The sequence below is a fragment of the Castanea sativa genome, chromosome 5 (assembly GCF_040712315.1).
Source record: "Castanea sativa cultivar Marrone di Chiusa Pesio chromosome 5, ASM4071231v1".
NCBI classification, from domain to species: domain Eukaryota; kingdom Viridiplantae; phylum Streptophyta; class Magnoliopsida; order Fagales; family Fagaceae; genus Castanea; species Castanea sativa.
Window position 1 is genome coordinate 59,534,251 of NC_134017.1, and position 144,179 is coordinate 59,678,429.

The 144,179-nt window shown below is 37.0% G+C and overlaps 6 protein-coding genes, 1 long non-coding RNA gene and 1 pseudogene across 10 annotated transcripts in view; 7 read left to right on the forward strand and 1 right to left on the reverse strand.

Annotated features, from left to right (window-relative positions):
* LOC142633605 (berberine bridge enzyme-like 17) overlaps positions 1-1,457 on the forward strand; it is a 1,650-nt gene extending 193 nt beyond the window's left edge. The window contains exon 1 of the mRNA XM_075807848.1: positions 1-1,457. This exon is cut by the window's left edge and continues 193 nt beyond it. Within this exon, the coding sequence (XP_075663963.1) occupies positions 1-1,418 (1,418 nt within the window). The 3' untranslated portion in view covers positions 1,419-1,457.
* A 4,187-nt stretch (positions 1,458-5,644) lies between these two features.
* Positions 5,645-7,408, reverse strand: LOC142637280 (uncharacterized). Of its 2 annotated transcripts, none has more exons than XR_012844591.1 (3): positions 7,242-7,408; positions 6,594-6,641; positions 5,645-6,067 (listed from the first exon to the last, which is right to left on the reverse strand). It is a non-coding gene; the product is annotated as an uncharacterized LOC142637280 (long non-coding RNA). The 2 variants fall into 2 exon arrangements; XR_012844590.1 differs by having other exon boundaries at positions 6,594-6,648.
* Positions 7,409-43,876: 36,468 nt separating this feature from the next.
* On the forward strand, positions 43,877-45,481 carry LOC142633762 (berberine bridge enzyme-like 17). Its single transcript, XM_075808013.1, has one exon. It carries the CDS (start codon positions 43,877-43,879, stop codon positions 45,479-45,481), a length of 1,605 nt encoding a protein of 534 aa, XP_075664128.1.
* Positions 45,482-50,091: 4,610 nt separating this feature from the next.
* Positions 50,092-51,482, forward strand: LOC142635529 (uncharacterized). Its single transcript, XM_075809668.1, has 4 exons — positions 50,092-50,163; positions 50,352-50,472; positions 50,532-50,666; positions 50,878-51,482. Exons 1-4 carry the CDS (start codon positions 50,092-50,094, stop codon positions 51,480-51,482), a joined length of 933 nt encoding a protein of 310 aa, XP_075665783.1.
* Positions 51,483-65,654: 14,172 nt separating this feature from the next.
* LOC142636336 (putative LRR receptor-like serine/threonine-protein kinase At1g56130) lies at positions 65,655-94,141 on the forward strand. Of its 3 annotated transcripts, XM_075810523.1 has the most exons (24): positions 65,655-65,873; positions 67,747-67,930; positions 69,031-69,102; positions 69,270-69,341; positions 70,251-70,322; positions 71,283-71,354; positions 71,438-71,509; positions 71,604-71,675; positions 71,828-71,899; positions 71,979-72,050; positions 72,168-72,239; positions 72,338-72,409; positions 72,677-72,742; positions 76,917-76,985; positions 77,671-77,715; positions 77,869-77,930; positions 79,226-79,608; positions 79,773-79,968; positions 80,059-80,220; positions 80,595-80,713; positions 81,154-81,364; positions 92,773-93,004; positions 93,326-93,476; positions 93,572-94,141. In XM_075810523.1, the coding sequence occupies exons 1-24, from the start codon at positions 65,750-65,752 to the stop codon at positions 93,941-93,943; spliced, it is 3,096 nt and encodes a 1,031-aa protein (XP_075666638.1). In that variant the 5' UTR covers positions 65,655-65,749; the 3' UTR covers positions 93,944-94,141. The 3 variants fall into 3 exon arrangements, with proteins under 3 accessions (XP_075666638.1, XP_075666639.1, XP_075666640.1); XM_075810524.1 differs by lacking the exon at positions 67,747-67,930 and having other exon boundaries at positions 65,755-65,873; XM_075810525.1 differs by lacking the exon at positions 67,747-67,930 and having other exon boundaries at positions 65,755-65,873; positions 69,274-69,341.
* An 8,026-nt stretch (positions 94,142-102,167) lies between these two features.
* LOC142635530 (putative LRR receptor-like serine/threonine-protein kinase At1g56140) lies at positions 102,168-103,291 on the forward strand. The gene is made up of 3 exons (XM_075809669.1): positions 102,168-102,421; positions 102,708-102,858; positions 102,954-103,291. Exons 1-3 carry the CDS (start codon positions 102,168-102,170, stop codon positions 103,209-103,211), a joined length of 663 nt encoding a protein of 220 aa, XP_075665784.1. The 3' UTR covers positions 103,212-103,291.
* Positions 103,292-107,125: 3,834 nt separating this feature from the next.
* LOC142635531 (uncharacterized) lies at positions 107,126-107,563 on the forward strand. The gene has a single exon (XM_075809670.1). The coding sequence runs from the start codon at positions 107,126-107,128 to the stop codon at positions 107,561-107,563; it is 438 nt and encodes a 145-aa protein (XP_075665785.1).
* A 27,365-nt stretch (positions 107,564-134,928) lies between these two features.
* Positions 134,929-138,971, forward strand: LOC142636337 (putative LRR receptor-like serine/threonine-protein kinase At1g56130; annotated as a pseudogene).
* The last annotated feature ends 5,208 nt before the right edge of the window (positions 138,972-144,179 follow it).

The window sequence follows — 144,179 nt, forward strand, 5'->3', positions numbered from 1 at the left end:
ATATCAGAAACAAAAGATTTATAACGCAATTTAACCCAAAACCTTTGGCAATTGTAACAGCCTTGCATGAATCCCATGTCCAAGGAACTGTTCTATGTGCAAAGAATCATGGGTTGGTGATTACAATACGAAGTGGTGGCCATGACTACGAGGGCCTTTCATACACCTCATATCTTTTATTTGTTATTCTTGACCTGTTCAATCTAAGATCCATCAATATAAATTTGGCAGATGAGACCGCCTGGGTTCAGGCTGGTGCAACTGTTGGCGAACTTTATTACAGAATCGCTGAGAAAAGCAAGGAACATGGATTCTCTGCTGCGGCATGTCCTAGCGTCGGCACAGGTGGGCACTTTTCCGGAGGTGGGTATGGAAACATGATGAGAAAATATGGTCTTACAGTGGATAATATCATTGATGCACAAATTGTCAATGTCGATGGTACAATCCTTGATAGAAAGTCTATGGGTGAAGATCTGTTTTGGGCCATTAGAGGGGGTGGCGGAGCAAGCTTTGGGGTTATTCTTTCATGGAAGATCAAGTTGCTTCGTGTTCCGCCTATTGTGACAGTGTTCAATGCTAATAGGACCCTGGAACAAGGTGCAACGGATATTGCTTATCAGTGGCAACATGTTGGTCACAAACTACCTGAAGACTTATTCATAAGAGTGATGCCCCAAGTGTTCAATGCACGTCAAGAATCCCAAGAGGGCAAGAAGACAGTTGTAATTGCATTTATTGGCCTCTTCCTAGGGCAAACACAGGGACTACTTTCGTTGTTGAATGAGAGCTTTCCACAACTAGGCCTACAACAAAATGAGTGCAATGAGATGAGTTGGGTTGAATCTACAGTATTTTGGGCTGGCTATCCTATTGGAACATCCATAAATGTTTTACTAGAAAGGCCAAAGCAGCCTGTGGTATATTACAAGGGTAGGTCTGACTATGTAAAAGAAGTCATTCCAAAGGAAGCGTTGGAATCCATATGGAAGCTAATGATCAAAGGAGGGCTGGGATGGATGCAATGGAATCCTTATGGGGGAAGAATGCAAGAGATTTCTGAATCAGAGACTCCATTCCCACATCGAGCTGGAAATTTATTTTTGATTCAGTACGGTTTCCTCTGGACGGAGGACGGAGTTAACATCACCGAACACAATGAAGATTTATCACTAGCCTTATATGATGCGATGACTCCATATGTCTCCAAGTCTCCAAGAGAAGCATTCTTCTGCTACAGGGACCTTGACGTTGGTGCCGCCACAACTAATTTTACAGCCTTTCAGGCTGCTCAAGAATATGGACCTAGTTATTTTAAGGGTAATTTCGAGAGATTGATTCGTGTGAAAACCGCGGTAGACCCAAATAATTTCTTCAGAAATGAACAAAGTATTCCAACTCTTCCGAAATACATGTAGAAAAAGAAGGGATCGAAACTTACAATGCCCCCACCACTTGGTGGTGATTATTGTTAGCTGGCCAAAACAATACAAATATAACAATAACAAAATTTTAGTCCCAAAAATTTGAGGTTAGCTATGAATCCTCAATAAATTAGTTAAGGTCAACTATATGGATTATTTTCCTTCATTCTATTTTATCTTGGGTAATATTCTATATTGCTTACTAAATTGATTTTTTGAAAACAATATCAATTAAAAATATTCTCTTTACTAAACAATCATGGATTCTAAATCGAACACATTTCGTACCTTTTTATCAACCCGAAAGCATGTTCCCTTCCAAGTTATTCATCTCTCTCTCTCTCTCTCTCTCTCTCTCTCATTTAGAACTGACTTCCTACCCTTCTAGTCTAATAAAGCCAATCTAGAGTCTTCCTATCCCTAAAGACTTGGAATAATTTTCTACTAGCTCCTAGAAACAAAACTCGCTGATAACGATGGTTTTTTGCTCTAATCCCAACATCTACCACAACATCCAACATTGCTCTACAAGTTGTCCTAGCTGCACTACTAGTTACACCATAGAAAATGCTATCTCCCTACATGTTAATAGCTTCATAGGCAGAAGACCATCCCTTGGACTTCCTGCTCCTAGCTCCTGCTATTTTAACAATCAGCTGCCACTGTCTTGAAGGTGGATATTGGTCTGAGTTAGTCCTTCTTGGCTGACTAGTGTGTCTTGGTTGTTCAAAGAAAGCTTCCTTGTACTTGCAAGACATAGATTGAGATGTTAAGATTACACATAGGATTAGGAGTTAATCCTTCATTTATCACTCTGTTTTTATGAGTCCAAATATTCCACAGGGTATGAAAATGGCTTGTAAGTAAGCCATTGATGTTAGGTCTCTGGTTTTGAACTTGATGAGTAGGGAAGTTAGCCATTACTAGACACTTGAACTGCTATAATCAGTGAGTGGATGGCCAGAGTTGATCCATGCCAGAGAGATCTAGAGAATGGACAGAGCAGAAAGAGGTGAGTTGAGGATTCTTCCTCAGAGTTGCATAGGGGGCACGTATTCTGATTTGTTGTACCTCTGTTACTCAGATTAAGAAGGGTAGGAAGTTTGTTCTAACCTATGAAGCACGGGTGCATTTCGGGATTCGGGTGCGGGTGGGGGACTCGGCAATTTCTGAAAAAGTAAGGTATGGGTGTGGCAGAGTGCGGCGATTAAAAAATTATTAAAAATATTTTTATTTATATTTTTAATATATTGCTAAACATACTTTTTTCACATTATATAAACATATACCAAATTTAAGAACAATAGTAAATAATAACTAGAATACAACTCCATTATATAAACATTCCATGATGTTCGAAAATTAAAATACAACTCACAAGTTTGAAACTAAAACAAAATAAAAGATACATCAACAAAACAGTGAGGGCTATAAGCATCTAAGGGTTTTTGATTTTTTTCCCAAAACGCAACGTTTGTTTGTTTTTTTTTTTTTTTTTGGGCCAAGTAAAATGGTGCGTTGCGCACTTGGGTTTTTTTTTTTTTTTTTTTGAATTTCGGCCGATTTCGGCCAGTATCGGCCGGTATCGATTTTCTCGATACGGACTGATTCAGGCCGGTATCGGTTTTCCCGATACGGACCGATTCAGGCCGATTTGGCATGCGTCGGCCTGAATCGGCGTCGTATCAGCGCAAATCGCGCCGAAAAAATTAATTTTTTATTACCCGACGCGGCACGGACACGCAGGCAGCGGCGTCGCCGTGTCGGGCCGCGTCCAACGCGGGTGCGGCGGCCCAAACGCCGCACCCGTGCTTCATAGGTTCTGACTGAGCTTCCAAATGAATGTGTAAATTTTCAATGGACCTTTAACTCCCAAAATCAGATTCCACACTCCTTCCTAAAGATGAGCAGTCCAAGGAGGAGATGAGTCTTGTGCTAGCATCTCATAAGTTTTTTTTTTTTTTTTTTAAACTTTGTAATCCATCACCCGAAACCTTCCGTAGGAGTTTGTCCTGCATAGCACCTGTTTTGGATAAGGGAATCTGTAAAATTTCTTTGCTCAAGGGAAAAGGCTAGAGTGCTCAAACCAAATTAGCTCTCCATGATGTGGAATTCTGGTCAATCAGATCTCCCACTGTGCCTGTGGGTAGTCTAGGGTGGTCTAGATTTTAAGTGGAAGCTTGGGAACTAGTTTTGATGGTTAAGAGGAACATTAAACCCATTACCAATTCTCTATTTTCCTTCTCTTAACTTAGTGTTATCCTGTTTAATGACATTCTTCCAAAACCAAGAATGATGAGGTTTTCGGGTATGCTCTTGTAAAGCACAATTAGGAAAATACTTAGCCTTATAGGTTCTTGCTAGCAGAGAATTAGGATTTTGGCTAATCTTCCAATATTGCTTTGCAAGCATGGCTTGGTTCATGAGGCTAAATTTCTTGAGACCAAGACCTCCCTTTCTCTTAGGTTGACAAATCCTCTCCCAGTTAATCAGATGAAGCTTTTTCTCTCCTTGCCCATGTCCCCACCAAAAAACTCTAACAATGGCATCCATCTTGTTGCATACCTGCTCAGGAACTCTAAAACATGAGAAAGTATATGGGGGTAAGGATTGAAGGACAGAAGAAATAAGAGTTGTTCTTCTTGCTTGTGACAGTAACCTAGCCTTCCATTCTTGTAATTTGGATTGAATTTTTTCAATCAAAAATTGAAAATCAGCTACTTTGTTGCCCCTTAACTTGAAATTGAGTCCAAGGTACTTGCTAGGAGTTTGCACCAAATTAACTTTTAAATCTCTAGCTAGAGCTTTCTAATCTTCCAAAGGCATATTTGGGGAGCAAAATAAATCAGATTTGGATAAGTTGATGCATTGTTGACACCTCATTTTGTAACCCGCATTTAACCTCACATGGAGGGTAAAAGGGTAATTTCGCCTTGGAAATATGCATCTTGATTTTGGTCATTAGATCCTTAATTTCATTTCATGAAAACGATCTTAATATTGTAACGATCAAATCAACTAGTCATAAGCCCTAATCGAACCATCAGATTGAAAGTTATCATCAAATCAAGTTTTAATGGCCGAGGTGCACTATCACAAATTGAGTCTAACTATATGTGATTATCAACAATTGATACCAATTGGTTATAGTTATAATCAATTTGAGATTAATGATGTGTCATAATTTGATTGGTTAGGACTACATTTTATGGTAAGGTTGCACACACCTAATTAATTAGATAGTTAAACATTAATTATTCAATGAATAATTTGTAAAATAATCTTTTAATTAGAGTAAATTTGGAACCAATTAAATCTGAAATGGGAGTGATTGGAGCCATTTAATGTTAATTGGGAGCTAATTTGGGACCTATTAAGGTTAATTGTTCTGAAACCACTTTCTAACATATGATCTCTGCTCACCATTTCATAGATATCTCTCAGAATATTTTGAATCTGTGAATGAGATTAATTTTCCCACAAACTAGACATTTGGGGCTTCAATTTGAGCACAAGAACGAGATAATTCTGATCAAAATTCAGTCAGATATGATTTTTTGAAGTCGGCTTTACAGACTGTTACAGCAGCTACAGGAAAACCAAATTTTGGCGTGTTCCTCACTCCCACCAATCTCTACATTTAATGCTCTAAATTTCCCCCAAAACTAAAATAAGGTCTAGGTTCATGATTCTTTGTCTGTCATGTCCCAAACCCAAAGAGGTTCAAAGCATGAGAAGTACATCCCAAAGGTACCTGTAGATTTTTCCTTTTTGGAAAACCAAACTATGGGAGATCTTTATTTTCCTTTCATTTTCACGAGATAAGAATATATAACCATAAATCTCCACATTACAAGTCAGAGCTCTATAATACATTTATGAACAATAACTAAAAATCATGTGCTTCCACATAATACATGAATATATATTACAAAACTCTTGGATTACACAAAGCCACAATCTTATCAAGAATAAAAAATCTTAATATCGAATCTAGGCCTACCACGCCTAAGGCTAACAAACATCAAGTGACCAACCTCCAATAGAATTAATTAAGGTCTCGTTGAACATAGCAAGATCGAGTCACCAACCATTTACAACAGAAATCTCTAAATTTAACATAGCACTCTAATCATCACCCAAAAAGTAAGCTCCATACCAAAGGTATAGGTTATAAATCTAAAAAACTGTTAGAAGGTGGGATGAGCTAGCGCCCATTAAGTAGCATAATTAATGGGGGTGGGGAAAATGCAAGTTTCATTTTCAATAATAATAATATGATAAGAATGATTAAATAATGAAACACAAATTTTCTCAAAGTAAATACCTCGAAACTATATACTATAATCTGTGAGCGCTAACAATATAATTTCCAAAACCATAAAATCTAACATACGATAGTTTATCACAAATATATCACACTACTACATAGACTGGTCAGGGGATCCACCCATTCACAACTGACATGATATTGTCCTCTCTGGTATGCAGACTCTTGGTCCCATGGACAGTAGCCTCACCCATACCCTCAAGGTTTTTCTCTCTCCCCATGGACAGCAGCCTCACCCACACACAATCAAGGAACCTCTTCCCCCCATGGGCAGTAGGGAAGAACATGTCATCCAAAGTGAAAGGGCACTGACCTACATTTGATTTCCGTTGTCACAAAGAATACGAAAACTAAATCGGGTGATCATCGGGAAATCACATATAGCATGGTGTTAAAACCACATAAACTCACAGGTTACATATACTTTGAAACACATAGTTTATATCTAGGTAATTTCAGAAAAACCTTAAATAATCTAACTTCCACAAGGTTTGTAAGATTTTCAACTTCATTCTTGTCAAAGATTTTATATCAATTTCCTAGTAACAAGACAAGATAAGCATCTTTAGATTTTCTAATAAACCATATAGTTCGTAATTTCATTATCAAAGATTATATAAAAGATGCTCATATTTTCCATTTCAACAATTCACGCATGTCCCCAAATGCAATACCAAATATGATGCATTTTTATATATAATAATATGTAATAGGCTCACAACACAACAATTTTAAGAAAACACATATTCATATATAATTTTCCAAAATGTGTTTGACCTAAAACATCATTTAAGAAATATTGTTATTTTCCAAAAATATCCCATTAAGAAGCTACTTACCTCGCAACCAGCCAAAAGCCTAATCCTCCAAGCTCCAAAAGAGATTAGCTAAAACCTCAACAATATCAACTAAACTTAACACAATAAGCATAGAGCTTGAAATTGTATCTAGCCACAATTTAGGAATTGCCAAATAAACACTTAATTAGGCAAGCCTAGTATTTAACCTTATCAATGATAATATATTCCACTTCCAAAGTTTCTCAACAAATTGATTCACAAGGTATAAACTCCAATTTATAAAGTTAACCCATTTAATACCATCTCTAACATCATGACTAGCTTCCATAAAATTTACACTACATCATTAAGAGACCCATGAAAGCAAAATCAAAATATCCTCAAGACAAGAAATTTAGAACTTCAACTAACTCCAAATAAATCCAATGGCAATGGAAAAATTAGATTTACCAACCATCACATGTTATAACTCAAAACCCCTAAATTTTCCACCATACATAAACCTTAAGTAGCCATTTTTAGCACAAATTATATACCCACTCATCAAATAATTCTACACCCATACATAAAAACATATAAATATCACTTCCAATGCTCATAAATCACATGGGTATCATTATTAAAGCTTAGATAAAAATAACTTCAAGCAAAAGTGTAAAACCCACCAAAAAGACTAGAAACTTTTACCTCAAATCAAAGATGTGAAGGTGTTTAGAGGTTTCTAAGGATTTTCCGGTGACATTGCTGGAAAAATGATGGTGGAGATGGTGGCATGAAGGTACCGGTGGGAGAGTGTGAGGGAGTGAAGGGAAGAGTGTTTGAGAGAAAAGAAGAAAAAAGAAAAGAAAAGAGAGGAAGGAATGAATGAGCTGGCCAAGAGAGAATGAGGTAGATTGAAAATGAGTGGTAGGGAAGTGATGTGGTAGGTGGGGCACATGTGGTCCAAATCAAATCTGCCTTACTCTTTTTTTTTTTCTTCTTCTTTTTAAAAAGCTGGGACGTTACATTGTCAACCCTCATTAATGGCCTTTCATTCATATTTCCTCCACCACTACTATATAAACCCCCCTCTTTTTCATTCCAAAAAACACGAAAACCCCCTCTCTCTCTTCTCCTCTCTTGAGTTTTAGGAAGTTGAGTAGTTTTGTCATATCTTGGTCTTCTTGAGACTCAAGTTTTTAAGTGAGACTCACTCTTCCTCTCCTAACTCTTCTTTTCCTCCACCCTTAGAACTTCCCTCAAGAGTCTCCTCATCCACCATATGGATCTTGCACGAAAGTATACTCCCTTCCCCTAATTGTTTTTTTTTTTGTTGTTGCCATGATGAGAGTTTAAGATTAAAGCATGATAATAATCATTTAAATTCCTTTGAATATGTCTGAATGTTCTTAATTTTCCTTATATGTTCTTCACATGTTCTTGGTTGTTCATCACATGTTTATGCATAAACACTAGTTTTGATCTTAAATACACATCAAAAATATGAAAAACATGTTTGTTTTATAATTCTTTCAAATTCTTGAAGCTAGGATATCACCATACACACACATTCACTAGAATTTGTTTTTCAATTAAAATGCAATGCTTAATAATTTGAATTAGGGTTCATCACATGCACACACATTAAATTCGACATGCAAATTGATTGACATATTGGATGATATGATATGAATGTTGGCCACTATAGTCTAGAAAACCGATTTCACCGGGAAAGGTGGGTGCCTAACACCTTCCCACCTTGTAACATCGCCTCCGAGCTTAGATTAAGGGTTAGTAGATCCAATACTTATCCATGTAATTTTTCAATTTCTAGATTGTAACTAGGAAATAAAGCCATGTATTTTATCTTAGATTGTATCTAGGACCAAAGCCATGTAATTTTCCTATGATCAATGTACATTCAATTGAAAATTGATAAAATGAGAAATTTTTCAATATTGGTTTTCTTATTTATCCCAATAATTAAATAAGTGGTGACTCCATTGTAAAACCCTTAATTTAAAGGGAAAAATATAACTAGTCAAACCTCCATTTTGAGAGGCAATAACACGACTCCACCCATTCACATGAGTTTAGCTCAACGCTCCCTATAAAACGGGCCGGGGGCGCAGTCTCTCACATACATTGCCCTGATACTTTACGATTCCATTCCAAAATCTTCTTTAAGGTGTCTAAGGAGTGACTGTCTTTCTTGAAAAACAAAAGGGAATCATTTGCAAACAAGAGGTGTGTAAAGGAAATGCCACTTCTTCCAACCTTAACTCCTTTCAAATTGTTAGAAACCTCTGCTTGTGTTAAAGAGATGGAGAGGATATTTGCACATAAAAGAAATAAATATAGGGATAGAAGGTCCCCTTGTCTCAAACCCTGAGCTGGGGTGAAGGACTTGGTCAAGTTTTCATTTACTAACAAGGTGTAATGCATTGAGGTGAGTGAAGGAAATTCCATCTGACTTTATCATAAGCTTTGCTCATATCTATTTTCAAAGCCCTAAAGCTATATTTCTTCCATATTTTTTTCCTAAGGACATCAAGGATTTCATGAGCTAGGAGTATATTGTCAGAAATGTTTCTTCCCTGTATGAAAGCATTTTGATAAGGTGTAATGAGCGTGTCCATAAGAGGTTTTAGTCTATTAACAAGAATTTTAGAAATAACCTTATAAATGACTTTGCATAGACTAATTGACCCAAAGTGGTTGACCTCCTCAGGATATGTAACCTTAGGGATAAGAGTGATGAAGGTGTGGTTAAAAAGTTTGAAGAGTGATCCTGAGTGGAAGAATGCTTGAACAATGCTTATAACATCTATCTTGATAATGGGCCAGAATTCATGAAAGAAGAAGGCAGGAATACCATTAGGGCCAGGAGCTTTGTGTGGCCCTAATTGAAAGACTGTATCTTCAACCTCCATACTTGAGATTGGTCTATTGAGACAATTGCAATCTTGAGCAGATAAGGTAGGAATAGGTAGGTCTTGAAGCTTCTTAACTAAATCCTCAACACTGATATTGTTTCTGTTCACATAGTTTTTCATAAAGTGGCAACTAAGAATGGTCTCAATCTCATTAGGCTTGTCAGTGAAAGTGCCCTGAGCATCCTTGATATGGAGGATTATGCTTCTAGCTCTTCTTTGTTTAACCACAGTTTGAAAAAATTTAGTGTTCCTATCCCCCTAAAGAAACCACTTTGTCCTTGCCTTTTGAGCCCACATCAATTCCTCTCTATGCAATAAATCCTCAATCTCCATCTTAAGTGATTTTACATTTTTTGTATCCTCAACAGAATTGATGAAATTTTGGAGTATCTGCAATTGAGCCAGTTATCTTTTTATTTCATTTTCCACTCTACCAAATACCACCCTATTCCACTCCAAAGCTTTCTTTCTCACATTTGATAATTTGTTTCTCAATTAGGCAACTCTAAACCTCTGAGACTAAAAATCCCATGACCGCTGAATCATATCATGGCAAGTAGGATGAGTGGTCCACTTGTGTTCAAACCTAAAGGGTCTTTTCCTAAATGGACCTTGGACTTCCAGATCCAAAACAATTGGTCCATGGTTAAAATGGATGATAGGCATATTTCTAAGAGAATATAAGGGGTACATATTAAACCGTGTAAAAGGTCCTATCCAATCTTTCCATCACAAGATCATCCTTTTCTCTATTATTCATCCATGTGAATCTTTGACCAGTGGCTGCTAGATCACATAGTTGGAGATCATTTTCACTTGTTGGAGCAAATCAGCACCAACAATGTTCCCTTGATTAGAAGACAATTTGTCATGATTGCTCAAAACTTGGTTGATGTCCCCAATACAGAGCCAATTTGGTTGAGATTGACCTTTTAGGGTTTTAAGTTGTTTCCATACAAGGTCTCTCTTGGCATGTTTAGGATGGCCATACATAAAAGTGATTGAAAGAGGACTCCCTTTATTATCAAGTAAATCAATTTGAATAAGATGTTCTGTGGCAAGCACTACTTTAAGACTTTGTCTAGGCATCCATGCTAGTAACAGACCCCCTACCAAAACCCACCCTTGGAACCTCCCACCCATCAACAAAACCATATTTGACCCAAATTTGTTTCTCTTTATCTTTAACTAGTCTAGTCTCCATGAGGAACATAATGTTTGGTTTAAATTCTTGGGCTTTTTTTCTGACATTTTAGAACTGCAGAGGATTTGCCCAAACCTCTACAGTTCCAACTCAGAATCCTCATAACTGTTGGGGAAGCTGCATAAGGTCAGGTTATAGTATAAGGATGTAGCCAAAGGAGTGTCATTGTTACCTTCCTTATGTAGAAATCCATAGAGCAGCTTCTACCTTATATTTCTTCCTAACCTCCCTAATTCTGATCCAAACCTCTTCTGAGAAGCTCCACAAGTCCCTTCCAACCATTCATTGCAATGCAGGCTCGAAAGAAGTCCAGGTTCTGAAGTAGTCGAGGCAGGGACATGAGGTCCTAGGCCTAGCCCACAGGGCTTAGATCTAGAGATGATATTAAGCCCAATGTCTAAGCTAATAGCTTAAGTAGGGACTGCTCCTACCAGTGGGTCTGACATGTGTTGAATTGAATGTAGATGTTGGCCCACATCATGAGTCCTCCTTAGTCTTGGCCCAGTACTAGAACTACCAAATTCAAACCATAGTCTTTCTCTGTCCACCCTGTTGACCAAATAGTGTACAAAGGAGTTAGTAGATTCAGGAATCTGTCCCACACCTTATGCATCCCTACGTAACCACTCAGGATGATCTTTATTCAGTTTGTCCAAATTAAACATTTTGACAGTTTCAGATTCAATCTCTGCATCCGAGCTTATCTCTGTTTGTGTTCTCAATTCACCTGTTGTAATGTATGGACCCGTACCATCCACCCATGTCCATTGAAGTGAAGAATTGGGGGCAATCTCTAAGTTTTGGTTTGTAGTTTGGGAACCATGCAAAGCATCCTCAAGGACTAGGGTAGGTTCATTGTTTTGGTTTGGGTGTGTGGGGGAGGAGGTAGGGGAATTTATGGGAGTAGAAGGCACATAGTTATTTCCTAGATTAAGAGAAAAGATGGTAGAAGACAGGGTTGCATGGTCTGTCTGGTGGTGCAGTAGATTGGTAGGGTTCATATTTTTTGGATTGATATGAGGTATAAGAATTGTAGAGGTTTTTGAGTCCTAGAAATTCAAGTTAATCTCTTCGTGTGATTGGGAACTAGCATGTTGTGGTGGGTGTCTATGGTTTATATTTGGGTGGTGGAAATGACCATGGGTATTGGGTTGCATGTTGCCATATCGAGCTTGCGTCATCCAGTGTTTCCTTCTATTGTAAAAGGCCCTGAGCTCATTGTGAAAGTGTGGCTCCATGAAATCAAAACCATACTGAACACAATGAATCCTTTGAATACGATGCCTTTGACAAATCAAGTTCCTTTCAACTTCATCCATTCTCTCATTGCACTACCCCCTTGTGTGACCGATCAAACCACACCTGGTGCAGAATTTGTGTACCCTTTCATATTGGCACTGAATCCACATTCTCGAGCCATCATCTAAGCATAGCATAAAACCAGATATGATTGGCATCCACAGATCTAGAAGAACACGAACACGCATGAACCTTATATTCCTAGGGATATGATCTTCCCAGTCTACTCTCTCAACAAATCCTATAAGATGGCTTATTTGTTCAGCCAATTTTGGATATTGGTACTCAAGGGGTAAACCATGGAGCTAAACCCATATAGAAATGTAGTTTAGTTGAAGTCTGTTTAGAACCAAATTGGGTCTCCATTTCTCCAAAACGAAGAAGAGCTCCATCGATAGCCCACAAACCTTCAACATACATATGCTCTAGATCTTCTGCATGCTTGAAGTGAATCAAATAAAAGAACAAGTCTCTACCCACAACATTAGTCACACCTCATATTCACCATTCATTGTTGATAAGTTGCTGCAGATACGATATTGAAAACTTCCTATAGTCATGTAAGAAGCCAATTGCACAATGACTCCAAAAATTGCGTTGCATGTCAATATTTTCAAGATCTGCCTCCAGAACAAGCCCATGTCTCACGAAAGGGGTCTCGCCATCCTCATTGGCTTGAGAATTGGAGTCAAATTCTTCTACAAAAGGGCCAATACTCACATTTGATCCATTGCTTTCAGACCAGACAAAGTTGTGTGCTGCAAAATGGTCCCCCATGGTCACGTGACGAGGGAATAACAGCTCTAGAATAAACAACCAAGAGAATAACACTTAGCACAAGCACAAGCAACAAGGACCACACAAAAAACAAAAGAGAAGAAAAGAAGGGGGTAGAGGAAAAAAGAAAAAGAAAAGGCAAAGGGAGACTAATGTTTTGTTTAGGAAGGAGGGAAGCCAAAAGGTATACGCAAGATTCAAAGCAGGTGTAAAACATGTGGTTGATACAGTGTAGAGGGGACCTTGATAGGTGAGAAATAAATGTGAAAGGGAGTGATGGGAGATGATTGGCGGGGAAAGGGGCATAGTGTGAAGGATTTTGGGTAAGGGTGCTGGCTAAACCTGGGTAAACACAAACACTCCTAGGTAGAAACAAAACTCTTTAACGTAGAAAGAGAAGCTCTCGTAGAGAGAGAAGCTCATAATCCAATAACTAGCTCTCGTGGAGAAAGAAAACAATTTAAATCACGAAACTTAGGTAACCAATCACAATTCAAAAAATCTCAATAATTGATAGCAACTCACTTACGACTCCTACACATACATGCTCACAATCACACTAGTACAAGTAGTTCCTGCAAATCAAGGTAAACACTCACTCACACACACACACATATATATATGTATGTATATATAGGCCAAGAAAACCAATAAAAAGAGACTTAGTTGTTCACATGGTTGATTGGGGATTCAATCTAACTTGGTCAAATTTCATATCTTTTGATAAAAAGGTCTTCAATTAGTTTGGCAAATGTTCACTATTACTATTAACCTTGGTCAGTGCATGTGGCCAATCAACGTTATGGTTTTTTTTTAGTCTAAAAAAGAATCTTGAGGAAAAAGTGGGGTAGCTGTATTATCAATATTTAATCAAAGAGAAAGTATTACTTTCATGATCTGTTTGATATATGTAGTTTTCAGTTGTTTATTTGCAAAATATGATATAAAAGATATAAGTTTTGGAAATTTATGCTCAATATGTATCAAAAAGATCAAAGTTGACTTATTTTTAAAAAATGTTAGTTTTGTTATTAATTAAAAAAAAAAAACTACAATAAAAGCAAAAAAAAAAAAAAAAAATTTCTACCAAATAGACACTATGTTGGATGAAAGAAAGATATATGTATAAATATAAATTATTCTATTTTCCCAAGAAAAAATAACTAGTTGTTTTTCGTATAACCTTAACAACTAATGTAGCCTTTGAATTTTCTTTTATGCATATTACACATCTCACAAGTTGTTTTATTCCACATTTTGTCTTTTATGTGTATACTTAGTACAAAAAAAAAAAAAATGTACACATAGAATGAAATAAGATATATATATATATATATATAAAATTAATTTCTTTCATTTGTTACAAGTTTGTGTTTAACATTTTTATGTTTAAAAATATGTATATAAAAACGGATAGTTCATCACTTGTACAACCAAGAATAATCTATTCAAGAAATCTGATACGTAACAAATTGCTGTTACTTAACTAAAACCGATCCAAAAATAATTAAAAAATAAACCAGACTTAATTTAACTTGGACTAACAAAGAAATGTCCCAAGAGCTCTCCCTCCTCTTAAAAATCCTAAATTAATACTTTAGCACTAGAACCAGCCTTCCCTCTCCTCTCTTAGTATAAACTTTGTACAAGGACTTCCAAGTACTTTTGGGGGTCACTATATATATATGATGGTTTTTTATTTTTATACGAAGATTACACCTTTATTCAATTAATAGTAGCAAATACAGAGTCCTGGATGAAGACTTATTCAACACAAGAAGGAGACTCCTCCATCCATACAAAAGAGTCATCAATGCTGAGAGCATATTTTGCTAAAATGTGGGCTGGTTTATTCCCCTCCCTCCTTACATGTGAAACAGTAACCGAGTGAAAATCAGAGCTGAGAAGTTGCATTCCCAGACATAGCGCATCAAGTGATGAAGGTGGAATAGACAAACCTCAGAGAGCACGAACAATCACTAAAGAATCCCCCTCCAGTACAATGTCCTGAAGACCGATGTCCCTAGCTAGCAGAAAGCCAGCTTCAAAAGCTTTTGGCTCCACTTCTAGCGGGCCCAGTGGCACATGAATTCGTTTGCATAGTGCAGCTGCAACTCGGCCTACGTCGTCCCGTATCACAACACCTATTCCAACCGAGCCACTACTTTTTGATAGAGCACCATCCACGTTGATCTTGAACAAGGGAGGAGGTCCACGTGACATTATTCCTTGGTAATACTCCATGTTTGGCCTCAGGGATAATCATTGAAGATTTCGTCGCAGCATAATATTCAGATAAATAATGTGTAGCCCATTGGACCAAAGCTTCCGGTGACTTCCTTATACCCCCACAACGGACTTCATTTCGGCTACTCCACATTGACCACGCTATCGTAACTACCAGCGCGGCCTTCTCATCGTCAAAAGACTCAATCATCAACAGAAACCAAAGTAGATCAAAGGAGTGAAACTGACCCGACCTGAGAGAACTAGGAAGCTTCGAACATCCCCAGACCAGCTGAGCTCTTGGGCAGGACCAAAATAGATGACCATAGGACTCAGTGGCATTGCCACACTCATCACAAATACTATTCGTAAGCACTTTGCGTAGAAACAAATTTTCCTTGGTAGGAAGGATATTCCGACATGCCCTTTAAGCAAAGTGACGAACCTTGTGAGGAATAGGGAGTCTCCAAAGCTTTTTCCAGAACACCCGATATGGGCTGTCAGATGAGGCTGATGCATTGTGGTCATTTCGCTGCATTTTCATGGCCACCTTATAGGCACTACGGACAGTAAAACAACCATTGTTCGTCTCCGCCCAAATAAGACGATCACTAGGCAATCGAATAGTTAGTGGAATACTCAAAATAGTTTCTACGTCAACAGGTAGAAAAATATGGCGAATAACTTCTTCTTTCCAACACTTCCTTTCAGCATGAATAAGTTCACTCACTCTAGTGTCCTGGTGCAAAAAAAGTCTAGGAGAAACAACTTCATAGCTGGACACCTGAGGAAGCCACTTATCCCCCAGTTCGAATGTCCACTCCATTTCCAACTCTCCATTGTACCCCTTGCCTCATTATGGATTGAGCCGAATAAATGCTTCTCCAAGTGTATGAGGGGTTATTCCCAAGGGCAGCATGTAGGAAGTCACAATTAGGAAAATACTTGGACTTAAAAGGACCCGATATAGTAGGGAATTATGGCAAGTTTGAAGCCGCCACCCCTGTTTAGCTAGCAAGGCCAAATTAAAATATTTTAGTTGCTTGAACCCCATCCCACCACACTCCTTTGGATCACACAACTTTTCCCAACTCAACCTCGCCAGCTTCTTTTCCTCTCCTCGTTGTCTCCACCAAAATTTTCTTATCATACTAGTAAGATCATCACAAAGGGAATTCGGAATTTTGAAGCAGCTCATGGTATAAGTGGGAATGGCTTGGGCCACTACTTTTATCAATACCTCCTTACCTGCTTTTGAGAGAAGTTTTCATTTCCATCCAGCCAATTGCTTAGAGAGCTTATCTTTAATATCACTAAAACTAGCTTTTTTATTCCTCCCCACAAGTGAAGGCAACCCCAAGTATTTTTCATATTGTTTAATCACCTGTGCTCCAAACTTGACTTTTATTTCCTCCTAAACCTCTCTTGAAATATTGGTACTAAAGAACAAGGAAGTTTTTGCCTAGTTTAGTCGCTGGCTAGATGCTTTTTTATACACTTGGAAAATACGTTGCAAGGAATCACAATCTGAGATGGTAGCTTTGCAAAAGATGAGACTGTCATCAACAAAGAATAAATGTGAGAGTTTAGGTCCCCCACGACAAACAGCAATACCCTCCAAGACCCCTTCCTCCACTGATTTTTTGATTAAAGAAGATAGACCTTCTGCCACAATGAGGAACAAATAAGGTGATATGGGGTCTTCTTGGTGAATCCCCCTCGAGGGTTGAACAGCTCCACAAATCTTCCCATTAATTCTGAAAGAATAAGAGACCATTGTCACACATCTCATGATTAGACTCCTCCATCTCAAATCAAAATCCAGCTTCTCCATAATTTTATCAAGGCATGCCCACTCAACACGGTCATAGGCCTTACTCATATCTAACTTTAAGGCCATTTCCCCCTTCTTCCCCGCCTTTTTCTGACTGATATGGTGCATTGCCTTAAAAGTCACCTGGACATTGTCAGTGATCAACCTTCCATGCACAAATGCACTTTGGGTATCACTAATAACAAAAGGTAGAACTTCTTTTATCCTATTAGCAATCACCTTAGAAGCAAGTTTAAAGATCACATTACATAAACTAATAAGGTGATAATCAAGAATATTTTTGGGGTCTTTATTTTTTGGAATCAAAACAACATGTATATCATTAAACATGGGTGGAGCATAGCCAAAATTTAAAAAATATAGCACCGTTTTAGTGACCAAATTTCCAATGGACCGCCAAAAATGTTGGGAAAAAAGAGGAGGCATACCGTCCGGGCCCGCGCCTTCAGTGGGTACATTTGCTTAAGCACCTAATAAACTTCACTGCCTTGAAATGTCTTGTTCAACATCTGATTCATTGATTCAGATACTCTTGGTTGAATGGCTAACAATAACTCAGAAAAGTTAGATGGTTGAGTGGAACAAAAAAGCTCCCTGTAGTGGTTGATCACAATTTCCTCAATTTTGTGTTCTTCCTCTTGCCAAACACCATTCAGATCCATCAGACCTGTAATAATGTTTCTTTTTTTTTTGGGTAACGGGATGAAGCTCTTGCATGGAAAAACCTTGTATTCTAATCTCCTGCCTGAAACCAATTCACTCGGGAACACTGGTACCACATGGTAGCCTCTCTGTCCAACCAGCAATTTAAATCCACTCGTGTCTCCCTCATCGCACTAATGATTGCTGGAGAAGCTGGTTGGAGCTCAAGCCATTTCAGCCTATCTTGCAACTCAATAATCTTTAAACCAACACGCCCAAACTCCCTTTTATTCCATATCTCCAAGCGGTTTCGACAAAACTCCAAACACCTTGGTATCGGGAATCTATCATCAGACACGCTCCCTTCGTCCCAAGCACTCCTAACGATTTCTTCGCACTACGGGTCGTTCAACCACATGGATTCGAATCTGAAGATCTTCTGCCTACTCCGCTTCTGATGCTTCAAGAAAAAATGCAGCAGAATTGGAGAATGGTCCAACGCCGAGCTTGTAAGATTCTATACTTTAGCTTCTGAAAACCGTACTACCCATGCAAACAAGGCCAATGCTTTGTCCAACCTCTCTCTGATCTGACCCCTATCAGCTTTCTGGTAAAGCCATGTGAAACATGGTCTGATAAAGCCTAAATCTCGTAACCCGCACCAGTTCAACGTGTTTGTGAAGTTTTTCATCTGCTGCCTTGGCCTTGAACTCACTCCCTCTTTCTCGGACTCCCTGGTAATCTCATTGAAATCGCCAATGACCAACCACGGTAATGATGACCTGTCCCGAATAGCCTTAAGCAAAGCCTACGACTCATCCCGTTTCGCTGTTTTTGGCGCCCCATAAAACCCAGTGAAATGCCACCACTCCGTCGAAACTCCACCCATAACCAAAGTGTCAATGTGTGTTTGATCAGCTTCAAGCACTTCAACGTTAATACATTCCTTCCAAAAAAGCCACCACTCCTCCCTACACAGTGGACCACCCAGCTAAATTTAAAATTACACTTATCTCTAACTATCTCTACTTTCTTCTTATTTAGTCTAGTCTCTTTAAGGAAGACTAAAATGGACTCTTCTTGTTGTACCACCTTTTGCAAGGCTTTAACTGTCCGAGGGTTCCCAAGTCCTCGGCAGTTCCGGCTAAGGAGACTCATTATTCTGAAAAAGTTGGTAGCTCATCGGCTCTCTTTAAACGTTTTTCCTTTTCCTCCAATTCCCTCAAGTCCTCAGCCAACACGTCTCCCTTTCTCTTAGACCCATGTTTCAAATTCATGTCTTGACCTATCACCATTTAGGCTGAAGTAAGGCTTGGCCCATTAAGCTTACCTTTTTCTTTTCCAGGTGTTTTAATTGGGCTACCCTTCCTCATGTAGCTCTTTTCAACCCAGCCCATTTCAAAATTAATCTCTTGCTTATCCGTGAAAAATAAGTCTGCTCCCTTAAGCCTCAGATTCCCATCACAGCTCTCTTCCATAACAGTAGCAAATCGGCCCAGATTTTTCGTAATAGGTTCCTCATTACTCCTTTCCTCAATACTTCCAGCTGTACCCTTTAAATATAGGAGGGTGATGTTATTTGAATTTGAAATCCTGCAAAACCGATCCTCGTCATTAAAGCCTTCAATAACTTCCGAAAAATCAGCTACTAAGTGATTCTGGTGATCATGCTCCGCAATCCTTGGACCTTCCTTTTTCGTCATTGTACCATCAAAATTCCTCGCCAGAGGGGTCAATGAACGCCCTGAACCTTCTTCCGACCTCTGCTTGTTTACCGTAACTCTTTGAGGATGATCCACTACATCAAAACCCTTAACCTCCACGTATGAATGACGGGAAGGATTGAACTGTGGTGCCCTGAGCCAGGGTCCGAATTGCTGCTCCTCCATAGTAAGAGAACCCTTACTCTGTAGCCAAGTTGGACACTCCTTATCGTCATGAGTGAATCTACCACACCAATAGCATAGGTTTGGTAGACATTCATACTTAGGGTCCGTTTGGATAGAATTTATTGCTGAAAACTGAAAATTGAAAACTGAAAACACTGTAGCAAAATAATTTTTAAATGTGTAAATAGTATTGTAGGACCCATTTTTAATAAAAAATTGCTAAAAAAGTACATGAAAAGTACGCGCATAGTATACGCACAGTGCGCGCACTGCACGCTTGTCCCCTGCAGCAGCGAAAAAAAAAAAAAAAAAAAGCAAAACGTGAACGCAGCAACTTTAAGCTGCATCCAAACGCCCTCTTAAAAGCAATCCATCGTACAAAGTTTTTCCCAAACATGACTTTTCTACCATGGCATATCGGCTCCAAAATGTTCAACGAAACCCTAGCCCTCATGAACGTTCCACCCCATATCTTAGAAACATCTCTCGGATTAATGACTGGTCCAATAGTTTCACCTAAGCTAGTCGCTACCTCCTCAGTAAGATGAGAGAAAGGTAGGTGATGGATCTGCACCCAGAACGAAACCCTTTCAAAGTTTAGTTCTTGGATTGGGGTCGAACCATCATACCGGAGAAAAACCACTAGATGTCTGTCAAAGGACCAAGGCTCACCCATGAGGACTTTATCCACATCCTCCTCCAAATCAAAAGTGGACACCACGTAGTTATTCTTTGTATCACTGACATGAAAATCCCCACTTGCACGCCATAGAGGTAAAAAAGTCCGAGCCACAACATCGATGTTCAACAACCTACGAGAAAGGAACTTGGCTGCTCGGGCAGACCCCTGTATTTTCCTATTCTTTGACAGATTCACGTTCACTCCCTCTTTGTTGGAAAGAGATAACCTTTGCCAACTACGAGTGAGGTCCTCCATCCTTGCCCGCCAAAAGATAAACAAGAGAAAAACCAAGAGAAAAACCAACATCCTACTAGCAGTGAGATCGCTAGAGGGGACGACTCCTCCACTTTGAAAGGGAAACGGAATACTACAGTAGAGCAGGGATGAGAGCAACCCTACCCTACCGAGAACCTTAGTTATCTCAGTCTATTGTGACGAAGTATATCAACACAAACAGATATTAGTTACTATATATATGATGGTTGATAGATTTTCATCAATATCTAATTTTTATTCCATGCAGCCTTTTAATTTTCTTTTATGCATATTACACATCTCACTAGTTGTTTTAATCCAATGGATTACAATCTTAGCTAAAACTTGAAAAACTATCTTTATTAAAAAGTCTAACATTAAACGTGATTATGAAATTTCATATATTCATTATACTCCAAATTTAGAAAATGGTATTGCAATGAACATATAAAGGTAATTTTGCTCAAAATTATAAAATTAGTCGGGTCGGAGCAATCTGTTTAGGTTGTAAAAAACTATTGGATTTTACTGGATTTTATTGGTTTAATTGCATAAGTTGTCCAATTAAACGACCAAATCAGCTTAGGTACCAGTTTACCAAGTTAGTGGTCGAATTGCATAATTGGTCCAATTTGAATATATTATATATGAACACTGCATAATTGGTCCAATTGGTCCAACGGATTATAACTATTCCATTTGAGTTGATTGATACACTGCAACTATAAAGTCAAATTTGTAAAAAATACAATTTTTTATCATTTCATATAGAAATTATTTCTCTCAAAGTGTAAATACATTTTGGACAAAATTTAGGTATAATACCTTAGATACTATTTTTTAAAAATCCCTCTTAAAATTCAGTTATGTGTTTACTTTAAAGAAAAAAAGAGTATGCTTCTTTTTTCATGAGAAGAAAGCCACATGACTAAATTTTAAGTGGAGAATTTAAGGACAAACACTTAAATATTGTACCTAAATTTTACCCATAAATTAATTAGTAAATTTTATAATTACAGATTATACGCGTAAACAAAGGTAGAAATTCATGTTTTTGACATACCGGGTGAAGTTATTTAACCAAATCAACAAAGTTTGTAATGGCATAAATTCAAAATTATTCAGAACATTAACGAATTAGACTTGAGCAAAAAGGTTTGAGTCCATTAATAACTCATGTTCGGTAAAGTTTGATGACAAAATAAAATAACCAAATTTCAACATCTTAGTGTTCAAATTTGTTTGATTACTTTATAACCCTACCCTTGATCTTATTCAGCAAATTAACGAATTAAACTAGAATAAAGAAGTTGAGTTCAGTACGTAACTCAAGTTCTGTAAAGTTTGATAACAAAATAAATTGATCAATAGTGGACTGTGTCGGCATGTATTGGAGATTTTTTTGGTGTTCGGGCTGGTACATTAAAAAAAAAAAAAGTCAAAAATACCATTTTGATCCTTACATTTGGGTGTCATAATTAATTTGGTCCTTATATTTTGGTAGCAGTCAATTTGGTCCTTACTATTTAAAATTGCACTCAATTTAGTTCCTACCATTACTGCTCTTTTGTGCAAAAAAAAAAAAAAAAAAAAAAAGTTCCTACCGTTAACTCACTAACAAAAAATGCTTATCTAACAAACGGTTTGTACAGTTTTCATATCTATTATTAAGATATTACATTAGATGCTGATGTATCTAAATATGAGTGGTTGATATGGCCATGTCATAGCTTAAATGGAAAAAAATAATAATAATACCACATCACTTTTAATAATATATATATATATATATATATATATATATATATATATGTATGTATGTATGTATGTATGTATGTATGTATGTATATATATTTTTGTAACAATTTTTTTCCTTTTGGTATATCAAATATGAAAGGTTACGACCTTTCATTAGGCACCTTTTGATATATATTATAGCCCATCTTATATATGCCTATTTATACAACACAAACTAAACTAGAGATATAATATTCTATCTCTTATTAATTCCCACAAAAAATTAATAAATAAAATAATATTTATTTCTTTTGCGTAATTAATAAAATTTTGTGTTATTTTTTTCAATATCATTTTTTTTTTATTTAATTTCATAAATTTTTCTTACTACTCCAACTCAAAAATAATGATTTTTTCCCCTTAAACTCATTCTTTTAGTGATTGGTATGTGTGTTGTAAGTGCACAATTGCACCTGGATCCAAAGACAACTACGGGCTCAGGCCCAATGAGCCTCAGACAATAAAATTTGTAGAGCGTGGGCTTGAAACCTAGGTTAGAAGTGCTGAGAACTTGATAACGGGTTAAGAGTCACAAACACGTGTAAATAACAAAAGGTAATTGTGAATAGGCCTCCTCGGACGTAAGCCGAGGATTACTTCTGTATTATTTCTATTTCTCACTTAAAAGTTACAATCCTTCGTTTCTTTTTTCCTTTTCTTCCCCCCCTTTTTTCTCTGGCCTTTACCCCCCTTTTATACTTCCTTTTCTGATACCTTTTGGACAGTGACTAGAAGTTTCAGCCCTACTGTTCAGGGGTCACTTCCCCATCAATGTGGCTAGGGAGGTAGGTGCAGAGCTTTTAATGCGGAGGTGGCAGCCTTTCCCCTTGATATTTTCTTTAATACTGGTGCATCTAGAAGGTTCAGGGTGTCCCCCCTTAACCATTAGTATTTCCAAAGTTGTGCCTTGACCTTCATAATGGAGTCTTGAGTTCTCTTGGATTTGTCCGAGGAGAAGCTTGCCCTCGGCTGTACCCTCGGATCCTCGGCGTGTGGGCCAATTCGTAGAGTTTAATTCTGGAACAGTTCGGCCCTCCATGCTACAGTCCAAATGCCCATATGCCCACTTGGGTCCTTTTACTCCCCACAATAGCCCCTCAAAACTCTATTTTTGATCATCCGAGGAGAAAAATAGGGTTTTGATCCAACGAACACTTTCCCTACACTTTCTGTAAATAACTATACGAGTGAAAACCGTTTCACATTCCAGAGGGTGCCACTTGGCGGTTTTATTTTCAAAAACGCGCGCATTTATTACCGTAAGTTATGACTTGTCCCCCATGTTCAACGGTGAGATTAGCATCCAACGGTCCTTGTTACTCCGTGAAAATTTGGGCGGGACAAATACAATTTCGAGGCCGCTTCCCGCACGTTGTGACGCTTCGGGAACCTGCGCCTTCATTTATTTCTCCAGAGGCTAATCCCATCAAAACATCAATGACCACCTTTTGTCTGCACAAATCCGTGGAAACTCGCACAACTTCAAGTCTGTAAGTTCCTATTCCTTTTTTCTCTTAACCCTTTCTCCTCGGACCCTGTCCTCGGCTCCCCTTATAATCATTCTCCCTCTTAGAATTCAGCATTTCGTTCCTTTCTGATGGGAAAGTTTCAATGTCTAGTTGATACCGCTGCTGGGATGAAAGGCTTTAGAGCCAAGTATCGTATTCCCAGCGACGTAGGTTTAGAATACTGTCCGGCGGAAGCCGTGGCCGGTTCTAGGAAGGCTGGAGAGGTTATCATCCTAATGGTAGCCTTTGTAGAAGGTGGGATGACCCTCCCAACGAAGCCTGTAACTAGGGAGTACCTCCACAACTACCGGTTGTGTCCCGATCAGTGCGCTCCAAACGTTTTTAGAGTTTTGGGTAGCGTCGACGCTCTAAACGAGCAAATGGGTCTGAACCTCACCTGGCATGACGTCGTCTTTATGTACGAATGCCACAAACTCACTGGAGTCGGTTATTACATCAAATCCCGCTCCAGCGTAGTTAGGTTGATCTCCTGTTTGCCCAAGTCCAACAAAGGCATGAAGGATGGCTACCTCATCGTCTTTGGCAATTGGCACGACGGCCCTCACTGCCCAGTTGAATGGGGAGTTTTAGGTGTGACACCTTAGGATTTAACTTCCCATCCCATAACTCCCTAAATCATCTAGGAATGTGTATTTGCATTTACTCGAGCGTATACCTTTACTTTATTATATGTTCTGCACCTCTGACCATGTTTGTTTATTTGGATGTTTTTCTTTGCAGATAAGCAAAATGTGCGCCCGCGCTTAAGCCACTGCAACGTTGCAGACTTGAATAGAGTGCTACGCTCCGAGGTGTTTATTAGCAGAGACCTACAACTTAGAGCGGCCCACTTGATTTTGGGGTACGATCCCGTCTCCTCGGACTTCTAGGAGATCGAGAATGCCATAACCGCGGGTGACCGTAGGCGTAGAAGAATTAACGTAGCCAGACCCCACTTTTTGGCCGACCACGACATCCCTGACGCCCCACATACAGTGTTGTACACACAGCCCATAGCGGCAGTTCCCCTCGCTGTGCACTCTCAAGCTATTGACGTCCCAGAAGAGCGAGTGTCTTCCTCGAACACATTGGACGAGGAGATAGACCAGTTTCGGCTCGAGGACTCTCCATGATCTCGCGGTAACCTATTTGTCATCCTTTTCGATAAGGAAGAAGAAGAAGCTGAGGCCTCTAAGATCGCGGGTCTAGTGATAGCGCATCCAGACGACAGTTCCATTGAAGAAGAGATGGACAAGCTAAAGGATCTTATGACCGATAGAGGCGCCCAAGTGGCAAAAAAGGGGACACGGGGGTCCCAGGTTCCCCCGGTTTTACCACTACCTCCTCCTCCTCCAGCCGACCCTAAGCCTCCAGCCGAATATCCCAAGAAGAAAAGGAAATTGAAGGCTGAGGGGGCTGGAGGTGAAAAGCAGAAGAAGATGAAACAGCCCGCGCCGGTCCAGCAGCAAAAGTTGGACAAGGGCAAAGGGCGCGCCTGTTCAGTTGAAAACGGGGAGATTAGAGATATGGCCGAGGTGCGCCGAGCACTAGCTACCTGATCTCTTGACTTGAGACTGGACGACGCGCCCACTCCCTGCCATTCCAGCATTAGGGCTATCCAGCAAGGCCACGCTCATCACTTAGCCGAGGTGCTGGAGCACCCTCTTCTGCTGCCCAAGGACATGGAAACCTTGGAGAAGATGGGCCAGCCGCAGCTGTTCCTTTTGTTAAAAAGAGGTTTAGCTCTGGTAAGTTCCACCTTGCACTCGTACCTTATATTCACTTGTAAATACTTTAGCATATTTAACCTCCCAATATTTTTACAGTCCATCCAAGAAGTTTTCGCAGGTGAGAAGTTCATGGAGAATTCTCAGAAGCGCGCTGGGATGGAGCAAGAACTAAAGCAAGAGGCAGAAAAGTCCTTAAGCCAGGCCCTAGCTGAGAATGGGAAGCTCACATCAAGGTTGGCCGATCTAAAAAGAGAGAGAGATGGTGACAAAGCCAGCCTAAAGACGATGGAGACCCAAGTGGAGGGACAGTGTAAGCTCCTTCGTCAAAAGGATGACGAGCTCGCCCAAGTCTAACAGGCACGCTCTGACTTGGAAAAGGAGCTTACGCGGGCTAAGGAGGAGGCTCGCGCCCATAAGCACGCATTGGAGGCTGCAAAGAAGGCCAGTTATCAGGAGGGGGTGACTAGAACGCAAGAAGAGCTGAAAGAGGCTTTTGCGGCCTTGTGCAGAGAGTACTGTCAGCAGGTCTGGGGAGAGGCCATGAATGCAGTAGGGGTTCTTCAAGCTTCCGAGCTGAGGAAGCCCAAGAACATCTGGCTTCCCCTAGACATTCAGGAAATTGAAGACCCTCCTGTTGCTGCCTTTCCTGCCCTTCCTCCTGTGGTGGAAGAGCTCGTTCCTGCTCCTACAGAACCTGAAGGTTCCCATAAAGAGAAGGACGAGTGCGGTGGTGCCGAGAAGGAGCAGATCCAAATCGCGGAGCCCCCCATTCCTTCAACAAACAAAGGGAAACAAGCCTTGTCCACCTTTGGGCTGGAATTGAAGAGTACTGAGGCTGACAGCAGCTCCCTTCAAGACCCCCATTCCCTAGTTTAGGGCCTAGTATAGGAACTTTCTGTACTCCCCTTCTTTGTATATAATTAATGAAGAAAATTTTTATTCAACTTTCGTTCATGTTGTCTTTGTTTTACTTTATTCTTTTGGTGCTTGCCATGAAAGTTTTCAATAACAAATAGTTAAAGGGAAAACAGAATAAATAAGTATAACTCCACCATGCAAACCACTATGACTTCAGAACAGCCACATAACTTAATTTAGACATCAAATAATGTCACAGTTAGACAACTCACATGACAGTTAAACCTTTTGTAACCTGACGTATTGCTTTCAGTAGGATGTAAGGTCCGAAGACCATTCCTTACGAAAATTTGTTTAACACTTAAAAATTAAGAACTTGAGATCCAAATTAATGAATGGTGAGATAATGATTTCCACAAAACGAGTGATAAGAATAAGAACAGTGACAAGATATTAAGAACAGTGGCAAGGTTTGTGACCCGAGGACTATACTTAACCAAGTTTCTATTTGATTCTTAGGAATAGTAACTTCAAATGTTAATTTCCCCAAAGTAGGAGGTCCGAGGACCCGACATAACTAAGGTTCGGCTTAACAAATGACAAGACATCAATTTCCACAAGGTTTGTGGTCCGAGGACTACACTTAACCAAGTTTCTGTTTGATTCTTAAGAATAGTAACTTCAAATGTTAATTTTCCCAAAGTAGGAGGTCCGAGGACCCGGCACAACTAAGGTTCTGTTTAACAAATGACAAGACATCAATTTCCACAAGGTTTGTGGTCCGAGGACTACACTTAACCAAGTTTCTGTTTGATTCTTAAGAATAGTAACTTCAAATGTTAATTTCCCCAAAGTAGGAGGTCCAAGGACCCGGCATAACTAAGGTTCTGTTTAACAAATGACAAGACATCAATTTCCACAAGGTTTGTGGTCCGAGGACTATACTTAACCAAGTTTCTGTTTGATTCCTAAGAATAGTAACTTCAAATGTTAATTTCCCCAAAGTAGGAGGTCCGAGGACCCGGCATAACTAAGGTTCTATTTAACAAATGACAAGACATCAATTTCCACAAGGTTTGTGGTCCGAGGACTACACTTAACCAAGTTTATGTTTGATTCTTAAGAATAGTAACTTCAAATGTTAATTTCCCCAAAGTAGGAGGTCCGAGGACCCGGCATAACTAAGGTTCTATTTAACAAATGACAAGACATCAATCTCCACAAGGTTTGTGGTCCGAGGACTACACTTAACCAAGTTTCTGTTTGATTCTTAAGAATAGTAACTTCAAATGTTAATTTCCCCAAAGTAGGAGGTCCGAGGACCCGGCATAACTAAGGTTCTGTTTAACAAATGACAAGACATCAATTTCCACAAGGTTTGTGGTCCGAGGACTACACTTAACCAAGTTTCTGTTTGATTCTTAAGAATAGTAACTTCAAATGTAAGAGGTACTTATAACTTTGAAATGTTAACTAACAAAAGCACATTTTATTAATAATAATACCTTCTAAGGTTATTTACATTCCATGGGCGTGGTACAATTCTTTCATCTAAGTCAGCTAGCCGATATGACCCTATGCCTGCTGCTTAAACAATGCAATAGGGGCCTTCCCAGTTGGGACCTAACTTACCCCAAGCTGGGTTCTTAGAAGTGCCCACAACTTTTCTCAATACAAGATCACCGAGTGCGAGCGGCCTTAGTTTCACGTGAGCATCATATCCCCGTTTTAGCTTCTGTTGATAATAGGCCATTTGGACCATAGCTGCCTCGCGTCGTTCCTCAAGTAAATCGAGACCTTTCTCAAGGAGTCCATTGTTATTCTCCGGGCTAAAAGAACTCGTCTTTAGGGTGGGAAAACCAGATTCCAGGGGTATAACCGCCTCGACTCCATAAGTCATAGAGAACGACGTTTCTCCCGTGGACCTGCACGGTGTGGTCCGATACGTCCACAGAACATGTGGCAGCTCTTCTACCCATCTGCCTTTCGCATCGTCCAACCTTTTCTTGAGCCTACTGACTATGACCTTGTTAACGGCCTCGGCTTGTCCATTTCCCTGAGGATAAGCTGGGGTGGAGTATCTATTTATGATGCCCATTTCACCACAATACTTCCTAAAAGCCTTACTGTCGAACTGAACGTCATTGTCTGAGATGAGTGTGTGTGGTATACCGAATCTAGTGACGATGTTTTTCAAGACAAACTTCTTGGAGTCAACGTCTCTGATATTTGCTAAGGGTTCGGCCTCAACCCATTTAGTGAAATAGTCTGTCCCCACGAGAAGCCATCTTTTGTTTCCTGCAGCTCTCGGGAATGGCCCCACTATGTCCAATCCCCATTGGGCAAAAGGCCAAGGACTGGAGAGAGGGTTAAGAACCCCTCCAGGTTGATGAATATTAGGGGCGAACCTCTGGCATTGATCACATTTTTTGGCATAGTCCTGAGCCTCTCTCTGCATATTGGGCCACCAATAACCCTGAGTCAGAGCTCTATGGGCTAAGGACCTTCCCCCAGTGTGGCTTCCACAAATCCCCTCATGCAGTTCCTTCAGTAGTGCTTCCGTTGATTCAGGGTGCACGCACAACAAGTACGGTCCTGAGAAGGATCGTTTGTACAGCTTCTGGTCCTCGGACAACCAGAAATGCGGCGCCTTTCGACGTATCTTTTCTGCCTCAGATTTGTCCTCAGGAAGGGTATCATTCTTAAGAAAAGATATAACCGGGTCGATCCAACTAGGTCCAGGCCTTATCAGATGAATGTGAACTGTGCTGACAACGGTAAGAGTTGGCTCCAACAAATCCTCCATGAGGATAACCCTAGGCAAGTCCTGAGCCGAGGATGTTGCCAACGTAGCCAAAGAATCTGCATGGGTGTTTCCACTCCTAGAAATATGAGCTAAGACGAAGGAGTCAAACTCAGCTTGCTGACGCTTGACCTGGGCCAAATATTCCTGCATTCTGGGGTCCCTAGCCTCCATGGTCCCCATGACTTGGCCGACCACTAACTGAGAGTCCGAGAACACATGGATTTCCTTTCCAACCATCCTACGTACCATCTGCATGCCCACCAAGACTGCTTCATACTCGGCCTCATTGTTAGTAGCCGAGAATGCCAATCTCAAAGATTTTTTGAAGACAATTCCCTCAGGGGACATTAGAACAAGTCCAACACCAGACCCTCTCTGATTAGCAGCCCCATCCACATACACTTTCCAAGTCGAAGGCACTGCCGTGATCACACTAACTGATTTTCCATCCATGTGTGCTTCTTTTAGAGTTTCTTCTAGCAATGGTTCAGTAAACTTTGCCACCAAGTCAGCGAGGACCTGGCCCTTCATCGAGGTGCGAGGCTTGTATTTAACGTCAAAAGCCCCTAAAATGGTTCCCCACTTTGCCACCCTACCAGAGTAATCGGCGCCGCGTAACACTGCCTTGAGAGGCAATTGGGTCAGAACCACTACGGTGTGAGACTGGAAATAATGAGGAAGCTTGCGCGTGGCATGAACTATGGCCAGAAGCGCTTTCTCCAAGAGCAGATAGCGCACCTCGGCCTCATTTAAAGACTTACTAACATAGTAGACTGGTCTTTGCACCCCGCTTTCATTCCTTATAAGGACCAGGCTGACCGAGTGGACGTCCACTGCCAGATAAGCAAACAAGACCTCGTCCGCCTCGGGGCGAGACAAGATGGGTGGCCGAGAAAGATATTGCTTAAGCTGTTGAAAAGCTAACACGCAATCCTCGGTCCATTGAAACCCTTTCCATTTATTCAATAATTGGAAGAAAGGACGGCATCGGTCAGTTGATCGAGAGATAAACCTATTCAATGCGGCAATCATTCCGGTCAATTTCTGGATCTCTTTTGGGTTCCGAGGCGGCTGCAAATCCTGAATAGCCTTGACCTGCGCTGGGTTCACCTCTATGCCTCTGTGAGTAATCATGTATCCCAAAAATTTTCCGGACCCCACGCCAAAAGAGCACTTTGAGGCGTTAAGGCGCAGCTTGTACTTTCTTAGCACCTGGAAGGTGTCGGCTAGATCTTTGACGTGTGAAGGTATTGTTTTGCTCTTCACCACCATGTCGTCTACATACACCTCAATGGTCTTCCCTAGTTGCTGTTCAAACATTCTAGTCATCATTCTCTGGTAGGTAGCCCTAGGATTCTTCAACTCGAATGGCATGACCTTATAGTGGTAGTTCCCTGTTGGAGCAATGAAAGCAGTTTTCTCCTGATCCTCCAATGCTAGTGGAATCTGATGGTAACCCTGAAAGGCGTCCAAAAAACTCATTCGAGGATGTCCGACAGTGGCATCCACCAGTTGATCAATACGCGGCATTGGGAACGAATCCTTGGGGCAGGCCTTGTTCAAATCTGTGAAGTCCACACATACTCTCCACGTTCCATTCTTCTTTTTAACCACAACCGTATGCGCCAACCATTCGGGGTAGAAAATTTCTTTAATAGCCCCAGCCCTCTTGAGTTTGAGCACCTCTTCCTTTACAGCCTCGGCATGCTCTTTGGAAGAACGTCGAGGTGGCTGCCTTTTCGGCACAATGGCAGGGTTAACATTCAGACGATGACAAATGAAGTTCGGATCTACGCCTGGAGCCTCATAAGGGTCCCATGTAAAAACATCAATATTGTCCTTCAGAAATTCCAACAACTCCATCTTCTCCTGGTGTGGCAAACGTGTGCCTACTTGGAAGAACCTCTTTGGATCATTGGCTATCAGAAACTTCTCTAACTCCTCACAATGAGCCTCCTCTTCTGTCACCATTCCAGGTGCATCAGGAGCTGTTAACTGGTATAAGTCTTTGGTGATCAGAGCCGATGACTCGGCTTCCGTCTGGTGCAGCACTACAGCCGATATGCATTGCCTGGCCACCGATTGGCTGCCAAGGACCTCTTCAACACATTCCCTCGAGGGGAACTTAACCTTAACATGCAAGGTAGAGGAGACAGCCCCAAGAGTGTGCAGCCATGGCCTGGCGAGGATGGCTGTATATGGAGAGTACGCATCAACCACAATGAAATCCACCTCAACCGTTTCTGAGCCGGATTGAACGGGCAAACGGATCTGTCCCTTCGGCACAAAGACTCTCCCTTCGAAGCTTATAAGTGGCGAGTCATAAGGAGTAAGATCTTCCAGCTTCAATCTTAACCCCTTAAATAGATCAGGGTACATGATATTTGCACCGCTGCCCTGATCTATCATCACTCTCCTCACATCATAGTTCCCTATCCTAAGCATAACTACAAGAGCATCGTCATGGGGTTGGATAGTACCTACCTTATCCTCCTCGAAAAATCCCAAGACGGGCAATTTTAGCTTCAACCTCTTCGGCCTGCAGCTCGACTCCTCGGCATGAGGATCTGAAACTGCCAACACCTTGGTGGGACCCGAGCCGGTCCTGCCAGGTGCAGCAAAAATAACATTAATTGTTCCTAACGCCGGTCGAGATGAATTATTCTTCTGATTGTTTAAGCCAGATTGACTGTCCTGCCCGCTAGGTTGGCACAAGTGCTGCTTCAGTTTTCCTTCACTGACAAGCTGCTCCAAGTGGTTCCAAAGGGTCCGACAATTCTCGGTAGTGTGGCCCACATCCTGATGGTATTGGCAGAAGAGGTTCTGATTCCTCTTTGTGGGATCTCCTGCCATCTTGCTAGGCCACCTAAAGAAGGGCTCTTTACAAACTTTCTCTAACAACTGATGTACTGGTTCTTGGAACACAGTGTTCATGGCCTGAGGTACTGCCGAGCCAGACTGCCCAACGTAATCTCTCCTCGGCTTGTTATTGTGGTACCTGTCCGACCTGAAATCCCTTCTCTCCTGCGGGATAACCTTCTCCTTACCCTTTCCTTGCTGTTGGTCTTCCTCCACCCTCTCGTACTCGCCAATACGGTCCATAAGACGACGTGTGCTGCAGACAAGCTTTTTAGTTAAAGATTTTCTCAGGTCGTGATCAGTAGGAAGACCTACCTTAAAGGTATTGAGAGCCACCTCATCAAAGTCGCCATCTTTTTCATTAAACATCTCCCAGTAACGGTCGGAGTATGCTTTCAGCGTCTCCCCTTCCCTCATGGTCATGGATAACAGCGAGTCCAATGGCCGAGGTACTCTGCTACATGTAATGAACCGCGAAGCGAACGCTCTAGTAAGCTCCCCAAACGAACCTATAGACCCCGATTTAAGGCTGTTGAACCACCTCATAGCAACAGGTCCCAAGCTAGAGGGGAAAACTTTACACATCAGGGTCTCGTTGTGAGAGTGCACCACCATCCTCTGGTTAAAATGACTCACATGCTCCACCGGATCAGTCTGGCCATTGTAGATGGTAAAGGTGGGTTGAGTAAACCTCCTAGGAAGCCTCCCCTTCTCAATCCTCCGTGAAAACGGAGATTTGGAGAGTTGGTGCAGCGCCCGACTCATAGCATCGTTCCCTAAGCCCCTAGAAGGAAGCTTCTTGCGTCTGCGAGCTGGCTGGTCGTCCTCCTCACCAGAGGACATTACACTGGGGGGTGAGCATGACCTTGAGCTGCGGCTACCTCCCCGCACCTCCTCTGAGGAAGGATCAGATGATGACGGTGAAGACCTGCGTCTGGCGCGGCGTAACTTTCTCTTCAAGCGATTAATCTCCTTCTGCATGGCTTTAGCACCATCCCCATGGGTGGTGCTACCCCCACCATGAGTATGGCTAGCCCCAGGGTATTCTGTATGGACACTTCCCTCACAATCCCTTCGACGCTCAAGACGCTCGAAAAGATCCTCCGGTAGTGACCCCTGTGACTCTGCATGGTGAGAACCCAGGCCTGCCATAGTATCCCAACTCCTTCTAGACTAGGTTTCCCACAGACGGCGCCAATTGTAAGTGCACAATTGCACCTGGACCCAAAGACAACTACGGGCTCAGGCCCAATAAGCCTCAGAAAATAAAATTTGTAGAGCGTGGGCTTGAAACCTAGGTTAGAAGTGCTGAGAACTTGATAACGGGCTAAGAGTCACAAACACGTGTAAATAACAAAAGGTAATTGTGAATAGGCCTCCTCGGATGTAAGCCGAGGATTACTTCTGTATTATTTCTATTTCTCACTTAAAAGTTACAATCCTTCGTTTCTTTTTTCCTTTTCTTCCCCCCCTTTTTTCTCTGGCCTTTACCCCCCTTTTATACTTCCTTTTCTGATACCTTTTGGACAGTGACTAGAAGTTTCAGCCCTACTGTTCAGGGGTCACTTCCCCATCAATGCGGCCAAGGAGGTAGGTGCAGAGCTTTTAATGCGGAGGTGGCAGCCTTTCCCCTTGATATTTTCTTTAATACTGGTGCATCTAGAAGGTTCAGGGTGTCCCCCCTTAACCATTAGTCTTTCCAGAGTTGTGCTTTGACCTTCATAATGGAGTCTTGAGTTCTCTTGGATTTGTCCGAGGAGAAGCTTGCCCTCGGCTGTACTCTCGGATCCTCGGCATATGGGCCAATTCGTAGAGTTTAATTCTGGAGCAGTTCGGCCTTCCATGCTACAGTCCAAAGGCCCATATGCCCACTTGGGTCCTCTTACTCCCCACATGTGTGTGTATATATATATATATATATATATATAAACACACACACACACACACTAGTGAATAACATGTACACATGAGAGATCATTTTTTTTGTTACTATTAAATTCAAGGTCTTGGAAACAAGGATGTCAATTTTATACCAACAGTCATTTCACTTTGTCCTTAAACTTTGGTCCCTTTAATAATATATAAGGTCTTTACAAACAAATAGAAAAGGTTCAAGAAAAAATTTATTCAACTAAAATTATGAATGAAATGTAACTTGCAATGTTGATAATGAGAATATCATAGAACAATTTCAAAATAAGAAAATTTGTAGAGGGAAATTGTAAGACTTTATGTATTTGTGTGTTTTTTTGTCAATATATGATTCTATTTTTATTAGATCTTGTATAATTGAAGTTTTTAAATGACCATCCCGAAACAAATTCTTGGAACTGCCACTGATTGTTATTTATACATTTACATACATAATATATGCTTATAAACACATAACCAAATAAAACATAAATACATACATAATATATATTTTTGTATGTTTGTTTATTTACATGTTTATAATTATAAAATTTAAATTTACATATTTTATAAGTCCAAATATTAGCTTAAATACAATAGCCCAATGTATGTGCTTAAATATCATTTATCTAAAATTATTTTATAATTTTTTTAATATTTTAATATTATTTTTATCATATCAGCTAAAACACTCAAAAAATCCCAGTACAAGTTAATATAGTTAAAACTTAGGTGCCTTGATTTAAGTATATATAATATTATATGCTTATATGTACATACATATAAACATATACTTAAATTGACTTGAGATTAGATTATATTATATGCTAATACGTAAATAAGACTTGTAGGTTTACTTAGCATCTGGTTTGATTTCAATTCCCGCCGAATAAGGTCATTCATGTACAAAAACTACATCTACATCATGCATTGTAGAGTGACGGCTCTTTGAGCATATGCATGGAACAAACCCATGTATTGGCCTGTACTATTATAACGAATGCACCGGTTATATACTTGCGGATGTCTCTACCCAATTCACAAATCTATATTGATAATTGACAACTAAATTATTATTTAAATTATGTTAATTGAGTTCCCTGTCAATTCTTGCAATCAAGCCTTTTTATTTTTATTTTTTATTATGTCTTTCTTTCTTAAGGGCTAATTAGATATAATGCGTTTATTTTATGATCTTAAAAAATAAAAATTAGATTCACTAACCTTTTATTGTTAAAACTTATGTGACCTGATTTAAGTATATGTAATATCATACTAGCCATTAAATTGGGATTGGTACACCTCTAAAGTGTACAAGAAAAATATTAGGCTGTGTCGACCTATACTAGAGATTTTTCAAGTGTTTGGGTTGGTACATTAAAAAAAATTGTAAAAAATGTTATTTAAAGTAATAAATTGGGTTATCATATTTAAGTTGATATTTGGGCTTTATTTAAATAATATGTTGATAAACGTGTAAATAAATAAAGCATACATACATACATACATACATAAACATACGTGTTTATAAACATATATTATTTATGTAAATATATGAATAGCGATAACTTTGAAATTGAACACCAGTATCAACTGGTACAAAACATGTGTGAAAAAACCAAAATAGAGAGACAGGGAGTCTCTTTTTAAATTTTTTTTTCCCTTTCACAGACAAAACGATGTTATTTTCTTAAATTTGTTACAAATTTAAGTTTCGAAGTCAAATGTTGGGCTTTTTGTAACAGAATCATCTCTATTTCAGATTAAGATCATCTAGAGTTCCTACTTCCTAGAGTACTCTACTAGATATATTTCTTTTAATCTTGACCTTTCATTTTAAAATACATTGTTGAGATTATACCAAGTCATAATCTGCTAACAAAAACTTTAAATTATTAATTTCCCGTCAGCTATTAAAAAAAAGAAAACTCACATGTTAGAGTTTAAATTATTTAATCTATAAATTTATAATCTATCTATAAATACTATAAAACCGAAGACGTTAGATGAGTAGTTGATTTCCTCATGTATTGCCACATAAGCTTTTGAACCTCCAAAATTTTCCACATTCCTTAGAGCATTTTGTTTTCTCTTCAAATGTCAATGCTTCCATGATTTCATCAAATAATTGGTTTCTTGACAGTGGAGCCATTGATCACCTTGTCTATTCCCTTAATTTTCTTACCACCATCACTTCTATTGCCCATGTATATGTCAAACTACCTAATGGAGATATGGTCAAAGTTACACATATAGAGACAGTTAGATTAACATCCACCTTAGTCCTTAAAAATTTTCTGTGTCCCTACTTTTTCCTTTAACCTAGTCTCCATTAGCAAATAAACCTAGTATATCAAGAGAGGACCAAATATATTGAGTTAAATAGTCATTTCATCTAAGAGAAGATTAAAATGGAGTCATCAAAACCTTTCATATCTCCACTAAGTATCAATTAGTAGATTTGCTCACTAAAGCCCTTGGCAGTCCTCAGTTCTTTAATCTTGAGGGGGAGTATTAAGATGCTTAGAGTAAGCAACATGTAGCTTGTATGTATTAGTGTATAGAACTACAAGTTGTATATATTAGGTGACAGATATCATGTTATCATTGGATAGTAGTTTGTTAGTTAGTTTTTTTGTTTCACACTTACTCTGCTCATATATAAAGCGAACCGAGATTTTGTATTCATTATGTTGAATGAGAATGAATTCAGTTTTACACATTTAGTTTTTGTAATCATTTCGTGATCATTCAGTTTTAATCTTCTCACATATGAAATGACAATCTAACTTAATAAAAAATAAAAATTAAATCAATCTTAACCAACAATTTCAACATGAAATTCGTATTATTTCCCACCTTAATCACATGAATTTTTCCAACTCCAGGGTTTATGCCTTATGCTGTAAAAAAATTAAAATTAGATTCACCAACTTTGTATTATTAAAACTTACATGTCTCGATTTAAGTATATATAATATTATATGCTTATATTTACATACGTATAAATATATACTTCTATAGACTTGTGATCTTTTTCTTAGAAGAATATAGACTTGAGTTTAGATGTGTAAGTGTGTGAATAAGTTTGTAAAGAGAATTTTTTAGGAGATAGGTAGTACTATTTTAATTTTTTCCACATTCTATGGTAAATTGATATCGTTATTTTATATTTAATTGCAAATTTTAGTTTAGAAGGAAAATGTTGAGGTATTCATAACAAAATCCTCTCTATTTTAAATCAAGATCATTTACAGTTCCTAAATTACTCTATCAGATTGATTTTTTTTAATCTTACTATTTCATTTTAAAATAGATTATTCCATCAATAAAAACCTTAAATTAATGATGCCGTGTTAGCTATTAAAGAAAAGAAAATTGAAATGTCATATTCTAAATTGTTTAAGTCATTTTAACTTTCAAAGAAAATCATATCTGAACTCTCCTCCTCTGTCTGGCTAGGGAGCACAAGAGAGGATGTGATGATCAAAGCTTAGTATGTTAAAACCATTGCATGCCTTTATGATACATCTAGAACTTGATCTTGGCCGTTCAATTTAGAATAGACCATTTCTTATGTGTCGTACAATATATTTATTTATCATTATTTTTAATCCCTAAAACCCAAACTATCTTGTAAGGTTGAATTTATTCAACCATGTGTTGGCTTTATTCCGTACCAAATTTTCTGGTAATTCAGCAATTATAAACCTTGTATTTACGTGGGAATCATGTAAGGGTTGTGTGTGAGAGAGTGTGAAGAATTCAAGTGTGTATGTAATCAAGAGCATTCTTGCGATTGGACCTCGCGAGTGACTCGCGACTAATGACACACCAGACGTGCCATACATGTGAAGCATGCAGGAAATTGAAGGGTCACGATAGCTGGAGCACTACAGGGCAAAAGGTACAGTCTGGTCAGTTAGTTATTTGGTGACTAGAACTCACGACTTGTCCCAGTCGCAAGTGAGTCGCCAAAGCCCCTCGTTTTGCAGAAAAATTAATGACTTTTCACATTCCCTCACATGCCCTACTATAAATACCCTTATACCCATGAAATGTAGAGAGTTTCTAGATAGAATTTTGAGAGATAAACCCTAGAGAACAACAAGATTGATTCATTCATAATCCTATACCTTTGATTTTCAAATTCCTCTACTCTGACCCTCTCCATTGACATACCTTTGAGAGGATCTTTAGCCAAATCCTTATCCCACCATACCCATATCAGTGAAAATGTTATTTGGTGCTTGGGAAGTTGTTCATACAGAATCAATTCATTTGGTTGATGCAATGGGCTTATTGCGGGATCCGAAAAGCTAAAGGAGACACGGTTAGGCTTAACTTTGTTCGAGCAATAAGCTTGGAGGGTTTAGGTGCATCGAGTATATTAGGCTTAGAGGGTTTGTTGCTATTCATGTATCCCAAATGAATTTCTAGTGGATCATTTTACTGTTTGGAGGGCGGTGGAGAGGTTTTTCTCTGAGTTCTTTAGTTTCCTTCACAATAACACGTGCCGGTGTTATTTTTGTGTTCGCTTCTCTCTTCCCTACTCTATTCCTTTTAATTGCTGCTGTGTTTGTGATTAATTATGGCTTAGAGTGTTTTGCCAATTTGGGTATTGCTTATATTTATCATTTCGCACATTAATTGTTTGAATATAAGTTTGCTTTGGATATTTTGGATTTGGGGGTCTAAACATTCACAAGTGTTTTACACACCAAGTGAACTTTCATATCTCTCTTCTGTGTGTGTAATAAATTTTGGCAGATCTCGTGTTCATTACCAAGTTTTATTTTAGCCAACAACCAAAAAGGGTTTTAAAATAATGAAGTGAAGCTCTGGTATCTGTTAGGTTTCTGAGATGTGAATTTTCCCTGAGACATCTTTGTTGCAATTATAATTACAAGCACGTACCTGTTGGCGAAGTAGTTTCTATGGTTTCTATGCTGGACATAGAAGTATTAAAAGTAGCAGAGAAAGTGGGTCCATTTCTCTTGGACCTTTGGTTTGGATCCTCCTTAGACAAATGCAACACTGCACTATTTTCGGCTCTAGAATCAAAGTGTAATAATATAGACACTAACTAAGAGGGGTCAAAACGTTGATTTTTAAATTTGATCATCCAATCGAGGTAAATTTTTAACCATCTTAACAATCATGAAATTCCCTTCAAAATAACTGTTTACCAACCAAAATCGGAGTTAAAATGGATTAAATATCAAGAAATTGCCAATACGATGAAAAATAATACGTATTATTGTTCAAGTTGAGGGCAATTTTCAAGGCGTTTTTGCACAATTGGTGCAAACTGCCTAAATCAAATTGAAGCATGACAAGTTAGCTACTTTCCATAAAAATAGCCAATGATATCTTCTCCATAAATTTTCTGCACAATGCCACCCCCTTTCCAGACAGGAAGGAATGAATTTTTCAAAAATAGTGCTATTAAATTTTCTGCACAATGTCACCCCCCTTCTAGACACGATATCTTGACCGTAACTCAAAATCATATGAGGACAGAGCCTATGAAAACTAGATATCCAGAACTTTCTAGGGACACCAAGTTTCAAGAAATCCAAGCTATCAGAGACCTTCAAACAGTAGCCCAAAAACAAGGTCAAAAAGAGGAAAAAGTTGAAAATTGAAAATGGGAAGGATAATGGATAAGATCGGGCGACGTGATGGTACCACACCACACCATCCACCCATTGAGAGTAGCAGCTAAGGGGAGTATTGGTTTCTTAATTAATATATTCGAGAGCAAATTGTAAGTAGGTTCAACTAAAGTAGACAAATAAAAAACAGGTGAACAAGTTTACAATATTATTTTTATTTAGGTAAGATAATTTATTTTGGATCTATGAATAAGTAGAACATTATCTGATACATAATTTGATTATTATTTTCACAACAAAAATTAGTGGTATAGTTGATTTATTCATGATTATTGAAATAATTTTCTTTATTAAATATTCTATTTTAAATTAAATTGTTGAAATTTTCTATAAGACTGTAATGTGTTGAATTTTGGTATTATTCTCCAAAACATTATATGGCTAATGTTTCCATATTTTTATTGCTAAATTTTAAAATATAAACTTATTACACTTTGCGGATTTTTTATAACCTACTTTTCTTAAAAGATGTTGAATTATAACTGTCTGTATACTCACTGTATTGTACATGTATCGTATATTACTATCTGCCTCAACTAAAATCTTATCAATGTTATTTTCTTTAAATGATATGATAAATAGTTTTACTTTTACATACATACACATGGATAATAAATGTCTCATTAATAACATTGGGGTCTTGGGCTTTGGTCGAGAGCGTGGGGCTTTGGCCAAGATTGTGAGTAGTTCGAGTCCGAGGAGGAATATCTCCTTGGATAAGCTAAACCCAGATCGGGTATAGATCTTAATGATCAAAGTGACATTCTAGGAAGTTCTAATGATAGGAACGAGCATCATGAACATACGAAAGGGATAAGGACTCAAAAATATCTAAGGGAAAGCTGCTACACTGCATTGAATGCCCTGCAGCTAACTTTTTGACTGCATTTATGTGGAAAAGACCCCTGAAAAGGTGCCACCTCGGCAACCACAACTCACAGAAGGCCAGAAAGGGTGTCTGGTGGGACAAGTACTCAAGTGGTGGCTCAAAAGATCAATAAGTGTAGGATTAAGATCATCCAAAAGGAACTATATAATGGAAGAGGCCCTTCATGAAAAGGGGAAGGAAAAAGGGGAAGAGAAAGCACCGTAGCAATCTCAAACAATTTCTGTAACCATTGTCATCTAATATATACTAGAACAGAGTTTCTCGGACTGTGCCGAGGACAAACTTTCTCGCAAAAACCAAGTTCAATTCTTGTTGGCTCATCATTCAAAACCATATTAACTGTTATCCATGCACTAAAACCTAGCTCTTTGATTCACTCTCTACAAATTTATTGTACTGGGTTCACTAGGTCAAGATTCCTTACATTTTGGGCTTGGTCTGAAAATCGTATCCCTACAATTTGTGCCGTTTGTGGGAAGAGCTTTTGTGATAGTGAATTCAACGGTTAAATATGGTAGGATTAGGCCCCCATCAGCAAAGAGTCCCTGAGGAAAGCCATTATGGCGGCCAGTTTACTATGTGAGCAAGTCACTACATAAGGCACGCACAGTTGTTGTCCTAACTTAGCTTCTGCTCTGGTCTATACTATGAAATGCAGATTATACGGGGAGGAGTGCTGAATGGGGCACAGTTCTAGGGGCTTCTAACATCAAGTACATCCTCGTACCTCTGTCAAGGGCTGGGTCCTCGCGAATCTAATGGCCGAGTTTGCTGAACCTCCATTAGAGGAAGTGGCAGCAACACATGAGCAATTCAAAGGGGCTTTGTGGCGAGTCTAGTTCTTAAAGGTATATATTGACATCTTCTAATCTATTGAAGTGGTTAAACAGAACCTTAGCTATGTCGGGTCCTCAAACCTCCTACTTTGGGGAAATTAACACACACTGGTAGGTTAAACAGAACCTTAGCTATGTCGGGTCCTTAGACCTCCTACTTTGGAGAAATTAACACACACTAGCATCTATTGAAGTGGTTAAACAGAACCTTAACTATGCCGGGTCCCCAGATCTCCTGTTTTGGGGAAATTAACACACACTGACATCTTTGAAAGTGGTTAAACCGAACCTTAACTATGCCGGGTCCTCAGACCTCCTGCTTTGGGGAAATTAACACACATTAGCATCTATTAAAGTGGTTAAATAGAACCCTAGCTATGTCGGGTTCTCAAATCTCCTGCTTTGGGGAAATTAACACACACTGACATCTTTGGAAGTGATTAAACAGAACCTTAGCTATGCCGGGTCCTCAAACCTCCTGTTTTGGGGAAATTAACACACACTGACATCTATTGAAGTGGTTAAACAGAATCTTAGCTATGCTGGGTCCTCAGACTTCCTGCTTTGGGAAAATTAACACACACTGACATATATTGAAGTGGTTAAACAGAACTTTAGCTATGTCGGGTTCTCAGACCTCCTGCTTTGGGGATATTAACACACAATGACATCTTTGGAAGTGGTTTAACAGAACCTTAGCTATGCCGGGTCCTCAAACCTCCTGCTTTGAGAAAATTAACACACATTGGCGTCTTTGGAAATGGTTAAATAGAATCTTAACTATGCCGGGTCCTCACACCTCCTACTTTGGGGAACTTAACACACTGGCAACTTTGGAAGTGTTTAAACTATAACTCGATCATGCCTCGGTTCTTGGACCAGATGATGTGGGAAAGTTAACACTCCATAACAACTCTTAAAGTGTTTAAACTATAACTCAATCATGTCTCGGTCCTCAGACTAGATGATATGGGAAAGTTAACACTCCATGACATCTCTCTTTAAGTGTTTGAACTATAACTCGATCATAACTCGGTTCTTGGACCAAATGATATGGAAAAGTTAACACTTCATGACATCTCTCTTCAAGTGTTTAAACTATAACTCAATCATGCCTCGGTTCTCAGATCAGATGATGTGGGAAAGTTAACACTCCATAACAACTCTCAAAGTGTTTAAACTATAACTCAATCATGCCTTGGCCCTCGGACCACATGATATGGGAAAGTTAACACTCTATGACATCTCTCTTCAAGTGTTTAAACTATAACTCGATCATGCCTCAGTCCTCGGACCAGATAATGTGGGAAAGTTGACACTCCATGACAACTTTCAAAGTGTTCAAATGGAACCTTAGTTATGCATAGTTTCTCGGACCACATACTTTGGGGAATTAACATTCCATGATATCTATTTTTTTCTCACTAAGTGTCAAGACAGGCCCAAGATTATACCCAAATCCTTAGATTGGTAGCTCTGAAAGGAGCAATTTATAGTACAAATATGGGGCACGTGAAATGACACTCCCCCGGGTATAAATCAAAGGATCAGAGCAATTAACTCTTAAGAATTCAAAACCCAACTTTTTTCCTCGGATGAGAGGAAAAACTCAGAGTTTTGAGGGGCTATTGTGGGGTTTTGGGCTTCGGCCGAAAGCGTGGGGTTTTGGGCTTCGGCCGAAAGCGTGGGGCTTTGGCCGAGATCGTGAGTAGTTCGAGTCTGAGGAGGAATATCTCCTCGAATAAGCTAAACGCAGATCGGGTATAAATCCTAATGATCAAAGTGACTTTCCAGGAAGTTCTAATGATAGGGACGAGCATCATGAACATACAAGAGGGATAAGGACTCAAAAATATCTACGGGAAAGCTGCTACACTGCATTGAATACCCTGCAGCTAACTTTCTGACTGCATTTATGTGGAAAAGACCCCTGAAAAGGTGTCACCACAACTCACAGAAGGCCAGAAAGGGTGTCTGGTGGGACAAGAACTCAAGTGTTGGCTAAAAAGATCAACAAGTGTAGGATTAAGAACATCCAAAAGGAACTATATAATGGAAGAGGTCCTTCATGAAAAGGGGAAGAGAAAGCACTGTAGCAATCTCAAACAACTCCTGTAACCATTGTCATCCAATATATACTAGAACATAGTTTCTCGGATTGTGCCGAGGACAAACTTTCTTGCACAAACCGGGTTCAATTCTTGTTGACTCATCATCCAAAACCATATTAACTGTTATCCATGCACTAAAACCTAGCTCTTTGACCCACTCTCTACAAATTTATTGTACCGGGTTCACTGGGTCAAGATTCCTTACATTTTGGGCTTGGTCTGAAAATCGTGTCCTTACAATAATCATAATTATATAAAAAGTGCAATATAGGTTTAAAAAGAAATTCCACCTGAAAAAAAAAAAAAAGATTAAAAAGAAATTTCTGTATAAGATAAAATCTTAATAAATCCCTATTAATTTTTTTAATAAGTTCACAAATACCTATTTGTAACTATCATAATTATATATTTAATAGTTCCATACAAAAATACAATCATAGATACCTATGAATAAGCAACGTAATTATTCTTAAAAAAAATGGTAATTATTAATTTCATATTTAATATTTTTTACGGTGTATAACCAAAAATTAATTTTACAGTGCTTGATTTCCCTATAAATTAACTGAAGCATTTACAAGTGAGCAATCAAGATAAGAAAAAGAGTCCTCAAAAGATGAAGCTTTCAAGCTCTACACTACTCTTAATTTTCTCTGCCCTTATGCTTTTAGTTACATGTGCAACCTCAAGTCCACGTAATGTTGACGATTTCATCCAGTGTCTTTCAAACTATTCGCAGCCTTCCTACCCAATCTTTGACGCCATTTACACTCCCGAAAATTCCTCTTTTCAATCTGTTTTGCTGTCATATATAAGAAACAAAAGATTTATCACGCAATTTACCCCAAAACCTTTGGCAATTGTAACAGCCTTGCATGAATCCCATGTCCAAGGAACTGTTCTATGTGCAAAGAATCATGGGTTGGAGATTACAATACGAAGTGGTGGCCATGACTATGAGGGCCTTTCATACACCTCATATCTGTTATTTGTTATTCTTGACCTGTTCAATCTAAGGTCCATCAATATAAATTTGGCAGATGAGACCGACTGGGTTCAGGCTGGTGCAACTGTTGGCGAACTTTATTACAGAATCGCTGAGAAAAGCAAGGAACATGGATTCTCTGCTGTGGCATGTCCTAGCGTCGGCACAGGTGGGCACTTTTCCGGAGGTGGGTATGGAAACATGATGAGAAAATATGGTCTTACAGTGGATAATATCATTGATGCACAAATTGTCAATGTCGATGGTACAATCCTTGATAGAATGTCTATTGGTGAAGATCTGTTTTGGGCCATTAGAGGGGGTGGCGGAGCAAGCTTTGGGGTTATTCTTTCATGGAAGATCAAGTTGCTTCGTGTTCCGCCTATTGTGACAGTGTTCCATGCTAATAGGACCCTGGAACAAGGTGCAAAGGATATTGCTTATCAGTGGCAACATGTTGGTCACAAACTACCTGAAGACTTATTCATAAGAGCCCAAGTGTTCAATGCACGCCAAGACTGCCAAGAGGGCAAGAAGACAGTAGTAATTGCATTTATTGGCCTCTTCCTAGGGCAAACACAGGGACTACTTTCGTTGTTGAATGAGAGCTTTCCACAACTAAGCCTACCACAAATTGAGTGCAATGAGATAAGTTGGGTTGAATCTACAGTATTCTGGGCTGACTATCCTATTGGAACATCCATAAATGTTTTACTAGAAAGGCCAAAGCAGCCTGTGGTATATTACAAGGGTAGGTCTGACTATGTAAAAGAAGTCATTCCAAAGGAAGTGTTGGAATCCATATGGAAGCTAATGATCAAAGTTGGGCTTGGATGGATGCAATGGAATCCTTATGGGGGAAGAATGCAAGAGATTTCTGAATCAGAGACTCCATTCCCACATCGAGCTGGAAATTTATTTTTGATTCAGTACGGTTTCCTCTGGACGGAGGACGGAGTTAACATCACCGAACACAATATAGAGTTATCACAAGCCTTATATGATGCGATGACTCCATATGTCTCCAAGTCTCCAAGAGAAGCATTCTTCTGCTATAGGGGCCTTGACATTGGTGCCGCCACAGATAATTTTACAGCCTTTCAGAAAGCTCAAGAATATGGACCTAGGTATTTTAGGGGTAATTTTGAGAGATTGATTCGTGTGAAAACCACGGTAGACCCAAATAATTTCTTCAGAAATGAACAAAGTATTCCAACTCTTCCGAAATACATGTAGAAAAAGAAGGGATCAAAACTTACAATGCCCCCACCACTTGTTGGTGATTATTGTTAGCTGGCCAAAACAATACAAATATAACAATAACAAAATCCTAGTCCCAAAAATTTGAGGTCAGTTATAAATTTTCAATAAATTAGTTAAGGTCAACTATATGGAAAATTTTCCTTCATTCTATTCTATCTTAGATAATATTCTCTATTGCTTACTAAATTGATTTTTTGAAAACAATATCAATTAAAAATATTCTCTTGACTAAACAATCATGGATTCTAAATCGAACACATTTCGTACCTTTTTATCAACCCAAAAGCATGTTCCCTTCCAAGTTATTCATCTCTCTCTCTCTCTCTCTCTCTCTCTCTCTCTCTCATTCATTCAGAATAGACTTCCTACCCTTCTAGTCTAATAAAGCCAATTTGGAGTCTTCCTATCCCTAAAGACTTGGAATAATTTTCTGCTAGCTCCTAGAAACAAAACTCGCTGATAACCATGGTTTTTTGCTCTAATCCCAACATCTACCACAACATCCAACATTGCTCTACAAGTTGTCCTAGCTGCACTACTAGTTACGCCATAGAAAATGCTATCTCCCTACATGTTAATAGCTTCATAGGCAGAAGACTATCTCTTGGACTTCCTACTTCTAGCTCCTGCTATTTTAGCAATCAGCTGCCACTGTCCTGAAGGTGGATATTGGTCTGAGTTAGTCCTTCTTGGCTGACTAGTGTGTCTTGGTTGTTCAAAGAAAGCTTCCTTGTACTTGCAAGACATAGATTGAGATGTTAAGATTACACTCATAGGATTAGGAGTTAATCCTTCATATATAACCCTGTTTCTATGAGTCCAAATATTACACAGGGTTGTGAAAATGGCTTGTGATTAAGCCATTGATGTTAGGTCTCTGGTTTTGAACTTGATGAGTAGGGAAGTTAGCCATTACTGGACACTTGAACTGCTATAATCAGGGAGTGGATAGCCAGAGTTGATCCATGCCAGCAAGCTCTAGAGAATGGACAGAGCAGGAAGAGGTGAGTTGAGGATTCTTCCTCAGAGTTGCATAGGGGGCACGTATTCTGATTTGTTGTACCTCTGTTACTCAGATTAAGAAGGGTAGGAAGTTTGTTCTGACTGAGCTTCCAAATGAATGTGTAAATTTTCAATGGACCTTCAACTCCCAAAATCAGATTCCACACTCCTTCCAAAAGATGAGCAGTCCAAGGAGGAGATGAGTCTTGTGCTAGCATCTCATAAGTTTTTTTTAACTTTGTAATTACCATCACCCGAAAACTTCTGTAGGAGTTTGTCCTGAATAGCGCCTATTTTGGATAAGGGAATCTGTAAAATTTCTTTGCTCAAGGGAAAAGGCCAGAGTGCTCAAACCAAATCAGCTCTCCATGATGTGCAATTCTAGTCAATCAGATCTCCCACTGTGCCTGTGGGTAGTCTAGGGTGATCCAGATTTTAAGTGGAAGCTTGGGAACTAGTTTTGATGGTTAAGAGGAACATTAAACCCATTACCAATTCTCCATTTTCCTTCTCTTAAATTAGTGTTATCCTGTTTAATGACATTCTTCCAAAACCAAGAATGATGAGGTTTTCGAGTATGCTCTTGTAAAGCACAATTAGGAAAATACTTAGCCTTATAGGTTCTTGCTAGTAGAGAATTAGGATTTTGGCTAATCTTCCAATATTGCTTAGCAAGCATGGCTTGGTTCATGAGGCTAAATTTCTTGAGACCAAGACCTCCCTTTCTCTTGGGTTGAAAAATTCTCTCCTAGTTAATCAGATAAGGCTTTTTCTTTCCTTGCCCATGTCCCCACCAAAAAGCTCTAACAATGGCATCCATCTTGTTGCATACCTGCTTAGGAACTTTAAAACATGAGAAAGTATATAGGGGTAAGGATTGAAAGACAGAAGAAATAAGAGTTGTTCTTCCTGCTTGTGACAGTAACCTTGCCTTCCATCCTTGTAATTTGGATTGAATTTTTTTAATAAAAAATTGAAAATTAGCTACTTTGTTGCCTCTCGACTTGAAATTGAGTCCAAGGTACTTGCTAGGAGTTTGCACCAAATTAACTTTTAAATCTCTAGCTAGAGCTTTCTAATCTTCCAAAGGCATATTTGGGGAGCAAAATAAATCAGATTTGGACAAGTTGATGCATTGCCCTGATACTTTACGATACCATTCCAAAATCTTCTTTAAGGTCTCTAAGGAGTGACTATCTTTCTTGAAAAACAAAAGGGAATCATTTGCAAACAAGAGGTGTGTAAAGGAAATGCCACTTCTTCCAACCTTAACTCCTTTCAAATTGTTAGAAACCTCAGCTTGTGTTAAAGAGATGGAGAGGATATTTGCACATAAAAGAAACAAATATAGGGATAGAAGGTCCCCTTGTCTCAAACCTTGAGCTAGGGTGAAGGACTTGGTTAAGTTCCCATTTACTAACAAGGTGTACTACACTGAGGTGTGTGAAGGAAATTCCATCTGAATTTATCATAAGCTTTGCTCATATCTTTTTTCAAAGCCCTAAAGCTATATTTCTTCCATCTTTTTTTCCTACGGACATCAAGGATTTCATGAGCTAGGAGTATATTGTCAGAAATGTTTCTTCCCCGTATGAAAGCATTTTGATAAGGTGTTATGAGAGTGTCCATAAGAGGTTTTAGTCTATTAACAAGAATTTTAGAAATAACCTTATAAATGACTTTCCATAGACTAATTGGCCTAAAGTGGTTGACCTTCTTAGGATATGTAACCTTAAGGATAAGAGTGATGAAGGTGTGGTTAAAAAGTTTGAAGAGTGATCCTGAGTGGAACAATGCTTGAACAATGCTTATAACATCTATCTTGATAATGGGCCAGAATTCATGAAAGAAGAAGGCCGGAATACTATTGGGGCCAGGAGCTTTGTGTGGCCCTTATTGAAACACTGTATCTTCAACCTCCATACTTGAGATTGGTCTATTGAGAAAATTGCAATCTTGAGCAGATAAGGTAGGAATAGGTAGGTCTTGAAGCTCCTTAACTAAATTCTCAACACTGATATTGTTTCTGTTCACATAGTTTTCCATAAAGTGGCAACTAAGAATGGTCTCAATCTCATTACGCTTGTCAGTGAAAGTGCCCTGAGCATTCTTGATATGGAGGATTATACTTCTAGCTCTTCTTTGTTTAACCACAGTTTGAAAAAATTTAGTGTTCCTATCCCCCTAAAGAAACCACTTTGTCCTTGCCTTTTGAGCCTACATCAATTCCTCTCTATCCAATAAATCCTCAATCTCCATCTTAAGTGATTTTTCATTTTTTTGCATCCTCAATAGAATTGATGGAATTTTGGAGTATCTGCAATTGAGCTAGTTTCCTTTTTATTTCATTTTCCACTCTACCAAATACCACCCTATACCACTCCAAAGCTTTCTTTCTCACATTTGATAATTTGTTTCTCAATTGGGCAACTCTAAACCCCTGAGATTGAAAATCCCATGACCGCTGAATCATATCATGGCAAGTAGGATGAGTGGTCCACATGTGTTCAAACCTAAAGGGTCTTTTCCTAAAGGGACCTTGGACCTCCAGATCCAAAACAATTGGTCCATGGTCAAAATGGATGATAGGCATATTTCTATGAGAATATAAGGGGTACATATTAAATTGTGGCAAAGGTCCTATCCAATCTTTCCATCATAAGATCATCCTCTTCTCTATTATTCATCCACGTGAATCTTTGACTAGTGGCTGCTAGATCACATAGTTGGAGATCATTATCACTTGTTGGAGCAAATCAGCACCAACAATGTTCCCTTGATTAGAAGACAATTTGTCATGATTGCTCAGAACTTGGTTAAAGTCCCCAATACAAAGCCAATTTGGTTGAGATTGACCTTAGGGTTTTAAGTTGTTGCCATACAAGGTCTCTCTTGGCATGTTTAGGATGGCCATACACAAAAGTGATTGAAAGATAACTCCCTTTATTTTCTAGTAAATCAATATAGATAAGATGTTCTGTGAAAAACACTACTTTAAGACTTTGTCTAGGCATCCATGCTAGTAACAGACTAAGAAATCTGAAACTTAACAAATTGCTGTTACTTAACTAAAACCGATCCAAAAATAATTAAAAAAATAAATAAGACATAATTTAACTTGGACTAACTAAGAAATGTCCCAAGAGCTCTCCTTCCTCTAAAACATCCTAAATTAATACTTTAGCACTAGAACTAGCCTTCCCTCTCCTCTCTTATAAGTCTTCAAACTGGGCTATCTACGGGTTATAGGACTTCCAAGTACTAGTACCTTATATTCCTTGGGAAGATCTTAGTATAAACTTTGTACAAGGACTTCCAAGTACTTTTGGGGGTCACTATATATATGATGGTCGGTAGATTTTCATCAATATCTAATTTTTATTCCATGCAGCCTTTTAATTTTCTTTTATGCACATTACACATCTCACTAGTTGTTTTAATCCAATGGATTACAATCTTAGCTAAAACTTGAAGTCAGCACACATTTTAGCACGCGTTAACCATGTTCTCCATGGGGCTCAATAAGAAATTTAAGTACATGAAGTCAGACCTTGGGAGACTGGTTGTAACGTGTGTACACGATGCATGTCCGTGGTCAGTTCGAGCTATCTGCAGCAAAAGGCACAAGCTGTGGGAGATCACAATATGTAAAGGTCCCCACTCTTTCTCGTCACTCCAGGTGGATCATGATGGAAGGATGATGGATTCGAAGTTCATTACCATCACACTTGAGTCATACATACGGGAAGATATTTGAAGAACAATAGCAACCCTGCATAGTCTTTTGCATACGAAGCACGACCATTGGGCGTCTCACTATAAGGTTTGGGATGCAAAACAGAAGGCGGTTGCGGCCATCTACGAGGATTTCGATGAGTCATACGCAGAATTGCCTCTGTTTCTGGTGGCGTTAAAAGATGCAGATCCAACCACAGTGACACAGTTGAAGTGTGACAACCGTGGTGTGCTGGGAACTTGCACATTTAACTGTGCCTTTTGGCTTTTGGTTCGTGCATTGAAGGGTTCAAGCATTGCAAGCCAGTGATAAGCATCAATGCAATGCACCTCTATGGCAAATACAAGGGGAAGTTGTTGATAGCAATGGTAACGGATGCTAACAACGAGGTTTATTCGATTGCATTTGCCGTTGTTGAAAGTGAGAGCAAGGAGACATGGGGATGGTTCTTGGCATGCCTAACATGATGTTACGAACCAGACCAATCTTTGCATCATCTCTGATCGACATTTGGGGATAAAAGCCTGCTTTGATGACACAAGTATGACTTGGTTATAGCCTCCCAAGGCCCATCATTGGTACTGCCTCTGCCATGTAGCCAACAATGTGAACATAAAATGAAAAATTTCAGAGTTGAAGAACTTGGAATGGAGGGCAGCAAGTGCGAATCAAGTCAGAAAGTTTGAAGCCACACTAGAATTAATTCCCAATGTCAAGCTGGTTGCACACAGGAACCTCGTAGCTGAAAACAAACAAAAGTGGACACTTGCACACGACGGAGGGCGTCAATACGAAGCAATGACAACCAACCTATCGGAGTGCTTTAATGGAGTACTGAAAGGTGCACGCAGCTTGCCAATAACAGCAATGGTGAGGTTCACCTTTTTCAAAGTGAACTCCTACTTTGACGCTCGTCGTAATCTCACTTTGGATCAGTTGGAAGCGGGTCAAGAATGGTGCAAGTATGCCATGGACGAGTTCAAAAAAAATCAAATGAAGGCAAAGGACCATATGGTGACACAGATGTGCGCACAAGCGTGGTTATATCAGGTTGACACACCGGGTAATCCTTTGAGTAATGGGGGTGGACAACACACACATAGGGTTGATCTTTGGGGTATGACATGCACGTACGGTAAATGGGAAGCCTCAAAGATCCCGTGTTCACACATAATAGCAATTTGTGCTAAGTATAAGCATGATGCGCATCAGTTATTGATCCTTGCTATAGCGTGACTCATAGGTACCACAGCTATGAACTAGTATTCCAACCATTGAAATACAAATTAGCATGGCCGGATCCGGAAGAAACTAGACTAGTGATGCCCAACTCGCAATTGCTTCAGAACAAAGGTCGGCCAAAGTCCACACAAATCCACAATAAGATGGACGAGGATGATAGGGAGTTGCCGAGCTCCCTATGGATCAAGAATGGACCAAAGTCAAGATGTGGGTTGTGTCGCCAAGAGGGGCACAAACATAGAACATGTCCTACTTGAAATGCGGAGTCAACGAGTGGTGGAGCTGCATCATAGGTAAAGATGAAATTTTTGAACAACTTTTGTCATATAAATCATTACGTGATTGTTAATAACTCAGTAGCAGTAAATTGTTCTCTATTGCCATGGTAAGTATTTGGACTAGTCATGAAACAAACGTTGGTGTTCATGCATGGATAGGCAAATGAGTCCAATTGGTATTTAAATAAGATGCTCACTAAAGAATCGTGAAATGAGGTTGTTTATTTTTATTTTATCACATTATTCATCGTAAGTCATGAATCTTAGTGTTGTTGTGGTTACGTTGCCTGTTAATAACTTATATACATCCAGTGCACATAAACATATTTAAACTGTTAACAGTAGGTACGGCAGCCAAGGTGGATGGGTGATAACGGGCATACGTTGCGTAGCCAGGATGATCCCAACCGCCAAAGGAAGTGCTTGAACGACACCATTTGAACGGGCACATGACGAGAAGACGGTGTTAGATTGGTCATTTTTTTCTTGGAAGTTGATACTAAGTTCTGTACTTATTTGGTCATGCACTTTGTTAATGGCATTAATGTTATGTACTAGATGGGATTTCACTAAGCTGGTCAAGCGAACAATTCATTTACATGTAAATTGTAGTTATTACAAGTAGTGCCTTATGTTTTGTATGATTTCCAGCTTCTGCAACTTGGTGGCAAAATTGTTTATAGCAGGGGCAATCTCAAAAGCAACAAGTGTATTTATTGCAATGCATAAGTGCTTCATGAAAATTGTAATAAACAAAACATAGCTGGCATATTGACCAAACGAGCTCCAGCTGACAACAAAAGAAACAGGCATAGAGTATGATCCCTATGGTTGTTTTCGACATAACTCGTTGTTAGGGATGTCGAGTAGTGTGTAGTCGTTTGTGACCACCACGAACTCGACAGAGGAAGCGAGTTATAATTATGAACTCGACAGCATGGTAGTTGAGTACTGACATAGAATATGGATCAGTCGAATTGGCGTTTGGCCCATCGAAAAAATGCATGAGACCAGGCAAACTTCTACGTAAAATTCGATTGGGGTTGGATCGGTCACTTTCATCAAACTCGGCTTTCCAGGTAGCAAGTACTATACTACTCGATTATAAAGATATCGAGTTACATGTATTAGTTTCTAGCTACTTTGATCACCACAACCAGACAGTACTCAGTCTCAAAGGAAGCGAGTTATAATTATGAACTCGACAGCATGGTAGTCGAGTATTGACACAGAATTTGGATCAGTCGAACTGACGTTCAACCCATCGAAAAAATGCATGAGACCAGCCAAACTTCTCTGTAAAATTCGATTGATTTTCGATTGGTGTTGGATCGATCAGTTTTATCAAACTCGGCTTTCCAGGTAGCGAGTGCTATACTACTCAATTATACAGATATTGAGTTATGCGTATTCGTTTCTAGCTACTTTGATCACCACAACCAAACAGTACTCGATCTCAAAGGAAGCGAGTTATAATTATGAACTCGGCAGCATGGTAGTTGAGTATTGACACAGAATTTTGATCAATCGAACTGACATTCGACCCATTGAAAAAATGCATGAGACCAACCAAACTTCTTTGTAAAATCCGATTGATTTTCGATCGGTGTTGGATCGGTTAAATTTATCAAACTTGGCTTTCAAGGTAGCGAGCACTACATTACTCGATTATACAGATATCGAGTTACGCGTATTCGTTTCTAGCTACTTTGATCACCACGACCAAACAGTACTCGGTCTCAGAGGAAGCGAGTTATAATTATGAACTCGACAGCGTGGTAGTCGATTATTGACACAGAATTTGGATCAGTTGAATTGACGTTTGTCCCATCGAAGAATTGCATGAGACCAGCTAAACTTCTCTGTAACATTCGATTGATATTTGATTGGTGTTGGATCGGTCAGTTTTATCAAACTCGGTTTCCAGGTAGCGAGTGCTATACTACTCAATTATACAGATATTGAGTTACACGTATTCGTTTCTAGCTACTTTGATCACTACAACCAAACAGTACTCGGTCTCAGAGGAAGCGAGTTATAATTATGAACTCAACAGCATGGTAGTCGAGTATTGACATAGAATTTGGATCAGTTGAACTGACGTTCGTCCCATCGAAGAATTGCATGAGACCAGCCAAACTTCTCTGTAACATTCGATTGATATTCGATCGGTGTTGGATCGGTCAGATTTATCAAACTTGGCTTTCAAGGTAGCAAGTACTACACTACTCGATTATATAAATATCGAGTTATGCATATTCGTTTCTAGCTACTTTGATCACCACAACTAGACAGTACTCGGTCTCAGAGTAAGTGAGTTATAATTATGAACTCGACAGCATGGTAGTCGAGTATTGACACAGAATTTGGATCAGTCGAACTAACGTTCGAACCATCGAAAAATTGCATGAGACCAGCCAATCTTTTCTGTAAAATTCGATTGATATTCGATCGGTGTTGGATCAGTCAGACAGTTAGCTAGTGACTTAAACTCGCGACTCGTTCCAGTCGCGAGCTCGAGTCGCTAGAATGCTCTGTTTGGCTAAAACTAACCTTTTGCATTCCAAACACACACCAGTATTAATACCCTTTATACCCACGTATTATTAAGAGCTTCCAGAGAGAATTTTGAGAGAGAAACCCTAAAGGAAAACAAGATTAACTCATCCATAATCTTCATCCTTTGATTCTCCAAATTCCTCTACTCTCACCCTCTCCATTGTTACATCCTTGAGAGGTATATTTAGCAAAATCCTTTTCTCACCATACACACATTTGTGAGAAGGTTATTTGGTGCTTGGGAAGTAGTTAGGAAGGGATCAATTGATATTAGTTGATGCTTTGGGCTATAGCGGAATTTGGTAAGCTAGACAAGACAAAAGTTCAGCGTAACCTCGTTGGAGGAAGAAGCTTGGAGGGCTTAGGTACACTAGGTAGATTAAGCTTGGAGGGTCTTCTGTTGTTCATGTATTCCAACTTCATTCTCCAGTGGATTATTGACTGCTTGGAGGGTGGCAGAGAAGTTTTACACTGAGGACTTCAGTTTCCTCTTCGATAACACATTGTTGTGTTATTTTTGTGTTTGCATCTCTCTTACCTTAATCTTTACCTTTTAATTGCTACTGTGGTTATGATTAATTTCAGTTTAAATTGTTTTACCAATTCTGATTTAGCTTATTTTCATATTCCGCATATACATTGTTTGATAATAACCTTGTGTTGGTATTTTGTAAATTGAAGGTCTAAACGTTCTAAGGTGTTTTACACACTTTTTAAGCTTGTGTTGGCATTTTATAAATTAGGGGTCTAAACGTTCTAAGGTATTTTACACACTTTTTGGACATTCATATATACACTCATGTTAGGACATATGTGGATATTGTTAGAGACATATGTTATGTAAATTGGCTAATCCTTTGACAAAATGCATTTTACTTGTAATTGGGTAGATCTCGGATGGGTTTACTACTTCAAGGAACAAGAGTTCAAGTTTAATATTGAAGCCATGCAAATCTATCCAAGAAACAAGTGAAGTACTGTTGTTCATTAAAACTCGACAGATAGCTCGACAGATCCATATCCATCGAGGTTTAATGTTGATGCTCGACAACAACTCGATGGAAGTTGTATCTATCGAGAATTATGAAATTCAAATTTTCAAATCTGATTTCACGCATATCTATGTGTATTTTAAGGGCCGTTAAAGGTGATGCAAAGTGATGCAACTCAATGCAATTTGATTATGCATGCAAATTGTGACCGAAGACAAAATTTGCCCTAGTTCATCATATTCCTTGTAGAAGCTGCAACGTCTTTGCTCCAACAGTTTTGTAACCAAGGAGCTTCTTAATCTTCATCGTTGGATGAACTGAAGAACTTTACAGCTAACATCTTCCTCAAGTTGGTGTGTTAGTCACGTACTTGGACCCGTGCATCAATTGATTAGTCACATACTGGGAGCCATGCATTGAAAAGAGAGATTGTCATTACATCACAAGTCCAATTGGGTATTGGGGTAAGGGTTCAACTGTAGGTTGGTATTAGGTACTAGGATTCTTTTTACTTGTAACCGCTTGTTTTGATAATAGTGGATTCTTAAGAGTGTGCCTTTAAATTCACCCGGTGGTTTTTTCCATTCATAAACAAATCACCTGTGTCAAATTTATTTTCTACTGCATTTAACTTAGATGGTGATTTGTTTGTGCTACCACGCTTATTGCATGTAATTGAATCTAATTAATTTCATTTGGTTAAATCAATTGATTAAGTTACCTAAGGGGTCAATACATTCTTGGCCTATCAAGTGGTATCAGAGCAGGCACACTCTGATTAGGGTTAATCTTTGTTGTGTGATCCACTGACCCTTGTTTGTCATGGATAGAAGATAGTCTCTAATTATACTTCCTTTATTTGATGGCACTAACTATGCATACTGGAAAGTATGCATGCATGCGAGTTTTCTTGCAATCTTTAAATGAGAAGGTGTGGCAATCTGTGGAGATTGGCTGGACTAAGCCAAAGGAAGCATCGGTTGATTGGGATAATACCAAGATCAAAGCAGCAAACTTCAACAGCAGAGCATTGAATGCTTTATTCAGTGCAGTCACAAATGAGGAGTTCAAGAAGATATCCTCTACTGAAATTGCTAAGGAAGCATGGCTATCCTCCAGACAACTTATTAAAGGACTAAGGTTGTCAAGGATTCAAAACTTCAAAGGCTTACCAAGAGCTTTGAAGAGATTAAGATGGAGGAGGATGAGTTGTTTGATGATTTCTATGCCAAGCTTAAAGACATAGTAAACTTTGTCTTTAATCTTACGGAAACTATTCCCGAACCCAAGGTTGTGAGAAAGGTGCTCAAATCTCTGCCTGAGAGATTCCATGCCAAGATCACTGCCATTGAAGAATTAAAGGATATTGACTCTATTCCTTTGACGGAACAGGTTGGCAACTTGCAAACCTATGAATTAGGTTTGACTAGAATCGGGAAAGGAAGCAAAAGCATGAGCATGGCACTGAAAGCCAAAAGCAATGAGACCGATGAGTCTTTCGATGATGAAGATTCCAAGATGAAATCCTACATCATTAGGCAATTCAGGAAGTTCATGAAGAATGCCAATGTGAAAGGATTTTATAAGGACCCTAAGTAATCCAGTACTTCTCATTTCAAGAGCCAAGACAGAGGGAAGAAGGATGCTAAGAAAGCCGGTCAATACACTATTCCCTCCGGACCAAAGTGTTTCGGATGTCAAGGTTTTGGACATATGAAACAAGAATGTCTAACATATCTCAAGACTATTGGAAAAAGTAAGGCCCTTGTTGCTACCTTGAGTGACACCAAGCTTGAGGATAAGTTAGAAGATAGTGATGATGAGGGAATTTTAAATGTCTAAACTGCTACAGTTGATCCTACTGATAGAGTTTCAGAAATAGTAGATGATGAAGAGGACTTGGTGGACTCTAAGTTTGAGAAAATGGATGAACAAGATGACATACCTACAGCCTATGCTAAGCTGTACAAGGTTTCCAAGAAGCATGAGAAATTTTATAGGCTGGCCACCAAGAAGCTGAGCGATGTGGAGCTAGATCGAGAGGAACTCTCTATAAAGGTTGATGAAGCAAATCAAACCATTGGAGCTTTGCGGTTCGAGAACAACTTCCTTGCTGATAAGACAAAAAAGCTTGAAGTAGAACTATTATAGGTTAGAGCTCAATTGGAGAGGACTTCTAGTGCAAAGCTCGACAAGATGCTTAGCTTTTAGAAATCTACTTTTGATAGAGCTGGTTTGGGGTATGATTTCTCTTCTCCTAATATTGCCTCTTCTAGTACTACTGTGTTTGTCTCACTTGCTAATAATGTTAATTCTGAGAAAAATAAATGTAAAACTGATATAGCTAGTGAGAACGTAGACAAGGGAAAATCTATTTTAGGTGCACCCCCTAAGCTTGAAAAAAAAGAGACTAAAAACCCTAGGACTAAGAAGGTTAATAACAAACAGTCTTAACCGAAGAAGCTGCATCTCTGTCATCACTATGGAGTTTTAGGGCATACTCGTCCAAATTGCTACAAGTGGTTAGCCACTCAACTAAGCAACAGTATGATCTCGTCTGTAAACCAGAATAAGTTTCCATCCTCTTTTACTCCTCTTAGAGATCTTCTTAAGGCCCTCACGTTCCTTTTGAACTTGAACGGTTTCAACTCTTCTCTCTCACCACCAAATCAAAGGTTCACTAAAAGGAAAGGTTCTTCCAAGATGTGGAAGGAAAATGCTCTAAGTGATTTAGTCACTTTTTCTCTCTCTCGCTCTCTCTCCCTTTATGGTTTTTGCATTACTTATGTGTTTTGCTTTCTTGTTTTTGAGTCAGTATAGTTTTATGCTTTACTTTGTTTAACATGTTTTTGTTTGTTTGTTTGTTTTTTGCTTTATTTTGCATTTCATAAAAATAAAATTTTTTTGAAAAATTAGAAAAATACAAAAACAGTGTATGTTTTGTGTACATTGGTACTTGTGTACCTTAGATGACCATTGAAACAAAGTTTTATAAATTTTGTATCTTTTGTAACTTAGATGAGGATTTTAATGCACAACTAAGCAAGTAAGCTTTGTAGCTCGTGTTTGTGATGAATAAGATTAAGTAATCTCTTTTACTTAACACTCATATCACTCTTTTTGATGGGAAGGACTAAAATATCTTAAGAGAAAGGCATAAATAATCATCTCACTACTAAAACCCGCCAATCATGTATAACATATGTGTACTTCGGCATAGCAAATTTGTGATGTTTCTGACTTAACATAATTGGGTATTTCTTCTCTCTCTCTCTTATATGCCCATGCACGATATGCTCAAAAGAAAAAGAAAAAACGCACTTTTTTCTTGTAATTGTTAGGACATATGTGGATATTGTTAGAGACATATGTTATGTAAATTGGCTAATCCTTTGACAAAAAGCACTTTACTTGTAATTGGGTAGATCTAGGATGAGTTTGTTACTTCAAGGAACAAGAGTTCAAGTTTAGTATTAAAGCCATGCAAATCTGTCCAAGAAACAAGTGAAGCACTGTTGTTCATTAAAGCTCGACAGATAGCTCGACAAATCCATATCCATCGAGGTTTAATGCTGATGCTCGACAGCAGCTCAACAGAAGTTGTATCTATCGAGAATTAATAAATTCAGATTTTCAGATTTGATTTCACGCATATTCATGTGTATTTGTGTAGGGTTTCTTTTCTCATAACCCTAGACATATATAAGAATTATTTTAAGGGCCGTCAAAGGTGATGCAAAGTGATGCAACTCAATGCAATTTGATTGTGCATGCAAATTGTAGCTGGAGACAGAATTTGTCCTAATTCATCATATTCTCTCTAGAAGCTATCGCGTCTTTGCTCCAAGGGTTTTGTGACCAAAGAGCTTCCAGATCTTCATTGCTAGATGAACTGAAGAACTTTGCAACCAACATCTTCCTTAAGTTGGTGTGTTAGTCAAGTACAAGGATACGTACTTCATTGGTTAGTCACATATTGAGATTCGTGCATTGAACAGAGAGATTGCTGCTACATCACAAGTCCAATTAGGTATTGGGGTAAGGGTTCAACTGTAGGTTGTTATTAGGTACTGAGATTCCTTTTACTTTTAACCGCTTGATAATAGTGGATTCTCGAGAGTGGTGACCTTAAATTCACCTAGTGGGGTTTTGCCTCGGTAGTTTTCTCCATTAGTAAACAAATCACCTATGTCAAATTTATTTTCCGTTGTATTTAACTTAGTTGGTGATTTGTTTGTGCTACCACGCTTATTGCATGTAATTGAATTTAATTAATTTCACTTGGCTAAATTAATTGATTAAGTTACCAAATGGGTCAATGCAATCTTGGCCTATCAACTCACAATTATAAAATTTATTCTATAACAGAGTAATGAACCTAGAAAACATTTATGAAATTTCAACTTAATTATAAAAAAAATTTCTAATGTCAACATGATATACTAGAGGAGGCATTTGACATGATTAGAGCTAGGTTGACTTGAAGAACTTATTCAATGTCCTATGTGCATTGCTTATTTACTATCCAATTCACATTTGATATTAACTTCTCAAATTCAGCAAATATGGAACCGTATCTCAGGATAAAAATTTTGGTAAATAGAATTATACAACCTTTGGCTTTGAAATTAGCTAATGATAAATTGGGCATATCCTAAGTTGCGAGTGTCCATTAAAATGCTTTAGATGGAATTATACTTTTATGTGCGTGTTCTCCCAAAAACATTAAAATCTCACAAAGAAAGGAAAAAATAGAAATTGAAAAGAAAAAAGAAAAAAGAAACCTTGAGATTAAGATATGTGGGCATGAACATGACATAAGATACAATGACATGACAATTCTTAATAAATTAAAATAAGACAATATTAATATTTGACAATTAATTAATATTTTTAGGTATATTTTTATTTTATTTTTATTTTTATTTTAAAATATAAAATATCAACTATCAAAATCTTTAAAATTATATCTTATAATCATTTTTTTTAATCCATCCAGCACACATCGTGGCCCAGTATGCCAAGATTGTTGTTAGTTATGTAACTTGGATAGAGGAAAATCCTAGTATAATTGAGTTAGCTTTGGCTTAAGATGTATCGTTTTATCTTTTTCTTAATAAAAGTTGTAGTTTTTTATCAACAGAAAAAAAAAAATGACATATGTGTTGTGTATATGCATGGGATTTGAAGTCTATATGCATCTTACGTGTGAGATACTACGGAGTTCGTACACCTATATCTTTTTAATTCCTTTTATAGAGTTTTAATATTGTGACAAGGGAATACAAACCTTCTGTCTGACCTTTTGTGTTTCACTTTATGCTATATCCACTACAAATTGCTTTGTATTCATTTGACTTTTATTATAAAATAACAACAATTTAAAATGGAAAAGAAAAAAATGACAAGCTATGAATGGTAAAGGATAAAGTTGAACATAAAAAAGTTGGAAAAATGTCTTGGAATGAATAATTTTTGGTGATGTTGAAGTTCAACAACATATGATAGTGATTTAAAATCCATTTATGGACGATTCCATAACATATAATTAAAACGCACTCTGTAGCCTTTTGGCTAAGTGGTTTAGTAACTTGAAGTGTATGTATTGGATAAGAATGAGAATTAATGACACAAACAAAGAAAGAAGAAAGATATAAATCTGTAGTGGGCATCTAAGCTTGGCTACACGCACAAGTAGTGGCCATTGGGACACTCCCACTAATGCAGATATATGTAGTGTGGACTTTGGAGGCAATATTCACGCTTTTAACCCAAGTTGTGATTGGAACTTGGGAGATGCAAACATTGTTCCTCTAGGATTAGATTTGGCCATCTTAATTTCTTGGAACAAGCCTTTTTAGCAAGTTGATCTAATAAAAGTTATTTCTTCAATTGAAAATATGAAAAATAAATAATTAAACAGTTTTTAATTGAAAAGTAGAAAGGTTCTAAATTCCTGTTGCTAATTTTTTCTGTCTCATTTCTTTTGGTATCAAAGGTTCTACATATATATATATATATATATATATGATTAAACAATCAAATATATGAGCGAAAACTTTTTATGAAACCAAAACATTGAAAAGGGTTAAAATTTAAAAGTCTTTAATTTTTCACAAACTTTGAATTTTCATTTTCAATGTAGGAAAAGCTATTTAATAAAAAATTGTATTATTTTCTTCACCTAAGAAACATTGAGCTTCAATCCTATTAAGCTTTTTATTTTTAGAGATTTTTTAGAGATTTTATCAATTGAACTAACTAAATTCTTTAAAATCTTCGTGTAAAACAACTTACTTATATTTTGCAATATAGCATGTTTTGCATTAGCTCTTTTCAAATTCAAATGGTCAAAATAGGGATAATGATAATCACACAAATATAACGTTTTAATTAGAGAATTCATTTCATATTAAAAAAAGGAAAAAGAAAAAATCGTGGTGCAGAAGAACGGGCTTGTAGGATTTCTTTTATTTTTTAAAATATATTATTAATGTGTAATATATAAAATGCAGTATTATTTAATTTTAAATGTGTAGTGTGTGAAACTGGTGACATGGTTCAACGCATAATTAAAGCACGTGTTCAAAACAAAAAATTGCTATAAATTTAATTTGATTATTCAACTAGTCATCTTATTTTCTTATTTTTTTGGGTAAAAATTGACCATTCATTTTCATTATCGAAATTATATGTAAATTGCTTTTTTGTTGTAAAATTACCCATTCGTGTCAAAATGGTACTCTGATAGGAAAAGAACAAGAAAATCGAGTTGCATTGCCACACCTCTAAAATCTTGAGATTTTTTTTTTTCCTTTAGAAACATAATTTAAAAATATATTCTCAGCTTGGCCCTCCTAAAATTTTAATCTTTCATTTCTTTTAAAAGAAAAAAAAGTGTCAGAATATTCAAATTCTAATATACAAGAGAGGTTCCTACTTTTAAGAAAATAAATGTGATACTATTAAATATGAGAATAAAATCATAAGAATTAATTTTATTCAATTTTTTTTAGTAATGAGTTAAATCTTTAAAATTCTTAGGATTTTATTATTTTATGACAATTTTCTATCACTCCTTCTGCCACAACACAATTTGTCATAATTTGATAAAATAATTGGTTGTAATTGATATACCATCAATTTCAAAAAAATAAAATAAGTTAGTAATTTCCAGTTTTTCGCTGGATGAAATTATTTGATTATCGACATGAAATGCATAAAAGTATTCACCAAATTAATGGTGTTCTCTTAATACTGTTCACCAACAGCCTTGTCATTATTTCTCCCCAAAAAAATCAAGTAAATAGTAAGTACTTGGGACAAGATTTTTAAGTAAGTTTTCAATCTCATCTGCACAGTAAATTATGTTTTCACCTGCAGGAAACATGCACGTTTGAAAAAAAGTAACAAAAAGAAGCTTCGATCTCACGTAATGGCTGCTGCCATATGTGGCACGCAGTCAATGGAGGATTTGCGGTTCTGTCTTGTTTAATCATTATTAGGTGAAACACCGCATCTCAGCACCATTTGGGTCCCTTGGTGACTCAGCTTGTGCAACGTAATTATTACACAAGCCTAGAAAGCAAAAAACAATATACACACACATATATATATATATATATATATATATATATATATAAATCGATTTTAATTTTTCTCATGGTGTTTATTGGATATGTGAGTTTTTTATCAAATATTTGTCTATAATTTTAGTAAAAAAAATAAACAAAAAATTATAAATTTATTTGAAAATCATATATAATTTTCAGTATTTTTAACAAAATCATTATTTAATTTAAAAATATTTATCTATGTTAATATAATTTCACATCTAAATATTTCTTCTAAAAAAACTGTATTTTTTATAAAAATATTTTATGTTTTTCTTGAATATCGCAATAACTTTACCGGTGTACGAAGTGTAAATAATTCAGGCTCTGTTTGGTAGAGTAACTTAAACACACATTTTTCAGTTTTTAAACAATGTTTTATGTATTTTTACATATTTTTTCATCCACACGTATTTCAAAAAAACTCAAACAATATTACTCAAACTTCTCTACCAAACAGGCCTCAATTTTTTTTTTTTTTTGGTCTTTGATTCACCACTCAAACCGACGAAAAAAAAAAAAAAAGTAAAGTGATCTGAAGTGGTCTGCCTCTCCCACCAAACAATCAACGTGGCCAAAGATATCCACCCACATTTATGCCAAACTTTTTAAAAAGAGTGTCATCCCCTCTTCTTATCTAAAAAGTCTAAACATATTGTTCTTTCTCTCACTCTGAAGAAGAAGAAGCAGCGGGCAGAGGTGCAGTTTCCTCTCTTTCCTTGTTTCCTCCAAAGCCTAGTTAGGCTCCTCGCCCAAATTAAGAGATATTTCTTATTTCATAATCATTTTCTCACATATTTTCTGTTATATTTTTTTGTTTTAGATTCTCTCTGTTACAATTTGTTTTTTTTCTTTAAATTTTAGTTCAAAATTTGTTTGGCATAAAAAAATTTGAGGGTGTTCCTAATTTTTTTTTAAGGATAGATAAATAAAAAATTTTAAATTATTATATATAAATTTTTTTTTTCAGTTCAGGGTGTTCTGGGAACACCTGAACCAAACGTGGCGTCGCCACTGTATATATATATATATATATATATATATATATATATATATATATATATATATATACACATATTTATTCAATGTTAATTATTGTTGCATACATACGACTAGTTGTACACTAAGATGCATGCACAGGCCCAGACACAGACACAGACACATGTACGGATATATGTATGGGTATGACATAGCAACAAAAATAATTTTTAAAAATTTATAACATAAAATAGTAGATATGATACCAACATGACATAGGTACGACACAAAAATGACAAATTATAAATGAAAATGTTAACAAATCACTTAAGAATATTGATTTATGAACTCTTTTTAGAAATATATAATTGAAAAATAATATAACAATTAATTTTTTTAACAGTTTTTTATTAAAATAATATTAAAACTTTTCTAATATGATTGGTTAACCGGCATCTATTAACAGTACCCATTTATAAAAACTAAGAGCAACCACATCAGTCCAGTTAAAATCTTTTAAAACATAAAAAATTATCAATTTTACACATTTTGAGCCAAAAAACACACACACATCAGTGGGTGTAAAAATATGCAAAATTGTGTAAATCCATCCGAGCTACAGTAACCATGTATATTTCCATGGTTACTGTAGCTCGTTTATAAATTATTTTATTAATTTCCATTTACTCGTTTTTTTCTCTCTTTTTTTCGTGCTCAACAAACAATTAACTGCTCATTTTCTTCTTTTTTCTCATATGCACACAAATACACCCACACACAAACTCATCCACACAGACAAATTAACACAACACAGAGATACACGTGCTCAAAAAAAAATAGAGATACACAAACAGGATTGGTGCTTGATCGGATCTCGGATTGTGGATCGGAGCTCAAAGCTTGTGGAACGGAGTGGATTGGAGCTTGGATTGGAGCTTGGAGCTTGTGGAACGGAGCGGATCGGAGCTCGGAGCTTGGATCGAAGCTTGGAGCATGTGGAACGAATTGGATGGGAGCTTGGATCGGAGCTCGGAGCTTGTGGAACGGAACAGATCGGAGCTCGGAGCTTGTGGATCGGAGCGGATCGGAGCTCAGGGCTTAGATCGGAGCTTGGAGCTTGGGGAACAGAGAGGATCGGAGCTTGGATCGGAGCTCGGAGCTATGGAGTTGATCGAGAGGGAGAGTTTTTCAGGGGAAAGGGAGAGTTAATTCGGAGGGAGAGTTTTTCAGGGAGAGGAGAGTTTTTTAGGAGAGTTTTTCAAGGAGAGGGTGGGTAGAGAGAGAGAGAGAGAGAGAGAGAGAGAGAGAGCAACACACAGAAATGGGTAGAGAGAGAGAGAGAGAGAGAGAGAGAGAGAGAGGCGTATATATATAACGGTAGTTAGAGAAATAATAAAAAAATGTGAGAAAATTGATTATTTAATTAAAAGATGTGTAGAATAGATGAACTGATGTGAATGTTTTGTAAAATTGAATGTGTAAAATAGAAAAAGTAGGTTTTTAGTGTGAAAATAAATATATAAAATGAATAAGCTGATATGGTTGCTCTAAGTTTTCAAAATACAATTTTAATTATAACTGAGAAATGATGACAACACAACACGATATGCATGTGATCCGTACACACAAAGGCTATCACTATTCACTGGTCTTGTTTTGGGTTCACTAATTGACACATAACCAAATACTTCCATGTTGAACAATAGATGTAATTTGTCATGTCACATGTCCCTATATAGTGCTTAACCTCCATTGGCCATCGCTACTACTCTAGATATATGTAAGTGAAAGTGTTTTATATATCTACTTCATTTTTTCTTGTAAAATAGGAAGCTCTGAAGATGAATATGAAAGCGAAGTCACAGTCTTCTTCAATATTTGCTTATGGTTACTGTCTCTTGTTCTTCTTCCTAGTATCGTTTCGCATCTCAAACGCCCAGACTGCCACAACAGACCCTTCTGAAGGTACTATTCTCTCTCTCTCTCTCTCTCTCTCTCTCTCTCTCTCTCTCTCTGTGTATTTTGTAATAAATTCTTCATTTCAACGTACTGATATGAACCTCTCAAATCTGCATACATAAATTGTAATAAACCAAATTTGTATAGATTTGGCTCAAAATGAAATTGCAGTAAAGCAATCACATCACATGGGGTTTAATTAAAACGTTGGCAAAGCCAATCTGTCCATTTTTGTTCCTAGCTTTGTTTGAGATATTAGCAAGGACTCACTCATGCAGAGATGCTCACAGTACACGTTTACCTACACTGACATAAATTAACAAACTTTAGTTCTCTCTCTTTTTCTTGCCTCTAATAGTGTTTCTTCTTAATTTCTAGCATGAAGTTTTGTGAGGATAATGAGTTTATTTTCACTTCAAAATAAAACCTGCAGTTTTTAAGACATAAATTTTTTTTTTCAAAATATAATTACTTTTGCACTAATAAGTTGATAAATAAGTTCATCCAAACACACTAATTACATTATATTTTCTTAATCTTTATTTTATTTTACTTCATATATTTATCTTAACCAAGAAACGTGGCATCTTCATGAGATGTGCTAGAGATTGATAGTTTTAATTTATAATTTGATTGATATATTTTGGTGCGAACTTGATATAACATCGGCAATTATTTGTTACTTTAATTGCATCAAATTTTTTCTTTTCTTAAAACCTCCGTGCAAAATGTATCAATTTATATGTTATGACTTTATTAATTTACCAAAATGTATTAATTTAATTTAAATTGCATGAAGTTTATTATAACTTTTGGAGGACAAAGTGTATGAAATCCTAAGGATATAAACGACCACTTTTCTTATTTTTTAGTCACTACAAAAATCATACTAACTGAAGAATTATGCACTAAATTAATGGAATTTTACAACATTTTATCCCATATGTTGAGATTTTTAAATTCTTCTTTCACAACAGACAATGCTTAATTGTTTCGAGATTAAAATGCCTAGCTATTGAAAAATTAAAATATGAAACCTCATTTCATAGATGTTTATTTATTTATTTTCTTTCCGGTTAAACAATTCATTCCACATTCAAAAAGTGAATGTTGATTTGAAAAATCTCATTAAGCATTTTGAACAATTCAAAGTAAATTATTCTGTATCATCACCACCTACGCCTATGCATTGACAAGGCTTCCTTTTTCGCATCACATTGGAATTATTTAAGCATGACAGTCAAAACTTTTGAAGGATGGCATTGACATTTGTGACAACACATGACCAAAAATTGAAAAAAGGTACTACTATATTACATAACGCAATTTTTATCGTTCATCAAAAAAAAAAAAAGCAATTTTTATCAAAGGCGGCGTGTTTAGTCAAACCTCATTATTGTTAATTTCGTAGGTAAGACTTTAACAATAAAGTAGCTTGTACTTATCCAAAAATATTAATAATAAATTAAGGGATGGATGTTATTAGTCGTTAACAGTGCACTATCACTTGATAGGAGACTTTTTAAACTGTTGTTTTGGTGGAATGTTTAACTTGCGTGCTTTAGCCTTAAGGATTATCCAAAATAGATCTTGGGCTACATAGAAGAAAAAAAAGTGTACTGGGCCTTGGCCATCTATATTATATACGGGATTTGGGCCTTGGGCTACATAACAATGTAACACCCAAAAATGTAAGAGAAAAGATCTTGGGCCTTGACCATATATTATATACTGGATTTGTTCAGGTCCTTTTGCAAGAAATTTTGAATTTGAATTTTGTTTTTATATCAAAGTATATTTTGGAATCTGGAACGTCTTTATAGGTCATATCATTTGAGTATGTGATAGTGATGTGATGATATTGAGAGTTGTGTTACAGTGAGGGCATTGAACTCAATATTCCAACAATGGGATGCACAAGCAACGGCATTATGGAACATAAGTGGAAACCCATGTAGCGGAACTGCCGTAAATAATACTGATTTGGAGGACCCAATGAATAACCCATCTATCAAATGCGACTGTACCTACAGCAATAATACCATCTGCCATATTACACAATTGTATGCCTCTGTCTCTCTCTCTCTCTCTCATAATAGGACATGAAAAGAGAATAAATACTAGTAGTTCGCATTTTAATCACTAAATTCCATCCATAAACTAGCCTTGGGTCTAATGTTTCAATGTAATGGACCACACATGATGCAAACAAGTCCCAAGTTCTGAATACATGTTCTCATCTCATTGTATTGGGTCCAATGCACTAGACCCAAGTTATGTCCAAATACCTTACCTACTTGTGCTTATTTCTGTAATCCAAACTTCCATTCATGGACAGTCAACAGTTATTTGTTATAGTATAACCAAGGAAATGGACTCCATTTTTCCATTTGAGATTCACATATATGGCAGTTAAGAATTAAGATTTACTCAAACTCTGATAGTAGATTGTAGAGTATATTGTCTCTTTCCATGTTGACCTCTTAAGATAAATCACTACAATTTCAATTCCTGGAAAGCTAAATGACATTCAATTCTCTTAGAGAGGCCATGAAAAAATGTTTGGGTGCCAACACCCGTCAATAATGTTACACCTCAAGAGATTCTCACTCAACATTGGAGAGTGGAGACATGTCTCCTAAGTCCTAGTAGATACATATTTCCCTACCTATATTCCTCATTTCTTCTTAGGCCCAACCCTCCTCCTTAGTATTATAAGGGTTTCAATTCACATTTTACCACCAATTTAAACTTTTGTTGGACAAAGGGTAGTTTACAATGGTATCGGATTGGATACTCTTGAATTTGAGTCTTGTTTCTCTCCACTTTGCATTTAAAAGTTATTCAATATGTTGGATCCTATTTATTGAAGGCAATTTTGAGCCCATATGTAAGGGAATTTTTTGGCATATAACAAGTGGGAGAGGGGGGATTTGAACCCAACTTCTCCTCGTGAGAGAGAATCAATAGAGTCACTGAGCCATAAATCTCTTGGCACGTGATAGGATTTTGAGGATAATGGTTAAGTGATTAGATTCACCATTTTTCAATCAATTTAAACTTTTTAAATAAGTTGTAGTCTATCACATACCTTAACATATCTTTTTGAATACATATCATTTTCTTTACTTATTGCAAGCTAGCTGTTCTTATTTTTTTCCAGGAGAGTGTATGGCTTGAACAAACTAGGAGTGATTCCAGAAGAACTTGTGGCTTTGAAATTTCTTACCTTCTTGTATGGATTTCTTCACTCTCTGCATTTGATTTATGATAGTTTACTCATTTTTTCTATTTGTCTTTTTTAAGGTGGGGAAAGAAACTTATTGTTTATTAGATTGTTAAAATTTTCATTTGAATGAGAGATTCAGATTTAAAGATGATAATTTTGTTCTACATCTGTAGGAAGATTGATCGAAATTTCTTCACGGGCCCCTTGCCAACCTTTGTTGGAAATTTATCTGCATTGCAGTTATTGTAAGTACTGAAAGAAGGCATATATTTAGTTCAAACTGAATCAAATATTTGACTTTATGCTTGTCATCTATTAGAGTAGGTTCACGTTTCTGCAGTGACTAAGGTAACGTAAGGACATTGTTAAATTGCATTTATATTCGGTAAAAACATGTAAAACATATCCAACTTGTTAAGTGTAATATAAACTATCTGACCATGAATCATTTTGGTTCAGTAGAACCTTTGCTTTAGTCGTGGATGAATGCAAGTACCCATCATGTGGATAAAGAGAGGGAATGAAATGAAAGGCCTAAACTTAGCCTTCTTTTTTATTTTAATAGTTGTTAAGAGGAGAATTAGTTCATATCTAATTTTCAAAGGCCTTCTGCATTACAAAAAGGGGTTATAGAGAGAGTTTCCCCAGCAAAAGAATTTCAAATAATATGAATCTTCACAGCAAAAAATTCAATTAATTATCAAGGCTCCTCAAATCCACATCGCAAGCAGCACAGGAACATGCATAATGCGTGCCTAACATGCGTTGATATTCAATTAATTATCAAGGCTCCTCAAATCCTCTGTTACCCTTGCTTCAAAAAGGTGAAACCTTACATGTAACAAGAATTATCATGCCTTAGCACTTCTATTGCTACCTTAGACAGTCACACATTAAGCCAGCAACGTATGCTGTCTTGGACACTTTTCATACCAAAATTCTTTTGTCCTTTCCGGTTATAATCTGTTTACTATTTGTTCATTTTAACAATTATTTCATTTTCTTAATTATGCTTTTTGATACTTACATATAAATATAATGTGATGTTTTTTATAGAAATAATTGATCAATACTGGTGGGTAAATTATAAAGTATAATTGCTGAGAATATCTGGTTGTTGATTCCTAGATTTATTGTTTTTTTTACCATTTTAGGTCAATTGCCCACAACATGTTCTCTGGGACCATCCCAAAGGAGCTTGGAAACCTGAAGGAGCTAAATATGCTGTAAGACACGAAAGCACCCTACAGTGAAACATCAATTATTCTGTGAAAAGAAAGCATCAATCAAAAGTTTTGTTTTGTAAATGCAAGGCCTTATTTTGATGGAAGTTAATTGCTTCTCTGAATTCTATGGAATGAAGATTCATTTTAAAATCTTTCAAATAATATAATAGAAAGTAAAAGTGAGTTTTAGAACGGTTTCATTTTGCAAAAAAATATTACCTGTTGTTATTGGTAATGACTTACCTGAAAATTCTTAAAAGGTAGCATTCTGGGGCTGGATACTAGCTACCCTTTCTGAGTTGTCACTTTATTATTCCTATCCAAATTGTGTTTTGCTAGAAATGTTAAGAGTTTTACATAAATATTCAAGTGATCTAGATTATAATTGTGAATTTTTTGATATGATAATAGGCTCATTGTCCAAAAGGTACATAAACAGAAATCTAACTAGGACTATCTTTGATATTATCTCACTTATTTCATTGGAAACTTAACAAATATAAAACTTTCATAAATGTCTTAAAAATGAAAATTTTACAAGAATCATTCTATCTAACATTACTACAGAAGTCAAGAAACCTCTTAAATGGCAGTGATAACTTGTATTTTAAGACATCAGTCATCTAGGATCATGAACTTAAAATAAATTTCACCTGGTACTGTTCTTGACATTATTTAACTAGTTTTGATGATTTACAAACCTGATGCTTAAAATATGATAATATCAAAATTAGAAATTTTTATATGGCTCATTTTGTCTAACATTATTTCATAATAAATAAAAAGAAGGCCTCGTTTACTACTAGATTGAAAAAGCTCTTGAATGTTAATCAGAAGTTGCATTTAATTAAATAGTCAAAGAAATCAGTTTTGAAACTGACTACTGGGAGAAAAAAAATACACCATATGAATTTTGATGATTTCTTTGACATATAACTTCTCCGAATATATACCATGCAGGTCTTTGGCTTCAAATAATTTCTCAGGAAAACTTCCTCCAGAACTGGGTAATTTGGTCAAACTTGAGCAAATGTAAGTTCTAAGGTTCTTTTAATCATATGCAAGAGTGTGTCAAATTGCAATGTCTAAATCATATTGGCTTGTGAATTTTGCAGTTTCATTGACAGTTGTGGATTGGGTGGTGAAATCCCTTCGACATTTGCCAGCCTCAAAAATATGCGAATCATGTTAAGAGGACATTACTTTTAGTTATTTATATTACTCATGTAGATGAAGATTTTATCATGGGCACAGCTTACAATAGATATGCTTGGGTTTCAGGAGGGTATCAGACAGTCCTTTCACTGGAAGGATACCAGACTTCATTGGAAACTGGACAAAGCTAACACAACTGTAAGCCATCAAAGTTTCTGGTTACATCTTCAAGTGTATTTTACGTGGATGATAAGTTGTAGTCATCTCTAGATTTTTATGCATTCCTCCAAAGCAGAGAAGTACGGCTACTATAATACTACTGTTGATAAGCCGGTTAAATGTTTTTGTAGGAGAATTCAAGGAAACTCTTTTGAAGGTCCAATACCATCCAGTTTTTCTAACTTGACCTCATTGCAAAGTTTGTGAGTATATTTTTCAAATTATTGTAATCTCTATCTCTCTCAACAAGACTAGCTTCATAATGTTTGTGTATACGTGTAGGCGAATCAGTGATATATACAATGTGAGCTCCTCCCTTGACTTTATTAAAAATTTGAAGTCCTTGACTAACTTGTAAGTTAACTTACCCTGCCATTCGCTCATATACCACCAACATTGTTTTTTTTACCAAATGTACAATCTAAACTCATTCACCTATGCACTAATTTTCCATTGTTATTTCTCCCATAGAGTTCTAAGAAATGCATTGATTACTGGAAATATTCCATCTGATATTGGAGAATACAAAATTTTACAAACACTGTAAGTTCCAATGGACAGTCAAACCTTGAATTCTGACTGATTTCTGAGACTTCTTTCTGTTCTATTTATTTCTCTCAATTTATCACTTACTTTTTTAGGGATTTGAGTTTCAACAACCTAACAGGTGAAATACCAAGTGGTTTGTTCAGTATAAGTTCTCTCAAATTCTTGTAAGTATGCCCTTGCCTTCTTGTTTTTCCTTCCTTCTTGCAACAGAAGGATTCAAAGTTACAACTTTAAGGCCTACAACCAACCTGCCCCTCTACCACCTAAGCCAGGGCTGAGCACTTTGTCCCCATTGCTTGAAGATCTTGATCTATGCCCTCTTTTGTTATCATTGTGGACTTATATTTTATCCATAATTGCACCCCCCCCCCCCCCCCCAAGTCCTTTTTTAATTCTCCTGTGCTTCTCTTACACTATATCAAAATGGTTAGGTCTCTTGGAAACAATAGTCTCTCTGGAACACTTCCTAGCCTAAAGAGTGAAGAACTTCTAAATGTGTAAGTTCTCATAACATAATAATATGTCATCTTAATCTCTTAATGTTTTCCCTTTCAGTATGATTTAATATTTTTCTTAGGTTCCAATAAGATTATAATAATGTCATCTTAAATATTTAATGTTAACCCTTCTAGTTTTTCTGTATGCTTTAACATTATATTCTTTTTTAATTTTTATGTTTCAAGTGAATCTCCTGGGTATGTGTGTTTTTTTTTTCATTTCAAGCAAATCTGTGTGTGAGTGAGTATTTTAGTATCTTTTAACAATATTCATCCTTGGAGAGATGGCTAACTGAAATGTTCAACTAGGTAGAGTAGCGTTACTTGAGATCCTATACTTGTTACAAGCCAAAAAAGTAGTCAGATTGGTTGCCCTCGGCAGAATTTTGGAATAACAGCAATTTTCAAACCACCATCAAGACTCCCTTTGAAGCCCTTTATGGGTTTCCAATTTCCACCCCCTTGGCTCATAGACTACATACCTGGTACTGCAAATTATAGACGGTTGAAGACATGGGAACAGATCATGTCTATCCTCAAAAACAATCTTGTAGCTGCCCAAGAAAGAATGACTATACAAGCTGACAAACACATAATTAGTTAAGAATACTCAGTGGATGATTGGTTGTTCTTGAGACTCCCTTACAGAAAAATATTTGGGACTTCGAAGCCATTTGAAGCTGTCACCGATATACTTTGTTCCATTTAGATCCTTCAAAGGATTCCTCTGAATTTCAGATCCATCCTGTCTTTCAAGTATCTACCTCAGGCCAAAATTGGGAAAACATACCACTCCTTTGTCAACATATCCTCAAGTTAACAAAGAGGGGGATCTCTCTCCTGAACCCAAAGAAATCTTACAAAGAACAGTGACCAAGCTGGGCAACAACGTTGCTATAGAGGTGCTTGTCAACTTAAGGCACTCATGCAGATTATGTTACATGAGAGTTATTCCATACCTTGCAGCTCCAATTCCCTTACCTTGTGGGCAAGGTGCTTTTCAAAGGGAGGGATATCTTGGGAGCCTAGTAAGGGCCTTGTGCTATGCTTGCCAAGTAACCCCAACCCATATGTCGTGTGCAAGCTAGTCAACAGCCAAAATTATGTGTGTAAGCGTGTGAAAGTAGCATCATGTGTAGGAATTATGTGTGAGAATCATTACGTGTGAGGGAAATAGGCAAGTAGGAAGCTAAAGATTGAATTTCATTAAGGTAGTTGTTAGAGCACTTTGTTACAATTGGTTCATTAATTAGAAGTTATTCAGAGATAATCTTGCTTAAAAAATACCAAGATCTTGAGTATAAATAGAATCATGTATTTGTACTTGCTCATTATGTGAACTAACCGCAAACCAGCGCGTTACACGTGATAGTGATAATTATTTTTATGGTGGTTTTATTAATTTTTTTTTACAATTTAAACTAATTTAATAAGGAGTAATGTATTTCATAATCACATTTTTATTTATTATAGGAATAATCATAAATGTAGTATAGGAACAATCATAAATCATAAATATAAATTTTATCGTTCCAAAAATGAAAACAATACAATTTTTCCTAGAAATTCAAAAGGCAAGTTAACAAAAATATTTATTTTTAATAAAAGTTATTGTGAGGGTGAAAGGGTCAAGGTATCTTCTTGGGTCTTGGGCCCGATCCGAGGGTATTAGTTTGTCTGAGGAGAGTTTATTGGAAGTGACGGTATCGAACTTAAAAGCCCACAGGCAAATTGTGGCGGGAAAAGCTAAGGAAAATAGTCTGAGGAGGGGTAACTCCTCGGCTAAGTGAAGTGAAGGTCAAAAAGTACAGGATGGTAATAAGAGTGACATTCTACAAAGTCTCGTGGATGAAGAGGTATTCCACAAGGGCATAGAGAGGAAGAACAAATGAGAAATATCTTATAGAAAGCTACTACCACCGCATTTAAGACTCTACACCTACCTCTCTGATCGCATTAATGGGGAAATGACCTCTGAATAGTAGTGATCAGCCTTACAGCTATTGTTTGAAGACTTCAAGAGGGTGGTAGATGGGACAAATATCTAGATTGGTGATCTGTGCCATACGTGGAAGATGGACGGAAGAAGAAATGTGATATAAAAGGAAGAGAAAGGCATTAGAGCAGGAGGATCGAAAAAGAAAGAGAAAAACACTATAACCACCACCCTAAATTGTAATCTATCTTTAAAACAAAGAACAGCAATACAATCGTTCTCGACATACGTCTAAGGAGACTTTCTGCTATGTAAACATCTTGTTGCATGTGAATTGCAGATTAAGCTTATCATTTGTGTTGTTCCATATCTATAAAACCTAGGTTTCAAGCCCACTCTTTATAAATTTCATTGTATTGGGTTTTTTGGGCCGGTTCCCTTCTCACTGTTGGGTCCAGGTGCAAATTGTGACCTTACAGTTATTTATAACATTTTGTGAATCATTAAAAAGAATATAAAATTTTGAAATTATTCTTTTAGTTTTAAACAAAATTTTTCAAACCTTATTTTTTCTCCCTACAATCCAAAACACTGAAAAACATAACTAAAAAGATTAATAAAACTTAACAATGATTAATTAGACCAATTAGGAAAACACTTTGTTGTTGATAAACAATTATCAAATAAACAATTACTAGCAAAATCTAAGAATTAAATTTCTATATATGCATTGTTATAAAATAATAATAATAATAATAATAATTAAAATAAAATTTCAAAATTTAAAATTTGTCTTCCATTCGATTATTTTCATTTGGCTAAGCAAAACCTTTGCTTTTCTCTAAATAAATGACATTATAGAGTATTTCTAATACAACTATTAAGAGTACTTTGTCCGCCACAAAGAATTAAAAAATAAAAAAACATTAGTAAAGTCTCATAGTTTAACATCTAAATTGAGCACTATAAAAAATCATGCTATGTAATAGAATAAATACCAAATTATCCAAATCATGCTATGTAATAGAATAATATTTTTTTATGCTATGTTTAATTCCTTATAACGCAATAGGATAACATTTAACAATTAAAGAGCAAAAAAAAACAACAACAAAAACAATTTAATTATCAAAACTAAATCACATTAACCCAAAGTAGAGTTTTAAAGAATATAAAGAATCAACCTAAAGAAGAGATGCAAGAAAAAAAAAATCCACCAAAAAATTGTGTGTGTGTGTGAGAAAGAGAGAGAAACAACATTTTTTTTTTTTTGTGAGAGAAAACAATGCATAGAATGGAAGAGATAAGGACAAATTTATATTAAAAGGGTGTGAATAAGAAGAGACAAAAATAAAGGAAGATGAAGGGAAAGAGGAAGAATGATATTAATGTAGAGGATAGTAGGGAGATGAAAAGATAAGGGAGTGAGAAAGGTTGGAGAGTGTAAATATTGAAAAAATAAATGTTAAAAACAATTATAGAAAAATTGGAAAGAATTAAGGTAATGATGTGGATGCTGATGTGACTCAACGGGAGCGTAACAACAATAAATGTTACACTTCAGCTTTTAGATATATATATATATATAGATGATAAGCTAGCTCTCTCTAAACTCTCTATACCTGCTCTTGGGAGTCCACAACTACCTCGAATTACTCCAATTCTTCCTTCACTAGTTAGGATCCATACAACTGCTAACCTTAAGGACTAGTAGAAAAATTACACTAGGAATAGTACAATGGGCCTAAGCCCACACATGGACTTGGGCAAATATAACCCTAACAATAGAGAAAGTTCCCTTTCCCTATGAAATGGAGAAACTCCCCCTTTTTTTATGCTTGAATAATAGTATTGTCATATTCTAGTATTCTACTTTCTTTTCTTACTTTATTTTTATTACCTAACTACAAATAAAATATGTAAAATATACCTAAAAATATTAATTAATTAATTGTTGTTATTATCATTTCAAGTTTGCATAATTCTTAAATTAAATTGATCAAGGGGCAAAAAAGAGAAGAAGAAGAAGAAGAAACATTTTTACTTTGTATGGTATCTTCTAAATTTCATGCAATAAAGTGTCCAAATCTGAACGTTTTGCACTTGGCATGTGACCAATTGATAAAACAATCTAGTTGCTTTGTAGATTTCTTATTCTGTTTTTTTTTTTTTTTTTTTTTTTTGGTGGGGGGTGCATTATGTGTCTACTTAATACTTTTCACATTCCTTTGTGTGCAGAGATTTGTCCTACAATCAACTGTCTGGAGGATTTCCCTCATGGGTAACTGCATCCTCAAACTTACAACTGTATGTATCTCAAGTGATAGTACTCTTTTCTTTCGTATCTTTTTCTGAATTTAACACCTAGGTATGAACACCAGGTGCTATTGACATAAACCTAACTGATTTATTTTAGTATATGCCACATGAATGTAATTGAAGAATCAAATTAATTTATTCCAGCCATGGTAATTTAAAGAACATTAATAAATACTGGTTAGAAACTTGAACTTGATTTCATTCATTCTATGGGTGTCTATCTATACTAGAGCTTCTGGAAATGATGAGTAGCTACCTTAAAAGAAAACTTCTAATGCTCCATTTTAAAAATAAGAAAAGAAAATAAAAAATAAACATGATGTTAACTAGGTTGACAAAGATGGTGGAAACTATATTAGGTATAGCCCATCCTGCATAATTCTTTTCTTTTTATTTTTTATTTTAAGGTCATGTCAAACGCTAATAAATCTTTATGCCTCTTCTATTACTTGGTTAACCGTTTTCCCTTATTTTATGGGAACACTAACAATGCTCTTCACTATACCTCAGTGGGTGTTAACTACTGATTTTTGAAGAATGGTGATTTCAGGAGCCAATGCTCATTTGTAAATATCTGCTGTACCAATGTTTTAATTTATTATCCTATATATCATCTCTAATAATATGTATCAGTTGTGATAGTGACGAAGGATCATTGGATAAAATTATGTAGGAATTTGGTGGCAAACAACTTCATATTTGACAAATCAAACATAAGGTGAGCTGCGGTTCCTCCTCTCACCCTCTTTTAACAAAGTCCAAAAGTAGGCATGAGAAAGAAAGCGATTACCATTTCACATCTTTAATTGAATGAATTCTTTCATGAAATTTGTTAATTCAGATAAGCAGTAGTCATTCCCTGTGTTTGCAGTGTTATGCCAGGACTGAATTGCCTCCAGAGAAATTTCTCATGCAATAGGAATTCTCCACTTTGTAAGTTATTTCTTTCTTATACTTTGTTATGGGATATGACAGGGCACAGCCTATCATGATTGATCGGCCCCAGTATTTTCCCATAGGATGGTGAAATCATATATAGATTCACATCAAACTGTATCAAATTAATCTACAACCATAAAAAATTAGATATCTTCCAATTTTCTTGAGTATTGTGTAGCCAAAAATATTTGAACAATAAATGGAATTTCATGTATAAACTAAAAAATTATGTTCATTTTTTTGAAAAAGGAAAGAATAATCTACTTCATCCTTCCCCTTTTAAGAGTTTCCTTTGATCTGTTGAATGGCCCAATTTTTACAAAACCTGACATTATTATAGCAGAAAGTGGGTCAGACCCTGTCAATCTTGATAGGGTAGTTTGCCATAGGTTATCCCTTTAGTTATTTATGATTTAATTTAATATCAGTTAAGGAAAATTGCGCTGCATATCAGGTATTATTTTTCTATTGATACTTCCTTTATATCATAAATAAAATTGCTAAGGGGATGAAACACATTTGTGTTCATGTCACAACGAGAAACTAGAAGTAAGAAGGCAGGCTAGCTTATGTTAATTCTATAGATGTCAAAAAAGGAATAAGAAAGTCATACTGAAATTTGGCTTTGTGGCAGCTCTGAGCTACACTCATTACAACTCCTTTTGAGATTAAATAATCTAAAACTCAGATGGTTATTGACAAAAGAAGTATGCATGAACTTTGCCACAACTTGGAAAGCCAGAAATTTTACAAACTTGAGCCTTCATCTTTTATAGAGCTAACTTTAGGATGGACAGAAGCAATACCCTCTTATTTCATACGTACTTGTGTGTATTAGAAGAGAGAGAGAGAGACAGAGTTGTTGCTTTCTACAACTATAAATTTTACCCTGATAACCTGAATGGTTAATGTGTGGTGCCTACTTTGTTAATTTCAATAATACTTGGAAATGAAAGGTAAAATATATTGCATTGGCATGTAACTTATATAATGACACTCTTCCAAGCCAGAATTAACCTGAATATATTTATTCTGGACAGAAATTTGTATTAGCTTCTTTTGGGAAAACATCAGTAAGTGAAATTGGTCTTATATAATCACACTCTTCCAAGCCATAATCAACCTGAATATATTTATTCTGAACAGAAATTTGTATTTGCTTCTTTTGGGAAAACATCAGTAAGTGAAATTGGTTGAGTTTACATAATCTAAAAGCTTCAGTGTGGATCTTTTATTTTTTGAAGATTTAATTTTCTATCATGACGAGTGCAATCATAATGATTCGACAGATGCAAACTTTTCAATCAAGTGTGGTGGCCCAGAGATGCCTGCTGAGGGTATAGTGTACGAGGCTGAAAACTCATCATCCTTTGGTGCAGCATGGTACTATGTAACTAAAACAGAAAAATGGGCAGTTAGCAATGTGGGGTTGTTTGCAGAGAGAAATGATCAAACTTATGTTGAAAACACTTTGGCACAAGTCATTGCAACTAACACCCCAGAACTTTACCAAACTTCAAGGATGTCCCCAGGATCACTTAGATACTATGGCCTAGGTCTTGATAATGGTCCTTATAATGTCAGCTTGTTTTTTGCTGAAACTGGTTTTGATGATCTAAGCTCTCAAACTTGGAAGAGTCAAGGGAGGCGTGTATTTGATATCTACATTCAGGTGACTATAGATTGCTTTAGAGAAAAATATATTCCATTCTTGAATAAAGATCATTACCTCCTCGTGTATAGTTTCTATAATACAAATTCTTTTTAAATTTCAAAGAGTTCCATTTTAATTCATTCAATAAGATTTATAAAATTATCATATAATTTGTTTTCTAGGGTAGTCTAGAATTGAAGGACTTTGACATATCAAAGGAGGCAGGTGGCGTTGAGAGAGCTCTCCAGAAGATTTTTAAGGCTAATGTGTCAGAGAATTATCTTGAAATTCATCTATTTTGGGCTGGTAAGGGCACTTGTTGCGTACCTATACAAGGTTATTATGGGCCACTAATTTCAGCCATTCATGTTGTTTCAGGTAATGTATATGATATGATTTATGAATTGATTTGTGATGTTTTTGATATGATTATTTTCTGCTTATTACTAATAATAAATAATTACTCAGATTTTGTATCTAATGTTACTGGGATTCCACCAAGCAATCGAGGAAAAAAAAGCAGGTTGGGTTTGATTGTAGGAATTGCAGTCCCTGTTGGAGTCGTGAGCTTGATTTTCATATTTGCAGTTTTCTACATGAAGAGAAAACCACAGCACAATAATGAGGACGGTAAGAACATAAAAGCAGTAGTGGAGGTCCTGGTGAAATACAGCCTAAGAAATAAACACTAATGGACTCTGTACCACTCACTTTTGGTTAAAATTCAAGTTACTCTCTGATATTTGAAAAGGCTAAATCCTAGTAGTTGTTAGAAAAGTATCAGTACTATTATTGCTTGTACAATGATGTGGAACCTTTTCATGAAAGGGAATAAGGGTCTAGCTGAAATTTTCTACATAATTAATATCATTAAACTGAAATCCTATGTTACCCCCACCCCACCCCACCTCAAAAGAAAAATCAAATTCTTAAAAATATATAACTGTGACAATAATGAAGAGTTTAAATCAGTTAACTAGATCCTCTCTTGCTTGAACCTGCAGAGCTTCTTGGAATAGGCTCCCGACCAAACACTTTCAGTTATACTGAGCTGAGAAGTGCGACCGATGACTTCAACCCTTCAAAAAAGTTAGGGGAGGGAGGATTTGGATCTGTTTTCAAGGTAAAGTACATTATTATGTAATGTTGGATAGACACTTGACATTATGTTTGATGACAAAACTAAGTCAGCAAAATCTTCACCTAAATTATACTAAAAGCAACTAAAATATTCTTTTAAGAAAGTAATTTCTTTAAAAAAAAAAAATATATATATATATATATATATATATATATATATATATATGTTTCCAAAGGCTTAAAAAAATGGTGAGCTTTATGTATTAAAAATGACCTTTTTCCCAAGAATGGTATGTAATTGGCTATCTTTAACATTTTAGCTACAATCAGTAATAAAGTTTTGTCATGCTATTTATCGGAGTTGCTTAAAAGAATAAAGGAGTAGTGCAATGTTTAAGGAACATACCAACATTCCCATTTTTGAACCAAAAAAAAAAACCCTGAATTTCACTTTTCGTGTCTCTGATTTTTACAACTTCACAGGGCACACTATCTGATGGGAGGATTGTAGCTGTGAAGCAATTATCGGTGGCATCTCACCAAGGGAAGAGTCAATTTGTAACTGAAATTTCTACCATATCTGCTGTTCAACATCGTAACCTTGTGAAATTATATGGATGCTGCATTGAGGGAGATAGGCGCCTTCTTGTTTATGAATATCTTGAAAACAGAAGCCTTGATCAGGCACTATTTGGTAGGAACATACTTTATACTCATTTCACACCTTCCATGCTACCCATAAAATCATCATTCATTCAATTATTAGAAATATTTAATTATTGTTAGAATTATGAAGTTTAATTATTAAATTCACTATCTCCTAATAGCTTAAGCTTTTGAGAGAATTGGTAATTTAATGGTATCAACTTAGGAAGTATTAAGTTTGATCATTGTCTCCTTCACTCTATCTTCCATTCAAAATCCCCTGTATTGGGCCTCACTTATTAAAAAGGAATTTAAGCTTACACGTGAGGGGAAGTATTGAAATTATGTGGCGAAATGATTAAATTTACCATTTTCTAATAGGTAATTTAACATTGTACTAGAGTAATAGTGACTAGACTAGTCTTTTGGGGATATAGAGCAGATGTGGTTAGAACCTTTTTTTTTTTTTTTTCGGGTGGTTACAAATGTAAAGTTGAATTTATTCAATCATGTGTTGGCTTTATTCCATTCCAAATTTGCTTGTAATTTAGCAACTAGATACCCTATACTTAGGTAGAAATAATGTAAGGGTTGTGTGTGAGATAGTGTGAAGAAATTCAAGTGTGTGTGCATTGGAGGATTCTTGCGACTGGATCTTGTGAGTGACTCATGACTGGCAACTCGCCAAAATGCCACACGTGCGAGTGACTCATGACTCAGGCTAGTTACTTATCTCACGACTGGAACTCGCAACTAGTACGAGTCACGAGGCCAAGCCGCCAAAATGCCCTATTTTGCAGAAAACTGACTTTTCACATTCCTCACGTACACAACTATAAATACCCTTATACCCACAAAATGTAGAGAGCTTCTAAAGAGAATTTTGAAAGAGAAACCCTAGAGAAAACCAAGATTGACTCATCCACAATCATAGACATTTGATTCTCCAAATTCCTCTACTCTCACCATTTCCATTGACATATCCTTGAGATGTACATTTGTCAAATCCCTATCTCACCATACCCATATCAATGATGAAGTATTTTGGTGTTTGGGAAGCAGTTCAGAGATGACCAATTCACTTGATTAATGCAATGGGTTTATTGCGGGATTTGGGAAGCTAAAGAAGAAATGGTTAAGCGTAACCTTGTTGGAGCAAGAAGCTTAGAGGGCTCAAGGGCATTGGGTAGATTAGGCTTGGAGGGTCTATTGCTATTCATTTATCTCAACTTTATTCTTTAGTGGATCATCTCACCGCTTGGAGGGTAGCAGAGAGATTTTTTACCGAGTTCTTCGGTTATCTTTACGATAACACATGCCGGTATTATTTTTGTGTTTGCATCTCTCTAACCCTTACTCTTACCTTATAATTGTTGTTGTGTTATGATTAATTATGGTGTAGAGTTGTTTAATTTTTTTGGGTTTCTACTTGTACCTATTATTCCGCACATATATTGTTTGGATATAAGCTTGCGTTGGTTTAATTTGAAATTGGGGGTTTAAAAATTCATTAGTGTTTTACACACTAATTGAGCATATAATTGATATCAGAACAGGTGCACATGTTGTAGTTTCATTACCTAAGTGTGATCCTAGACCCTTTTGAGATGGATCAATCTCAATCACTTAATGCTCCTCATACTTTGATGGGAACAATTATGCTTTTTTGAAAGTTCGTATGAGGGCATTTCTATGTTCTATTGATGATAGTGTTTGGGATGCTGTCGAGATAGGATGGACTAGGCCGGAGGCTGCCAAATCCACTTGGGATAAGGCAGCCCATGCGGCAGCTAATGCTAATAGCAAGGATTTAAATGCTATTTTTGGTGGTGTCTTACTTGACGAGTTTCACAGGATCTCCCATGTTACAATTGCTAAGGAGGTGTGAAAAATTTTGGAGACTACCTATGAAGGCACCAAAAAGGTGAAAAATGCCAAGTTGCAAATGCTCACCACACACTTCGAGGAGTTGAAGATGAGTTAAGATGAGTCATTCGACTCATTTTATGAAAAACTAAATGAAGTGGTGATTGACAAATTCAACTTAGGAGAAAAGACGAAGGACTCCAAGATTGTGAGGAAGATTCTACGATCATTTCCGGAGAGCTTTCGTGCTAAAGTTACTGCCATCGAAGAGAGCAAAGACCTTGATGAGATTTAAATGCAAGAGCTCATTGGTTGTTTTTTAAACCTATGAGCTATCTCTACCATCACAAAGGAAGAGCAAATCTCTTGCTCTAAAGACAATCAATGAGAGAGTGGAAGCTCAAGACTCCTCGGATGAGAATGAGGTTGAAAAGGAATTGGTGTACCTTGCTAAGAACTTTCATAAGTTCTTGAAATTTAAGAGGGATGGGAAGTCTTTTGAGAAGGGAAAATTTTCAAATTTCAAGAAGGATAAGAAAGACTTCAAAAAGAAAAATTCCAAAGATTCTTCTCCATCTCAAGCGGTCACGTGCTATGAGTGCAAAGGGCATGGGCATGGGCATGTGAAGAGGGAATGCCCCACTTATTTAAAGGCAAAGGGTAAAGTCTTTGCCACTACCCTTAATGACTTGGACATATTCAATTCAAACTCATAAGAAAGTTGTGACAGAGAAGAAAACTACTCTGCATTTATGACAATTGCACCCGTGGACTCTATAGAAGATTTGAATGCTCTAGTGGAGGAGCTCGGTGAGCACACCGAAGTGGAGTCAATGGGAGTTGGGGAGGAATCGCATGATGAAGATGAAGAATGTGTCTATGAAGGAACAAATGGATTGCAAGAAACCTATAATTCTCTTCTTGAGAAGACTAGGGAGTATGCAAGAGTGGCTAAGGCAGCCATAACAAAAATGAAGAGAGCTGAACAGGATTATAAAAGTCTTCTAGTACGGTACAAAGAAACGAAATGTGAAGTTGAAAAGTTGAATGAAGAAATAACCGATGCCTATTCTAAGATCAAGTTTCTAAAACTTGAAGTGATTTAAGCAAATGCCAAAGTGGAGCGTGTTGCCTCCAAGAAACTTGACGAAGTGCTTGCACATCAAAAGCCCTTTTCTAACAAAAGTGGCTTAGAATATACTGGAGAAAGTAGCTCAAGCGCAAATGTGTCTAAGGAGATGAAGTTTGTTAAAGCAAATGAACCAATGGTAGCAACTCCAATGGTTGAATAAGTGAAGGTTAAGAAGAAGCCAAATGTGATTGCTCAAAGGTTTTTGACAAAGCCTCCAAACCCAGTAGTGGCTAAATCCAATGCTAAAGGGAAATTTCTTTTGAAGTCACAAAGAGGTCCACAAACTCAACATTTTTGCCACCATTGTGGAATCCGAGGACACACTAGACCTAATTGCCACAAGCTTCAAGCATTGAAGAATGCAAGTTTTCAAAGGCCAAGAGGACAAAGAAATGACAAAGGGAATCTCAAACAATTAAAAGAGCGAGAATTTGACTTCGATATTGGTGATGTGATAAAGATGATAGCCACCATCACTTCTTGTTTGGCAAACTTCACCCTAAAGTTTGAGAATCACAACTCAAGTACCCAATCCTCTAAGAATATCACCCCAAATGCACATGTCCAGTGGATGAAGAAGGGTGCACATGCATAAGCATTATAACATGTCCATGCATTAATTCTTCCAAGTTGTTATGACATTGTTTAGTTGTGTGCTTATGTTTTTCATTCTAGCATTTTTTTACTGCTTTTGTTTGTTTTTAATAGTTTTGAATTTTTGTTCTTTCTTTTTGATCAACATTTACTTTTTTGTGTCAAAAATCCAAAAACACATAAAATTTTTTTAAAAAATCAAAAAAGTTTGATCGGCATTTTTGTGTTTTGTCACACACATGTTTTGCCTTATACCTTCGTACAAATGTCTTTGTGCATTTACAAGCGTAGCTTGATCTCTATGCACTCATATCATTATGGAAAAAATCTTGACATCTATGTGATTGTTGTAAATAGATCTTCAAACTTATCATGAATGATTAGCCAATGGTTTTGTTGATCTTGAGACATGCATAGACTTGTGTCTATATATCTTCCCACTCTTTTATGTTTTTGCTTAAAGAGCTCAACTAATGTTAATGAGCTTCAAAAGTCGTCGCACATACTAGCATTCGACTAGGAAAAAGGGAAAGCAGCTTGTAATGAAAATGTATGGTACCCAAAAGTCAAAGGCTTAATCATCAAATTGAAATATCAAAAATTTCAAGTATCGATTTCAAAATGAGATATATTGTTCTATAATGATCAAATGTTATAAAATGTAAAAAGCCAAATGAAAAGCTTCAAAGTTATGTAATCAAGTTATGTGGGAGGTCATATATGCATATTTTTATAATTGAGATTGGTCACTCTTCCTAGTGCTAATTGTGTATGTCTTGGTTGAATTGATCACTAAAGTTTCACATTAGACTAAGGACTATCTCACCTTTGGTACCCATACACATCACACATATCTATGTTCAATGAATGTCTTACTCATTTGTGTGATTGTACTTGATTAAATGTGTTGTACATACTCAATCATATGTTGATCAAACACAAAAATATTTTTGAGTATTTTTAGTTGTTTTTGGAAAGTGCTTTTGTTTTGTAAATTTTCAGAAAATCCAAAATCCATGCAACTCTTTTTTGGTGACTCACTCTCGTAGGTCAAGCTAGTCGCGAGCTTACTCAGAAGCACTTGTGGAGAGTTTGTCCCCCAGTTGTGAAAAATACTTAGAAAATTTTCAAAATTTCAGGGTTTTTGGCATTTTCGTGACTCAGTTTGGTGACTTGTTCGCGAGTGGAAGCTTCAATCGCGAGCTTACACAAAATGATTCGTGACTCCCTTCGCGGCTTGCTTACGAGTGGACTTCCCAATCGCGAAAAACACTTAGACAAATTTTTCAAAAAAATTTTCAAGGGATTTTGGCGACTTGTTTTGACGACTTGCTCACGACTCATTCCAGTCGCGAAAATCGCGTGTTTTGCATAAATAGAGTTATATCCTTGACAGTTTTCAAAACATTTTCTCTCACATCACGTGCACATACTTTGTCTTGTCCACCTCTCCCTCTTCTAAAACCTCCATTTTCCTCATCAATCCTTCATCAATCTTCAAGAAAAGGTATGCGTTCTCTCTTATTCTCAAAGTGGTTCAAGTTTCTAGCCCTAGTTTTCTTGGATTTTGTGTTTATAATGAGATATGAAAATATGATGATTTAATATGGTTTTTGTTGATGGTTTGTTGAGTTTGATGATCTATGGGTTTTGTTGGTTTTGTTAGTATAATGTGTATTCTACATGTTTTACATGTCTGTGCTTCATTTTTTTTTTTTTTTTTGCATTATATTATGTTTGTGTTGTGTTGTGTTGTGCATATCATGTTCAGGATAAAATGTCTCTTAGATGTTTTGCGTGTTTCTTTGGATTCCATGGAATACAAAGTTTGTAGAGATAATCATGTTTTTATTTATTTTGAAACTTTATATGATTATGTGTTTTTCCTTTACACTTTGCCCTAGTTTGCACACTTTTGCATTTGATGCACAAACACACACACACACACACACACTTTGACATGATTGAGTGTTTAATGTCATAATTCTATCATGTTTTGATACTATATGTCATCACATGTTAAATTAATTCTTAATTACTCTTTAAATTCAGTTTTCAGTGTTTAAATTCAAAATTTCTAATTTGGTACAAACTTGTTACTAATCAAGTTTGTTATTATATTTTGTGCTCTGTTTTGGGGTCTTTGCTGCTCTATTTCACATATGGCTCCAAAGAAAACCTCTGCTCAGCATGGTGACAAAAGGAAATGCATGGATGAGACTTGGTTTCACTCCATCCAACATTTTGAGTGATACAACCAGCACTTTGTGAAAGCTCCATGATTCAAAAGCGATTTGTGGATCTTGTTGATCTCAAGGACTACTTTATCCTAAGCTGTTTTCTGGAAAGAGGTTGGGAAAAGCTACTGAGTGATCTCCCAGGGGTTTGTGAACGACTAATTCGAGAATTCTACGACAATGCCATTCTACGAGAGGATATCATAGACTGTTGGGTTAGAGGCCATGAATTCACCATTGAAGTGGAGGACATTGATAAGGTTCTCAGATTTGGAGATGTAGAACATGACTTCACTCACTTCAAAGACAGAATGCTCTCTATAGAGACGGTTCAATCCTATATTAGTGGTGTTAGAGAGGGGAGATGTCTCAATATAACTGCTTTCCCATCGGATTTGTGATGTCTTACCTACATCATGGTGTTTAACCTTGTAAGGTTGAAATTTATCAACCACTTTGTTGGCTTTATTCCGTGCCAATTTGCTTGTAATTCAGCACTTAGAAACCCTATTTTTAGGTGGGATTCATGTAAGGGTAGTGTGTAAGAAAGTGTGAAGAAATGCTCAAGACTATACAGTGAAGTAGGGACTCGCGGCTGGATCTCGCGAGTGGCTCGCGGCTTGCAAGCCGCCAGATGATGCACACAAGTGAAGCATGCAAAGAAGATGAACAGTCACGCTAGTTGGAGCACTATAGGACAAAAATTCTAGTCTGGCCATTCTGTTTGTTCGCGGCTTGAACTCGCGACTCAATCAAGGCGCGAGGCCAAGTTGCCAGTCAGCTCTGTTTTAAAAAATCTGATTATTCGCATTCCATTCTTACTCCAATATAAATACCCCTTATACCCACAAAATGTAGAGAGCTTATAGAGAGAATTTTGAGAGAGAAACCCTAGAGAAAAACAAGATTGACTCATCCACAATCTTCACATAGAGACTCTTCAAATTCCCCTACTATCTTCCTCTCCATTGTTACATCCTTGAGAGGTGCATTACCAAAACCTTTTCTCACCATACCCATATCTGTGAGAATGCTGTTTGGTGCTTTGGAAAGCAGTTAGGAAGGGACCAATTTCATTATTGGTTGATGCTATGGGTTATAGCGGAATCCGATAAGCTAAAGAAGAAATAGGTTCGGCGCAACCTTGTTGGAGTAGGAGTTTGGAGGGCTTAGGTACACTGGGTAGATTAGGCTTGGAGGGTCTTCTATTGTCCATGTATCCCAACTACATTCTTTAGTGGATTATTGACCGCTTGGAGAGCGGCAGAGAGGTTTTACGCTGAGGGCTTCGGTTTCCTTTTCGATAACACATCGTTGTGTTGTCCTTGTGTTTACATCTCTCTTCTCTTAATCTTTGCCATTTAATTTCTGCTGTGGATGTGATTTCATTTGGTTTAGATTATGTTATCAATTCTGTTTTAACTTATTTACATTTTTTGCACATATATTGTTTGTTAATAAGCTTGAATTGGTAATTTGTAATTTGGGAGTCTAAATGTTCAAAGGTGTTTTATACACATATTGAACTTTCAAACCTACATCCGGTAAGGAAGATGACCACCATCAACAATGCAAGAGCCATCTTCCTCATGGAGCTTCGGGAGAATATCTACATTGACATTAGTGCCCATCTATTCTCCATTCTTGCCGATGAAACAAGGACAACCTCAAGGCCTAAGCTTATCCTCCCTAGTCTAATCATGAGGATTCTTCATGAAAAGGGTGTGGAGACTCCCTAAGACATCAACCTCATGCCTACACCTTTTGCTATCAATGCTCTAACAATCACAAGGAGCATGGTTCGTCTTCCAGGTGATAAGGAGAAGGTTGATCCTGCACAAAAACAACCTATGCATAAAGACTGCAGCTAAAGGACAACCATCTTCGTCCTAAAGAGTTGGTGGTAGAGGAAGAAGCGGAGCCTCATCATCCTTAACATTGCCTCCAGATGCTTTTCAAATCATTCTTGAGAGGAATGACGACTTGAGAGAAGTCCAACATGAGCACTCTGACAGGCTGACTACCATTCAAGAACAAATCAACTTGCTTGTAGCCAAGTTTGATAGCTTCACTGACCAGCCTTAGCCCTTTGGCCATTCCTGTCCAAAAGGGGGAGTAGATGTAGCTCTTGAGGGGGAGCCTTACCTTGAGGGGGAGATCTTTTATAAGTTTTTATAGCTTTTATGATTTAAGTTTGGTTTTAGTTTCTATTATGGGTTTTCATAGCACTTATATTAGTACTTTGGTTTGGTTTTTAAGTACTCTATAACTTTAGTACTTGTTTTAAAATATTTGGACATGGTGTGTTATGAATGCTTGAATGTTTTAGCTATTTAAACTATGCTTTAATATGTACCTTTGCTTTGTAGCTTATTAGTACTTTTAGATTATGTATGCATTATTTTAAGTACTTTACTCTTGTGCCCTTGTTGGATCTTATATTTTTTATGCAACTACCTTAGTGTTTTTGTATCGGTTGAGTGTTGGACATGCAAATGATACTTTGCATTGAGTTTATCAGCTTGCATGTCCGGATGTTCATTCCTTGTGTGAATGATCATTGTGATCACTATTTATAGTGATTGTTCATGTTTGGTCAAGCCATGCTTTACTGTTATATTCTTTATTTCTTGATCACATTGTGCTTGCTCCAAATGCATTTCAAGACTTTTGCTTAAAATGATCTTTTTGTGTTATTGTTTTTTGGAAACTTATATGTATGGTTCAAGAGCTTCACAGTATCTAGAGTTAGGTGTGAGTGAGTTTTGGCAACTGTTCCCAACACACATTTTAAGTCTAGAGTTTGTTTTAGGGTTTTGTCACAAAATGGCCAAAGGGGGAGATTGTAAGGTTGAATTTATTCAATCATGTGTTGGCTTTATTTCGTGCCAAATTTGCTTGTAATTTAGCAATTAGATACTATGTATTTAGGTGCGAATAATGTAAAGGTTGTGTATGAGAGAGTGTGAAGAAATTCAAGTGTGTGTGCATTGGAGGATTCTCGCGATTGGATCTCGCGAATGACTCGTGACTGGTAACTTGCTAAAATGCCACATGTGTGAAGCATACAGGAAGCTAAATGGTCATGAAAGTTGGAGCACTACAGGAAAAAAATGACAGTCTGGCCAGTCGCCAAAATGTCATGACTGGAACTCATGAAGGCCAAGTCGCCAGAATGCCCTGTTTTGCAGAAAACTGAATTTTCACATTCCTCACGTACATTACTATAAATACCCTTATACCCACGAAATGTAGAGAGCTTCTAGAAAGAATTTTGTGAGAGAAACCATAGAGAAAACCAAGATTGACTCATCCACAATTTTAGACATTTGATTCTCCAAATTCCTCTACTCTCACCCTCTCCATTGACATATCCTTGAGAGGTACATTTGCCAAATCCCCATCTCACCATACCCATATCAGTGAAGAGGTACTTTGGTGCTTGGGAAGAAGTTCGGAGATAACCAATTCACTTGGTTGATGTAGTGGGCTTATTGCGGGATCCAAGAAGCTAAAAAAGACACGGTTAGGCGTAACCTTGTTAGAGCAAGAAGCTTGGAGGCCTTAGGTGCATTGGGTATATTAGGATTGAAGGGTCTATTGTTATTCGTGTATCCCAACTTTATTCTTTAGTGGATCATTTCACCGCTTGGAGGGCTGCAGAGAGGTTTTTCGCCGAGTTCTTCGGTTTCCTCTTTGATAACACGTGCCGATGTTATCTTTGTGTTTGTATCTCTCTAAGCCTTACTCTTACCTTTTAATTGCTGCTGTGCTATGATTAATTATGGTGTAGAGTTGTTTATTTGTTTGGGTTTCCGCTTGTACCTATTATTTCTCATATATATTGTTTGGGTATAAGCTTGTGTTGGTTTAATTTGAAGTTGGGGGTCTAAACATTAATTAGTGTTTTACACACTAGTTAAGCATTCAACAAATAATATTAAAGCCAACTTGGTAACCTCTTGTTGAGCTCAGAGACATTGCCCCCACAAAGTAGGCTTGGAAGAGAACGTTAGGGATTTGAGTGGAGGATCTTGGGATGACGTAGATTGATATTGAATAAAAAAGTGTGTTGAGACCCATATAAGGCATATGAAAACTATCATGAGTCTCAATTGTGACTACGCTAGCCCTTTCGGGGCATAAAATTTGGTGGTAACAAAACATTTTGGAGAGTGTGATTAAGTATAGATTAAGTCACAAAACAACAATATCAAAGAATCAATTTGGCTTTATGCCTACTATTTTATTACTTAAACATCCAAAGGAAAGATATAAAGAAGTCAGTAAAGATCCCCCATATAGTTTTATTGACCTAGAGAAATCATATGATAGGTTATTTGAAGAGGTTACGTGGTGAATTTTAAGGGAAAAAAAGAGTTGCTTTAATGTATATTAAGTTGACTAAGGATATATATATATATATATATATATATATATATATATATATATATATATAAATGACAAAGTTGTAACCAGAAAGAGAACAAAGAAAGACATCACAAGTAAGTTTCCTATACTTATAGGTTTGCATCAGGGATAAAAAATTTAATTCAAATCTCTTTGTGTTGGCTATAGGAGTTCACCAAATCAATTCAATCCAAATCCTCTAATCTATGCTTTTGCAAATGATATAGTTTTAGTGGATGAACTAAATGCGGAGTCAATGTCTAATTAGAAATTTAAAGAGATGTTTTAGAAAAGAAAGGATTCCTGCTAAGTAAAATTGAAGTACATAGAATGTTTGTTTGCTGACAGTATAAATAAAGTTCATAAATTCTAAGACTTGAGGGTCAAGAGATACCAAAGATTTAGTGCCTTGGATATCTTAGATTCATAATTCATAAGGGTGGTGAGTTTGAAGATGATGTGAACCATAGGATATATGAAAGCAAGGTAAAGGAAGTGGAGAAGTGCATTATGAAAATTGTGTGATCGTAGAGTACTTATTAAGTTAAAGGAAAAAAATTTATAAGTCTGTTATTATACAAACTATGATTTGTGGTTCTAAATGTTAGGATCTTAAGAAATAACATGTTCATAAAATTATTGTAGCTTAAATGAGAATATTAAGATGAATAACTGGAAATACAAAGAAAAATGGAATTTGAAATGAAGGAATTTGCTTTAAAATAGAGGAAATATTGATGAAAAGATGAGAGGGAGTCACTTGAGATAAATTAGTTATGTGCAGAGGAACGTGTTTAATATTCACATTAACATTGCATGAAGTAGTAAAAAAAGCATGTCAAATAAGGAAGCAACAAAGAGTATGATTTTAGAGAAGATAGAATAACAAAAGTGAATACATGAGCCTAATCTTGATTAATTTGTGGAGGATCTATAACCAACCTCCAAGTTTTGGGACTAAGGCGATCTTGTTATGTCGTTAAGCATTGTCAATTATGTTTTGGACCACAGCGAAATAAATTGAAGTAGCCCAAATCTCATATGACAATATGTTTTTTTACCCCAAGACATAATCTAATTTTTCCAAAACTCTAATGTTCTCTGACAATATCCATATGGGAAGCTTTGTATCATTGCACTCAAATAACTCCTGAATAAGGATTTGGCATTTGATTGATAACTCTTAATCTAATTAGATTGGAGCTACTACTAATGCAGGAAAAAGTAAGTTGCATCTTGATTGGCCTACCCGCTTCAGTGTTTGCTTAGGAACTGCAAGAGGACTTGCTTATCTCCATGAAGAGTCAAGGCCAAGGATTGTACATCGAGATGTGAAGGCTAGCAATATTTTGATTGATGGAGAGCTATGCCCGAAAATATCAGATTTTGGATTGGCAAAGCTTTATGATGACACTAAAACCCACATCAGCACCCGAGTTGCAGGGACTATGTAAACTCCTTATCTACTTTCTCAAAGCCATTGTCTTTAATGCCTGTTTTATATTGTACCAAGGTTCATGATACAGTGTAAGATATAGATCCTTATATAAGTATGTAACAGTTAATCAATAATCACTAGATTCATTAAAAGAATGATCAATAACTATTACAAACTTGAGGATGATATTGGAATTTTCTTTTCCATTACTAATAATCAATTTACCTATGGAAATTGAACCTGATCAGATAGATTGGTGGTTATAAATAAACTTGCATATTAACCTATCAAAAAAAATTAAATAAACTTGCATATTAATTTTAAATCTTGCAGAGGCTATTTGGCACCGGAATATGCAATGCGTGGGCACCTGACTGAGAAGGCTGATGTTTTCAGTTTTGGTGTTGTTGCTTTGGAGATCCTAAGCGGGAGACCAAACTCAGATAAAAGCTTGGACCCTGAAAAAATTTATCTCCTTGAATGGGTATGGGAAAGGAAGTTTTTCTCTCTTTTTCCATTTCTTAATTTATTGCATTAAAAAGAAAATTCTTATTTGCTCTCCTTGTCATGAATCACCAGGCATGGACTCTTCATGAAAATAATCAGAGTTTAAAGTTGGTAGATCCCACATTATTAGAATTTGATGAAAATGAAGCTGCTCGAGTGATAGCAGTGTCTTTGTTGTGCACACAAGCATCACCAAACATGAGGCCACAAATGTCCCGTGTTGTGGCCATGCTTGCAGGAGATATTGAGGTAGGCATTGTTACATCAAAGCCGAGTTATTTAACTGATTGGAATTTCAAAGATATAACAAGCAGCTTTTTGAGTGAAGAAGATAGAAAGCATCATGGGGATAACATTGATCTTAGCCAACTCGGTAATCCATTGCCTTCTCCTGTAAATGTTACTGAAACCATGTTGGGTGGCATAATTGGAGATGGAAGGTGAAAACATCTGTCTTTGTTGCAATCACTCTGTAACACTGCCTTCACTATGTAAGGTACTTCAAATTCAAAACTCTTTATGCTTGACTGGCTTTCACGTTTGCAAATGATAATATGTGATGTAATGTTTATAAATACTGAGATATTTGTCTTGTCTTGTATCATAATTTCGACAAACAATGAAATTTTTCTTCTTTGGGAAGTCATAGGCTTATAGCTGCATAATATCGATGTGAAATCATATGCTTGACCACAATTTTTTACTATCACTATTTTGACGTTTCTAGTCTTCTTCTCACTATTTATCCTATAGATGAAATGTCATACAGAGCATGAATGCCACAGAAATATGAGAAATGGAAGGATTGGTAAACTATGCACATAAAAAGCACAAATTAGCCCTGTTTGAATAAAGTGGATTAGACCCTCCAACCAACATAAAATGAAGGACTGCATCATTCTTACATTCCTTAGTTCTCACTCAATAGGACTGTGAGATTTATAGGCCAGTAAATAAGCGAGATCTCCTTGATGTAAGTACTCGTTTGGTAGTAGTTACTTAAAGTAAAAAATAAAATAAAATAAATCACTAAATGATACAAAGAAATCAGCTTTGGCCATTTGGTACCAATTTGAAACATGCCTTTTGGGCTGAAAAGGTGAGTTTTTAGGATGGCCAGTGCAATACCTGATAGTGTGGATACCAGACTATGGATCGACACTGTTTTTGGTTTGGTGATGAGTGTGTGGGTACCATCCCTGCTTGTGCTTCTTGCATGTGTTAGGTCATTGACAGTGCATGGATTGTAAATAAAGTGAACAAAATTATGTATACAAAATTTTATCTTTATCATTGGATACATCTTACATGGTAGTGTGACAACTCCTTAAGTGTTGGTCTTTAATCGGGAGATTGTGAAATTAACACCTGGCATTTTTATAATAATGGTGCCAGTGAGATGATTTTGAAATTAGTAGCTAGTGTTACTATGGCATTTCTATAATAATAAAAACAGCAATGTTGGCCGAGATCTCTATACTCAATCAGTTAGAGGTTTGATTGTGGGCCTCTTAGGATTACTGTTTTGTATTGCCTTTTTACTGTTTGTGCAAACAGTTCCTGCAATTGTAATCTCAATATTCAAAATTTTATCAAATTTAAATATCCTTTGTTATATACTTGATACTTCGTCAATTCTCACGCGGGCCTTTTCTTGGGGGGCTATGCCACTTCCTTGGATAATTTTAAATCTTCATCAATTGCGATTTCTTCAAGCCCAAGTTGTTGCTTCTTTTTCTAGGTCTTCTTTAATTTTCTAAAACGCTATGTTTTTAGGTAAAAATCATTGCACAAAATACATGTGTATTTATGTATGTATGTAGTATGACCCACTCATCATTGTACCAATGATTAAAGGGCACATAACATCTATTAGTTGTAGATCAATAGCAATAGGCAATTTTATACGATACAAGGTTTTAATTATGTGGGTAGAAGGAGAATTTAGTGTTTTTCTTTGTGTAGAGAGGCTACGAATATGCTAAATATGAACTAGAATTCTAAAAAATATTTGTAATGATAAGGAGCACGGCAAAAATAGAGTATTGCTCTTTAATTCAATTCAGTTTCATTACCTTTTTCTCTTACATTGTTATGATATATGAATGGCCAGAGGAACAAATTTTTGTGTACCAGTTGATATTGGTGCACCATTTCAAACTTACCGCCATTCATATATTTACATACATATGTTTATAAAATAAAAAAAAACATATATACATTAACATATATTATGTATTTATGTATGTTTGTATATGATGTTACTTGTAAAAGTTTAAATTTTGTGAGTATAAGTTTATCACTTGTAATATTTGTAAAGTTTTCTAAAAAGGGTAGATTGAGAAAGTTGCTCAACTTAGTTGGCATTTAATGGCCTCTTTTCCTTACTTGTTGAGAGTGATTTGGCTATTCAATATCTCCCGTATTCTTTGAATCTTGTGCATTTTTTAGTGGTTTAAGGAATTGAGAAACTTCCTCCAACCTAAACCCATGAGATTTAGGAATATGGGCCGCAACATGTGAAATGTAAAAGTGATTCCATATCTAAGTTATACATGTTTTATAAGTGATTTCATATCTAAGTTGTAAATGTATATTAGTGATTCTACATGCATTCACAATTATAAAATTTATTTTATAAAGAAGTAATGAAATCACTTAGAAAACAGTTATGAAATTTCAACTCAATTATATAAAATTTCATATGTCAACAGGATAAACTAAAGGAGGCATTCGACATGTTCAGAGCTGGGTTGACTTGGAGAACTTATTCAATGTCATATGCGCATTGTTTATTTACATTCCAATTCACATTTGATATTAACTTCTAAAATTCAGCAAAATTGGAACCGTATCTTAGGATAAAAAATTTGGTAAATAGAAGCATACAACTTTTGGCTTTAAAATCAGTTAATGATAGATTGGACATCTTCTAAAATTCAGCAAAAATGGAACCGTATCTTAGGATAAAAAATTTGGTAAATAGAAGCATACAACTTTTGGCTTTAAAATCAGTTAATGATAGATTGGACATCTCCTAGGTTGCAAATGTTCATTATGCTTTATATGGAATTATACTTTTGTGTGTGTATTCTCCCAAAAACATTAAAATCTCACGAAGAAAGGAAAAATAGAAATTGAAAAAAAAAAAAAAAAAAAAAAAAAAAAAAAACCTTTAGATTAAGATGTGTGGGCACGAACATGACATAAGACACAATGACATGACAATTCTTAACAAATTAAAATAAGACAATATCAGTATTTGACAATTAAATATTAATATTTTTAGGTATATTTTATTTATTGTATGCTTCTTTTATATATATATATATATATATATATATATATATATTTATTTATTTTAATTAGAAAATATTAACTATCAAAATCTTTAAAATTATATCTTATAATAAAAAAAAATTTAACCGGTCTAGCACACACATCTTGGCCCAATATGCAAAAAATGTTGTAAGTTATGTAACTTGGATAGAGGAAACTCCTAGTATGAGTATGATTGAGTTAGTTTTAGTTCAAGATGTATTATTTTTATCTTCTTCTTAATAAAAGTTGCGATTTTTTTATCAAAAAAGAAAAAGAAAATGACAGATGTGTTGTGTACATGCATGGGATTTGAAGTTTATATGCATTTTACTTGTGAGATACTATAGAGTTCGTACACCTATATCTTTTTTAATTCCCTTTATAGAGCCTTAACATTATGACAAGGGAATACAATCCTACTGTTTGACTTTGTGTTTCACTTTATACTATACCAATTACAAATTGCTTTGTATTCATTTGACTTTCATTATAAAATAAAAACAGTTTAAAATGAAAAGCAAAAACATGACATGCTATGGATTGTGAAGGATAAAGTAGATCATAAAAAGTGAGTAAAACAACAGGCCCCAAGTCACTGGACTACATAAACAAACCTACCATAACTAGTGCTTGATTGGCGTTTAAGACCAGCCATGTTAATAATTTTTGTTGATGTTGAAGTTCAACAATATGTGATATTGATTTAAAATCCATATATGGACAAGTGGTCCGATTCCATGACATGATAAATAAAACGCGCTCTCTATAGCCTTTTGGGTTAGTGGTTTAGGCCCATCTAATTGGGAGTGAATGATACCTCTTCCCTCATCACTCCTATCTCATCATTCTAAACTCGTCACCCAATAACTCATAATTATAACTTGAAAATACCCATGAGCCAAGCAAATTCCGTTTGGCTCAAAATCTCAGTGGAATTTTCATTTAGAAAACTCAAAATTTGGCACTTCAGATGGGACCCACGTGCTGACTCACTCACTGACACGTAGTTAGGCTAGCCGCGTAAGACTCTCATTTCTTTTATTTTATTTTTTCTTCTCATTGTTCCTCTCATCTGTCTTCGCTCTCCTTCTCCTCTTTTTCTTTTTTCATCTGATTCGTCTTCACTCTCCTTCTCTCTCTCTCTCTTTTTTTTTTTTTTTTTTTAAGAATTTTTTGTTTCTTTTTTCCTCACTTCTCACTGGCCATAACTAAAAATTGGTCCCCTCTCTTCTCCGCCCCTCTCCTCTGTAAAGACTCACTTGAAGAATCTACAGATGAGTATCAGTCAACTTGTCTTTATCACTTTCGCTCTCTCTCCGTTTCTCGTTGTGGCTATATATCCCTCTCTCAAATATTTGATTTTGGAAATTCGTGGGTATATGGACTGTGTTGTGTTATTCGATATTGGGTTCCTGTTTATGGGTTTGATGCTTTTATCTTCCCTTTTGGCTCCTTGATTCTCCAATCTGATGGGTTCCAGTTTTTTGCTCAGTGCTGTTCGCAGATGGGATGGGGAGAGAGAGCAGATTGGTTGGGTTTTGGAGAAGGGAAAAGGGAAAAGTGAGATGATAAAGAAGAGCTCTAGTAACAGGAATTTAGAACCATTCTATTTTTCAATTAAAAACTGTTTAATTATTTATTATTTTTCATATTTTCAATTGAAGAAAGAACTTTCACTAGATCAACGTGCTACAAAGGCTTGTTCCAAGAAATTAAAAGATGGTCAAATCAGGGAACCCACAAGCCACAAAACTTTGACTAGATAGCTAGTCCCTAACCACCACCGACTTTGAAGTTTGAAGACCCAATGCGACTTCTATTTTGATGGCTAAAATCATTGGATGGTTCATACTTCATAGTACTCTCGCTCAAATTATCTAATCCTAGAGGACCAATGTGTGCATCTCCCAAGTTCCAATCACAACTTGGGTTATAAAGCGTGAATATTGCCTCCGAAGTCCACACTATCTGCATTAGTGGGAGTGTCCCAATGGCCACTACTTGTGCCTGTAGCCAAGCTTAGGTGCCGACTACAGATTTATATCTTTCTTCTTTCTTTCTTTTTGTCATTTTCATTCTTACCCAATACAGATACTTCAAGTTACTAATATAGTAATATCACTTTTCAAAGCTCTAGGAAGGCAAAAATGGGCAATTAGCCATAATTGCTCAAGAATATAGTTAGTAGGTACTGTTTCGAAAGTTTATGTAATATTAACATCTCGACTCTTAGAGAGTCGATTTTGAGCCTATAAATCGACTCTTAGATACTCGATTTTCATGTTCTGATCAGATCTGATGTGGCGCTTTTCCACGTGGCGCCCACCTGGAAATCGAGTTTCTAAGAGTCGATTTATATATCGACTCTTAAATACTCGGTTTATATGTGACGTGTACAACACGTGGAAGCTAGCTGATCCGAGTTGATCCACCTGGAAACCGAGTCTTTGAGACTCGATTTCTAATAAGGTTTTTTAAAAAATAAACCAAGTCTAGCCTCTCTCACTCTCGCACAGACCTCTCGCGCCTCTCTCCACTCTCTGTCACTCACCCTCTCACTCTCCCTCTCACGCCTTTCTCCACTCTGTCACTCACCCTCTCACTCCCCCTCTCACGCCTCTCTCACAACCTCTCCACCTTCTCACGCTCGCACCTCTCCACCCTCTCACGCTCTCGCCTCTCTACCCTCACACACCCTCTGACGCTTGTGCCTCTCTTACTCGCCCCCTGAGCTGTCACTCACTCACTCAGTCTCCACTCTCAAGCACCCTCTCCACTATTCACTCGCCCCCTGAGCTGTCACTCACTCACTCAGTCTCCACTCTCAAGCACCCTCTCCACTCTCCACTCTCACTCAGTTCGCAGGTATGATTTTCTTAATTGTGTGATTTTTTCATGTGGGTTTGTGGTTTTTGTTCGAAAATTATGATTGATTTGATTGTTTCGTGTGGTACTCTGTTTTATCTGTACAACTGATTGTTTCGTGTGGTACTCTATTTCGAAAATCATGATTGATTTTATTTAGTGTCACGTTTGATAGAGAAAGGTTTGATGATAGGCATGTAAATAAGTTGTGTTTGTTTATTGAAGAGAAAATAAAAGATGCTTCTTTGATTGGTTTAATAAAGAGGTTGTTTGAGTGTGAGGTGGTGGGAATTGAATTGGGTGGTTGTTACTTAGGAAGGGGGTTTCCTCAAGAAAGTGGGTTGTGTTTGATTTTGATTAATATTTACTTTAATGGGTTTGATAAAGAAATTCAAGATATGCATCTTCAGAAAAATCAAGAGAATCCAAAGTTTAAATCGAAGCAGCTTGTTTGGATGTCTAGCCTATTTTATAAGTCAGTGAAGATGGTATCAACTTAGGAGGTCCTAAGTTTGATCCTTATCACCTCCACTTTACCTCCCATTCAAAATCTCCTGTATTGGGCCTCACCTATTGAAAAGGTGTTTAAGCTCACACATGAGGAGGAGTGTTAAAATTATGTGGCTAAATGATTGAATTTACCATTTTCTAATAGGTAATTTAACATTGTATTAGAGCAATAGTGACTAGATTAGTCTTTTTGGGATATAGAGCAGATGGGGCTAGCACTTTTTTTTTTTTTTTTTTTTTTTTTTTTTTTTTTTTTTTTTTTTTTTTTTTTTTCAGGTGGTTACAAATAATATTAAATCCAACTTGGTAACCTCTTGTTGAGCTCAGAGACATTGCCCCCACAAAGTGGGCTTGGACGAGAACGTTAGGGATTTAGGTGGAGGATCTTGTGATGCCCTAGGTTGATATTGAATAGCAAAGTGTGTTGAGTCCCATATAAGGCGTATACTGGGTTGTGGGTTTTAGGAAAACTATTATGAGTCTCAATTATGACTACACTAGCCCTTTTGGGGCATAACACAGATGTGAGTAGTGCTTTTCATTTGGTGGTTGCAAAAAATTTGGGAGAGTGTGATTGAATATAGATTAAGTCACGAAACAACAATATCAAAGAATCAATTTGGTTTTATGCCTACTATTTTCTTACATAAACATCTAAAGGAAAGATATAAAAGAGTCAGTAAAGATCCCCATATAGGTTTTATTGACCTAGAGAAATCATATGATAGGTTATTTGAAGAGTTTATGTGGTGATTTTTTAAGGGAAAAAAAGAGCTACTTTTATGTATATTAAAGTTGACTAAGGATATATATGACAAAGTTGTAACTAGAAAGAGAACAAACAAAGACATCACAAGTAAGTTTCCTATCCTTATAGGTTTGCATCAATGATAAATATTAATCCATATCTCTATGTGTTGGCTATAAGAGTTCACCAAATCAATTCAACATGAAATCCTCTGATTTATGTTTTTGCAAATGATATTGTTTTAGTGGATGAACTAAATGCAGAATCAATGTCAAATTAGAAATTTAAAGAGATGTTTTAGAATATAAAGGATTTCTACTAAGAAAAATTGAAGTACAACCTATCAAAAAAATTGAAGTACATAGAATGTTTGTTTGGTAACAATATAAATAAAGTTCATAAGTTCTAAGACATGAGGGTCAAGAGATACCAGAGTTAGTGCCTTTGATATCTTAGATCCACAATTCATAAGGGTGGAGAGTTTGAAGATGATGTGAATCATAGGATATATGAAAGTAAGGTGAAGGAAGTGGAGAAGCACATTAAAAAAATTGTGATCGTAGAGTACTTATTAAGTTAAAGGAAAAATTTTATAAGACTATTATAATACAAACTATGATTTGTGGTACTAAATGTTAGAATCTTAAGAAATAACATGTTCATAAAATTATTGTAGTTTAAATGAGAATATTAAGATGAATTATTGGAAATACAAAGAAAAATGGTATTTAAAATGAAGAAATTTGCTTTAAAATAGAGGAAAAATTGATGAAAAGATGAGAGGGAGTCACTTGAGATAGTTTAGTTATGTGCAAAGGAACGTGATTAATATTCTCATTAATATTGCTTGAAGTAGTAGAAAAAACATGTCAATTAAGGAAGTAACAAAGAGTATGATTTTAGATAAGATAGAATGACAGAAGTGAATACATGAGCCTAATCTTGATTAATCTGTGGAGGATCTATAACCAAGCCCCAAGTTTTGGGACTAAAGCGATGTTGTTATGTCATTAAGCATTGTCAATTACGTTTTGGACCACTGCCAAATAATTTGAAGTAGCCCAAATCTCATATGACAATATGTTTTTTTACCCCAAGATAATCTGATTTTTCCAAACTCTAATGTTCTCTGACAATATCCATATGGGAAGCTTTGTATTATTGCACTCAAATAACTCCTGAATAAGGATTTAGCATTTGATTGATGACTCTTAATCTAATTAGATGGGAACTACTACTAATGCAGGAAAAAGTAAGTTGCATCTTGATTGGCCTACTTGCTTCAATGTTTGCTTGGGAACTGCAAGAGGACTTGCTTATCTCCATGAAGAGTCAAGGCCAAGGATTGTACATCGAGATGTGAAGGCTAGCAATATTTTGATTGATGGAAAGTTATGCCCGAAAATATCAGATTTTGGATTGGCAAAACTTTACGATGACACTAAAACCCACATCAACACCCGAGTTGCAGGGACCATGTAAACTCCTTATCCACTTTCTCAAAGTCTTTGTCTTTAATGCCTATTTTATATTGTACCAAGATGCATATTACAGTGTAAGATGTAGGTCCTTATATAAGTATCTAACAGTCAATCAATAATCACTAGATTCATCTGAAGAATGATCAATAACTATTACAAACTTGAGGATGCTATTGGATTTTTTTTTTTCATTATTGATATTCAATTTACCTATGGAAATTGAACCTGATCAGATACATTGATAGTTTTAAATAAACTTGCATATTAATTTTCAATCTTGCAGAGGCTATTTGGCACCGGAGTATGCGATGCGTGGGCACTTGACTGAGAAGGCTGATGTTTTTGGTTTTGGTGTTGTTGCTTTGGAGATCCTAAGTGGGAGACCAAACTCAGACGACAGCTTGGACACTGAAAAAATTTATCTCCTTGAATGGGTATGGGAAAGGAAGTTTCTCTCTCTTTTTCCATTTCTTAATTTATTGCATTATAAAGAAAAATTTTATTTGCTCTCCTTGTCATGAATCACCAGGCATGGACTCTACATGAAAATAATCAGAGTTTAAGGTTGGTAGATCCCACATTATCAGAATTTGATGAAAATGAAGCTGTTCGAGTGATAGCAATGTCTTTGATGTGCACACAGGCATCACCAAACATGCGGCCACCAATATCCTGTGTTGTGGCCATGCTTGCAGGAGATATTGAGGTTGACATTGTTACATCAAAGCCGAGTTATTTAACTGATTGGAATTTCAAAGATATAACAAGCAGCTTTTTGAGTGAATAAGATAGAAAGCATCATGAGGATAACAGTGATCTTAGCCAACTCATTGATCCATTGCCTTCTCCTATAAATGTTACTGAAACCATGTTTGGTGGCATAATTGGAGATGGAAGGTGAAAAAATCTGTCTTTGTTGATGCCATTCAGTAACACTGCCTTTGTTATCTAAGGCACTTCAAATTCAATACTCTTTATGCTTGACTGGCTTTCACCTTTTGCAAATGATAATATGTGATGTCATGTGTGTAAATACTGAGATATTTGTCTTGTCTTGAATCATGATTTCAATCAACAATGAAAATTTTCTTTGGGAAGTTATAGGCTTATAGATGCACAATACCGATGTGAAATCAAATGCTTGACGACAATTTTTTACTATCACAATTTTATTTTGACGTTTCCAGTCTTCTTCTCACTATTATCCTATAGATGAAATGGCATATGGAGCATGAATGCTGCAGAGAAATATGAGAAATCGCAGGATTGGTGAGCTATGCACATAGGAAACACAAATTAGCTTTGTTTGAATTAGGAATGGCAACGGGTTGGGTTCGGGTTGTGCTTTTGCATACCCAGACCCGGCCCGATTATTAATCGGATTTTTTTTTCCGGGCCTAGACCCGCCCCGCCGAGCCTCGCTGGCCCCGTTCTTCTTGGGCCAAAATCTGGCCCAACCAAAAAATTTTTTTTGAAGCCCATTAAGATTTTTGCCTAGATTCAAGCCCATTCAAAACTCATACGAATGATTTAGGCTTAATAGCTTAAAAACAAGGAAATACAAAAACATGAGGTGCTACAAATAGGCATTTCAATTTTGTGGTATCCAAAAGCTAATTGATAACAACTAGGAAACACACACACAGATATTGACCCATATGAACCTAAAATATAATAATTTAGACATATCATTCCATTGGTTCAATAAATAAAAAATCTCCATAGCCTAACATCCACTGATAAACATCTCAACATTTTAATTTGACAAACAAACATCAATCTATTTGACAAAAACAAACAATACCCCACAAGCAATTGGAAGAAGAAAACCCAAACAATGGCTGCGTGCTTGAGAGTGAGTGAGTGAGGCCAAAGCATGGCTTGAGAGTGAGTGAGTGAGGTGTGGTTGCGTGCTCTTGTGCGTGGCTGCGTGCTCTTGTGTGTTAAGGTGAGGCATGACAGAGAGATTGAGGGTTAGGGTAAGGGCAGAGGGCGTGAGTGACAGAGAGAAGTGAACTAAAATGGGAAGAGAGGTGGCTGGGTATTTGGTTAGTTAGGGTTTACAATAATATATATATTTATATAAGGGGTGCTTTAGTAATCTCAAATAATCGTGTAATATCCGGGCCGGGTTTCGGGTCAGGTTTCGGATTTTTTTGATAAAACCTGGACCAGACCGGACCCGGAACCGCTTCGATTTTTATTTTAAACCCATACTCGGCCCTAATCTTTATCGGACCGGGTAAAATCCGGCCCATTAGGGTCGGGCTGGACAGGGTATTTGCAGGTCGGATCTAAATTTCCATCCCTAGTTTGAATAAAGTGGATTAGACCCTCCAACCAATATAAAATGAAGGACTTCATCATTCTTACATTTCTTAGTTCTCACTCAATAGGACTGTGAGATATATAGGCCAATAAATAGGCGATTTCTACTTGATGTAACTGCTTGTTTGGTAGGACTTATTTGAAGTAAAAAAAAAAATTCACTAAATGATACTAAGAAATCAGCTTTGGCCATTTGGTACCTGATAGAGATATTTAGCCATAAATTTAATACCCCCAAAACATCGCGCAAAAAGGTTATCGGCACCCACATACCCGTCAACTTCACGAAAGAGTTAGGTTGACGACACCATATGGGATGACCCCACAAGGAAACTCGACAGGCGTCTCCATAGGCCGATGGGCATGCTAGGACAGAGCAGATGGTTGATGGTTGTGGAGAGGCCGACGGGGTCAAAGTAGCCAATGGATCCAGCCTGGCTTAACTTGGCCCCTACGGATATTTGTGTAAGGAAATTTCTTGTATCCCACAATCAACCCTAATCAAAGGAATCCTACAAGGACAGGATCCTGCAAAGTACGTGCATTAATGAGGATCTTCCCTACAAGGAAAGATCTTCTCCACCAAGAAACGAAGGTCAGCTCCACACTACTATAAAAATCCCAAAGCCCTCACAAATCAAGGTAGGCATAATTTACCCCAGCTCTAGGACTCTAGAGTTATGAAAGTTCTCTGAGTTACCCTTTGGAGGGTATTTGGCCGGTACCACACCGGTACTCTCCGTAAGGTCTTCTTTTTCTGTGTTGCGCAGGTGTTTTCTCGAGTACGTGAGGACTGTGTAGCTTACTGACGATTTTCGGCATCATCAGTTGGCGCCGTCTGTGGGAAATCATGTAAGCCATACTACCGCTTCCTAAGCAAAGAGTTGCATGGTACTTACTCGCTCGATGGCGACCACCAACAATAATCAAGGAGATAAACCATTTACCACCATCCTCGAGAGACAGGTTCAGACTCTCACCGCAGCCGTAGAATACCTCACCAAGCAAAACCATGACCTAGAGGAGCAACTGCGCCAAAAGAATGCAAGACTTAACACTTAGGAGAAGGACCAAGAAGGTACTAGCCCTGAGAGAAGGGACCAAGAAGGGCCAGAGGGCAACAACGCCCTAAGCAGACAAGAGCGATAGGATACAAGCCGTCCATTCGCCGCAGATACGGCTCTACCATACATGGTCACGGAGATGCAGATGATGAAGGAACGAATGGATTTCATGATAAACGCCCTCAGAGAACGAGTGTCTAGTAACCTCGATGAATTGGTCCATCGGACGGATTCACCCTTCACTACATCCGTCACTTCATTTCCTTTTCCATAAAAGTTCTGCATGCCACAAGTAGAGGCCTACGACGGATCTAAGGATCCCTTATATCACTTGGAGTCTTTCAAAACCTTGATGCACTTGCAAGGTGTGGCAGATGAGATCATGTGCTGGGCCTTTCCAACTACACTGAAGGGTCCCGCAAGGGTATGGTTCAGCAGGTTGACACCAAACTCCATCAGCACCTTCAAGGAGTTGAGCATATAGTTCGCCTTGCACTTTATAAGGGACCACAGGTATAAGAAGTCCACTGCATGCTGATGAACATCAAACGACGGGAGGATGAGATGCTGAGGTCTTACATAACTCGCTTTAACAAGAAGGCCCTCTTGATTAATGAAGCTGACGACAAGATACTCGTGGCTGCATTCACCAATGGGTTACAAAAAGGGTAAGTTTCTATTTTCTCTATACAAAAACAACTCGAAGTCTATGTCGGATGTACTCTATAGGGCTACTAAGTACATGAACGTAGAGGACGCGCTGCTGGCTCGAGAAAAAAAGCCTAAGAAGAGGGAAAGACACGAGAAAGCATGGCAGAACAAAGGACAGAAGACAACAAGGATAGGAGACCGACGGGAGGGCAGGCACTTCCAACCCCCCCCCCCCACTGGGAGGTTTGTAAGCTTCACCCTGCTGAATGCCCTAATCGATCAAGTCCTGATGTAGATCAAGGATGAAGGAGCCTTGACATTTCCTAGCAAGCTGAACGGAGACCTCAGTAAGAGGTTAAGAGACGAGTACTACCGTTTTCACCATGATCACGGTCATGATACGTATGGCTGCTACGACTTAAAGCAGCAAATAGAAGCTCTTATCAGACAAGGAAAGTTACAGAGGTTCATCAGCAAGGAAAGGATGAACGCATCACAAGAACAAGTTGCCAAAAGGGAGAACGAGCATCCTAGGCCACCCTTGGGAGACATAAGAATGATTGTAGAAGGCACTGCAGCTTTTGGCTCATCTAAAAAAGCCCGTAAAATTTACCTCAGGATGGTTCAGAACGTTTAACTGACGGGCTTCATCTCAAAGATGGCGCGAGTCGATACCCCCATAATTGTATTCTCGGAGGAAGATGCTCGACGTCTCCACCACCCGCATGACGATGCGTTCGTTGTTAGCATACGGGTAGGGGACTACAACACTCATCGACTCTTAGTTGACAATAGGAGCTCTGTTGAAATCCTCTACTACTTGGCGTTCCAACAGATGAGAATTAAGAGAGAATGGTTGGTTCCGACTAACGCCCCGCTCGTTGGGTTCGGAGGAACAAGAGTATACCCCCTCGGCATGGTCACATTACCTGTAACAGTTGGTGATTACCTTCAGCAGATCACTAAGGATGTTACATTCCTTATTGTCGACTGCTCATTTGCCTATAATGCCATCTTGGGTCGACCTACTCTTAACTCGTGGAAGGCCATAACTTCGACCTACCATCTGATGATCAAATTCCCCACCAAGTACTGAGTAAGAGAGGTACGTGGGGACCAAGTGGTAGCACGTGAGTGCTACATAGCGATGCGAGAAATGGACGACCATTTACAGACCATAAGCATAGAAGAATAGCGGATGGTTGTAGAGCCCGTCGAGGGATTGGAAGAGATACTCCTCGATAACTCAAGGCCTGAGCGAATGACTAGAATCGACACTCTCGCTAGTCCGCTAATCCATTAGGTGCTCACCACGTTTCTAAAAGAAAACCAGGACGTCTTTGCCTAGAGCCAGGGAGACATGCCCGAGATGGACACTTCTATCATGGTGCACAGGTTGAATGTGTCGCCCACTTTTCTCCTTATCCGTCAGAAGAAGTGAGTGTTTGCCCAAGAAAGAGACCGAGCCATAGCAAAAGAAGTCCGTAAGTTGCAAGATGCAGACTTCTTTAGAGAAGTTTACTACCTCGACTGGTTGGCCAACGTGGTGATGGTCAAGATAGCCAACGGGAAGTGGAGGATGTGCATAGACTTTACGGACCTGAACAAGGCATGCCCCAAGGACAGCTACCCTCTCACGTGGGTTGTCATCCTAGTAGACTCTACAGCCGGACAATAGTTACTAAGTTTCATGGATGCTTTTTCTGGCCACAACCAAATCAAACTGGACGAAGCTAACCAGGAGAAGACTTCTTTCGTCACCAACCAAGGCCTCTTCTACTACAAAGAAATACCGTTCGGCCTCAAGAACGCAGGCGAAACATATTAGAGGCTCATGAACTAGATGTTTGCATATCAGATTGGAAGAAATATCCAAGTCTACGTTGACGACATGCTAGTGAAAAGCCAAAGGGAGGATGAACATTTGGACGATCTCAAGAAGACCTTCGACACCCTCCGCTCTTACAACATGAAACTCAATCCGAGCAAGTGTGTGTTCAGGGTGACGGCTAGAAAGTTCTTGGGGTTCATGGTGTCTCAAAGAGGTATCGAAGTTAACCCAGACAAGATCCGAGCCATAATGGAGATAGCACCACCAAGGAACGTGAAAGAGGTACAAAGCCTCAACGGCAAGGTAGCCGCGTTGAATAGGTTCATATCAAGGGCAATAGACAAGTGTCTACCTTTCTTCCGCACACTAAAGAAGTATTTTAAGTGGACGACCGAGTGTCAACAAGCATTTGAGGATCTGAAGGCCTACCTCTCTTCCCCACCATTACTAAGTCCCTCTAAACCAGGGGAAGAATTATTCCTCTACTTGGCTGTATCCCCGGCTGCTGTCAGTGCTGCCTTAGTCAGGGAAGAAGATAGGGTGCAGAAGCCCATATACTACACTAGCTGAGCACTCCGAGGCGCGGAGGTAAGGTACTCACCGATGGAGAAGCTCGCCTTCGCTTTAGTTACCGCAATCTGTAAGCTCAAGCCTTACTTCTAGGCCTACACTGTGGTCGTCCTGACTGACAAGCCTCTACAGCGAGCAATGAGTAATCTCGAAGCCACCGAACGAATGACACTATGGGCAATAGAATTGAGTGAATTTGACGTACAATACCACCCCTGTACTACCATAAAGGGACAAGCAGTCGTCGACTTTATTGCAGAGTTCACCAATATGGAAGGCCAGGGGGCAGAAGAACATCCTCAGTGGATCATCCACACAGACGGGTCATCTAACAGATAAGCTGGCAGAGCCAGTGTAGTGCTCCATTCCCCAGAAGGGGACGAGATCGAATGCATGGTTCGTCTCAACTTCCCTACAACAAACAATAAAGCATAGTACGAAGTTTTAGTACCAGGACTGGATCTCGCTAAAACCGTGGGGGAAACAAGTGTGATTGTGTATTGTAACTCCTAAGTGGTCACCAGTCAGGTGAACGGTGATTTCGAATGCAAAGGAGAAAAGATGAAGAAGTAGTCCAAGTCCCCAGAGAAGAAAATGAGAAGGCTGACCTCCTTGCCAAAGCCGCCTCAGCGGAACACATGCTTATCCCCAGTAAGGTACTTTCTTTTGTTCAGTTCTTACCTCTAATAGATGACGTCGGCATGCAGGAAATAGACTCGAGAAGCAACTAGACTACACTGATAGTTTCTTATTTGAAGAACAGCACACTACCTAACGGTAAGGAAGCCGCAAGAAAGCTGAAAGTCCAAGCCGCATGATTCATTTTGATAAAGGACGTCTTGTAAAAGAGGGGCTTCTCCCGCCCGTACCTAAGGTGCTTAAGCCTCGAAGAAGTGGACTATGTCATGAGAGAAGTCCATGAAGGGATCAGTGGGAACCACTTAGGGTTGCGGTCATTGGTGCACAAACTAATTTGGGCTGGATACTATTGGCTTACCATGTAGAAGGATGCCCAAGCCTATGTCAAAGCCTACGACAAATGTCAGAGGTTCGGCCACATCATCAAACAGCCAACAGAAAGCTCACTCCAATGACGGCCCCATGGCCTTTTGCTCAATGGGGGTTAGACATCATGGGCCCATTCCCAATAACGATGAGACAGCTAAAATTTCTAGTGGTCAGCATAGATTACTTCATAAAATAGGTGGAAGCTGAAGCACTGGCCACCATCACAGAGAAGAACGTAGGAAGTTTCATCTGGAGGAACATCATCTGCAGATACGAGATCCCTAGAGTCTTGGTCTCAGACAACGAGAAACAGTTCTACAACGACTCGTTTAGAGATTTTTGCTCGCAACTGGGAATCAGGAACCACTACTTCTCGCCCGCTTGCCCACCCTTAGGCCAATGGACAAGTTGAGGTCATAAACCGATCCTTGCTCAAAATCATTAAGATTTGGCTCGAGGGGGCAAAGGGTATATGGCCAGAAGAATTGCCAAACGTACTATGGGCATACAGAACAACAGCCAGAATGCCTACAAGAGAGACACCATTTTGACTGGCATACGGAAGCGAGGCAGTCATCCTAGCTAAGGTTGGACTCACATGCTACAGAGTGGGCAACCGTGATGAGAGTAGGAATGACGAAGCCTTACGCCTACAACTGGACTTAGTAGACGAGATCAGGGCAACAATCGAATAAAGGCTAGCGTGATACCAGGATCTCATGGCCAAGCACTACAACTCCAAAGTTAGACACAGAGACTTCCAAGTTGGAGAAGGTAATTGGCGCCACCAGAGATCCCTCCTAGGGAAAGCTCGGCCTTAACTGGGAAGGACCCTACAGGATCGCTTCACGGCAGAGGAAAGGCACCTACCACCTGGGGATGGTAGATGGAAAAAAGCTGCACCACCCATGGAACATGGAGTACTTCAAGAAATACTACCAGTAGACAACGGCACGAAGAACAACACTGAGAATTACATGAGTTATAATATCTCTCTCTTGATTTAGAACATGCTTGACATTGTGGAGAAACTTGAATAGTATGTGTTATATAAGTGCTAAGCTATTTATGATTTTGTATGAGTATGTACTAGTTTGTACATATACTCATGGGTTAATTAAGAAATTAATATTTTTTGTTTGTGTACACTCTATAGCTTTGTTAAGCACTATCATGCATAGCTTTGCATTGTTCTTTTAGCATAATGTGTGCCTTTTTGTTTTTGGTCATAAAATTTTTTTTAAATTAAATTTTTTTTGTGTTTTATATTACATATCATGGATGTGTAATTAAGGTTGGCCATATTATCTTTACATAACATGTTTATGTACTTTGTTTAGCTTGAATGAGCTTATTTTATTGTACTTTACTAGTTTGAGCTCTGTAGTGCATGTTGTGTGGGAAGGTGTTTATAGTTTTTGATAACTTTGTCTTGATCTTGAAGTTACATGTCTTTAATTGTCGGACTTGATCTTAATAAGAAAGGCATAAATAACCATCTCACCACTGTTTACTAGCCAATCATGAACACTTTAGTGCATATCGTAAGATTTTGTACTCAAGAAAGTGTAGCACATGCACAAAAAGAATATAAGGTGTAGCCTTGGTTTAAATGGTAAAATTGGTGTGTATATTATTGGACTATAATTAACTCAATCAAATAAAATTGATGTGTACATTATCCTGGCTATTTTAATAAGTTTCAAATCAAATAAAATTGGTGTGTACATTATGAGGCAAATTCAAGAAACTTACATGATTGCAAGCTTTTATTCTAAGAGATGTGGGAGTTTTATGATGTAACTCTTTATGTGATTCTCTCTTTCAAACTTATGTGATGAACTTTGTAGAAATTGTGATTGATTACTATCTACATATCACCTCACATGTATCTCAAGCTTTTGCTAGTTGCACACACAACACAAGGTACTCTTTGTTAAACTTAGTACATGATATTGTGTGTGATCATGTTGTGGCCATCTAAGATTATGTTTTCTATGGTGTTTGATGCAAAATATGTTTAAGGGTTGGCAAAAATTATGTTTTTTATGATTATAAACTTTGTTTTGAAGTTCTGGGTTGAAAACTCATGTTTTTTGAAAAACTTTTAAACTCATTCTCATGCATTTCATCCATGAAATTACTTGGTTTGAGTGGTTTCTACAAAATCTTTTGCTGTTTTTCAAAAAATTCCGTTTTTCAAAATTTCGATCAATCGAATCTGTTTTTCGACTGATCGAAAATCCTTTGATCTTTAATCATTACTTTCTACCTGACTCGATTGGTATTCAATTGATGCTCAATCGATTGAAACTGAAACGTTTTCAGTTTCTAAGTTTTTGACCAAATTTTTTTTTCATGCATCGTTTATGTTTAGGATTCACATGCATTGCACTATTTTTTGAATCCATCTTGCAGTTTTGCAGTCATATCTCTCATTGTTTTCACACATAACATGCATACACTTTGCTAAATTGGGTACTCAACTTGATTTAAAAATTGAGTGCTTAATTTTTGAGTCCTTTGTACATTTTCGTATATGCTATTTTTTATGTGTGAACTGCATAAAATATTTTTCTTAAGAGATATGATGGATAATCAATGTGCAAATATTTTCTCTACTCATGCAACTTTTTATGGGTCACAGTGTCAAGTTTGCATTTATTGAAAGAGAATATTTTTCTTCATGTGTATCCTCAACTTAAATTTTTTTTTTAGTTTGGTTTGTGTCTTTTTATTTTTCCCCACCTCCTATATTTTGTCCAAAACTTGTTTTGTTTTTCCTATTTTTAAAGGGGGAGAAGCTTGTTTTTAAACTTTTTTATTCATAGGGAGAGTTGTCTCTATTTTCTATAGAGTTGAATTGTTATGTGTTCCCTTAATTTTATATTTTCTCTTATCCTTTGTTGCGTATGTATTTTGTTTACTCTTTGATTGAGTTGTCTTTGTCAATACGTGACAAAAAGGGAGAGAAATAGGTGAAATTTGGAAAAGTTTGTTTTGTTTAGGGGGAGTTGAAATTGTTTTTGAAATGGGGAGAAAATAAATTTTTTGATGTATCTAACTTAGGGGGAGAGTTAGTTTGCATATTTGTTGTTTTACTATTTTTCTGTCTTTCTTTCCACACATGCGTTTATGTGTTTGTTAAGTGTTACAGGAATATACAGGTTGATTCAGTCGTGCTGCTGTCTACATTTGCAACTGATGGATAGTAGTTAGGTTGAATTTGTGTGTTGGGCTATGTTTTTGTATTGGGCTGTTTTTATTTGTAACTTTGAGCATTTTGTTTAAGTTTGTGTTTTGTCACGGATTGCCAAATGGGGAGTTTGTTGAGTTCTAAGACTTTAGGTTTAAATGTATTAGAACTTCAATTTGTAATGTTGGCAAACCATGATCAAAACGTTTAGTCTTGTTTTAAACTTGCTCAAAGTATGTTTAAGTTGTAAAGTTGGAATCGAGTGTTCTGCAAAATTTACTGTGTAAATCTGCTAGCTCGATCGATTGAAAATTAGAATTGATCGATCGAAGCTCGTGCAGATTATTTTTCTGCAGATTTTTCCAACTCAGCCCAAGCCCATTAAGGATTAGGTTCAGATCTACTTCTTCCACTATATAAAGGAAACCCTAAGCACATTTTTATAAAGCTTTTCGGAGAGAGAAGAGTGTGCCTCTTTTGTATTTAGGGTTTTGTTCCTAAAAAGCTCTCTCATATCTTCTATCGGCGTTATTACTTGAAGAATCTCAAGATCTGGAGTTGTAGAAGTTGCTGCCTTCTCTAGTCATCAAAGGTTCTAATGATCTAAACCTTCAAGGGTGGTTTTGAAGTCACAAACAGGAGAGTTTGTGTTGCTAAACCTTTGAGTGGGATCTCAAAGTCACAAACGTGGGTGTTTGTGTTTTGCAAAAGCTAAGGAAAGAAGTAGTCCGTAGACTCGGAGCTATCATGGGGTCGTGGTAGTAAGTTTTCTACTCGAGGTAACAATAGGATGTTAGTGGTCTAAGTCTCTATTGCATAAACTTCAATTCTTTCATAGTGGATTTGCTGTTTTATCTTGAGGATAGCTAGGTCAAATCCTCCCCAGGTTTTTTACCGGTTTGGTTTTCCCGGGTCATCATATTATTGTGTCCTTTATTTTTCGCACTTTACAATAATATGATTTATATGTGTTAACCTAGATCTGCATAATTTACCAAAGTTAATCACTTGGCTAAATAACTAAGTTAATCTGGTTGTGTTTAAGGGGTCTAAAAACGTACAAATTAGGTCAAATTACATGCAAATCGCAGAGGTACTAACAAATCTCCAAATAAGACTAAATGTAGCAGAAATTAAATAGACACGATGATTTGTTGACAAATGAGGAAAATCTCTCGCAAGGAAAAAACTCTACCAGGTGATTTTAAGGTCACCACTTCCAAGAATCCACTAATCAACAATCAAGCGATTACAAGTATAATGAGTCTTACCACTACTCTGCCCTATCTCAAAATACTAACCTACAGGTGAACTCTTGCTCCAATACCCAATTGGGCTTGATCTTGTAGTAGCCTTCTTTCCCTTGATGCACAGATCTCCAATTTGTAACTAATCCTTTACACGGATCCCAGAACATGACTAATTCCAACAACTTTGATATGCCAAGAATGTATTGACTCCTTTTGGTAAATTAATCAATTAATTAGCTAAGTTAATCAATTAGATTCAATTACATGCAATAAGCGAGGTAGCACAAACAAATCACTAATTAAACTAAATGCAGCGGAAAATAAATTTGACAGAGGTGATTTGTTTACGAAGAGGGAAAATCACCGAGGCAAAATCCCACCGGGTGAATTTAAAGTCACCGCTCATGAGAATTCACTATTATCAACACAAGCGGTTACAAGTAAAAGGAATCTCAGTACTTAATACCAACCTATAGTTGATCCCTTAGCCCAATACACAATTGGACTTGCAATGTAGTGACAATCCCTCCTCTCAATGCACGATTCCCAGTACGTGACTAGCCAATCGATGCACGGATCCAACTTGAGGAAGATGTTAGTTGCAAAGTTCTTCAGTTCATCTAGACGATGAAGATCAAGAAGCTCCTTGGTTACAAAACCCTCGGCGCAAAGACACAGTAGCTTCTACAAAGAAGATGATGAATTAGGGCAGCTGTCTTCGGTCACAATATGCATGAATAATCACTTTTTAAGATAAATACATGTTTGTATCACATACAAAACATATGCAGCAGAAAAATAACAGATCTACTTCATTCGCAATTGATAACATGCACTATGTAAGTTTCAGAATTCAAGTACAAGAGAGTGTACCTTAGTGCGGTGAATTTCAAAAATAAAGATCAGAAGCACTTGGGAACACTTTTAATCTCCACTCCAATTCCACTAACACCCAAGAAGTGTGGTCTTTCAATCAGTTTCCAAGGGAGAATTAGAGAGAGTGGCTTACACTCACACATACAACATTTCACAAGAGTGTTGTTCCTTCCTTAAAAATTTTGTATGTTTCTCCCTTTGTATCTAACTGATTATTTAATTGGGCTAGCCTTTTGGGCATTTCCAATTGTGGTTTAGTGTGTGGCTTGGAGTGGGACCAAAAGGGACCAATAAGACACTAGCTCCAATGGGCCTTCGGCTTTTCTGTCAACTCTTGACAAGTTCAAAGTTACCATTAACTATATTTAATATCACTATATAAATATAGTTGCACTCTAGGCCTTATTTATAAATTTTATCTCAAGACTTTATTATACATGCAACTCCTTCATAAAATATTCGTAGTAATACAAAGTCATGAATATAGACTGTCACTTTGAAAATTACTACATCTTAATTCCTTGAGTAACTAGTTTAATCCTTTAAGTTATTCATCATATATTTATGAAATCTAATTCCATAAATATATACTTTAGTAACTGCTTACTAAAGTGGTTATTACTAAAGTGGTTAGGTCTAACACTCCGAATAACCAAACTCATTAAACTTATCTCAAGAGAATATTTTATATCTCAATTAAGAGACTATGAATTCCATCTTGAGAATATATGTTCCATCAACACTAAATGTGGTTGCCCAACATATTGAGGCTTTGATCATATCTTTAGACCTCACTCCTAATATATCAAAGCAAATTACATTTCATGATCAAGTCCATTATCCCCTCAAGATTAAGATTTCATGTAAATAGAAGTCGTGAATTTATTATTCAGTTCAATATGTTTTAACTCTTAAAACATATCAACATATCAACTAGAAATGTCCATTTTCATGATCAAGAAAAATCATCTTAGTTGATATGTTATAGTCTTCGTAGATGAAATGCCCAATTTCAACACCAACTACGCACTAAAATTCTGAGTTTACAAAAACTTGTGATTTATATCTTCTATGACTTTTCACATAAATCACATACTATGCATCTCATGGATTATATGAAAATGTCACAATATTCATGTTACCTTTATTTTTAGATAATAATAAAACGTTATTAATCACAATATTAAGTCATACATAACGTCATACTTAATATCATACATAGCATCATACAATAGGATTTAAGGACACTAATCCTAACACACTTTGCATCAAGTTGCATCATTTAAGACGGTCCTTAAAATAATCTTTATATATGTCTAGGATTGTGAGAAAAGAAATGCTACACAAATAACTTGGATATGCGTGAAAAACAGATATGAAAATTTGAATTTCGTAATTTTCGATTGATATAGCTTCTGTCGAGCAGCTATCGAGAATTCTTATTAAACATTGATAAATTTATCTGTTGAGCTATCTGTCGAGCTTTAATGAACAACACTTCTTCACTTGTTTCTTGGACAGATTTGCATGGCTTCAATACTAGACTTGAACTCTTATTTCTTGAAGTACTAAACCCATTCTAGATCTACCCAATTACAAGTAAAGCGTGTTTTGTCAAAGGATTAGCTAATTTACATAACATAAGTCTTTAATAATATCCACATATGTCCTAACAATCTCCCCCTTTGGCAATCCGTGACAAAAACATAACAAACAAATGAAGTATAAGAGAAGTCATAAATCACTAAACTCATAACCACTAGTTGAATACAATAAAATCTATAACTAACACAAACTCTTGAAAAACTTTGCAAAAAGAGAGTTCATGGCACGATAGATTTTGACAACCTGTCTTTCTGAAACACTTTAAACAAAACTCATCAAGGGATCTTAGTGTGAAACAGAAATAAAAGATTGCATACAATAAAAGAAACATGTGTATAAAGAGAGAAAAGAAACAACACATGGAGAGATAGGTGAAATGATAACAACATCATCATATATATAAAAGATAAATGAGTACAATGTTTGTTATCACTAAATGGTCACAAGACCGATGTACAAAAGGATAATGTAACTACAAGAAAAGAAAAGTACATAAATTCGCACTACATCCCTCAAAAACAAAAGATACTCCATTTATCAAAAATGTCCTATGCTAACACTCCCCCTAAGTACATGACTACTCTTATTCCAAAACTACTCCCTCTTTTGTCACGAATGACAAAGGGTAAGTCATTAAGAAGTGGTCATCTCCTCATCATTGGAAGAGCTAGTATCCTCATCCTCATCATCATCATCACCATCACCATCACCAGAACCATCATTGGCATCCTCATCCTTAGAAGCTTCTAGAGAAGGAGAGGGAGAAGCAATAATGCCACCAAGGTGAGCCTGTCATCGTGCAATATGACCCACACGGGTGGTCACCTGACTCAACTCATCAATGAGAGTGTCGAGGCGAGCATCCATGTGTTGAAACTGCACCATAATCACCTCAAGAGTCACACCCCCACTCGAAGAAGGAGCAGAGGTGGATGGTGTTAGAATTAGTGCTCTTAAATCCTATTGTATAATGCTATGTATGTTACTATGTATGACATTATGTATGACTTAATGTTGTGATTAATAAAGTTATTTTATTATTATCTAAAATAATGGTAACATGAATATTGGGACATTATCATATGGTCCATGAGATGCATAGTATGTGATTTATGTAAAAAGTCACAAAAGATATAAATTACAAGTTCTTTGTAAATTCAAAATTGTAACTCGTAGTCGGGAATGAAATTGGACATTTCATCTGCAAAGACTATAACATATCAACTAAGATGATTTGTCTTGATCATGGAAATTGAGATTTCTAGTTGATATGTTAATATGTTTTAAGAGTTAAAACATATTAAACTGGATCGGTGTGAGATTTATTATTCTCCTAATGACTGTCAAATGAATAATAAACTCACGACTTATATTTACATGAGCTCTAAATCCTGAGAGGATAATGGACCTAATCATGAAGTGTAGGTTGCTTTGATATATCAGGAGTGAGATCTAAAGTTACGGTCAAAACCTTAATATGTTGGGCAACCACATTTAGTGTTAATGGAACATATATTCTTAAGATGGAATTCATAGTCTCTTAACGGAGATACAAAATGTTCCATTGAGATAAGTTTAATGGGTTTGTTATTCAAAATGTTAGGCCTAACTACTTAGTAAATAATTACTAGAGTATATATTTATGAAATTGGATTTCATAAATATATGGTGAATAACTTAAAGGATGAAATCAAGTACTCAAGGATAAGATGTGGTAATTTACAAAGTGGCAATCTACAGTTATAACTTTGTATTACTACGAATATTTTATGAAGGGGTTGCATGTACAATAAAGTCTTGGGATATAATTTATAAATAAAGCCTAGAGTGCAACTATATTTATATAGTGGTATTAAATATAGTTAATGGTAACTTTGGACTTGTCAAGAGTTGACAGAAAAGCCCAAGGCCCATTGGAGCTAGTGTCTTATTAGGCCCTTTTGGTCCCACTCCAAGCCACACACTTAAACCCAATTAGAAAGGTCTAAAAGGCCAACCCAATTAGATAATCAGTTACATACAAAGGAAGAAACATACAGAATATTCTATAGAGAAAAAATGTAAGAACACTATTGTGAAGTGGTGTATGTGAGTGTTAGATACTTTGACATTCTCCCTTTGTAAACTCATTGAGAGACCATACATCTTAGGCATTAGTGGAATTGGAGTGAAGATTGAAAGTGTTCCCAAGTGCTTCTGATCTTCGGTTTTGAAATTCACCGCTCCAATGTACACTCTCTTGTTCTCAAATTCTGAAACTTACATAGTGCATGTTAACATTTATGAATGAAGTAGATCCGTTATTTTTTCACTGCGTGTATGCATATTTCCATTAGATGGAACGGAAGGGGCTGGAGGCTATCTTAGTCTGTGGCCGCTTCGGTGAAGCTGAGCCTTGCTCCGTCGAACAAACGCCGCGCTAATGGCACCCATGACAGTGAAGTGAGAAGAATCAAGATAAGGAGCAGAAAAATGGCGTATGATCCTCGTGATAGTAGAAGAAAAGATAAGCTTATTACAGGTCGTCGTATCCTTATAGACATCCATGAGAGAGAAAATGAAGCGAGAAGAGAAGTCTATAGAAAGGTCCTCAATGAGGGAAAGAAAAAAGTGAGCACGAGGCTCGATATTGGAGTTATAGTGAGACAAAGGATGGAGAAAAAAAGTCATTACCATATTTAGGAACCTTAGACCTTTTGCAAAGCCCGAGCATGAGGTGTTTTGATGATCACCCCATGAAGAAGGTGTCCCACTGAAAAGAGATAGAAGTTCGTCATTGGACACAGTCCTCAGACGTGGACAGAAGGGGTAATTAGGATGTGATGCCCTGGGAATGTGTAGTACCTCGGAAACGATATCCGGAGTGACTACAATACCTGTACCTCGAATGCGTGTAGCAAACTGAGGTTTAGAGGTATCGAAACCATGCATGTTGGAGTAGAACTCCTAAACCGTGCTATCGAGAATCTGTTGATAGCGAAATCACCTCGATGTATCGAACAACTATCGAGAAGCTATCGGCCAGATAGAAACTTTCTCGATGGATTGAGAATTTGTAGAGAAGCTATCAAGACAAATTCCAGAAAGCTTCGATGGATCGAAAATGCGATAAGATTTGTCGAGAAAAGAAGTCCAAGGGTCTCGATAGATAGCAATTTGTCAATGATCTGTCGAGAAGCTGTCGAGCTTGATAAAAACCAGTTTTTCAAAGAGAGGAAAAACAAACAAAAATGAATACAATCAAGTAAGCTACCCAACCAAAGATTCAAACATGTTAAGCTCTCAAAAACATCTCTCAACAAGAAAAAACAAAGCATTCATAGATCCAAAACATACACACACTAAACAAGTCTAACCAATTTTATATTTAAAAAACAAATTAAGACAGTTTAGTGAGCATACATTAACACATGTATCCCATGTGATGGCCAAATTACATTGTACCTGCACATGTATCAAAAGTAGCAAAAAATATTGCGTGTTGTGTGTGAAAACATTATATGATTGCATAAGTGTCTCATGTTATGACCATTTTGAATATGAGAAAATCAATTTAACTCACACACAATCATAACTGCTTGATGGAGACTATCACCTTCGAGGTACATTCTATAACTCTTACATCTCCTAGAAACACACTTGTAGCCATATTTAAAAGCATTTTGATTCTTTTTAATTTTGATTCTTTTTTATTTTGATTCTTTTTGCTTTTAATTTTCTTTGCATATTTTTTTCTTTTGAGCATATCATGCATGGGCATATAAGAAAGAGAAGAAATACCATAATTTTGTTAGGCTTTAAATATGTTAGGCTTTAAATACCATTATGTTAGGCTTTAAATATCATAATTTTGCCATGCCGAAGCATACAGATGTTATTCATGATTGGCGGACTTTAGTGTTGAGATGGTTATTTATGCATTTCTCTTAGGATTTTTTAGTCCTTCCCTAAAAAAGGGTGATATGAGTGCTAAGTACAAGAGATTACTTAATCGTACTCATCACAGACACGAGCCACAAAGCTCACTTTCTTAGTTGTGCATTGAGATGCTCATCTAAGTTACAAAAGATACAAAGTTTAGAAAACTTTTTTCAATGGCCATCCAAGGTACACAAGTACCAATGTACACAGAACACACTATTTTTGTATTTTTCTATTTTTTCAAAAAAAAAAAAATTTTATGAAAAACAAAATAAAGCAAAAACTGAAAACAAACAAACAAAAACATGTTAAATAAAACGTAGCATAAAACTAGACTGACTCAAAAACAAGAAAGCAAAACACACAAGTAATGCATAAACAAAAAGAGGGGGAGAGAGAAAAGTGACTAAATCACTTTGAGCCTTTTTCCTTCCACATCTTGGAAGAACCTTTCTGTTGAGCTAACCTTTGATTCGGTTGTGAGGAAGAAGAATTGAAACCGTTCAAGATCGAAAGAAACATGAGGTCTTTAAGAAGATCTCCAAGAGGAGCAAAAGAGAATGAAAACTGATTCTGGTTTCTAGACGAAATCATGCTATTGCTATGTTCAATGGCTAACCACTTGTAGCAATTAGGTCGAGTATGCCCTGAAGCTTCACAGTGATGAAGAAGATGCTACTTCTTCTATTTAGACTTTTGGTTATTACCCTTCTTAGTCCTAAGGTTTTTAGTCTCTTTCTTTTCAAACTTAAGGGGTGCTCCTAAGATAGATTTGTCATTGTCTATGTTCTCACTAGTTATATTAGTTTTACATTCATTGTTCTCAAAATTAACATTATTAGCAGGAGGGACAAACATAGTAGTACTAGAAGAAGCAATATTAGGAGAAGAGAAGTCAAATCCCAAACCAGTTATATTAGAAGCAGATTTCTGAAAGCTAAGTGTCTCATTAAGCTTTGCACTGGAAGTCCTCTCCAATTGAGCTCTGACTTGAAACAACTTTGCTTCAAGCTTCTTGGTCCTTTCAACCAAGAAATTGTTCTCAAACTGTAGTGCTCCAATAGTCTGATTAGCTTCATCAAACTTTGTGGAAAGCTCTTCTCGATCAAGATTCACATCACTCAATTTCTTGGTAGCCAGCCTATATAGTTTCTCATGCTTTTTAGAAACCTTGTACAATTTTTCATAGGCTATATGGATATCATCTTGATCGTCCATTTTCTCAAACTTAGAGTCCACCAAGTCCTCTTCATCATCTACTGTTTTTGAAACCCTATCAGTAGGATCAACTGTAGCAGTGAAGGCATTCAAGATTCCCTCGTCATCATTGTCATTTGACTCATCATCAGGCTTGGTATCGCTCAAGGTAGCAGCAAGGGCCTTGCTTTTCCCAATAGTTTTGATATAAGTTGAACATTTTTGTTTCATATGTCCAAAACCTTGACATCTGAAGCACTTTAGTCTGGAGGGAATAGTGTACTGACCGCCTTCCTTAGCATCCTTCTTTTTTGTCTTGGTTCTTGAACTGAGACGAATTGGACTACTTACGGTTTTTATCAAATCCCTTTGCATTGGCATTCTTCATGAACTTTTTGAACTGCCTCGTGATATAGGATTTCATTTTAGAATCTTCATCATCAGAAGACTCATCAGTATCACTGGTTTTGGCCTTCAAAGCCATGCTCTTGCTCTTGCTTGATTTCCCTATCCTAGTCAAACCCAATTCATAGGTTTGCAAGTTGCCAACCAGCTCTGTCAAAGGAATTTTGTCAATATCCTTTTTCATTCCTGAATGGCGGTTATCTTGGCATGAAATCTCTTAGGCAGAGATCTCTTAGGTTCGGGAATGGTTTCCCCGAGATTAGAGGCAGAGTTCACTATGTCCTTCAGCTTGGCATAGAACTCATCAAATGACTCATCCTCCTCCATCTTAATCTCTTTAAAGCTTATAGTAAGCCTTTGAAGTTTTGAATCCTTGACAGCCTTAGTCCTTTCATAAGTTGTCTAGAGGATGGTCCATGCTTCCTTAGCAGTTTCAGTGGAGGATATCTTCTTGAACTCTTCATTAGTGACTGCACTGAATAAAGCATTCAATGCTTTGCTGTTGAAGTTTGCCGCTTTGATCTTGGTATTATCCCAATCAGCCGGTGCTTCCTTTGGCTTGGTCCAGCCTATCTCCACAGCTTGCCACACTTTCTTATCTAATGACTGCAAGAAAGCTCTCATGCGTACTTTCTAGTATGCATAGTTAGTGCCATCAAATAAAGGAGGTATAATTAAAGATTGTCCTCTATCCATGACAAACCAGGGTCAATGGATCACACAGAAAATATTAACCCCAATCAGAGTGTACTCGATCTGATACTACTTGATAGGCCAAGAATGTATTGACTCATTTTGGTAAATTAATCAATTAATTAGTCGAGTTAATCAATCAGATTCAATTACATGCAATAAGTGTGGTAGGACAAACAAATCACAAATTAAACTAAATGCCGCAGAAAATAAATTTGACATAGGTGATTTGTTTACGAATGAGGAAAACCACCGAGACAAAATCCCACTGGGTGAATTTAAGGTCACCACTCCCGAGAATCCACTATTATCAAGCAAGCGGCTACAAGTAAAAGGAATCCCAGTACCTAATATCAATCTACAATTGAACCCTTACCCCAATACACAATTGAACTTGCAATGTAGTGACAATCTCTCCTTTCAATGCACGGCTCCCAGCATGTGACTAACCAATCGATGCACAGATCCAAGTACGTGACTAACACACCAACTTAAGGAAGATGTTAGTTGTAAACTACTTCAATTCATTCAGAAGATGAAGATAAAGAAGCTTCTTGGTTACAAAACTCTCGGCGCAAAAACGCAGTAGCTTCTACAAAGAAGGTGATGAACTAGGGCAATTGTCTCCAGTCACAATATGCATAAATAATCACTTTGCATCAAGTTGCATCATTTGAGACGGCTCTTAAAATAATCCATATACATGTCTAAGGTTGTGAGAAAAGAAACCCTACACAAATAACTTGGATATGCGTGAAAAACAGATCTGAAAATTTGAATTTCATAATTCTCAATAGATACAGCTTCTGTCGAGTAGCTGTTGAGAATTCTTATTAAATCTCGATAGATTTATCTATTAAGCTATTTGTTGAGCTTTAATAAACAACACTTCTTCACTTGTTTCTTGGACAGATTTGCTTGACTTCAATACTAAACTTGAACTCTTGTTCCTTGAAGTACTAAACTCATCCTAGATCTACCCAATTACAAGTAAAGTGCATTTTGTCAAAGTATTAGCCAATTTACATAACATATGTCTCTAACAATATCCACATATGTCCTAACAAACTTGAACGATTGTTGTTGCTTGCAAAGTTCTTCACTTCGACAACAATGAAGATCAGGAAGCACTTGGTTAAAAAACCCTATGGCATACAAACGCAGAAATTTCTCACAGAGAAAATAAAGCTCTAAGTCTCTATCTCCCTGCATTTATGGCTCTTAAAATAAGTTTTATATATGTCTAGGGTTATGAGAGAAGAAACCCTAAATAGATACATCAATATGAGCCAAAATTTAGATCTGAAAATTCTAAATTCATAGAGCTCGATAGATTGAGCTAGTGTTGAGCTTGCCTAGTAAACCTCGATAGATGCCATCTGTCGAGCTATCTATCGAGCTTCAGTGAAATAGCTTTTCTTCACTTTTTTCTTGGATCAATCTTCCTGTCTTCATGTCTTCATGTCTTTAATACAACCACTTGATATGTATCAAACCCAACTTAGATCTACCCAATTTACAGGTAAAGTGTGTTTTGACAAAGGATTAGCCAACTACATATAAAATATAACCCTAACAATCTCCCTTTTTGTCAATCTACGACAAAACTACAAGCATAATTATAAGAGAAGTATAAAGCAACAATCTCCATAACTATTACAAAAATCAAAATTACATAAGCCTAACTAATACAATGAGCTCTTGAAAAACTTTGCAAGAAAAAAGATCATGGCATGAAAGACTTGCAACTTGTCTTATCTGGAATACTTTAAACAAGATTCATCAAGGCATCAATGTGTGAAACATAGACAAGCTATATAAAAGAAAAGACATGTGTATTAAAAAGAGAAAAGAAACAGCACATTGAAGATAGAGGTGAAAAACCATACATCATATATATATATATATATATATAGAGAGAGAGAGAGAGAGAGAGAGAGAGAGAGAGAGAGAGAGAGAGAGAGGGGGGGAGACACAGAGAGAGAGAGAGAGAGAGAAGAAGTACAACAATCTTTGAAAAGGTCACAAGACCATGGTACATGTAATGAGAAAGATACATCAAAATCTCACTACATCTCTTAAAGCACTCTCCCCCTAACAACATGACTACTCTTTCATACCAAAATTACTCCCCTTTTTGTCACGAGTGACAAATGGTGAATCACTAAGAAACAATCATCTCATTATCACTAGAAGAGCCAAAAGCATCATCACCATCATCTCCACCAAAAGAATCCTCAGCAGGCTTGGGTGAAGGAGGAGCAAAACCGCCAAGATAAGACTGTCAGCGAGTGATGCAACCAATTCTGGTGTTCATCAGACACATCTCATCAAAAATGTGGTCAAGACGACTACCAAAATTAGCACACATATGTTGAAGCTGGTCCATAATGGCAGCAAAAGATGCCTCTACTCCAGAAGAAGAAGTCGGAGCAGAAGATGAAGAAGGACAAGAGGCATAAGCAACATCCTCGAAAGCACGGAACTCAGCCTCTTCCTACTAACCTGGAGTAGGCTCCACACGAGGCCGCTTTGCAGCCAGCTATGCATCATTCTTCCTAATAGATTCCTTATTAATGGCACCCATGGAGTAAAAGAGAGGGGACAGAGGAATGGTGACGTGCAGGTGTGTAAGGATGTGTGTGATTGTTGAAGGAAAAATTAGCTTATCACGTGTAGCAGTGTCTCGATAGATATCTATCATGGATACTATCATGTGTGAAGGAAAATCTATAGAGAGATTCTCCATGAGAGAGAAGAAAAGGAGCACGAGGCTCTGTGATAGTGTAATAGTGTGACCGTGGACTGAGAACAAAGGTCATCACTGTATTAAGGATCCGTGGACCTTTAGCAAATTCAGTGGTGGAGAAATTTAGAGTATCTCCCCATGCCATAGCCTTCTCACAAACGAGTAAGGCCAACTCATCACGAGAGATGATACGTAGACGAGGGTGACTAGGATAGTTTGGATGAGCTACCCTAGGAACACGTACTGGCAAGAAAGTACAGAGCAACTACGATACGCATACCTTTGAATACCATAGTAAACCAAGGGACAGAGGTATCAATAACATGCATATTAGAGTAGAACTCCTGTAGGAGCACACTGGGACACCTCACGAGTTTCTCACATAAAGGTTCCCAACCCCGAAAGCTAAACGCACAGGGTAGAGGAGCATCTAGAAAATCAGACAAAATAACCTGGCATTCCGAATGAATCACCCAGTCAATGAAGTTCTCATAAATTTCCTTTTCAGCATCCTCATTATAGAACCTTACACTATTGGGAATAGAGGGAAGAGAAGGAGACGAAGAACTACGATGTCTGATCAGGTTCTTGGAAGGGACAGACTTTTTAAGTGCCATTTAGTTAGAAAACTAAGGGAGAAGAGACAGAGACAGAGACAGAGACAGAGAGAGAGAAAGCAACCACAATAGAAAAAAAAAAAGGTTCAGGGAAGAAAGGAAAGAAGGAATGAGCAGTGCATGGTAATGTATGTACATGTTACGTGCAAACCAAAAGCATCATGGGTAATAATAAGCCAAAAATGTATTGACCCCTTGTGATAAATTAACCAATTAATTAGCCAAGTGAATTAATTAGGTTCAATTACATGCAACAAGCGTGGCAGCACAAACAAATCACCAATTAACTAAATATGCAGCGGAAATTAAATGACACGGTAATTTGTTTATAAATGGGAAAAGCCTACACGACAAAAACCCCACCGGGTGATTTTAAGGTCACCACTCCCGAGAATCCACTATTATTTAAATAAACGGTTACAAGTAAAGGAATTCCAGTACCTTATACCAACCTACAGTTGAACCCTTATCCCAATACCCAATTGGACTTGTTCTGTAGTGACAATCTCTCCTTGCATTGCACGGCTCCTAGTACGTGACTAACCAATAGATGCGCGGATCCCAGTACGCGACTTTATCACCAACTTGAGAAGAATGTTGGCTGCAAAGTTCTTCTTTTCATCAACTGATGAAGATCAAGAAGTTGCTTGGTAACAAAACCCTACGGTGTACAAATACAACAGCTTCTTCAAGAACTAGGGCAAACTAGGTTTTCTATCACACTTAAGGAATTATGCTCTTGTGTAATTGTGCTCTTGGCTGTGCAACCTGATACGGCCCTTAAAATAATCCTTATATGTTTAGGGTTATGAGAAAAGAAAGCTCAAACACATAATCACGGATTGGATGAAAATCAGAACTGAAAATCTGTTTTTCATAAATCACGACAGATACCCTATCTATCGAGCAGCTGTCGAGCCTCGGGCTTAAACAACTCTTTTTAAACCTCGATAGATACTAGTTATCGAGCTAGCTGTCGAGCTTTAATGAACAAAACTTCTTCACTTGTTTCTTGGACAAACTTGCATGGCTTTAACACTTGAACTTGAAACCTTGTTTCTTGAAACATTAAATACATCCTAGATCTACCCAATTACAAGTAAAGCACGTTTTGTCAAAGGATTAGTCAATACATAAAATGTCAACATATGTTCCTAACATCCAATCACATATGTCCTAACAAGTAAAAACCCAATCCAAACTACAGCATACACAAAGACTAATCATGCACACAATCTTAGAATGCATAAAATGACTGAGAATGCAATGCATGAGCATGTGATAACAAAACAACAAAACCCAACCCAAAAATTTCACAAAAAAACTCAACCCCCCTCCCCCCCCCCCCCCCGCCCAAAAAAAATTCCCAAAATTAGAAAACCTTGGTCTAAATGATTGAAATGCATGAAGAATGAGAAAAAGAAGAGATTTAGAACACTTACAAGAAGTTTAAAGCCTAGTCTAGGCAGAAAACTTGAGGGAAAAATGGATTTTAGAGAAAGAGGTATCAAGGAGGTATCCATGGCAAAACTGGCTCGATAGATCGAAGAGGTGTCGAGCTATCTATTGAGTAGGCAAAGACTTTAGGAACCAGGCTCAATGGATCGGGCTATCTGTCGAGCGATGTCGAGAAAACCCAAAAATTCTCAATAGGTTGAGGAGGTATTGAACAACTATCGAGCTTCTATCAAGAATCTAGAAAAGAAGTTTTTCAAGGAGGAAAAACAACATGAGATGAATGCAATCAAGATAGTCACTAAGCCAAGCAACAAAGAAGCATTTTAAGCACTCAAACACATCAACAACTCAAGATGTAAAGCACCTAGATCAAAATACACACTAAACTAGTCTAACTGATTTTTATTTTCAAAAACAAGTTAAGACAGTTTAGCAAGTTTATACTACCACATGTATTCTTTGTGATGACCAAATCACATTGTACTCATACAATAGTATCAAGAGCAGCAAAGAGTATGCGTGTTGTGTGTGAAACTTTTGCAAGAAGCATAAATGTCTCATTATATGAAGGGTAATGATGTAAGAGAATCAAATACATCCACACACAGTTATAACTGTTTGATAGGGACCATCACCTTGAGGTACATCATATAACTCCCACATCTCCTTGAAACACGCTTGCAACCATATCTAAAAGCATTTTGATTCTTTTTGCTTTTCATGTTCTTTGCATATTTTTTCTTTAAAACATAAAATGACATAGCATGCATGGGTATATAAGAGAGAAAATAATTGCCCAATTATGTAAGCCAAACATCTTGTTTTTGTTGTGTAAGTGCTACACCTTACCGAGCATGGCTTTTATGAATTGTACATAGCTGTTTTATGATTGATGAGTTTAAGTGGCGAGATGGGTATTTATACCTTTCTCTTAGGATTTTATAGTCCTTCTGGTCAAAAAGAGTGATAAAGAAGTGAATGATAAGAGATTAACCAAATCATACAAATCACATAAATGAGCCACAAAGCTCACATTGCTTATATTGTGCATGAGAATGCTCATCTAAGCTACAAGAGATACAAAGTTGAGAAACTTTATTTCAAAGGCCATCCAAGGTACACAAGTACCAGTATACCCATACATAACCTGTTTTTGTATTTTTCAAGTTTTCCTTTTTTTTTTTTTTTTATCAAAAACTAGACTTACTCAAAACACAACAAACAACCATGCATGAGAACAAGACAACAAACAACCATGCATGAGAACAAGAAGGTGACAGAATCACTTGGAATCTTTTTCCTTCCAAATAGGAGGTTTGAATGGATAAGCTTTCTTCTGCATAAACCTTTGTTCAGATGAATAGGGAGGAGGGTTGAAAACATTGAAGTTTAAGAGTAACATGACAGCCTTGAGAAGTTCTCCAAGAGGGGCCGAAGAGAGTTGGAGTTGATTTTGGCTCCCAAAGGATGACACACTATTACTTTGTTGAGTGGCTAGCCACTTATAGCAATTTGGACGACTATGCCCTGATACTCCATACTAATGGCAGAAATGTGGCTTCTTCAGTTGAGACTTCGTACTAGTAGAGCAATGATTGTTTTGCTTAGTCTCTTTCTTTACAACCTTAGGGGGTGCTCTTAGAATGGATTTTTCCTTATCAAGTGTACCCTCACTCACATTTCCAATTTTAGAATCAGTTTTCTCAGAGTTATCATTATTACAGGAGGGACAAAAATGACTCTATGTAAAGCATTAGAAGAGGTACTACAAGAAGAGAAAGAATGATCATATCCGAGACCTGTTTTGTCAGATGCAGCTTTCTAGAAGTTGAGCATTTCATCTAGCTTAGAACTTGAAGTCTTTTCCAATTGTGTTCTCACTTGAAGCAATTTCACATCCAGTTTCTCGGTCTTTTCAGCCAGGAAGTTGTTTTCAAACTGTAATGCTCTAGTGGTTTGATTGGCTTCATCAACTTTGGTGGAGAGTCCTCTCAATCCAACTCCACTTCACTCAGCTTCTTTGTAGCTAACCTGTAAAGCTTTTCATGTTTCTCAGAAACCTTGTACAGCTTTGATTAGGCAGTATGGATGTCATCTTGGTCGTCCATTTTCTCAAACTTCGACTCCATCAACTCTTCTTCCTCATCATCTAACTCTTCTACTTCCTTGGGAGAATCAATGGTTGCTATGAAGGTGCTCACTATTCCATCTTGATCACTATCATCAAAATCTGCCTCTGGTTCTGTATCACTTAAGAGTGGTAGAATAAGCTTTGCTCTTACCAATGGATTTGAGATACGTGGGACATTCTTGCTTCATGTGTCCATACCCTTGACATATATAGCACTTTGGCCCAGCAGGAACACTATTGCTTTGTACAGCATCTTTGAATTCTCTCTTGCCTTTGTCTTGGTCTTTGAGCCGAGAAAATCCAAATTGTTTGCGATCATTGTCATTTGCCTTGATATTTGCATTCTTGATGAACTTCTCGGATTGTTAGGTGATGTATGATTTGAACTTAGTGTCCTCATCTTCTAACGATTCATCTTTTTCATCACTCTTGACCTTTAAGGCCTTTTTCTTGCTTTTGGTACCTTTCCCAACCCTTACTAAACCTAGTTCATAGGTTTGCAGATTCCCAATCATTTCTATCGAAGGAATAAAGTCAAGATCTTTTTTATTCTTCTAGGGCAATGATCTTAGCATGAAATCTCTCTGAAAGAGGTCTGAGGATCTTTCTTACAATCTTAGGCTCTAGAATCTGTTCTCCTAGATTAAATGTTGAATTCACTATGTCCTTAAGCTTGGCATAGAATTCATCAAATGACTCATCATTGTCCATCCTTATTTCCTCAAAATTGGTAATGAGTCTTTGGAGTTTAAAATTTTTAACAGCTTTCGTGCCTTTGTAAGTATTCTGAAGAATAGTACATGCTTCTTTTGGAGTTTCAGTCAAGGAGATTTTCTTGAATTCCTCATTTGTCACAGCACTGGACAAGGTATTCAATGCTCTACTATTAAAGTTTGCAACTTTGATCTTAGTGTCATTGCATGATGCAGGTGGATCTGTAGGTTTGGTCAAACCGACTTCAACTGCTAGCCAGACCTTCTCATTTAAAGACTACAAAAAGGCTCTCATGCGTATATTCTAGTATACATAGTTAGTATCATCAAATAAAGGATGAATAATCAGGGATTACCCACGATCCATAACAATAGGGTTCAATGAATCACACAGCAAAGATTAAAACCTAATCAGAGTGTGTCTGCTCTGATACCACTTGTTGGGTTAAGATAGCTTGACCTTGATTAATTAATTCAATTACCCAAGTTGATTAATTAGGTCAAATTACATGAAAATTGTGGAGGCACCAAAAAATCACCAAATAAAATTAAATGCAACGGAAATTAAATAGACACGGTGATTTGTTGAAAAATGAGGAAAACCTCTCACAAGGCAAAAACCTCACCGGGTGATTTTAAAGTCACTACTCCCAAGAATCCACTAATCAACAATCAAGCGGTTACAAGTATAATGAATCTTATCACTACCCTAGCCTATCTTAAAATACCAACCTACAGTTAAACCCTTACTTTAATACCCAATTGAACTTGATCTTGTAGTAGTCTTCTTTCCCTTGATGCACAGATCTCCAATCTGTGACTAACTCTTTGCACGGATCTCAGTACGTAACTAACTCCAACAACTTGAATGACTGTTGTTGGCTGCAAAGTTCTTCACTTCATCAACAATGAAGATTAGGAAGCATTTGGTTACAAAACCCAATGGCATACAAACGCAGTAGCTTCTCACAAAAAAAATAAAGCTCTTGGTCTCTATCTCCCCATATGACGGCTCTTAAAATAGGCCTTATATATGTCTAGGGTTGTGAGAGAAGAAAACTTAAACAACTTCTGTAACGCCCCCAAAAATCATAAGCAGTAAAATTCTATTTAATCTGAAAAATCCATAAAACTATTAAATAAGAGAATCCAGCAACCTAAAAAAATTCATCACAAATGTCAGAGCTCTAATCCACCAAAAATTAAAACATCCTCAAATAATTCTCCAGTACAATGTTTATTACCATAAAAAAAAAAGAATAAAATCTTCAATCCACAAAATAATTTGTAACTGTTGACTTCCAAGAATCTCTACTCCAATAATCCCTCTAATGTATCTGTAAGGGGAAATAAAGGGGGGTGAGATAACTCAATAAATGAAATTCACTAACATTGGGGTGTGGAAACAACCTTTAAAAAATAGTTCTTACAAACAATTCACTACTCATACCTCATCAATATTTTATCAGCAAATATTTCATATAAAAGAAATAATAATCTTTATATAGTGAGCCATCATAGTGTATATATATCAATACCATCACAAACACAATTTCCTAGGCTTTACTCGGGGTCAACGTTTACGCCCCGTTGACAGAGTTGTGCTATTCCCTTTTCTGGGACTGGAACCTCCTTTTCATCCCTTTTCTTAAGGATTATTCCTTTGGAACCTAAAGGTGCACTCCCTTACTAAGGAGCTTCCTTTTTGGATCCTCAATAGTATACTCCCTTGCTAAGGAGCTACCAAATATGTACTGTCCCCTTCTCTGGGACCGTCCTTTGCTAAGGACTAGCTGCAGTATGATTGTCCCTTGCTAAGGACTAACACAATACTGAGCTTTTTAATCACGACTTGCCATAGGTTTTCAAAACATATTCAAGATGCTCACATAAAAATATCTCATTCATAATTCTCAAAAATATAAGGATATATTCACACATACAAATTTAAATAATTTTAAGTTGTCCCACAAGTTTTTCATAACACGAATAATTAATGTGCACATCAAGCAATTGTAAAATATCCATTTATATATATAGAATAACCACATATTTTCTTGATATAAAATAGTTTAATTAATCAACACTGTTTGGGAAAACCCCCAAAATTAGTAAACACCACTTACCTCTTAGTTGCAAAAATAAAGGAAATCAATCTCCCTTGAATCACAACAAATCTGTAGAATTAGAACCTAGCAACATCAAAAATAGGTTCATCAATACATAATTTCCCACTTAAAAATCTATTTTCACGCTTAAACGATTTTATCCTAGACAATATTGTTATATCCAAAATCCTCCATTTATTCACTTAACTATCCAATTTAATATTAGAAGCCACGTATAGCCTTAATTTATCCATCTAGTTGCTTAGCATTCCCACTTGATGCTGCTGGGTATTGACTCTAATATTATATATACATCAAGTGGGATATCTATTGACTCTAATATTATATATATATATTCAATCTAACATGGCTCCTACGTACAAGCCTTAATTCATTCATCTAGTTGCCTATTCCCCCAATAAAGTTGCTGGACAAGTTTTAGAAAACAATAAAAGGGTGATAGCTGATTTGGTCAACAATGGAGGCTATGTGTGAATACATATTAACACAAGCACCCTTATCCCTTTAACATAGTCACAAAGTCCAAGCCTATTACTCTATTTGTTCAATTTCAAAGTCTATGGTGACCATATGGCTATATATATACAATCCCTACTACAATAATCATCATGGTCTGCTAGAGAAGCCAAAACTCCCTTTTAAAAGCTTTAAATCTTCATAGTAAAAAAATTATTATACATATATCTATTCAATCAAATATAGGAAGCCATGTAAAAGCCTTAACTATCAATCTAGTAGCCTATAGTTCCCATGATACCGTTGGACTTGTTTTAGCCAATAACAAAAAGGTGATGGTTGATTCGGTCAATAATGGAGGCTGCACCCTTTTCTATTAGTATAGAGATAGTCTAGGTTCATAACAATTTCTACCTATGACTATTCCAACTTCTTAAATCTAGAGCATTAGAAAATCATACCTGTAGACTCCAACTCAACGCCACAGTGAAGAAAGCAGAGTTCAATAGTCAGCTGAAGCAAAAGGAAATACACGTGTGACTAAAGAGGAAGAAAGCTAGGGTTTTATTTATTTAATTTTTTTTTAAAGCTTAACAAGGCCCATATATATTTACTTATACCACCTCACTTGGGCTTCATATTCCAAAGTATATATCTCACTTTTAATATTTTAGGCCCAAATCAATTTAATCCATTTGATTGTAGGCCTCCTTTTTAATTTACGTATAATAATTAAATAAGTAATAAAATTATGGGGTGTTACAAATTCATCAACATGAGTCGAAATTCAGATTTGGAAATTCTGAATTCATAAAGCTCGATAGATTGAGCTAGTGTCGAGCTTGCCTATTAAATCTCGATAGATGCCATCTGTCGAGCTATTTGTCGGGCTTCAGTAAAATAGCTTTTCTTCACTTGTTTCTTGGATCAATCTTCATGTCTTTAATACATCCACTTGATATGTATCAAACCCAACTTAGATCCACCCAATTTACAAGTAAAGTGCTTTTTGATAGAGGAATAGCAATTACATATAAAACATGACCCTAACCCTTTATCCTTTGAATGGCTGAATTTTTACAAAACCTAACATTATTATTGCAGAAAGTGGGTAGTTTGTCATGAGTTATTTCTTCAATTACTTAATGATTTAATTCAATATCAAGTTATGTAAAATAGCAATGCAGGTATGCATGAACTTTGCTGGGAAAGCCAGAAATTTTACCAACTTTATCTCTTATGGAACCAACTCTATGATGGACAGAGCAAGCCTCTTATTTTATACATGTGTGTTTGTATTCGAACACACACACACACACAGCAAGTTTTTGCTTGCTGTAAGTATTTGTTTTAATATGATGACTTGAATGGCTATTTATAGGGCCTACTTTATTACTTTCAATTACACTTGGAAATGAAAAGTAAAATATATTGCATTGGAATGTAACTTCAACATAATGACACCCTTCCAACCTCCAATCAACCTGATTATATTTATTCTGAATGGATGGTTGTATTAGCTTCGTGTGGGACAACATCAGTAAGTGAAATTGATTGAATTTATATAATCTAAAAGCTTCGGTGTGAATTTTTTATTTTGAAGTTTTAATTATCTATCATGATGAAAGCAATCATAATGATTCTACAGATGCAAACTTCTCAATCAAGTGTGGTGGCCAAGAGATGCCTGCTGGCGGTATAGTGTATGAGGCTGAAAAGGAATCATCCTTTGGTCCAGCATTGTATTATGTTATTGATACAGAAAAATGGGCAGTCAGCAACGTGGGGAGGTTTGCTGAGAGAAATATTCAAAGTTACGTTGAAATCACTTTGGCAAAAGTCATTGCAACTAGCACCCCAGAGCTTTACCAGACTTCAAGGATGTCCCCAGGATCACTTAGATACTATGGCATAGGTCTTGATAATGTAACCTTGTTTTTTGCGGAAACTGGTTTTGATAATCGAAGCTCTCAAACTTGGAAGAGTCTAGGGAGGCGTGTATTTGATATCTACATTCACGTAACTCTAGATTGATTTAGAGAAAAATTATATTCCATTCTTTGACTAAAGATCATTACCTCCTCCTGTAGAGTTTCTATAATACAATTTCTATTTATTTGCATAGTGTTCCATTTTAATTCATTTAATAATAATTATAACATTCTCCTATAATTTCTTTTCTAGGGTCGTTGAGAATTGAAGGACTTTGACATATCAAAGGACGCAGGTGGGGTGGAGAGAGCAATTCCGATGAATTTTAAGGCTAATGTGTCAGAGAATTATCTTGAAATTCATCTATTTTGGGCTGGAAAGGGAACCTGTTGCATACCTGAAATAGGTTATTATGGGCCACTAATTTCAGCCATTCATGTTGTTTCAGGTAATGTATATGATATGATTTATGAATTGATTTGTGATGTTTTTAACATGATTATTTACTGCTAATTACTACTGATAAATAATTGCTCAGATTTTGTACCTAATGTTCCTGGGATTCCACCAAGCAATCGAGGAAAGAAAAGCAGGTTGGGTTTGATTGTAGGAATTGCAGTCCCTGTTGGAGTCGTGAGCGTGATTTTGATATATGCAGTTATTTACATGAAGCAAAAATCACATCAGTATTATGAGGAAGGTAAGAACATAACAGCAGTTGTGGAGGTACTGGTGAAATATAGCCTAAGAAACACTAATGGACTCTGTACCACTCACTTTTGACTAAAATTCAAGTTACTCTCTGATATTTGAAAAGGCTAAATCCTAGAATAGGTGTTGGAAAAGTATCAGTACTATTATTGCTTGGATAATGACATGAATCCTTTTCGTGAAATGGAATAAGGGTCTGGGCTAAATAGTTTTGGCAGGTCATTTTCGTGATGGGAAGATTGTAGCCGTGAAGCAATTATCGGTAGCATCTTACCAAGGGAGGGGTCAATTCATTACATAATTTCTACCATATCGGCTGGGCAACATCGCAATCTTGTGAAATTATATGGATGCTGCATTGAGGGAGATAGGCACCTTCTTGTTTATGAATATCTTGAAATCGGAAGCCTTGATCAGGTACTATTTGGTAGGACCATATTTTATGCTCATGCCATTCCTTTCGGTTGTTATGAAAATTTTATGAGAGTGATTGAATATAGATTAAGAAACGAAAAAAATAATATTGGAGAACCACTTTGGTTTTATGCCAGGTTGGTTTACTATGTAAGCTATTTTCTTAATTAGACTTCCAACGGAAAAGTATAGAGAAATCCGTAAAGATTCCTGAATGGTTCTTATTGACTTAGTGAAATCATATGATAGGTTACTTAAAGTGGTTATGTGGTTAGTTGTAGGGGAAAAATAGTTACTTTACTGTATATTAAGTTGATTAATAATATGTTTGACAAAGTTGTAACTAATATGAGAATAAGAAAAGGCATCACAAGTAAGTTTCTTATCACTATAGGTTTGCATCAAGGATCAACATTAAATCTATGTCTCTTTGTGTTGGCTACGGATGAGTTCACTAGATTAATTCAACATGAAGTCCTCTGATTTATGCTTTGGCGAATGGTATAGTTTTAGTGGATGAACTAAATGTAGAGCAATATCAAATAGAAATTTAAAGAGATGTTTTAGAATATAAGGATTTCAACTAAGTAAAACTGAAGTAAAATACATAGAATGTTAGCTTTGTACCGATATAAATAAAGATCAAGAGCTGTAAAACTTGAGGGTAAAGAGATACCAAATAGGAGTGCTTTTTATTTATTAGATCAAAAATTCAGAACGGTGTAGAGTTTGAAGATGATGTGAATCATAGGATATATGAGAGAAAGGTGAGGGAAGTAGAGAAGTGCACGCATTAGAAAAATTGTGTGATCGTGGAGTACTTATAAAGGAAAATTTTTATTAGATTTTTCTTATACAAACTATGATCCATGATACTAAATGTTAGGATCTTCAGAAATAACATGTTCATAAATTTATTTTAGCTTAAATGAGAATATTAAGGTGGATAACTGGAAATACAAAGAAAAATGGTATTCAAAATGAAGAAATTTACTTAAAAGATAGGAAAATAATTGATGAAAAGATGAGAGGGAGTCACTTGAAATAGTTTGGTTATGTGTAGAGGAATGTGATTAATATTCTCATTGACAGTAGTGGTAAAAGAACCATGTCAATTAAGGAAGCCACAAAGAGTACGATTTTGGATAAAATAAAAGGGCAGAAAAGATTACATGTATATGATCTTGATTAATTTGCGGGGGATTCATAACCAACCCCCAAGTTTTGGGAGTAAGGTGGGATTGTTGTTATATTATTAAGCATTGTCAATTATGTTTTGGTCCGTTCCCAAATATTTTGAAGTAGCCCAAATCTCCTATGAAAATATGTTTTTTCGCCCCAAGACATGATTTGATTTTTCCAATTTCTGATAATGTCTATATGGGAAGCTTTGTATTATTGCAATCAAATAACTCCTGAATCAGACATTTGATTGATTACTCTTAAATCTAATTGGATGTAATAATGCAGGTTAAAGTAAGTTGTGTCTTGATTGGCCTACTCGCTGCAGTGTTTGCTTGGGAACTGCAAGAGGACTTGCTTATCTCCATGAGGAGTCAGGACCAAGGATTGTACATCGAGATGTGAAGGCTAGAAATATTTTGATTGATCGAGAACTATGCCAGAAAATATCAGATTTTGGATTGGCAAAGCTTTATGATGACACTAAAACCCACATCAATACCCGAGTTGCAGGGACCATGTAAACTCCTTATCCACTTTCTCAAAGCCATTTTGTCTTTAATAGCCTTTTTTATATTGTACAAAGGTGCATAAGATATAGATCTTTATATAAGCACCTTAAAATCAATCAATAATTATTAGATTTATTAGAAGAATGATTAACTATTACAAACTTCACCTCAAAAAAAAAAAAAAAAAAAAAACTATTACAAACTTAAGGATGATATTGGAAAGTGATATTTTTTTTTCATTACTGATAATTATGTCATCATGGAAATTTAACCTGATTAGATACACTGACGGTTTTGATAAACTCTTATTTTAATTTTAAATCTTGTAGAGGCTATTTGGCACCAGAATATGCAATGCGTGGGCACTTGACTGAGAAGGCTGATGTTTTCGGTTTTGGTGTTGTTGCTTTGGAGATCCTTAGTGGGAGACTAAACTCGGACAATATTTTGGACACAGAAAAAATTTATCTCCTTCAGTGGGTATGGGAAAGGAATTTTTTCTCTCTTTATCCATTTCTTAAATTATTGTTTTTGAAAAGAAAGTTCTTATTTGCTCTCCTTGTCATGAATCACCAGGCATGGACTCTAGATGAAAATAACCAGATTTTAAGGCTGGTAGATCCCACATTATCAGAATTTGATGAAAATGAAGCTGCTCGAGTGATAGCAGTATCTTTGTTGTGCACACAGGCGTCACCAAACATGCGGCCACCAATGTCCCGTGTTGTGGCCATGCTTGCAGGAGATATTGAGGTAGGCATTGTTACATCAAAGCCAAGTTATTTAACTGATTGGAACTTCAAAGATATAACAAGCAACTTTTTGAGTGAAGAATATAGAAAGCATCATGGGGATAACACCGATCTTAGCCAACTTGGTGATCCATTGCCTTCTCCTATAAATGTTACTAAAATCATGCTTGGTGGCATAGTTGGAGATGGAAGGTGAAAACATTTTTCTTTGTTGCAGTCACTCAGGAACATCGCCTTTGCTATCTAAGGAACTTCAAATTCAAACTCTTTATGCTTGACTGGCTTTCACCTTTTGCAAATGATAATATGTGATGTCATGTGTGTAAATACTGAGATATTTGTCTTGTCTTGTATCATGATTTCGACCAACAATGAAAATTTTTCTTCTTTAGGAAGCTATAGGCCTATAGCTTCATAATATCAATGTGAAATCATATGCTTGACCACAATTTATTTAGCGCTCCATTCCATGTTTGTGTACCTAGACCTAGGCTATGCTTGTCATGCCATGTGCTATTGTAGCCCTTTTGTCGGTTTGTCTTTCTTTCTTGCGTTTGGCCTCTTGGTTTGGACCCGATCTAGACCCTGTGGTCTTTGTCATCGTCTGTACACCTTGGCCCATATCAAAGGGTTTGGATCATTCCTTTTTGCATGTCTTTGTTTGCTTGCTTCTATGTTTTATGCTTGTGCTGGCCTCTCTAGTTCTAGACTTTGCCATGTTTGGCACCCTTAGCGGGTTTGTGGTTGTGTGGTTACATCCAATGCCCATGAGGCCTTGTTTGGATGTAATCATTTGGGAGGCATCTCTGGATGCTAGGTTACTTCGTGCATACCTTTCCGCTTTTTCGCTCAGTGCGATGATTTGCTTATCATGTTTGTTTATGTCACCCGTCAACTTTCTTTGCATCTTTACATACTTGCTTACATGTCCATGCATAAGTCCTGCTTGCTAGTGTGTTATCCATACTTTAACACAATGAAGCTATGGACATTCGATCCAAACCTACATTTGTCCCTCGCAGACACCACCTTTTGTTTGCCTGTTTGCTTTTTTGTCCGCTTGCTTTCTCATTTGTTTGCTTATTTTTGCTCATCATGTCTCTTGTCACATGCTATTCTTACTACGTCTATCATGCTTATCACTTTGTGCCTCCCTTGTATGCTAGGACACTTGGAGCTAAGGCACGGCCTCCTAAGCGCAAGCGAAAAAGGGCATGGATTCAAGCGTGTAGATTTGAGCCTAGCGGCTGTGTACAGTAGGTTTAGGAGTTTGGTTTACCCCTTTGGGTTATGTACTCTTTTAAACCCCCTTTCCTTCCTCCTCCCTTTCTCTCTCAGATAGTTTGTATTAGGTATATTATGTCGTATACCATTCATCCTCATCTCTAGAGTATGGCGACCCTTGTTTATTTTCTAACACCTATATTTTGGGCCATGCTCTAGGGATGTGGGCATGTACTTTTCTGGTCTGTGTGCTTGCGTTGTGCATGATGTATGTACATAATACTTGCTCGCCTCTTTCGGTATGATTGTCACAGTCTATGTCACCTAGGGCAAGCGATGCCTAATTTTCACGGTGAAAGCAAGGTGACATGTCGTCGGGTTTTCAACGTGAAAATCTGGTATTTCGCCTGAACGCCTTAGGAAAGCATAGATTGGGACCACACTTATTCAAAAGCCAAACCTCAAAACCCTATGCATGCAAAGCCTCGAAAGCCAATACCAAAATTATGTTTTTATTGTCAATTTCCGAAAATTAAGATTTTATCAAAACAAAGGACTGTCCTTAGACAGGCGATGTGGGGTGCCTAACACCTTCCCTACACATAACCAAACTTCCAAACTCAAGAATCAAGATTTTTGACATCCACATTAGATTAGGAAAAATGACCTTTTTCTTAGCTTAGGATTGGTAATAAAATTGAAAGTTCGGATTTTTGCTAAAAACACAAGAGTTGTTCAGACTCCCAAATATAAAAAAAATTACAGCTCGGTTGATTTTTCTCTAACTTAACTAAGTGCGAAATAAAGTAAATGCAAGCAAACAAATAATAGAACTACTCTAAGCCATATTCATCAAATATCAACAATAAAATGAAAGCTAAAAGAGTAGAGAAGAATAATGCAAACACAAGATAACACGGCGATGTGTTATCGAAGAGGAAACCAAAGAACTCGGTGAAAAACCTCTCCACCACCCTTCAAGCGATAAATCGATCCACTAGATAATAAGTTGGGATACACAAATAGCAAGAGACCCTCCAAGCCTAATCTACCCAATGTACTTAAGCCTTCCAAGCTCCTACTCCAACAAGGCTTCTCGGAACTGTGCCTTGTTTAGCTTTTCGGATCTCGCAATTCAGCCCGATTGCATCCGCCAAAGCTTGGCTTCTTCCAATGCTTCCCATCAGCATTAAAGCCTCACTTAACACTCAAATTGGGTGTAGTAAGTGATTGAGCTATCGACCTCTCAAGAATATAGATATGGAGAGGTAAGAGTAAGAGGAAAGCCACAAAGGATTGTGTAGATAATTGTGAGTATAATAATCTTTAACTCTCAAGTGTGTATGCTAGGGTTTTCTCTCTAAAAAACACTCCTTATAATATGTGGGTAATGAGGGTATATATAATGTGGGTGAAAATAGGGTGTAGCAAATATGCCAAAATAGCAAACCAGAACGTTTCGCGAGTATTTCACAAGAAGACCTTACTCGCAAAATTACTCGCGAAAACCAATTGTCATGACTCTTCGCATTCCAATTATGTGCTCTGCACGTGGCTCACTTCATGGGAAGGCTTCTCGCAAAACTTCTCGCGAAATCCACTTTGTCTTCAATAAAAACTTGAGTCTTCACACTCTCTCTCACACACAACCCATACAATGAAATCCCACATAAAATATAGGGTAAACATGATTAAACATAATTACAATCAAATTTGGCATGGAATTAAAGCCAACACAAAATAATTGTAAATAACAACTTTACAAAAATCAAGTAGAAACAGGTGACCAATCACACTTAAGAAAAACCCAATGATTGGTGGCGACTTCACTCACCTTTGGTAATCCCTTAAAATTTGGCCTAGATTCTTGCCATAACACCAAAGGTAGACCTACCTTCCTCCACCGAGAGAGAGAGCACCCGAAGCTCCGCGCAAACACACACAACCACTATCGAGAGGGACCCTCTACGGGGCCCCGCGCGTGTGGGAGCATCGCCATGGTGGGTGGTTAGACGAAGGCACAGTGGTGGTGGTTTTTCCCGCTGCCGATCGAGGCCGGACGTCAACAACCCATGCAAAACAGTTAGTCTCAAATTGGAGATTTGTGCAACAAAGGAAAGAAGGTTACTACAAGATCAAGTCCAATTGGGTATTGGAGTGAATGTTCAACTATAGGTTGGTATTTTGTGATAAGCTAAGGTAGTGGTAAAATTCCTCATATATGTAACCACTTGAATATTGATTAGTAGATTCTTGGGAGTGGTGACTTTAAATACACTCTGTGGGGTTTTTGCCTTGCGAGAGGTTTTTCCCATTTGTTAATAAATTACCGTGTCAATTTAACTTCTGTTGCATTTAGTTTATATGGTGATTTGTTGGTGCCTCCACGATTTGCATGTAATTTGACCTAATTAATCAACTTAAGTAATTGAATTAATTAACCAAGCTCAATCTATTTTAACCCAACATTTTAAATTAAAAAATTCTATTAATTATTAAAAAAATACTTTCTAGAATTTCTTCTTCTTTTTTTTCTCAAAGCATTAGATCAATGAAGAACACTAACAAATTTTCTAAGGAACCAAATAGAAAAATAAATAAATAAAAGAATCAATTCCAAAAAATAAAAAATAAAAATATAACTTAACAGTTTGAATGAAGTCGATCTGAACAACTTTGAATTAATTTTCATCTGAATGCACAACCAGTGGCCGGGGCCTAAATCCATTTCCCAAACCTGGACAACACGATCGAAGTGTTTATGGACGAGCACGTACGTAATGAAAATCCTAAACGGTCCTCCAAGCATACTGGTGCTGGGCTGAATCCATTAAAGACCATTTGTTTTTTTTATTGAACTTCTTTCACCTGGCATCAACTTGTTGGTGCTGGGCTGTATGTTCATGAAGAATCCTTTTGGGCCATTTTTAATTAATTTATTTAAATTTTGTTCCTTTCATTTTTATTTTTCTATTTGGTTGCTGAGAAAATTTATTAAGGCTCTTCATTCATTTAATGCTTTTTTTTATGAAATTATTTTAATAATTAATTGGATTTTTTAAATTTTTTTAAAAAAGAACAAATTGTCGACACTGGACACAGTGGAGTGCAACTCTGTTGCCTCAAATCAAAATAATTCCATCCAACAAACAATGGGACATTGTATGTGTTTGATGGAAGGACCCAATGAATCGAAAGATGTGATGGTTTTCTTTTGTTTACACACTGAAAATGAGAAGGTTATATAAGTGGGAATTATAGATTGGTAAATGTTGGGGAAGGAGAAGGGAGTGTTGTGCCAAGGTGAGAGCAAGAGTTAAAATGAAGTTTGGGACTAGCCGTAGGACCCAATATTGGATTTGGGAGGGCCACAAGAAGAGGAGGAAAGCTGTGCTTCTCAGAGGCTGAGAGGGATGCTGCCCTGAGCTAGATTGACTGGAAAAACTTATTCATTGTCCCCTTATGTGCGTCTGCGTTTTCTTCTGCGCGTTTTCTCTTTTTTTTTTTTTTTTTTTTTTTTTTTTTTTTTTTTTTTTTTTTTTTTCTGCTGCTGCACAAAAATGGGTGTTACAGCTACTGTTTATGCACTGTTTATAAACAGTAGTCACAACTTTTGACCAATTCAACTATGAACAGTACATCATGTACTGTTTATGGGACCCACAAATTTCACTTTTTAGCAACTTTTTCATTAAAAATTAGTCCCACGGCATTATTCACACATTTAAAAATTATTTTGCTACAGTGTTTTTAGTTTTCAATTTTCAGCTTCAGCAAAATAGTATCTAGTTAAGAGTTTCGTAACTTAAATTGGTTAGTACCTATTATTTGGTATTTGTTGTGAATTGGGATAATTGAAAGATAGTGTAGTCAAATCGAGATGGTCAATCTCCTGAACTTAAGAGAGAAAATAGACATTTTTTATTATTTTTCTGCTTAATTCTCATTAATGCATTCAATGTACATAAATAGCCAAGGATGAAATAACCTCATCAACAAATCCTAAAACATAAGAACTAATCCTATCCCAAAACATAGGAATTAAATTAAATACAAACAAATAACAATACTAATCTATCTATGAAGATTTTTTCTGTCACTAAACTAATTCAAATAATTTATCCAATACCTGGGTCATAACAGTATTTTTTCCGGAAATATTTAGGGTTTAAATCTTTCT

Excerpts from the sequence above, each read along its gene's own strand:
- LOC142636336 (XM_075810523.1), top strand. The coding sequence starts at position 65,750 with ATGAATATGAAAGCGAAGTCACAGTCTTCTTCAATATTTGCTTATGGT. Across the intron at positions 67,931-69,030 it reads ATCTGCCATATTACACAATT|GAGAGTGTATGGCTTGAACA; the intron begins GTATGCCTCTGT and ends ATTTTTTTCCAG. Across the intron at positions 69,103-69,269 it reads TTGAAATTTCTTACCTTCTT|GAAGATTGATCGAAATTTCT; the intron begins GTATGGATTTCT and ends CTACATCTGTAG.
- LOC142635529 (XM_075809668.1), top strand. The coding sequence starts at position 50,092 with ATGCATGTCCGTGGTCAGTTCGAGCTATCTGCAGCAAAAGGCACAAGC. Across the intron at positions 50,164-50,351 it reads GGAGATCACAATATGTAAAG|AAGGCGGTTGCGGCCATCTA; the intron begins GTCCCCACTCTT and ends GATGCAAAACAG. Across the intron at positions 50,473-50,531 it reads GTTGAAGTGTGACAACCGTG|GGTTCAAGCATTGCAAGCCA; the intron begins GTGTGCTGGGAA and ends CGTGCATTGAAG.
- LOC142635531 (XM_075809670.1), top strand. The coding sequence starts at position 107,126 with ATGGCGCGAGTCGATACCCCCATAATTGTATTCTCGGAGGAAGATGCT.
- LOC142635530 (XM_075809669.1), top strand. The coding sequence starts at position 102,168 with ATGGGAACTACTACTAATGCAGGAAAAAGTAAGTTGCATCTTGATTGG. Across the intron at positions 102,422-102,707 it reads ACCCGAGTTGCAGGGACCAT|AGGCTATTTGGCACCGGAGT; the intron begins GTAAACTCCTTA and ends TCAATCTTGCAG. Across the intron at positions 102,859-102,953 it reads AAATTTATCTCCTTGAATGG|GCATGGACTCTACATGAAAA; the intron begins GTATGGGAAAGG and ends ATGAATCACCAG.
- LOC142633762 (XM_075808013.1), top strand. The coding sequence starts at position 43,877 with ATGAAGCTTTCAAGCTCTACACTACTCTTAATTTTCTCTGCCCTTATG.